The sequence below is a fragment of the Cannabis sativa genome, chromosome 9 (assembly GCF_029168945.1).
Source record: "Cannabis sativa cultivar Pink pepper isolate KNU-18-1 chromosome 9, ASM2916894v1, whole genome shotgun sequence".
In the NCBI taxonomy this organism is placed as follows: domain Eukaryota; kingdom Viridiplantae; phylum Streptophyta; class Magnoliopsida; order Rosales; family Cannabaceae; genus Cannabis; species Cannabis sativa.
This window is the reverse complement of record NC_083609.1, coordinates 2,149,133-2,293,311: the sequence shown is the minus strand read 5'-3', so window position 1 is coordinate 2,293,311 and position 144,179 is coordinate 2,149,133. Positions and strand designations below refer to the sequence as shown.

General features: G+C 30.1%; 11 protein-coding genes and 1 long non-coding RNA gene across 17 annotated transcripts; 5 read left to right on the top strand and 7 right to left on the bottom strand.

Annotated features, from left to right (window-relative positions):
- Positions 1 to 29,450: 29,450 nt before the first annotated feature.
- On the top strand, positions 29,451 to 34,538 carry LOC115722315 (transcription factor GTE8). 3 transcript variants are annotated; one of them, XM_030651500.2, is made up of 11 exons: positions 29,451 to 29,619; positions 30,157 to 31,484; positions 31,585 to 31,633; positions 31,887 to 32,018; positions 32,270 to 32,343; positions 32,508 to 32,580; positions 32,868 to 32,948; positions 33,031 to 33,146; positions 33,248 to 33,314; positions 33,486 to 33,616; positions 33,692 to 34,538. In XM_030651500.2, the coding sequence occupies exons 2-11, from the start codon at positions 30,237 to 30,239 to the stop codon at positions 33,965 to 33,967; spliced, it is 2,247 nt and encodes a 748-aa protein (XP_030507360.2). In that variant the 5' UTR covers positions 29,451 to 29,619; positions 30,157 to 30,236; the 3' UTR covers positions 33,968 to 34,538. The 3 variants fall into 3 exon arrangements, with proteins under 3 accessions (XP_030507360.2, XP_030507359.2, XP_060960484.1); XM_030651499.2 differs by having other exon boundaries at positions 30,041 to 31,484; XM_061104501.1 differs by having other exon boundaries at positions 29,459 to 29,619; positions 30,119 to 31,484.
- Positions 34,539 to 37,699: 3,161 nt separating this feature from the next.
- Positions 37,700 to 42,427, top strand: LOC115722677 (transcription factor GTE8-like). Its single transcript, XM_030651944.2, has 11 exons — positions 37,700 to 37,929; positions 38,437 to 39,767; positions 39,859 to 39,907; positions 40,048 to 40,167; positions 40,368 to 40,441; positions 40,553 to 40,625; positions 40,802 to 40,882; positions 40,975 to 41,090; positions 41,194 to 41,257; positions 41,389 to 41,519; positions 41,605 to 42,427. Exons 2-11 carry the CDS (start codon positions 38,529 to 38,531, stop codon positions 41,875 to 41,877), a joined length of 2,220 nt encoding a protein of 739 aa, XP_030507804.2. The 5' UTR covers positions 37,700 to 37,929; positions 38,437 to 38,528; the 3' UTR covers positions 41,878 to 42,427.
- Positions 42,428 to 47,039: 4,612 nt separating this feature from the next.
- Positions 47,040 to 48,799, bottom strand: LOC115703873 (uncharacterized). Its single transcript, XM_061104207.1, has 2 exons — positions 47,636 to 48,799; positions 47,040 to 47,516 (listed from the first exon to the last, which is right to left on the bottom strand). Exons 1-2 carry the CDS (start codon positions 48,797 to 48,799, stop codon positions 47,040 to 47,042), a joined length of 1,641 nt encoding a protein of 546 aa, XP_060960190.1.
- Positions 48,800 to 55,030: 6,231 nt separating this feature from the next.
- LOC115723317 (uncharacterized) lies at positions 55,031 to 57,022 on the bottom strand. The gene is made up of 3 exons (XR_004012943.2): positions 56,764 to 57,022; positions 56,053 to 56,116; positions 55,031 to 55,654 (listed from the first exon to the last, which is right to left on the bottom strand). It is a non-coding gene; the product is annotated as an uncharacterized LOC115723317 (long non-coding RNA).
- Positions 57,023 to 79,950: 22,928 nt separating this feature from the next.
- On the bottom strand, positions 79,951 to 80,817 carry LOC115722642 (S-protein homolog 5). Its single transcript, XM_061103664.1, has one exon. It carries the CDS (start codon positions 80,706 to 80,708, stop codon positions 80,268 to 80,270), a length of 441 nt encoding a protein of 146 aa, XP_060959647.1. The 5' UTR covers positions 80,709 to 80,817; the 3' UTR covers positions 79,951 to 80,267.
- Positions 80,818 to 92,267: 11,450 nt separating this feature from the next.
- Positions 92,268 to 99,991, bottom strand: LOC115721774 (uncharacterized). 2 transcript variants are annotated; one of them, XM_061103761.1, is made up of 8 exons: positions 99,570 to 99,991; positions 99,261 to 99,353; positions 98,704 to 98,838; positions 98,518 to 98,607; positions 98,122 to 98,271; positions 96,275 to 97,869; positions 95,175 to 96,142; positions 92,268 to 92,935 (listed from the first exon to the last, which is right to left on the bottom strand). In XM_061103761.1, exons 1-7 carry the CDS (start codon positions 99,630 to 99,632, stop codon positions 95,200 to 95,202), a joined length of 3,069 nt encoding a protein of 1,022 aa, XP_060959744.1. In that variant the 5' UTR covers positions 99,633 to 99,991; the 3' UTR covers positions 92,268 to 92,935; positions 95,175 to 95,199. The 2 variants fall into 2 exon arrangements, with proteins under 2 accessions (XP_060959744.1, XP_030506708.2); XM_030650848.2 differs by lacking the exon at positions 92,268 to 92,935 and having other exon boundaries at positions 94,914 to 96,142.
- Positions 99,992 to 101,580: 1,589 nt separating this feature from the next.
- Positions 101,581 to 103,860, bottom strand: LOC115722644 (putative glycine-rich cell wall structural protein 1). The gene is made up of 2 exons (XM_030651903.2): positions 103,736 to 103,860; positions 101,581 to 102,025 (listed from the first exon to the last, which is right to left on the bottom strand). The coding sequence occupies exons 1-2, from the start codon at positions 103,858 to 103,860 to the stop codon at positions 101,581 to 101,583; spliced, it is 570 nt and encodes a 189-aa protein (XP_030507763.2).
- Positions 103,861 to 106,072: 2,212 nt separating this feature from the next.
- Positions 106,073 to 106,552, top strand: LOC115722637 (putative glycine-rich cell wall structural protein 1). Its single transcript, XM_030651897.2, has one exon. It carries the CDS (start codon positions 106,073 to 106,075, stop codon positions 106,550 to 106,552), a length of 480 nt encoding a protein of 159 aa, XP_030507757.2.
- A 1,246-nt stretch (positions 106,553 to 107,798) lies between these two features.
- Positions 107,799 to 108,227, bottom strand: LOC115722647 (glycine-rich protein 23). The gene has a single exon (XM_030651907.2). The coding sequence runs from the start codon at positions 108,225 to 108,227 to the stop codon at positions 107,799 to 107,801; it is 429 nt and encodes a 142-aa protein (XP_030507767.2).
- Positions 108,228 to 110,608: 2,381 nt separating this feature from the next.
- On the top strand, positions 110,609 to 113,868 carry LOC115722178 (uncharacterized). Of its 2 annotated transcripts, XM_061103881.1 has the most exons (3): positions 110,609 to 110,940; positions 112,142 to 112,278; positions 113,260 to 113,868. In XM_061103881.1, the coding sequence occupies exons 1-3, from the start codon at positions 110,826 to 110,828 to the stop codon at positions 113,383 to 113,385; spliced, it is 378 nt and encodes a 125-aa protein (XP_060959864.1). In that variant the 5' UTR covers positions 110,609 to 110,825; the 3' UTR covers positions 113,386 to 113,868. The 2 variants fall into 2 exon arrangements, with proteins under 2 accessions (XP_060959864.1, XP_030507173.2); XM_030651313.2 differs by lacking the exon at positions 110,609 to 110,940 and having other exon boundaries at positions 111,747 to 112,278.
- Positions 113,869 to 119,335: 5,467 nt separating this feature from the next.
- LOC115724123 (LRR receptor-like serine/threonine-protein kinase RGI1) lies at positions 119,336 to 123,417 on the bottom strand. Its single transcript, XM_030653590.2, has 2 exons — positions 120,138 to 123,417; positions 119,336 to 120,015 (listed from the first exon to the last, which is right to left on the bottom strand). The coding sequence occupies exons 1-2, from the start codon at positions 123,028 to 123,030 to the stop codon at positions 119,498 to 119,500; spliced, it is 3,411 nt and encodes a 1,136-aa protein (XP_030509450.2). The 5' UTR covers positions 123,031 to 123,417; the 3' UTR covers positions 119,336 to 119,497.
- Positions 123,418 to 135,500: 12,083 nt separating this feature from the next.
- Positions 135,501 to 139,796, top strand: LOC115724129 (inosine triphosphate pyrophosphatase). Of its 2 annotated transcripts, XR_009684427.1 has the most exons (9): positions 135,501 to 136,224; positions 136,301 to 136,365; positions 136,454 to 136,517; positions 136,613 to 136,622; positions 137,393 to 137,424; positions 137,528 to 137,640; positions 138,591 to 138,667; positions 138,763 to 138,946; positions 139,533 to 139,796. XR_009684427.1 is itself a non-coding variant. In XM_030653597.2 (8 exons), exons 1-8 carry the CDS (start codon positions 136,083 to 136,085, stop codon positions 138,884 to 138,886), a joined length of 627 nt encoding a protein of 208 aa, XP_030509457.2. In that variant the 5' UTR covers positions 135,501 to 136,082; the 3' UTR covers positions 138,887 to 139,060. The 2 variants fall into 2 exon arrangements, 1 of the variants encoding a protein (XP_030509457.2); XM_030653597.2 differs by lacking the exon at positions 139,533 to 139,796 and having other exon boundaries at positions 138,763 to 139,060.
- The last annotated feature ends 4,383 nt before the right edge of the window (positions 139,797 to 144,179 follow it).

The window sequence follows — 144,179 nt, the reverse complement described above, 5'->3', positions numbered from 1 at the left end:
CAATGATATAAAGATCATTAAAAATGGCTTAAAACTGAGGGAGTTATGATTGTTTTACTGAAACTATTTCTGAGAAAGAATATGGAGTAACGAATTACACAACTTAGCAAAAATATAAACTTTTGACATTGAATGGTTCAGAACTATAAGATAACATCTTCATCAAAGTTTTAGGAAATTAAATTCCCTTTCCAATGATATCAAAATCTTTGAAATTGGAATTATATTCAAGGAGATATTACAATTTTACCAAAACAGTTTTGCAAGAACAAGATTCAAGAAACGAATCACATGATATTGAATAAAACTAACTTTTTGACATAGTATGACTTCTAATTAACAAAAAGTTTCTTCATAAAACTTATGGGAAATCGAATAAGCTTTCCAACGATATAAAAATCTCTAAAAACGGATCAATATCAAGAGAGATATCATCACTTTACTGAAACTTGTTTTTCTGAAAACGAAAAAATATAATAGATCCGAACCCTAGATAACATTTAGCATTATTGAGCAAGAAAATATTTCATACCTCTTCACATATTTCTATTCGATGTCTCAAGCCCGCAAGCCTTGATTATAAATCCAAAACTTTAAGAATGAAGGTAGAAAATAAGAAGAATTGTGGAAGGTTTGAGAGGAGCAAACATGAAGAAGAATGAGGCTTTGACTAATTGTTTTGGAGAGGAAAAATAAAACTATGATAGTTTAGGGTTTGATAAAAAGATTATGAGATATCGTATTCTGATAGGTTTAGGTTAACTAAAAATAATAATATATAATAAAATGCTAAAATATTATTAAATCAACAAATATCTAAATTTTTAAATTTTAAAAGTAAGCCATTTATTTCGTAACTTTAGGCTCAGTTTTCACCTAGAAAAATTCCGAATTATGATATAACTATTTCTACAAAATTTATATATCTTTGAATTATCTTTCCAACGCCACTGGAATCACCTCAATCGGAGCTCTAAAACTCTAGATATGATCATTTTAGTAAAACAGTTTTTAATCGTGCGAATTTATCAAAACCTACGAATTTTTGTGACATTAATTCCATTATAATGTTATTTAATGCACTTCATACAATAAATTAAACCCACTAAATAATCTATAAAACTCTAATAGACTTTCATATTGGGCTTTAATTGAGTAATTAACCTAATTCGTAAAAACAACATAATTTTACCTTGACACTTACTATAATTTCAACTATGTTTAGAAATCTATCAATACTATTCTAAGCAATAGTCTCTATTCACTATTAGTAGAAATAAATGAATATTTATTCTCACACAAATTGTATAACAAATAAAATTTAAAATATATGTATATTTTTACCGGGTATTACAGGGACGAAGTCTAGCGTCTCGAGGTTATATTGAAAACATTTAACTTTTGTAAGACCAACAATGGAGATCGAATATCTTAATAATAATCAAGCTCATTATTTAAAGTGAGTTGTATTTTCTTTGATTCTCTTTATTTAATTAATTTATTTTAAATATATATTTATTTAAAATTTCCAATTTAGAATGAAAAATTCTAAATATAAATTTTAATTTAATATTTATAAATTTTACTTAGATGAATTATTTCCATCTTAGTAATAATTTCCAATAAATATTTAGAAAAATATTCAATTTAAGCTGTTACAAAATTAATATAAATTAATTTACAACTCAAATTTAATTTTCTTTAAATATATATTGCATTTCGAAAAATTAAAGTATTTAAGAATACAATTTTCGAAAATGCATGTTAAAATAAAAAATTAATCCTGGAAAAATTATTCTAATTTAATGTTGGCCCAAAATTAATTAATAAAATTAATTTACAACAAAAAATATAATTTTCCTATTTAATTAAATATATAAGAAAAATTTCAAATATTTAAGTATGATGATGAAAATCAACTTAAATATTAATTTTCTATGTAATTAAATACACTAGAAAAATACTTCAAGCAAAAATATCATCTATCTAGATTTTCCTTTGACTAATTAATTCAATTTCTAATAATATACTTTAATTCAATTTATTTTAAATTAATCAATAAATGAAAAAATCATTGATTTAAGTTGATCCAAGAATTAATTAAAATAATTAATTTACAACTTAATCTATTTTTCAAGATAAAATTCGAAATTCTAGCATTTAAGAAATGCAATTTCGAAAAATTGATTAATAAAATAAAGAAAAAATATATTTTGAAAATTATTTAAATTTAGTTGAAAAATTAAATTTCAACTAAAAATAATTTTCTATTTAATTAAATGTCATGAAAAAGAAATATTTAAGTATGATGATAAAAATCAACTTAGATATTTAATTTTCAAATTAATTAAATGTATTAAATTCAAGAAATAAATAATTAAGTGTAGAGAAGGCTTAATTATTAATTTCTAGTTTAATACCAGGAAAAATATACTTAAAATAAATTGTACCAAAATTAATTATTTAAATAATTAATTTCACAATGTATAATATTTTCCTATTTAATATTAGAAATAATAAGTAGTCTAGAAATAACTATCTAGAAAATATCTTATTTGACTAAGTATCTTTTCCACAAAATTTGAAAAAATATCTAATTTAAGTTGTACTAGAAAAAATCTAGAACTTAAATATTTTCAAATTTAAATTTAATTAAATATCAAAAATTAAGTTGTAACCACTTAATTCAAAAATATTCCATTTTAAGTTAATATTTGAAAAGATATTAACTTAAAAAATATCTAAAGAATCTTAATAACCAATGCCTAAAATTCCTCAACTTAATTTTGAAATTTTGAATTCAAAAGATATTCAGATTTAAGTTGGTTAGTTGAAGATAACTAAATATCAACTTAAATAGGAATATTTAATGAAAAATTTAAATTAAGTTCCAGAAAGAATCTAGATGGTTATAATTCTATATTTAATTAAATACAAGAAAATACATATAGTTTAGCTTAGAATAAAAAAAAATTCTTTAAACTATAATTTTCTTAAATTAATTTCAAAACAAATGAAATTAATTATGTTGCTAATCAATTTTATTAGGTTAAACTAGTTTAATTAACCTAGTACAGTCATTCAAATCAGGCAAATGGGCCTTCACAATTGGGGTGGTTTGTGTGAGGGGTTTGGGTTCGGTATGTCGTACCCACTTCTATGGCTCCCAACTCTCACACAAGCCCCAAAAGAGAGAATTTAACCTTAATAAGAACAACTGTTATTAATTGAATAAGCCCAAAACTAAATGGGCCTAAATAAAATCTATCAATGACTATGACATTTTATTTAGCAACATTAACCTATATGCATCTATAATAAAATTAAACACATAGGCTCACACAGGCACACTTTTGATGGGTCCTATCATGTTGCTAGGTCATACACAGATGAAAGAAGATTGTAAATATACCTGTTACAAATTATTATCTTGACCAAGGGAGCCATCAGATCATTAGATCTGGCAAAAAGTAACCATGGCTATTTGCAATCAAGTAATAATAGGTTTTAAAAACTTACACATAAGCTAAAACACATACTCCTGCAACAAGGTTAGCTGGATAGTTGGATGTAGGATTTATTTAATTTTAAATAAATATTTAATTTCGAAATTAATTAATTAAATAAAAAAAATTAAAAAATTTCGAAAATATTTAAAAATTAAAAAAAAATTCGAAATTTAAAAAAAATTAAAATTAAACCTACAATTTTTGAAAAATTAGGTTTCAACCAACCTAAATATCATTTCAAAAATTTGCTAACTACTTTTAAATTTTAAATGTTATTTTATAAATAAAAATTAAATAAAAAATTAGAAAAGATAAATAAATATCTTTTTCAAATTTTTAAATATAATTTAAATAAATAAAATAACAAAATTTAAAAAATTAGCAAAATATCTTATATCTATTTAAAATTACATGATTATAAATATCTTATTTTAAATTTAAATATGGTCAAAATATCTAAAAAGATTTAATTAAAAAATCTTAAAAGATAAGATATTTTTAAAATATCTTAAAAGATATTATAAATATCTTTAAAAGATAAGATATTTTTAAATATCTTAAAAGATATTATAAATATCTTAAAAGATATTATAAATATCTTAAAATATCTGACCTTAAATTTAAAAAATATAATCAAATTTAAAAATAAGATAGATTTTTAAGCAAAAAGATAAATACTAATTCTATTCAAATTCAAATTACACTAATATCTTGAATTAAATTAAAAAAAAAATTAAATTAATTCAAAATGATAATTAGAATTGAATTAGGAATAGTAATAGTATATATACAAAACCATACAAAAAATTGGAAGCTAATTCCATGAAAAAGTATGAAAAATTGAAGAAAAAAGGAAAAATTCGAAACTGTACGGACAGTTCTGCAATCGCAGGAAACTATCAGCACAGCCCCGATTTTGTCAAATCTTCAAAAAATCATAACTAATTCAAATAAAATCCAAATTGAGTTCTGTAAAAGGCTAACTTGCTTAATTTTTTCCATACTATCCAATAAAAATAATTTCAGAAACGAAATCACAATTATTTTTCACGAAAATTTCACAAACATCAATCAATCATCAAATAACACTCAATACAACATGATACCATCCAAAGAACATACAAACAATCGTTTTAAAGTCCAAATTTCTTGCAAGTAAATCAATTAACCTGGCTCTGAGGCCAGTTGTTGGAAATTATTTTACCAGGATCTTAGATCTACTCACAAGTATGTTTATTAACATCCTAAATATGAGCTTTCTAAAACGATAAAATAAACACATATAAAGTTTAAGAAACCTTACATTGGGTGCAGCGGAATAATATGACTCCTTCCGTTCAGATATCTAGCCCTTGATTCCTTTCTGTAGCAGAGCATTATCAATATCTGAACCTGGATCTCTTTCTCTGAATCTTTGATGCTGAATCTCCTTTGCTGATGATCTTTCTTCACGATCTTCCTCACTATGATTGAGGTATCACTTGATGTGTGTGGGCACTACTCATACACTAAGGATTTCGAAATTCTCAAGAGGGAAGAGAAGAAGTGACAGCTAAAGATAGGGAGAGAGAAGGCTCAGGTTTTTCTCTGAAGGAAAAATAGAAAATTTAAGTGTAAATTTCCTGAAGCCTTCACTATCTATTTATAGCATTCCACTAGGGTTAGATTTGAATTATATGGCATTAAAATAATGAAAAAATCAGTTTAAATTTCCTACAAAAGTGGCTGGCCCTACACTTAGTGGATTGGGCCTTGCTTTTTGCAATTTTGCAATTTTAACACCTTTTGTATCTGATTTTCTCAAAAATACCAATTTCCTAATTCAACCATTTAAATGCCAATTCTAACTATTTAATAACTATAAATAATTATTAAATAATATTGTCATTTATCATATTTATTAATTGAACCATACAAAGTATCATAATTAACAAATATGCCCCTATAAACTCTTTCTTTACAATTTCGCCCTTACTTAGTGAAAAATTCACAAATAGACATAGTCTAATTTGAGAATTATAATTGATTAATCAAAACCAATTACATGAGTCTTACAAGCAATATTATCTCAACTAGTGGGGGGACCATGGGTCTATATAACCGAGCTTCCAATAAGTAGATCAAGAATTTAGCACTAAAATTCACTAACTTATTAATTCTTCGTTGAATCCACGCATAGAACTTAGAATTGCACTCCCAGTATATAGAATGCTCTATATGTTCCACCATATAGACACATCATTAGTTATCCATTGTTATAATCCTAATGTGATCAATGACCCTCTATATGAATGATCTACACTGTAAAGGGATTAAATTACCGTTACACCCTACAATGTATTTATTCCTTAAAACACTTGACCCCGTATAAATGATATTTCAGCTAATGTGAAATGAGTACTCCACCATTTATGTTCTTTTGGTCAAGCTCGAAGGAGATCATCCTTTGCTTACTACTCGCCAGATAGAAGCTATAGATTCCATGTTTATGATAGCGCTCCCACTCAATTGCACTACCGTGTTCCCAAAATGTACGTATCACCCTGACCTAAAAGTAGGCTTAACTAACAAATCAAAGAACACGAATAGCCTTTCAAGATTGAGCCTAATCATATCAGGATTAAGATCATTTGATCTAGGATCAACTAGGCGATATTGACTTGAATAGATATTACGGTAAGTTTAATAAATCTAAGTCAAAGTTCAATATCGGTCCCTTCCGATGCATACTCCATGCATCCAACCTGAGCTTTACTTTAACCAATGTTCTGGAAAGAACATAGTATTTCTCCAAATACAAGTAAACTCTTGTTGTAGATTATCATATCAGTAAAACCCTGTGTCTGATAAATCTAGGAAACTTTATTCACATAGTCATGTTTACTTTCCAATGTGTTGACGGCACAATAAACAGGATCAAGTATGTGAAAAGGGTTTCAGATGAATTTATACATTATGTACATATAATCATGAAATAAATCATGTGAACCATGCAACATTAAATGTTATTTCTGATCTATATTAATAAACAAATCTGATTATATTGAAATGAGTTTTATTTAGGGCATAAAACCCAACAGCTGGAAACACTCGTGTTGGTCTGTATGGTCAGTCATCAGTCCATTAAGCAGCCAGAGTGACGTACCCATGTATAAGAGCCATTAGTCCGTGTAACGTCCCCGCTTCAAGCCTCCATTGGACCCTTACACCCACGGACTAATGGCTCTTATACACGAGTACGGCACTCTGGCTGCTTCATGGATCGATGATCGACCTACAGACAACACGAGTGTTTCCGGCCGTGCTTTGTCCTCACTTGCACGCTTCCTGGGAAAACTTCCTAGGAGGTCACCCATCCTTGAAATTGCTCCAGGCCAAGCACGCTTAACTGTGGAGTTCTTTCGAGATGGGCTACCGAAAAACAAGATGCACCTTGTTGACATAGGTAGTACCAATCAATCCATTTAAGCTCTCTTCAACTGTGTAGTCCCATACCTACACAGTCTCAGAATCATCCCACTTGACCTTCCCAGGCGGTGTGGGATTGCACGGCCTACCCGGTGTTTCTTACGGATCACGGGACTATCGACCGTCACAATCACCCCCCACGGGGTTCGACGTCCTCGTCGACCACACTTCCGGCCGGGTCAAGGCTCGATACCATTTGTAACGTCCCCGCTTCAAGCCTCCATTGGATCCTTACACCCACGGACTAATGGCTCTTATACACGAGTACGGGACTGCCGCTTCATGGATCGATGATCGACCCTACGGACCAACACGAGTGTTTCCGGCGTGCTTTGTCCTCACTTGCACGCTTCTGGAAAACTTCCGAGGAGGTCACCCATCCTTGAAATTGCTCCAGGCCAAGCACGCTTAACTGTGGAGTTCTTTCGAGATGGGCTACCGAAAAATAAGATGCACCTTGTTGACATAGGTAGTACCAATCAATCCATTTAAGCTCTCTTCAACTGTGTAGTCCCATACCTACACAGTCTCAGAATCATCCCACTTGACCTTCCCAGGCGGTGTGGGATTGTACAGCTTACCCGGTGTTTCCCCTTACGGAGCACGGGACTACTGACTGTCACAGTCCGTGGGTGTAAGGGCCCAATGGAGGCTTGAAGCGGGGACGTTACAAATGGTACCAGAGCCTTGACCCAGTCGGAAGTGTGGTCGACGAGGACGTCGGACCCCGTAAGGGGGGGTGATTGTGACATTCAGTAGTCCTGTGATCCGTAAGGGGAAATACCGGGTAAGCTGTGCAATCCCACATCGCCTGGGGAAGGTCAAGTGTGATGATTTTGAGGGTGTGTAGGTATGGGACTGCACAGTTTAAGAGAGCTTAAATGGATTGACTGGTACTACCTATATCAACAAGGTGCATCTTGTTTTTCGGTAGCCCATCACGAAAGAACTCCACAGTTAAGCGAGCTTGACCTCGGAGTAATTTCAGGATGGATGACCTCCTGGAAAGTTTTCCCAGGAAGCGTGCGAGTGAGGACAAAGCATGCTGGAAACACTCGTGTTGGTCTGTAGGGTCAGTCATCAGTCCATGAAGCAGCCAGAGTGACGTACCCGTGTATAAGAGCCATTAGTCCGTGGGTGTAAGGGCCCAATGGAGGCTTGAAGCGGGGACGTTACAAATGGTATCAGAGCCTTGACCCAGCCGGAAGTGTGGTCGACGAGGACGTCGGACCCCGTAAGGGGGGGTGATTGTGACATTCAGTAGTCCCGTGATCCATAAGGGGAAATACTGGGTAAGCTGTGCAATCCCACATCGCCTGGGGAAGGTCAAGTGTGATGATTTTGAGGGTGTGTAGGTATGGGACTGCACAGTTTAAGAGAGCTTAAATGGATTGACTGGTACTACCTATATCAACAAGGTGCATCTTGTTTTTCGGTAGCCCATCACGAAAGAACTCCACAGTTAAGCGAGCTTGACCTCGGAGTAATTTCAGGATGGGTGACCTCCTGGGAAGTTTTCCCAGGAAGCGTGCGATTGAGTAATAAGGACAAAGCATGTTGGAAACACTCGTGTTGGTCTGTAGGGTCAGTCATCAGTCCATGAAGCAGCCAAAGTGACGTACCCGTGTATAAGAGCCATTAGTCCGTGGGTGTAAGGGCCCAATGAAAGCTTGAAGCGGGAACGTTACAAAAAAACTAGAAAACATTAGCCAAATTAAGAAAGTGATAACAAAAATTGATAATGCAAGTATATATATACTTACGTATCATTTGAAGTAATAAAGTGTATAAGCACAAGTATTTTCCCAGGAAATCTATTACTAAGTACCAATTAATTATTTTTCAATCAAAAATCAAATGAATTAATATTGATTAATTAAACTATCAAAGCAATTTTAACAATTTACTTACAAAGTTATAAAAGAAAAGCGACAATTATGAATATCATCAATAAATAAAACTCAAATAATAAAGTTTGCAAAACACAAAATAATAAATTTACTTTTATTACAAAACCAAACGCGCAAAAGGTAGGTATATATATACACATAATTATAAACAAATTAAAGGGAGTACAACAAGAATAATAATAATAATAATAATATATCTTAATTGGGGCTATTAATATTATTATTATTATTTAAAGAGATCATAATTATCATGATCAAAACACAATACAATATTAGTACGTATCATGCATGCATGCATATGCATGTCTATTGTTTTTTCCAATCATAACAAATAGTAAATTCTTTGGTGTCATTATCTTTCATGCAAGGACGAAGAGATCCTATATTCCAATCATAGTGCTTACATTTGTTACATTTCCTGTTATCCCTAATACTGTCATATATGTCGAAGAAATGGTTGGAGTTATTTTTAGGCCATCTAAAGTTACAGTAAAAGAGAGTTGTATCTAATAAATTTGGATGAAATACTATCTCATACGACTTATTGAAAGGGATTACGTGGGTACCCAGATCATTGTCCTTCGACTTGCAATGAACGGTCAGATCGCTTTTATTAGGAAGACTGTTCGTCATTGATACATGCGTCTTTGGTTGAAAATACCATCCTCTAACTTTTGTGGTTTCGAATGTTAAAAACAAAAGGCAAGCAATAACAAGCATCAAGGGAGTAGTAGAGCTACTCATTTTTAATCCTAGTTGATAATTATTGAGAATTGAAATTTAGGGTTATGTTAATTTGAATGTGTTTATATATAGATGTAATGAGTTATGTTAAAATAATTTGAGAAAAGAAGGTAATATCCATAAATACAAATGATTGTTCCAGAGTGAATTGTGGAATTAGAAATAATGATTGTGGCTAGAGTGAATAATGGAGGAGATACAAAATGAATGGTTCTAAATAATTTTTAAATAATGTACACAAATTATTTGACTTAACTTGATCAAATTGTATTCAATTTATCCTAATCCTCCTAACAAAAGAATAAGATATATCCTTATCCAATAATATATTTACTTTGAATAGATATTTAAATATGGAAATTGATTATATATTTTAAATTGATTGGTGTTTGTAAATAGTTTTTACAATTTTGAAGCTAATTTACGAAAAAAAAAGTGTCTTCTTTTTTGGAAAAAAAAAAATGAACTTTAAAATATATTTTTTTATTAATTTTCTTAGAGAAAACTGTTTTCTTCCCCAACAAAAATAAAAAATAAATAAATTATTCTCCCTCTAATTTGATTGGATTTTATATATATGTATGTTGACAATACTACGCATCTCTTCTGCCAAAGGCATTCATAAGAACATATACTATAGAACAATACTTTTTAGTGGCAAAACGGATTTCGACACGGCACACGAACACGAACACGACACAAATTTTACGGGTTTAGAGTCGGAAAAATTAGATGCGGGTCGACACGACTTGACACGAAATAAAAAGGGTCAAACACGACACGACCCGCTTAACACGAATGTGACAAGTTTGACACGATCTTTTTTACATATAATAAAATAAAAAAATAATAATAATAATATAATTATATAAAATATATATTTAGTGATTCAATGTTAAATTAAAAAATTTTAAATTTAATTTTTTTTAACATGAAATTAAAAAAAATTAATTTTTATTATATATAACAAACTATATATACATAAATGTATATAAGTTTTTTAATGGAGCTTAAATTTATTAATTTTCTCTACAATTTTAGCTTTAATAATAGCAAAACGGGTCATAGTGAGTCGACACGAACACGACATGATTTTTTACAGGTCGGGTTAGGGTTGAGATAATTAGACACGAGTCAAAAAGCGGATCGACACGATTGACACGAAATATAAAATGGGTCACATAAAATATGACACGAACACAACACGATGACACGTTTTGCCACCCCTAATACTTTCACACCACACAAGTGTAGAACTCAAACACACATAAGCATTTTGATGTTTCACACTCGAGAAATCTTAAAGCTCTTAAGTATTTTATTCATCATGTCAATGTATACATTAAGGGTAAGTCAAAATGAGATTGGTCAAGTCTATAACTTGACTCCTTACAAACGACAAAGTCAAAACTGATTCTATTAACTAATCCCTCACTATAAAAATTTTCACTTTTAGTCATAACAAAATTTTTTGATTTGAAGTAAAAAAATTGTGACTAATTATAAATTATTATTCCTATGTTGTGACTAAAAGGTTTGTGGCTAAATGTATTAGTCACAAAAATTACAATTTGTCGTGACTAAATATATATTTTTAGTCACAATACTTGTTGTGATTAAAACTAAAATAGTGACAACTTGTAATTAAATACTATGTTTTAGTCACAAGTAACATTTTGTTGTGACTAAAAGTCACATTTAGTCACAAAAAAATTATGTTGTGACTAAAAAGTTGTCACTAAAAATAGCAGTTTTTTGTAGGCCTGCACATGGGTTGGGTTGGGCGGTTTTTGGGCGGTTTGCTGGCGGTTTTTTTATTTGGCGGTTTTTTAAAATCACAACCCATACCTGCCCAATAAAAGTTTGGGTTGGGCGGTTTTTTAGAGGGCGGTTTTATGCGGTTTTTTGGGCGGTTTGGGTTGCTTAAAAATCAAAACTTCCAAAGTATATTGCCACAAGTATAGACTCCACTTTTTGCTTAAACAACATATGTAAATTTTACTCAGCAAAAAAATATCTCCCTCCCTTCCCCCATACCAATACAACCTGTGGTATACTATATTATCACCAAAATTGAAGCTTTGGTTTGGTTTACAGTCACAAGTTAAAGCCACCATCTAAATAACTATAAGGCAGTTATTTACTTTCACACATAGTGCGACAATTAGTTTTAGGTTTTTTTTTTTTGTTGTTTTTGTTTTAGGCAGCCTTAGGAATAATTTTTTTTAAAATATATATATAATAATAATAAATAACGGGTACGGGTTGGACCCGCTCCTTTTAGGCGAACCCATACCCGCCCGCCAATCAACGGGTTAAAACTCAACCCAACCCAATTTTTGCGGTTTTTTAATGGGCGGTTTCCATGCGGGCGGATTCTAATGGGTTAGGCGGTTCCCACGGTTTAGCGGTTTTTATGTTCCGGCCTAGTTTTTTGTAGTGCCTAATTGATTGTACACACTAACTAACATAACTGAATTACCTATCACAAAACTAATACAATTCTCCGCAGTTAAGCGTGCTTGACCTGGGACAATTTCAGGATGGGTGACCTCCTGGGAAGTTTTCCCAAAAAGTGTGCGAGTGAGGACAAAGCACGCTGGAAACACTCGTGTTGGTTTTGTAGAGTCAGTCATCAGTCCATGAAGCAACCAGAATGATGTACTCATGTATAAGAGTCATTCATTCTGTGGGTGTAAGGACCCAATAAAAGCTTGAAGTGGGGACGTTACACAAATTTACATGGAAATCGCTAATAAGTTTAGGCAGTGACTAAACAAGTAATTCCTCTCTATTGTTCAATTGAACTCTTATATCTTCAACCTCAGATCAAGACTTTCATTAAAAGCTTAAGATTCACATTCGAACAACTCAACTCTAATACCAATTGTTGACAATGCTAATTATTTCTTTTGCCAAAGGCATTCACAAGAACACACTCTAAAACTATACTCTCATTGCGCACTACACTCACAGAACTCAAACATTCACTTGCAAGCACTTTAATGGTGTTTCACACTCGAGAAATCTTGAAGCTCTTAGAGCATTTTATTCATTATGTCAATGTACACATTAAGGGTAAGTCAAAATGAGATTGGTCGAGTTTATAATAGACTTGACCCCTTAGAAAGGGCAAAACCAAAACGGGCTCTAATAACTAACCCCTAACTGATTGTACACACTAACATAACTAAATTACATGTCAACAAAACTAACAATGTAAACTACAAATTATAGAAAGAATGAATATAATAAAAAAATTGCACGAGTTTCTACGTAATATAAACTATTAAAGAAGCCCTAATCAATTGTACCAAGATAATAACTTTATAAAACCAGAAGTTATTCAATAGTAATTTTGACTATGTATGTAACCTTATTTATAGACAACAAAAAGGTTCATAGGCACAATTGAGTGACCCTATTCTTTGTTATTACAATAATAGAGATGTTATAGTGATTAACTCTAATTAGAAAGTAATCATCGAGGCCATGAACCTTACTTGCTAGACAAGGAAGTTGTAGTTTGCACTTTTATCTTATTTGGCAGACAAGTAAGTTTTAGTTTGCACTTATTATATACCACTACATGTGAGTGCTATGACATGTAATGGCTACAACTATACAATAAGTTGGCACACATAAACGTGTTAAAGTAGTGAGTATACAGATTCTATTGTACGAGAAATCTTTTGTTGATCTTGAGTCGCCATCTAAGAACGAATATCCTCGCTTAAGAGAATATTTTTTTGTGTAGAAAGTCTCAAATTCAAGATCTTTTCGCAGCACAAATTTTCTAAAAAATGAAGTCATACGCATGTAGATTAATTCAAAGCCAGACCGACTACTCCAAGAGCACTCCTCCATAAACGAGTTTCTATTACAAATAACACAAAAAATGGAGGAAATTAGACTATATACCCTTTTTATATTGTCCTCTTTTATTTTTACCCTTTTTTTTTTAAAGTATTACTTTTACCTCTTTTTTAAATATTGTACTAATTTTGCCCATGTCACTTCAAGATACTCTCCATGTGACTTTCTTATGTCAGGATATTTTGGGTACAGTACATATAAAAAGAGATATGTTTCAATTAAAAAAAATTAAAGGTAAATTTGATTAATTGATTAATAAAAGAAGCATTTTTCAACTTACCCCAAAAAAATGTAATAACCAAAGTTCCCTCTAAATAGAGTAAGAGGGGGTAAGGCTTCCGCAAGGGCCTCCCCCCCTTCCAATCAATATAGATGGGAAGGAGCCCAATTAAGTAAAGTCAATAACTAATTTTTTTTTTTAGGGAAATTTACATGGTATACTAACTTTTGTTATTTTTTTACAAAAATACTGTCAGGCGGTATTTTTTACTTTTTTACTGTGTTTTTTTATAAGTTTCATACTGCAGTATACTGTGTTAAGTTTTCACTGGTGTTCTACTAGTGTTTTACTAGTGTTCTACTGTTGTTTTGAGTTATACTGCTTTGTGTTTTACTGGTGTTTTATAAAAACACAGTATTTTTGTAAAAGTTAACCCAAATTCTAATATTTTTGTAAGTTTTCATTTTTTTTATTTATGTACACACGTTTGTTTTAGGCTCTCCAAGACCTTAGGAGAAGGCTCTATGTTGTAATTTTTCTTCCTACTCTCAAATATCAAAACTCTATCTCAAATTTTATGCTAGTTGTATCGAGATCAAAAGGTTTGCAAATTAAGTTGATAGGGGTGTTAGAAAAGATAATCAACTTGTCCAACATAATTAAACTATTAATTCTAGCTAAACTTAAAAAATTAACTAAAACATAAACTCGATCACTATAATTATTACATTGGGCCATCGAGTTAGAAATTGATCTCATGCATCCTGTCAAATTAAGGTGTTTTTTCATTGTTTTTATTTTTAATATATAATTTATATTTTAAAATTAGTTGAAGAGGACACACTAAAAAAGGAGGGTCCTAGATTCTAGATTGATACTATTATTATTATTATAAGGCTTCAAATTTTGATGTTTAACATTTTAATTCAATTAATATTTATAAAATTTCTCAAACAAAATGAGATTAGTATTATGTGTTAGGCTATAAAGAAATCCCTAAATAAGGTGGTGTGGAAAGACAAATCTTTTTTTTTTTGATTTAAGCGTTTATATATTACATCAGCATAATTTGAGACTCAAACCCAGGACCTTCAATACACACGCACCCCCTATGGCCACTTGAGCTAGCCTCGAGTGGTTAGAACAAAAAAAAAAACAAATCTTCTATTACTACTCATGTTTCTGCTATTAAAGTACATTCCACCGCAATTAAAGTACATCAAACAAAGTTAAAAGTACATCATAGAATGATTTTGTTTTTAATCATCAAAGTATAACAGGTGATGAGTCTGGTTGATCCCATTTAAAAAAAATATCATCTTGATCATCTTTTTGATTTACATCATGATATGCATGTACTCCATCATTTCTCACTCTCCAAATGCATGTTGGAGGGCATCTATTTTCATCTCTTTTTGCATCAAAAATATTAAAAGTTTTTGATCCACCTTTCCATGTAAAACGACAATAAAACAAAGTAGTTCCATAGATATTAATTCTAAATTTCCACCTAAAACTTTGATTCTCACTTAAATCATGAGACCCTAAATCATCGTCTTTAGATTTGCAATGAACCGTAAGTAAAGTACCATTGTCTAATTTGTTGTAGATTTCAACAGTTGTTTTCTCTAAAGAAACTTCTCCCAAAATTTGTGTTGACATTTTGGTATCTTCACTCTTTGCCATGGTGATAAATATTAATAATATTAATGATGAAATCATCATCAACCACAAACACAAAGTTTGTTTTTGATGAATCATAATTTTTTGTTTTTTTTGGTTTTTTCTTTTTTTTTTGGGGAGGGAGATATAATCTAGCTAGGTAGAGAGGGAAAATTGTGTTGTCTTTTTGTTATAGTATTTTTAATATGCTTATAATGTATTTATATGTTCTTCTAATGCAAATTAAGTAAATAATGTAAGGTTGTTATTAACTTGAATTTATAATTAGAAGTTCTAATTGGTTGTTAGGCTAAATATAGCATAATATATATAATTTAATAAAAGTAAAATTAAGGAGATCCTAACAATCATGAATGGTTCAAAATATGATTAATTGTTTGATTTATTACTAATTTATAATGATATTACAACCTAGAAAAATAATCTCGTACGTAAAACCTCGATGTGGTTTAAATTATAAAGGGCTATATATATTAATATAAATATAAATTTCAAGTTTTTGTATGGTGGGAATTGAAGCAGAGATAAGAAATTTATATTAATATTGAGATAGAAATTTCATTAAATATTTTATTTATTCTCACGATAATTAATTTAATGAATTATGTTGTACAATGAATATTAAATTTTTGATGAACAATGAATATTAAAATTGAAAAGGAAAAAAAATAATAATAATAAAAAGAGATTTTTTATGCTACTATATATAATTGCAGAGAGTGACTTGAATCACGCTATGATAATCGTCGACGCAGAAAAATTTCTAGTTAACAAACTAATTGTCTAGTCAAATATATAGAAAGTCAGAATATGAATCACTACTAGCAAAGTAACTTATATAAGACTAAGTTATCTTAAAAATTTAAACAACTAATTGGACCAAAACTACCTACAAAATATATATAGATATCGAAAAGTGGTCGGATTAGCACACTATACAATGATAATGTTGTGAATTTTTAAATTAAAGATAAAACACAATTATTATGGCGTATTCTATATTTAGTTAAAAAATTTAAAAGAATAAGAGCATGTTTGGTATTGCTTTCTGTTTTTTGTTTTCAAAAAATTATTTTTAGAAATGAGAACAAAAAATAGTTTTTGAAGTTTTTAAAAATAAATCATGTTTGGTTAGTGTTTTTTAAAAACAATATTAACTAAAAGTAATTGGTTTTTAAAACAGAAAACAACATTTTGTTGTTTTCAAAATTCTTATTTTTTGTAACTTTGTTTTCTGAAAACTGTTTTAAAAAAAAAGGCTAAACAAGCCAAATTGTTTTCAAAAAACAATTTTCTGTTTTTAAAAATAAAAAACTATTTTTTAGTTATGATGCCAAACGTGCACTAAGAACTTTTGTATTGTGAGAATTAAAGTAGAGATAAGATATTTAAGGTAAATCTATAATATTTCGAAGAGTTTTTTAGTTAAAATTTTTTGCAATGATCGCATGTTAAAATTATTGTTAAAGTATACTTATCAATAATTATAATTGTTAGACAGAGTACAGTTGGTTAAAAACCATTACTCTTATATTGTAGACCATGATTCGAATCCATTAAATCCTTAATTTTTTTCTATGTATATATATATACACAGACATTATTAAAAATAAAATAAAATTTGGCCAGAATTTATTTGATCATAAATTGTTTTGGATTATATTTAGCTTATATATAACATTATATTTGGTCACCACTACATGCACTAGCTTACACTTATTTTAGAGAGGTCCCCATAGAAATATATACACTTGCTATAGTCAGTTACATTGGAATTATATATAGTAGAAACCATTTGTAGAAATCTTCATGAGAGGAAGTTACATGCATGCATATATAATAAATATTAATTAAGAGAATTATATAAAATTACAACACATCATCATATAATTAATAACGTACGTCAACATATATTAAGGAAAGAAAAAATAACAATTAATAAAAGAGAAATTAATAAAATTATATATATATATATATAAAAATAAGGCTAATTAGCAATTTTTCCACTCGAACTTTGACATATACCAAATTATGCTCCCTGAACTTTTTTTGCCGTTAAAAATTCCCCCTGAACTATTGAGATTGTTAAATTCAAGGACTTTTGTCTAATTTCATTCAATTTTACTGTTTCAGGTACTAAATCATGTTCCTCAAACTTTGATATCTACCAAATCATACCCCTCAATCTTTTATATGTTTTAAATCATGCCCCCTGAACTTTCATCCATGTTAGAATTTTTTTACTAAAATAAGATAAAAGTCCTTAAATTTAACAATCTTAATAGTTCAGGGGGAATTTTTAACGGCAAAAAAAATTCAGGGGGCATGATTTAGTACATGTCAAAATTCGAGGGGGAAAATTGCTAATTAACCTAAAAATAAATAAGACTTATCCCTCTAAGACTATGAGAATTTTCGTAGAGTTTTTCTTTCTAAACTCTTTCTCTGTTGCAAAAATTTCTTATGAGTTATAGAAATTATTGTAAGAATTTGGTCATTTAATTAAATAATTTATTAATATAACACTAACATAATGTCTAATCTAGTTTAAGAGTCCAAGACAAAAAATAATTATATAAATAGTTGTATAATAATAAATTATGAGAGAATGTATGTGCATTTTTAGAGTTTGTTTGTATAGGAAAATTTGATTTTCTATACCTAGAAAATCTTAAAATTTTTTCCATAAATACATACTTAATAATATTAGTAATATATGACCACATTCCTAATATCCCACAAATACCCCTCCCATTTGAAAAAAATCAAAAAATGAAATCAGCCATGGATGCCTCATCCCGAACCTCTCTCTCCCATGGCTGCCTCATCCCGACCACCACGCCCGGCCACCGACGACTACCCACCACCCCGACTACGCACGACCACCGTCCGAACCACGCACGACCCAACCCCTTCTCTCGAACCCAGCCCCTCTCTCTCTTCCTCTCCCTCAAACTGGGAAAAAAAAAACCAGAGGTCCGATGGTCTGACCACATGGTCCGATGGGGTCCGACCCATCGGACCATGTGGTCCAACCATCGGTGAAGGCGTGAGCAAGAGCAGGGATGATGTAGACGGTGAAGCTAACGAGAAGTGATCCAACGGTGGAATTGATGGGGCCGAAGAAAGGGAAGATTATGGCCAAGAACCAGATGGGGATCACCACAGGCAATCTCGCCACTGCACGCTTACACAGGCTCTTGCACTCGTGCATTCCTATTGCTTTCTCCCACACAAAGTACAGTGGTGTGCATGCAAATCCAAATGTAATAAACTGCATTCATACCCAAGCCAATAATTTATCCATATTATTTTTTTTGATAAGTCAGAAATTCATTGCACCACAAACAATTTTTTACAACCTACAAGCACCTTAAAATAAAGGCCTTGAATAAACCTTTCTATTCCAGCTGCTGTACAAACATTTAATATCAACTATACAACTTTATAAACTCTCAAACCATTCTCTATCTTGTTGTGTAATTTTTTTTGGCCATATAGACAAAATTCTGCTTTTAACAAACCATTTAACTTGCTTGAAAACCTCTTCCACACCAGTTTTTTTTCCCCCCCATTGATACTCATTTCGGGTCTGCCATATTAAGTAGACGAGGGCTGCTAAACCAGCAGCCTTCACTTTCTTCTTGAACCTGCTACACTTTGCCTTTCTCAACCTCTTCATGAGACTTTGGAGGGATATTTCTTTTGTATTCCAGCCGAGCCAATGCAACACCTGTGACAGAGAAGCAGTAGCAAAAAAACAGCCAAAGAAAATATGTTCAATTGTTTGTGTGGCTGAATTGCATAATATGCAATTATCAGATTCAATCACTCCATGTTTGTGTAATCTATCTTTGGTCTTGAGTCTATTCATCATAGCTAACCAAAGAACAAAGCTATGCTTTGGTGTATTTAGTCTAGACCACACTTCATTACACCATGATACCTTTTCTAACTCTTGAGCAAACCATGTTTGACCCTTCCCAATTTGATATTCATGTGCTGAAAAATCACTCTGTTGCACATAAAATCTGATTTTGTCTTTAAGCTCCACCATTTTCCTCCAATACCAACTTGCATTCAAAGGAGCTTTGTAATCCCACCACGACTCTTGTTTGATATACACACTATGAATCCATTTCACCCACAAGTTATCCTTCTTTTTCTCTATTGCCCACACATGCTTCACCATAGCTGCTGCATTCCAATGAGGAATGTACATCAGCCCCAAACCCCCTGTTTTCTTTGGACAGCACACTAGGGGTGAAAATCGGTCGGTTATGGTCGGTTTTTAAAATTTTATAACCGACCGGTCGGTTACGGTTTTTATTTTACGAAAACCGTAACCGACCGTTTAGAAATTATAACCGTATAAAACCGACCGTACGGTTTTTGGCGGTTTTCGGTTTGGCGGTTTTAGGCGGTTTTGGGCGGTTTTGGGCGGTTTTGGGCGGTTTTTGGCGGTTTTAGGCGGTTTTTGGCGGTTTTGGGCGGTTTTTGGCGGTTTTGACGGTTTTTTGGTTAAACTATTTTTTTATTTCAAGAACCGAAACCGACCGCCGTGTCAAAAAAACCGAAACCGAAACCGACCGCCAAATTCGGTGATGACGTGGAACCGAAAATTCGGTTACGGTCTGGTCGGTTTGATGGTCGGTTTCGGTTTTTCGGTTTTTATGAACACCCCTACAGCACACCTTTTCCCAAGCTACAGCCCCAGCTCCGCTCATCGCACTTTTTCCTGTCCATAAGAAGCTCCTACAAATTGCTTCCAACTCCTTAATGATTTGCTTAGGGAGAAACATAATTTGACACCAATAAATGTGAATGGAAAGCAAAACCGATTTAATAAGCACCAACCTCCCTGCAAAGGACAAATGTCTCGAACTCCAAATCCTTATCCTTGCTACCATTTTCTGAACCAGGCTACTACAATTAGAAGCCGAAATCTTCCTAGCACAGATTGGAACACCAAGATACTTGAAAGGCTCATTTTGCTTTGTAAAACCTGACATTTCAAGAACCCTTCTAATTTCATTGTCATCCATACCACTACAATACACTGCAGATTTAGAATTGTTAGCAACCAAACCCGACGTGATCGAGAAGAGCTTGAGAGCTTGCATCATTAAATATACACTTTTGAAGTCCCCTCTGCAAAACATTAGAACATCATCTGCAAAGCTTAAATGATTCAACTCCATACCAGCACATCTCTCATGGAAACCAAATCCATCTTTCTTCCCAACTTTCCTCATCAATCTACTGAAATACTCCATACCCACTACAAACAACAATGGAGACATAGGATCACCCTGTCTAAGTCCTCTCTTTGTTGCAAAGAACCCATGCATGGATCCATTGAACAAAAGAGAGAACATAGGGGTTCGAACACAATTCATTACTAAATCAGTAAACTTTTTAGGAAACTTTAAGGCAATCAACATTTCCTCGAGGAAATCCCAATCCAAAGTGTCATAAGCCTTTTGCAAGTCAAGTTTAATCAAACAATTAGGCTTAGCTCCTTTTCTTCCATAATTCCTAATTAGGTCTTGACAAATCATGATGTTATGAGCTATATATCTACCCTTAATAAACCCTCCTTGATTAAGAGAGACTAAATCCGGAAGGATGTTCTTAAGCCTAGAACATATTAGTTTGGTAGCAATTTTATACAACACATTACAACATGAGATAGGTCTAAAGTCACTCACCAAATTAGGGCTCTTGATCTTTGGGATAAGCGTGATCACTGTAGAATTTATCTCCTTCAGAAGCTTCCCTGAATGCAGAAAAGATCTAATGGCTTCACACACCTCCAACCCAATCAATTCCCAATTATCCTGGAAGAAGAAGCTCCCAAACCCATCTGGACCCGGACTCTTGTTCCCAGGAATGCTGAAAACTGCTTGCTTTATGTCTTCATTTGAATACTCAGCTAATAAGGCTTCAGCTTGGGCAGCCGAAACAGTAGGACCCTCAGCTATGACAGACATTTTCACTTTCCTCCTGTTTTGCATTTTGGTTCCGAGAAGCTGTTTATAGTATTGCAGAAACGCATCAGTGACATCTTGCCCATTATCCACTCTAATCCCACTTGCATTCACAATAGATGTGATCCTATTTTGAATTCTCCTTTCTCTTAGGCTAGAGTGATAAAATTTTGTGTTCTCATCCCCATCCTTAATCCAATTCACTTTGGATTTTTGTTGAAGGAAGGAAATAAAAGCCTTATGAACTTTCTGGTACTCTTCTCTAGCTTCCAATTCCTTTTGCTGAGCATCCCGATCTCTAGGATTCCTCTGAATTTCTACTTGACACTCTTCCAATCGGGTCTTAGCCTGTAATTCCTTATTATGAATATCCGAGAAGCCTTGATTGTTCAACTGTTTCAACATACCTTTCAAAGCCTTCATTTTGGACACCACCCTAAACATGCTTGACCCCTGAACAGCAATCTTCCATGTATCCCCCATCTGTTGTTGAAAAGAAGGATGACTTGACCACATCCGAAAATATTTGAAAGGTTTCCTACCATTTAGAATAGTAGGAAATAACGTTAATATCGCCGGAGTATGATCAAATAACCCTTCATTGAGAAACAAAGCTTCAGCATTCTCGTAAGTCTCCAACCACCTCTGATTAGCCATGATTCGATCTATCTTGGAATATACCCGCTCTTCTCCTTGTTGTTTGTTATTCCAAGTAAAGAAACTACCACTTTGCTTAACATCCTCCAATTGACATTCCCCAACACAATCTTTAAACTTGGAATGACTATAATGCTCTCTCTTTCCAATCCTCTCTCCTTTTCCTAGGATGTCATTAAAGTCCCCTAACACAATCCATGGATCTTGCCTTTTTAATTCTATTAAATCTTTCCATAAAACATTTCGCCCCTCCTCATGATTAAAACCATAAACAAAAGAAACATAGAAGCAATTCCTCTTGTCTATTGTAGTAACCCGAAGATGAACCAGTTGGCTAGAGCAAAAAATAATGTCTACATGGTAACTCCCAGGATTCCACGCTACAATCATCCTTCCTCCTTTAGCCCAAGCAATATTCGAGGTAAAACACCAATTCCTAAACATTCTCATGTACAAGGCTCCAAGCTTTGGAGCCTTCACTCTCGTCTCGAGGAGACCAACCAGCCCTATTCTATGTTTCTCAATAAAGTTCTTCACTTCTTGTTGTTTCTGTAGACTGTTGATTCCCCGCACGTTCCAACTTAGGATTCTATCCATGAGTAAGAGGAGGTTCTCCCCCTCCTCTTGTATCACCTACTTTCGGCCATTCCTCATCATTCAAAATCCCTTCATCTTGTAAGTGCCCCTCTATTTCATCTAACACATTGAAAGCATTAGATGTTTGAGGATCACCTACTATAGTCTGCCCAATTGTCCTCCATCCATTAGCAACCTGCCTAAAGCCATCATTATCCACCATTTTGCCTTTATCCTCTACAACTTTCTCCTTTTTTTTCTCTTTTACAACCCACTCTTGTTTTTTACCTCCTTGCCTCCTACATACATCTGAATTATGCCCCATACCATTGCAATTTTTACAAACAATCGGTTTCCACTCAAAAATAACCTTCATCGAAACCTCATAGCCCATTTCATTCTCAAAATAAATCCTCTCGGGAAATTCTTGATCCATTGTCACTTCAATTAAAACTCTCGGATATGCAAGCTTATCTCTATTTTTAGTAACATTATCCACCATGATAGGCTTTCCTACTTGCCCTATGATCTTAAAGAGAGACCTCTCCCCCCAATATTTAAGCTCTAAATCCTCAAGTTGAACCCATACAGGAACAGATCGCACATCCTCTTTCCTAAGATTAACATCAGGATCCCAAGCTTTCATTATAACTGGCCTCTTATTAAAGAAAATATAACCCCCTGATAAAACTTCATCTCTAAATTCACAACTATCAAATCTGATAATGAAGATACCATAAGAGATCATACCTATTTTATCCACATTTCCTTTCCAAATCCTTCTAGCAAAGCCATCTAGAACCGAAAGAGGGGGATTTGCACCAAGTACATAGCAAACAATAGCAGATTGCCAATACGAAATTTCTTCAGCAATGTCCTCATCTGAAATTCGCACCTTCGGCTCTGTTAATGTGTTAATTTATGTAATAATGTATGTACCTGGTGGATGAGCATTAATGTGACAGCCATGTCTCTGAAAGGGGTTTTTGGGAGAAGGGCGAAAGCGTTGGAGTGATTAAGAAGCATGTCTCCAAATGCCTTCTCTTTATTTGGGCTTTTGGTCCATTATGGGAAAAGAGGAAGTCACTTTTGGTATCAGATTGGACCACGCACGATTGTTTTTTTTTTTTTTTTTCGGTTTGAGAAAAACAAAGAGACAACGGTCCGATGGTCGGACCACATGGTCCGATGGGTCGGACCCCATCGGACCATGTGGTCCGACCATCGACCTTTGGTTTTTTTTTTTTTTTTTTCCAGTTTGAGAGAGAGGAAGAGAGAGAGGGGCTGGGTCCGAGAGAAGGGGCTGGGTCGTGCGTGGTTCGGACGGTGGTCGTGCGTAGTCGAGGTGGTGGGTAGTCGTCGGTGGCCGGGCGTAGTGGTCGGGATGAGGCAGCCATGGGAGAGAGAGGTTCGGGATGAGGCATCCATGTATGAATGATTTCAGTTTTTGATTTTTTTCAAATGGGAGGGGTATTTGTGGGATATTAGGAATGTAGTCATATATTACCAATATTATTAAGTATGTATTTAAGGAAAAAATTTTAAGATTTTCTAAGTATAGAAAATCAAATTTCCCTTTGTATATTTAGTGCTAGCTAGTAAATAATTTTTTATGTAATAATAAGTCTAATTTCACTTGTAACTTTACTCCCATAGTCACATAAGTAAATTGTTTTGAAAAATAAACAAATTATTGTAAGTTGGAAAATAATATTTGCAACAATTTACATAATTCAGAGGAATTTTCACAATAGAAAAAAATTCAAGGATCAAACTCTAAAAAAATTGTAGTTGAAGAGACAAAAATCATATATATTCTATATATAAATCATGAACCAAATAAATATTTTAAATAATAATAATAATAAAATTTATTTTTTTATTAATTAATTAATTATAATTAAGTAGCTGTAACATTATTGAGCCAAGGGAAATTATAACGTGGGGCAAATACCCATGAATCCCATCTTTTCCAACTCTCCAATAACATTTTGTATAACATTGTTTTAGAAAATCTCTACTATATTTAAAAATATCATAAGTACCAGAACCATTTTGCCAACTTAAATTACAAAAAAAAAAATGTTGTCCCTGAAAAATTGACTCTAAATTTCCATGAGAAAACATCCCAATGGAATCACATGAATTCCCAAGTCATCATCTTTTAACTTACAATGAATTGTTAAGTCAAAATTATCATCTAAATCGTTGAATATTTTCACTGTTGTTTTGTATAATACAATATATACCACCCCAATTTTCTCCAACACCATGATTTTGAACATCTTCTTCTTGAGTAGTTGTAAGAGTTGTTGTTGTTGTTGAAGAAATAACTAATGATGATAATACTAATAATTATGAAATGTATATGTGTATATGTAAGTATTGCTTCTTCATGTTTTTGGGAATAGTTAGGGTTTTTTGTATGAAGAGGTTTTTGAGATGAGGAGATGTATATTATTGTATATGATTTAGGGTTTGTATATATATATAAAGAAGAGAGAATATATATATTACTACAGCTACCAATTGTCCAATTAATACTATATATATATTATTATTATATATGTTTGACTACCTTCTTCAGAGTTTTTTGTTCTTATCATGACTAATATATAATATCAACTATAACGTCTCCGCTTCAAGCCTTCATTGGGCCCTTACACCCACGGAATAATAGCTCTTATACACGAGTACGCCACTCTGGCTGCTTCTTGGATTGATGACTGACCCTACAAACCAACACGAGTGTTTTCAGCGTGCTTTGTCCTCACTCGCACGCTTCCTCGAAAAATTTCCCAGGAGGTCACCCATCCTAAAATTGCTCCAAGTCAAGCACGCTTAACTGTGGAGTTCTTTCGTGATGGGCTACCGAAAAACAAGATGCACCTTGTTGATATAGGTAGTACCAATCAATCCATTTAAGTCCTCTTCAACTGTGTAGTCCCATACCTACACAGTCTCAGAATCATCCCACTTGACCTTCCCCAGGCGATGTGGGATTGCACAGCTTACCCGGTATTTTCCCTTACGGATCACTGGACTACTGACTGTCACATCAACATATAGAAATAAGTATTATTATTAGTAAGAGCATTGCTATTGGATACTAGTGGTGCTTAACACTTCTAGATATGTCGCTTTGCGATTGGCTAGCAATACTCCTTAAAAATTATTACATTAAATTATATAAAATTCAATACTTAATTAAAATAATACCAATAATAACACATAGAAAGGTGGTAGTCATCACTTACTGGTTTACTGTGCCTTTTACTATTTGTAATGTAATTAATAGGCTATATGGACTTTCATGTTTTTCTATATTTTACAATATACATATTGTTAAAATTTTTACAAAATTGATTAAAAATTTGAAACAAATTACAATTAATACGAAAATATTTTTATTTTTTAGTGATACTCCTTAAAAGTTATTATATTAAATTATATGAGACTCGATACTTAATTTAATTAAAGCAATAGCAATAATGATACATAAGAGGGTGCTAGTCACTACTGATGCATTTTAACATTTCTCTATTAGTAATGTAATTAATAGGCTATATGGACTTTCATGTTTTTCTATATTCTACAATATACATATTGTTGAAATTTTTACAAAATTGATTAAAAATTTGAAACAAATTACAATTAATACAAAAATATTTTATTTGTTATCTTTTGAACATTTTTATTTATCAAAATATTTCTTCGGTAAAAATAATAAATTTTTTATTTTTGGTTGTTTTATAGTTGATTTATAATTTTGTGAAGTTGAAATGTCGTTGTTTTTCAGTTATTTTTTCTTATTTTTTCGCTAAAAAAAGTATATTTTTATAATTTTTTAAAAGATTATTTTTTGTTAATAAAAACTAAGTCATTGTATATAAAGCATGAAAAAAAATAGTATTTCTGAAAATTTTCCAATTTATAATTTAACTAATATAATTACAAAAATATCGCGAGAAAAGCGCACGTGAAGTGAAGAGAGAGGAAATATCGCGTATTAGCTGGGACCTTCGTGAAGTTTCTGCGATAACCCATAGGCGTCTTCTGTTCGGTTCAGTCGGTCGGTATCGCCGATCAACGACGGCCGGCGTCGCCGAGCAGTTATCTCCAGTTGTCTGATAGTGATTCGGTTCAGTCGTATTTGAACGTTCTACCCATATCACATGTTCTCTATGGTGGCGATTTGGTTCAATCACTCTTCCAATTATCTCAATTATTAATTTACTATTATTAGGTTAAGAAACACATACATGGATTGCAGTTTCTTAGTTTTTGAGTCCTACTCTGTTTTAGTTTTTTTATTTCATTTATTAATTTTCTATTATTAGGTTAATTCCAATTAGTGTTTTTGGGGTTAGAATTATACTTTCTTTAATTGATTTTAAGGTTGTGACCGTATTTATGTGTTGAAGTTGTTTTAGTTTTTTCCCATTAGTCTTGTCTTTTGACATGGTTTTTTAGTCTTTTCCTTTTAGTTTTTTCTGGTTCAAGTCTTGTCTTTTGATATGGGTTGTATAGCTCGGAATCATCATGGTGCTTTGGTAGAAGCATTCAAGAAGAGGAAGATTGAATGTGTTCAACCTGAAATTGCTGAGATAATATATAGGCATTAAAGAAGTCTTGAGTTGGATTGCAACTCATTCGTGGGATAGAGTCATGTTGAAAACAGATAGCATGGTGTGTATATAAGCGATTCATCATAGCGGTATTTTTATGCCTTTACAATTTGCTCTTAATGTTCAAGGTGTTTGAAATTTACTTTTGGCTTTATTTTTTATTGATTAGTATTTTGTAAAACGATCTGCAAATAAGTTGGTTCATTGCTTGGTAAGAGACTCTTATTTCTCTACAGGTCGTGTGCTTCAGTTGGATGACTGTTCCTTTGAAGTGTGTTCTATTAATTTGAGAAGAAAAATATCATAAATGTATAAATTATATACTCTCTCTTCTTTGGAAACAATTTTATTGAGTAAGAAAAAAGAAATTAAATTAATTAAATTATAATACGAACTATACATAACCCAATCGACTCCTAAACGATCAATCCAACCAATATGTACCAAAGTCACTATTTTTGAAAAATGCCATTTTTCTTCTCTTTCTAAGAGTCTTCTAACGTACAATAAACAAATACCAAATCCAATGAATCCCCTAATTAGGTTTACATTATATACCAATTTCAATTTATCTATTTTAATTTTTACCTTTATTTTCATATTCTTTAAAATATATTTATTTTTATAAATAATATCTTTATTATACTTCTTAAATTAATGTAAATTATGTAATAGACTTAAATAGAGAGTATATTGAATAACTCACTCGTAAAAGTAAGCATATTTTAATAAAATATAATATGAAAGTATTTTTTATTAATAGATATAAAAAAATTACAAAAATACGGTTGTACAGAATTTTAAATATTTTTACGATTTTTATAATTTTATTTACAAAAAATATGATTTGTTAATGTATTTTGATGTTGTACTCTTGTTAATTTATTATTATTTGTATGTTATTTTTAACTGTTATTTTCTTGTTACTTTTATGTAGTCTTTTTGTTATTTTTATAAAACACCGTAAAAATATAAAAAAAATAATATTTTATGTAATTTTTTTTTATATATATATATACAAACTATATGTAGAAAATTATTTTCTTATAATACAATGGTAAAAATGTAATAAGTAAGCTTTTTTTTATTTGTTTTGTTTTAAATATTTTTGTTGTGTTTGAATCTATTTGAACAGGGATTTTGACTTGGAGTTGGGATTTGAGATTTGGTTTGAAATATTTTATATTGTTTATGATGGTGAGTTTCAATTTTTTTTTTGTTTTTGCCCTAATTTAGTTTTTATTTTTCTTTGATTTAGAAAATAGTAACAATAGTGATCATGGTGGTTGTGTGGTGGTGATGATGATAATGGTGGTTGTCAAGATGAATAACACAGCAGAAGAAGAATAAGAAGGAAAAAAATGTTTTCTAATGGTTTTGCTATTTTTCTATTTTTTTAAATTTTAAAATAATTTTTATTATATTTAAAATTAATATTACGTGAACTATTAAAAATTTATCACATGAAGTGTACATGTGAGCAGTTCTCTGTGGCACGAGGTTTTTAGACAGGAGTGTAAAGAGTAAAACGGAATGAGAGTTCAGTAGGTTGCCGTCAAAATTTTAATTTTTGTGGTTAAGTGTTAAAAAATATAAAGTTTAGGTAGTTTTGTCACCAATATTCATTTTTTTTAACTTACTTTTGTATTTTTTTTTGTTTTAATTAATAAAATATATGTAAAGATATAATATTTAAATGATAAAGAGAAAAATATAAAAAAAGAAATTAATGTATAGTATAAAGTAAATTAGAGGAGTATTATTCTCAATCTCTTATTACACTATTATAATCTCTTACTCAACCTCTCTATCAGAAAACATATCTTGAAATATTTTAATTTCAAATTTTTTTCATGTTTGTGTTTGTTTATCACACATGGTACAAATTTCGAAAAGATTATAGTGTTCAAAACAAGTTTGAATTTTTTTTAAATACACATCGTGAACTAAAATATCAAAAACTCTATGCAGTTATTATTCAAACATTGACCAAATGTGCATAAATTGATTAAAAGATTGGAATTAACATTTTAATATGAGAGGTAAAAAAAAAAAAAAATGAAATTTTTATGAGGTAATGTAAATGATGTAGTAAAAAAGGTAATGAGTCTAATAAGATAGGGTTTTCTTCACATGCGTCGCACGTGTCAAGTAAAATTTAAAAATAATAACCCTAAATCAAAAAAATCAACCGACTTTTCGCGATCTAACAAAGCTAGGGCTCTCTCTCTTCTCTCTTCGTTTTAGCTGCAAATCTCAGCCCCTCAAAATCAAAATCAAAATCAAAGTCATAATCTTTGCTTCTGATTCTCGCGGAGCGAAGGTTCAATTTGATTCCTCTGATATCTCTTCTCACCGGTAATAATCAATATGGTTTAGGTTTTTTGATTCAGTTATTCTTTCAGTTTTCACTTTCTTTTTTTCGCTGCGTAAAGCTTTCGATTTCGTTTTTTCAACTCAGCTTCAACTCTAAATTACTTTCTTTTTTGAATTCACTTCCCTTTTTTGAAATTTCTGGCTGAAAAGTTTCAGTTTTCATGGCAACATTTTGAAATTTGAGAAATTTATGTGGTTTTAATGTTTTAGATTACTCTCGCCGTTTTTTTTTTTTTTTTCAGTGTTTGAAGAAATTAGACCCATGCAAATCATAAATCAGCATTTTTGTTGTTTTTAACATTAAAAAGTATATATATTTTTGTATATAGTTGATGAAATTAATGGTGACAACAGTGTGTATGTGTGTGTTTGGTTTTTCTTTGTCCCCAAATTTTTAACCTAGGTTTTTCATCCTCAAAAATTAGTCAAACCCTTTGTGGTTAAAAGTGTTGAATTGACGAGTATTGGTTGGGATAAGCAGATATGGTAATGTTGGCTTCATGATTGATGCATATGCAGACGTTTGAAATCTGTTGGCACCATACAAAGTCCATAGAGATTGGAAAGGGGCAAACTAGTGCTTTGCTTTGAGTTCGGATATGACTGTAACGAAGGCAAGTAGGTACCCGGGAAGCTATTACGGTAATGCCATTCAAACAGCTGGTGAGTCTGAGGGTTCTGGTAGCTCAGGAAGAATGGACATGGAAATTGCTGCCTCTGAGGCTTCAAGCGCCTTGAAGAGGAATTGCATAAGCATGAATTCGGACAAGAGTGCTGGTTTCTGTATTCCCAAGCAAGTTGTGAACTTGTCTACTTTGTCACGATCTGAGAGAAAGAATCTGTTGCATAGATTGAGAAAGAATCTTGGACAGACTAGAGTTGTTATGAAGAAAGCTGAGTTGTTTAAGCCTAATGGTCTTGCAAGGTCTTCTTCGAGCGGCATTCTTAGCTGTAGCAGCGGGCAGAATTTGCCAACCAATGGTAAATCCAAGAAACCCTCAATGCTAACTTCTGGCCAAGTTAAGAACTTGAATGCTGGAGTTAAGAAAGCTGAAATGAATAGGAGTTTTTCTGGGAAGTTTGAATCAGCTAATCGGACTTCAACTTCAGCCCCAAGTGCTACAATTGTGATGTTGTTGAAACAATGTGAGGTATTGTTAAAACGATTGATGACTCATCAGTTTGGATGGGTATTTAATTCCCCTGTTGATGTAGTGAAGTTGAATATTCCGGATTATTTTACTGTTATCAAGCATCCAATGGATTTGGGGACTGTTAAGAGCAAGTTAGCTTCAGGTTCATACTCAAATCCCATGGAGTTTTATGCTGATGTGAGACTTACCTTCACAAACGCAATGACCTACAATCCTCGTGGAAATGATGTCCATGCCATGGCCGATACCCTTAATAAATTTTTTGAAGTGAGGTGGAAGGCCATTGAAAAAAAGCTGCCAAAAGCTCATCCCAAACCATTACCGGAAAAATCAGGTTCTAGGGTGAACTTAGAACTAGCTGAGCCAGCACCTCCTTCAAAAAAGAGGAAAGTTATTCCTACACAACCTGAGCTAAGGCCAGAGCCAGCAAAAAGAGTAATGAATGACGAGGAGAAGCATAGGCTGGGCAAGCAATTAGAATCTTTGCTGGGTGGTGAAAATGAGATGCCTGTAAATATAATTAATTTCTTGAAGGATAATAGTTCAGAGAGCAAGGACTCTGGAGAGGATGAGATTGAGATTGATATAGATGATCTCAGTGATGATACATTGTTCACATTGCGTAAGCTTGTTGATGAATATTTGGAAGAGAAGCAGAAAGGGCAATCACAAGCCGAACCTTGTGAAATAGAGGTAAATACACGTTTCTTTGTACCTGCTAAACTACTAAACATTAATACCCTTTTATAAAATGTACCAAGGAAACTTATTGTTTCGATGTCATCTTCTGTAGCTTTTGCACGGCTCAGGGTTGAGCAATTCATCTATGCAACCATGCAAAGGTGATGCTTCGCTATCTAATTGTATACTTTTATTTTAAACTTCTGATACTTCGAAGGTAGTCTCTGCTTATTTTGTTTGTGCCAAATAATTTCTGATTATACTCAAAATCTTCTAATTATTAATAAGTTAATTGGATTTATTCTATCAATGGTCTCGGATCAAAGTCCCCTGAAATTAGTTTCATAGCTGGGTTGTACGGCCTTGAATCTTTCTATACTTGTTTTTCACATGTATTGTGATATATACTTTCAGAAAATGACCCAATTGATGAGGATGTGGATATTGGTGGAAATGAGCCTCCTGTCTCGAGTTATCCTCCCATGGAGATCGAAAAGGATACAGACCATATGATCAGTAAATCTATGAGTTCAAACAGCTCTAGTGGTAATTGTGCTTGTCATGTTCTGTTATTTATCTACTCTGGTGGTTTTTGTTTTCTCTTATGTATTCAGACCTCCCTATTTTGAGCAGAAAGTTTCAACCTTACTCTTAATCTTTCTTTAATTTAAGTGGTTGCTTATGTGACTTCTACCATTTGGTCTTTGATTTGGTTTTGAAAAACCATTCAAATTTGTCAATATATTCACATCAAAACTTAGTGACTGAGTTCCATGTGTATGATTGATGATTCACAGATTCAGAGTCCAGCTGTCGTTCTGAGAGTGACTGTGATGGTACTAAGGCCTCAACTTTAGTTAACGACTCTAAGGTATTTGGCAATGGATTTGTTTCATATTTCAAGTTAAAGTTATTTAGTTCTCACGATGGACAGTTGGTGAATGATTAGGCTTTTATCTTTTATTTTTATTTTTTTGGCAACTCAATGAGCTGTGTGGGGCTATAGTGAATGTTTTGTTTTGCTTTGTTCTTCAGGTTCCAGAAATGTTGGACTCTACAACTGAATTAGACGAAAAGACAACTATTAGTGATCATAATGAAAGGCATGGTAAGTTTGTTTTTTGTTCATGTTTTTAATCACATCAAGATAATTTTGATCTTGGTTTCTGTTTCTGATAAACGCTAGGATGAGATTTGATAGAATAAAAATGTTGTATTTCTACTTATTAAATATCATAGCATCAGAATGATTTGTTGCCTTCATGGTTGATTTTAAGTATAGTTTGGCTTTGTTTCATGTTGTTTTATGTAGTTTCATCTCATGTGACTAAAAGATTTTTATTTTGGAATTCAGATTGCATATTTATTAAATTTTAAAATCTTTCGGTTATGCAGAGACTGATAGTGGCTTGGACCAAGTTGAACAACCTTCTGAGCGAAAACCCGGCTCTGTTGAATCAGACAGCTGCCAAGATGGTAAGCATGGGATTTAGAAAGAAAGCTGTTCTGCTATTGGTTTTGGGGTATTATTTCACTGATCAGTCCTTACAAAATATAGTGGATGGTGTTCCAACTGGGAGACGGGTCTCCCCTGACAAGCAATACAGAGCAGCTCTACTAAAGAATCGGTTCGCTGATACCATTTTAAGAGCACGAGAGAAAACTCTGAATGATGTGGGTTTCAATTTCGGCTCTTTTATATTTATTCTAGTTTTACCTGTCCATCTCATGGCTAACTGGGCATGATCATGTATTTGGTTATTGGCTGAGATCAGGGTGATAAAGGAGATCCTGAGAAATTGCGGCGGGAGAGGGAAGAACTTGAACTGCAGCAGAGAAGAGGTTGCTACTACTTATCTAATTTCTTTGTAGTTTTGTGCTTTGTATGCATTAGAGATGAGTGGATTGATATGTTGTATTTAGCTTCATGCAAAAACTAAGTTAGATGTATGTGTTTCGTCATCAAATAAGTGGAGAATGATGTATGTATTTATTTACTTAATGTCTGACCAGAAAAAGCAAGGTTACGAGCTGAAGCTCAGGCTGCTGAAGATGCTCGAAGACGAGCTGAAGTGGAAGCTGCAGCTGAGGCTAAACGAAAGAGAGAACTTGAGAGAGAGGCAGCACGGCAAGCATTGCTACAGGTAGTTATTCAAACATTGCTGCACAGAGTAGGGTCATGTTTTCACTCCGTGTTCTAACATTTGACATTTGTGCAGATCGAAAAAACTGTTGAAAATGAAATTAATGAGAATTCTCGGTTCCTTCAAGATTTAGAAATGCTTAGGACTGCCCCTGTAGAGTTCTTACCTAGCTCAGCAGACGAAACCAGCCCAGATAATTCACAGGATGGCTTAGGTAGCTTCAAGTTCGGGAGCAGTAATGCATTGGAACAACTTGGGTTGTTCATGAAAGTGGATGACGAGGAAGAAGAAGGCGACCTAGCTTGTGTTCCTAGTACCATAGACTGTATGGAAGAGGGAGAAATTGATTAGGTATATTGACTGAACTGAAACACAAGAACATATATTTGGTACCGAGTCGGTTAAGTTGGTTGAGATTGTGAGCATCTTATGAAGACATGAGAAGCAAACCTTATTAGAAGGGAGAGTGTACATATAGTACTTGGTTTATTTATTGAATTATTCTTGTGGAAAGCTTAGAAGTTGGGGAGTACACTATCTTAGTGTGGAGTCTTTCTTCTGGGCTTATGTTTTTGACCTTTATTACCAATTTTGGATCTCAGTTTCAGTAGTAGAGGAGGTAAGCAAAGCCAGCAAATGTGTTATGGGAACTAAAAAAAAAGTACTAGAAAAAAAAAAGAGAAAGTGTTTATATTTTCCTTCTCTCTTTACATTTTGTTCTTGTCTTAATTAGTCCTTATTATGCAAAAGTACTAGGTATGGTGAAAGTGAAGAAGACAATTTTTATCAAATAGAAAAGAAAAAAAGAAAAGAATTTAGATGTGAAAGGACAGGTGTTCTTTGATTCTCTTCATTGGGTCAATTTTTTGCTTGCACATTTTTTTTAATGGAAAATATGTTTGCTCTTATGCTATTTTGTTTTTTTTTGGCCATTTCTAGGGTGATTTGTGGTCAATTTTTCTTATCATTTGCAATTATTACATTACTTTAATAAAGAAAAAAGTGATTGTTTGTGTCATGTGTTATATAATTATTTGTTTAAAATATACCTAATCAATTAAAAAAATAAATAATAAAATTATAAAATATTAAAAACTATTTTTTTCTGTCTTCTTTCTTCTCGATGCTTCAAATTCTTTTTTCTTCCTTTATCAAAGAAACACGTTCAACATTTAATATATATTTACATATATTCATAGGAAAAAAATAAATTTTTTAGCACTTAGTATTTTTTTAAAAAATGTATAAATTGAAAAAGGTAAATTTTTTTTGGATCTCTAGGTTAGGTGAACTTTAAGTTAAACTCGCTTATACACAAACTTGTACAAATGTCTTGAAGTTTGAAAATAGTTTATGACATTCCCAAAGATATAGTGGAATTATGGTGATTAAATTGCAGGGGGTCACTTTTAGAAGGTACTAGGTATCTGTCCAACAAGTATCTAATAATAATACTCTATTTATTTTATTGAGTTCGGCCAAAAATAGTGCTATAACTTTTTTTTTTATTATAATTTGTTTAGAGGAATTTAGACAATATTACGAGTATTTAAGGAAACTAAAAACACCTAAAGAAACAAAATACATGTACTTAGTGAGTACTCAATAACTAGTAAATAATATAACAAAAAATTGTAATGACACAATGGATTATAGTTGTTCAGTAAAGCTTTATTTGCCTACTCCACTATTTAAAGAATTGTGATTAGGTCCATAATTTGAATGTGTCTTTTTGAATAATTGTGTAATTATATTAAGAACCAAAGAAGTTAGATTTCGCAGTCATTACAAATTAAGCTACCCAGTATGGAGGATAGATCTACTATACCAGTCACATGACCGCTAAAAACACATTTAGCCACATTATGAGTAGCAAAGTTACATAATCTAGAAATAAACGAAAAAATTACAGCTAGTCAAAAGATTTAAGAGCATTTTACATTGAAATAAATAAATAGTAATACCCCAAACAGTAAAAGTTCCCTTCAGAGTATTGATCACTGTCTCAGAGTCGCTCTCTATGATCACAAAAAAATGATTCCCACGAATCGTTGATTTTAGGGCTAGAAGACAAGTCGCCACTTCTCCAATAAGAGAGTCAGAGAAGTTGAGAATATTGCTAGCCACCCACAAAGCAAGTATTTATTTTCACAATCTAGATCATTATTTAATCAATTACACATTAATTATAAATGTATTAAATGCTTTATTTGCAAATGAAACGCCTGCAAATTTAGCAAGTGCATGTCGAGCATTCATGTATCGATTGACATAAAATTACAAATTATGAAGGGTTATCGCACAAATGGTTAGGGGTGTGCCCATGTAATAATATGAAGACCTAGCTTTCATATGAAAGTTCACCTATTTATTATGATTATATTTATATATATATAAATATATACTTGTTGCAATTAGAAAAACTTATATTTCTCTCAACGTGTTTCTTCTTAGTTTCAAAAAGACTTCAACTTACTCGTATTACTAGATTGTATTTGCTCATAAGACGAAATTTTATCTTATTAATAAAGTTATATGTTTATCGATTACAAATAATGAAAGATTTAGCTTCAATCCATTTAATTTTATTTCCAATGCCTTCTTAGGGTGGCAAATTTCATAAGAAATAATTTAATATTGTTATTTTTACATAGATGATATATGTAAATCTTGTGTTTTTTACTTGGTTTATTGGAATAATTTTTTTGTAAATTATTTTAACAATACATCACCAATTTACATTTTTGTTAAAAATATTAGAAGAATAGAACTTGAGCTGCAGATTACTATATTACCATTTACCACTTAAGCTAGCTAGCTCACTGCATCTTGGAGTGTGTGTGATGGGGTATCTTGGGATCGAATCTCAATTTGTGTAACTCAAAAAATATTACTCTATATTACCCTTAAAGAAAAAGGAAACTTTAAAAAATAAATAAACACTACGAATTGGTACATTTTTTTTGAGTAAAATAAGGATATCATTAAAATGCTCTTTCAAGCAGAGCAAAATCTCAAATACAACTAGAGATATAAGAACATCAAGAGAGAGGGTCAATTTAGCCAATTATAAGCTATAGAATTAGAAAGCCGATTACAATGAGAGAAACTTAACACATTAACACATCCAAAAGATTTTCACAATAACATTACCAAATTTCACAATAAGAAGAGTCTGATTAGAAATAGCCTCACGTACCCGAGATCAATCAAACGCCACCTTTAAGTTCTAAACATTGAAGCACAACCATAGCTTCTGTAATCGGAGGTATCATTGCAGAAATCAAAAGAATGAATGTGGAGGCAAGACAATGACCAAAGAAATCATGAACCGCTACCCCACACTCGACCTTCAAATTCTCCACTGAAAGGCCAACATCCACATTAAGTTTCAGGCCACCAATTGGAGGTAAGACCAAGGCCGAAGCAACCCGTGGAGGAGGGAGAAGAAACATTCACTTCAATAGATCAATGGTAGAAGTTCATTGACCACCCAAGGACCCCTTCCTCATTTAACACCCTATTTTCATGCACCACCTTATTACAATGAAACCAAACCCTCCAAACCACCACCAATAAGACCTCTAATTCTTCTTTATGCAAACTCTCACCACAATCACAAAGAAAAGAATAAACATCAATGGGAGTGAAGAAAAGAAACAACTACCTCCGAGCACATGAAAGACGAAATAATAGCCTGCAATCTTAAACACCCCTAAAGAGCATGAAACATGGTTTCCATCACAAAACTGTTGAGCCCTGTTCTTCCACTTTATTGAGCTGCCACCTCATCTTAACTCCTTCATAGTTTTGTTTTTAAACACATTTCAAAAATATCTCATACTAACAAATTAAGTGAAACACTTGTATTCAAGTCAACTCTTACTTATTTTTTTAGAGGTAAGACTTGAATTAATACCCACAACAAAAACTTCATAAAACGTAGTACATTTTTCTTACTATTTCCAAAACAGGAAAGTGTACAAAAAATTCATACAAAAAACCATATTTTTTTTTTCTAAAAAAAGAAAACATTGACAATAGATTTAGATTAGATAAGGTCTACACATTCACATGTGTGGCACGTGTTAATATGATAAAAAGTAAAATTAAATAACACCCAAAACAGCGTCAACCGACTTTTTTTCGCGATCTAAGAAAAGGCTTAGGGTTCTCTCTCTCTCGTTCGATTTCATTCGTTTTGGCTTTGAATCTCACTCTCAGGCCCTAAAATCTCTTCTTCGTCGCCAATTTTCGTCACACTCGCGGATCGAAGCTTTCAATTCAATTCTTCTGATATCTCCCACTCACCGGTAATCAATAGTTTAGGGTTTTTCTTTTCTTTTTCTTTTTTTTTTTGAGTTCACGATCTTAAACATTCAATTTTGCTGTTCAACACAGCTCCAAGTCTAAACATTTCTTCAATTCAATTAGGGATTTTCCCCTTTTAGAATTTCTGGGCAGTTTTCACTGCAACAGTTTTGGAATTAAAGAAATTTATGTGCTTTCAGTGTTTCAGTTTTTTGGTATATCGAGAAATTTGACTCGAGCATTGCATAATATAAAATTTTTGCTCTTCTTCTATTTTGGGGGGTTGTTTTTCGTTTGAAATTCTACATCTTTATATACAGTTGGTGAAATTGATGACCGAGGACTGTTTTTTTTAGCTTTCCCTTCATTTTCCCCAATTTTTGTTAACCTAGATCTTTCATCCTCATAAACCAGTTGAACTCTTTGTGATTATCAGTGTTGAGTTGGGGGGTTTTTGTTTGGATAAGCTGATATGGTAATGTTTAGCTCCATGATTGATACGTATGCAGAAATTCGAAATCTTTTTGTGGGGATTTTATCGTTATAAACCATACAAAGTCCATAACAATTGGGAAGGAGCAAATTTGCTGTGATTTTTGATATGACTGTTACCAAGGCAAGTAGGTACCCGGGAAGCTATTATGGTAATGCCATTCATACAGCTGGAGAGTCTGAAGGTTCAGGTATCTCAGGACGAATAGACATGGAAATTGCTGCTTCTGAGGCCTCAAGTGCTTTGACAAGGAAGTGCACAAGTATGAATTCTGATATGAATGCCGATTTCTGTTTCCCGAAGCAAGTGATTAACATGTCGAATTTGTCACCATCTGAGAGAAAGGATCTGCTGCATAGATTGAGAAAGTATCTTGGACAAACTCGGGTAATTCTGAAGAGAGTTGAATCGCAGATGCCTAATGGTCTTGCGAGGTCTGCTTCCAGTAATATGCTCAGCTATAGTAGTGGACCGAATGTGCCAGCCATTGGAAAGTCCAAGAAATCCTCAATGATAACTTCTGGTCCTGTTAAAAATTTGAATCCTGGAGGTAAGAAAGCTGAAACGAGTAGGAATTCTTCTGGGAAGTTTGAATCAACAAATCGGACTTCAGCTCCGAACACTACAAATGTGATGTTGTTGAAACAATGCGAGGCGTTGTTAAAGCGATTGATGACTCATCAGTTTGGATGGGTGTTTAATACCCCGGTTGATGTAGTGAAGTTGAATATTCCAGATTATTTTACTGTTATCAAGCATCCGATGGATTTGGGAACTGTAAAGAGCAAGTTAGCTTCAGGATCATACTCAAATCCCATGGAATTTTATGCTGATGTGAGACTTACTTTCACAAACGCAATGACCTACAATCCCCCCGGAAATGATGTCCATGCTATGGCTGATACCCTTAATAAATTTTTTGAAGTGAGGTGGAAATCTATTGAGAAAAAGCTGCCAAAAGTTCATTCTCAACCATTACCTGAAAAATCAGGTTCTGTTGTGGACTTGGAAATAGCTGAGCCAAACCCCCCTTCGAAAAAGAGGAAAGTGATTCCTACCCAACCAGAGGTAAGGCCAGAGCCTGTGAAAAGAGTAATGAATGACGAAGAGAAACATAGGTTGGGCAAGGAATTAGAATCCTTGCTGGGTGAGAATGAGATGCCTGTACATATAATTGATTTCTTGAGGGATAATAGTTCAGAAAGCAAGGACTCTGGGGAGGATGAGATTGAGATTGATATTGATGATCTCAGTGATGAAACCTTGTTCACATTGCGTAAGCTTGTTGATGAATACTTGGAAGAGAAGCAGAAAGGTCATTCACAGGCTGAACCTTGTGAAATAGAGGTATCAACTATAGCTTTCTTACCTACTTATATACAAGACATTCTTTTCCTTTTATAAAATGGGCTAATCATTTTGATATTATCTCTTGTAGCTTTTGCACGACCCAGCTTTGAGCAATTCATCCATGCAACATTTCAAAGGTGATGCTCGGTCGTCTTGTTGTATATTCCTTGTTTTAGTCTCTTTTTGGATGTTTCACATTTCTGCGCACTGTTTTTGCTTGTTTAATGAAACTGACATATTTTTGTAACTTCTTGTCAAATGTTCTGCATATTTTTAGGAAGTGAGCCTGCTGATGAGTATGTTGACATTGGTGCAAATGACCCTCCTATATCGAGCTGCGCCCCTATGGAAATAGAAAAGGACACAGGCCATGGTATCAGTTCAGCCGGCTCCAGTGGTAAATTTAGCTTGTTTAGTGGTTTTTTATTTATTTATTTTTCTTGTATTTCTCCAATTCGATACCTGAACTTCCAATTTAATTGTAATCTCTCTTTTGTAAAGTGTAAAAAATATATGATTTAAATGTGAGAAAAAAGCCTTCAAGTTTATCAAAATATGGAGAAAACTTGGTCACTGTATCTTGTGTATGATCCACAGATTCAGAATCCAGCTGTCCTTTAGAAAGTGAGTGTGGTGGTGCAATAGCCTCAACTTTGGTCGATGCCTCAAAGGTATCTTAGATAGTTTTTACTTCTGACACAAGCAATGGTTTCATTAATTCTTTTATTTTCCTACTCAATGAGTTCTGGGGTGATAGTAAATGGTTGGTTGTGTCCTTAAAGGTGCCAGAAACATTGGACTCTGGAGCTGAATTAGACAAAATGGCAACTCTTAGTGATTTACATGAAATAAATCGTAAGTGCTTGTGTGCCTTGATCTTTATTTCTTAATTTGTGTCCATGGTTGTTGATTTTAAGAACAGTTTGACTGTTTCCAAATGCTTAAGTATTTCCGATTTTCTCAAAAATAAGTTTGTTCATGGTTTTATTTACATATTTATAAAATTTGCTAATTCCTGTGAGGTTGTACAGAGTCTGATAGTTGCTTGGACCAAGTTGAACAACCTCTTGAGCAAAAGCCAGATTCTGTTGAATCAGAGAGCCGCCAAGATGGTAAGCACAAGAGTTAGAAAAGAAAACTGTTCTACTTTTGGTTTTGGGGTATCATCTCACTGATCAGTCCTTAAAAAAATATAAAAATTTAGCGGATAGTGCTCCAAGTGGGAGGCAGGTATCCCCCGAGAAGCAGTACAGGGCTGCTCTATTGAAAAATCGTTTCGCCGATACCATTTTAAGAGCTCGTGAAAAAACTCTTAATGAGGTGCGTATCAATTTAATACTAATCCTATTTCGACCTGTCTATTATCGAGTGACTTTCCACTCAGTATGTGATTTCTGTGCAATTTTGATTTGGCTGGGATTAGGGCGATAAGGATCCTGAGAAATTGCGTCGGGAGAGGGAGGAGCTTGAACTACAACAGAGAAAAGGTTGCAATAAAATTATTATTCGTTTATGTTTACTTTTGTGTGAGGAAAGTGAAATGAATGAATGTTTTCCCAATAAATAAAATGTAGAGTGACTTATGTTTTAATTTTGAACTTTGCCATCGTGTCACTAGAAAAAGCACGGTTACAAGCTGAAGCAAAAGCTGCTGAAGATGCTCGGAGAAGAGCAGAAGCAGAAGCTGCTGCTGAAGCTAAGCGGAAGAGGGAGCTTGAGAGAGAAGCAGCCCGACAGGCATTGCTACAGGTAAAAATTACTGCTTGCACTATATATTGTTGTTCAGTCTGGAATCCTGTTTGGGTTTTTATTGGAACACATGATGTTTGCGCAGATCGAAAAGACTGTTGAAATTAATGAGAATTCACGGTTTTTAGAAGATTTGGAAATGCTTAGAACTGCCCCTGCAGAGCAGTTACCTAGCTCTGTAGACGAAACTAGCCCAGATCATTCACACGACGGCTTAGGAGGGTTCAAGTTCGGGGGCAGTAATGCCTTGGAACAACTTGGCTTGTTCATGAAAGAGGATCATGAAGAAGAGGAGGAAGTTGAGCCACCTTGTGTTCCTAAGGCTCTAAATGATGTAGAGGAGGGAGAAATCGATTAGATACTTGTGCCTATTTTGTATTCATGACTGAATTGAGAAACAAGAATATTATATTTGTTACCAAGAGGAAAAAGGTAAAAAGTAAAGAATAGGAGTACTTGGTTAATGGTTACCCGAAAAAAGGGGCTACAGTTCTTTCTTGTTTATTCTGATGGTGCTTCCGGTGAGACCTGCATAGAGCTATAGAACAAGAGTGTATATATAGGTGGTGGTGTATGGTTTATTCTCCCCTGTCAGAGCATTGAATTGAAAAGAGCTTAGATTGTTGGAAGTGCAGTCTACTATGCTGGAGTGAGTGTTGATTGTGCTCTCTCTCTCTCTCTCTCTCTCTCTCTCTCTCTCTCTCTCTCTCTTATACAAAAGTGATAGAGATGAGTCTTTGGATTGGCCCCATTGGATTAGAGCATTATTTTTTAGTTTGTTTTTGCTTATGGGGTCAGTTTGATGTAAATTTAGTTCACAACTGTAGTGATTTTGTTGTTATAAAAGCAAGTGTAAGACCACCTATACACTCTATTTATGCAAGTGTCCCTTAACAAGGGTTTCATTTTGTTTTTTGTTTTTTAATTTTGGATGCTTGTGTTTGATTAAAAATTTCGTATTCTAAATTATAAGGTGGGTTTCCAAATACACTCTAAATCATTCTGAAACTTGTAAAGTAGGATGGACAGTTTGTCAATCTAGCTAGTATAGATACTACATGGAAGGTAGTTGGAGTCGGAAACTTTTTTAAAGTCCCTTCTTTTGGGATTGTAAAAGAATGTTTCTGCATAATATACCGAAGGGGAAAGATCGGGATCTGTATAATCATACATCATCTGAGGAAGGTCAAGTGTGATGATTCTAAGACTGTGTAGGTATGAGATTACACAGTTAAAGATGACTTAAATAGATTGATTGATACTACTTATATTAATAAGGTGCGTCTTGTTTTTCGGTAGTTCATCACGAAAGAACTCTAAATGTACTTGACTTGGGATAATTTTAAGATGGGTGATTTTTTGGGAAGTTTTTTCAGGAAGTGTGTGAGTGAGGACAAAACACGCTCAAAATGTTAGTTTGTAAGGTTGTACTCGTGTATAAAATCATTCCATTTATTTCTCTAGAATTCGTTTTTTCAAGGTTTTAAATATATCTCTCTCCTATTTGTCTACAAAGTAAAAAGAAAAGTTAATAGTTTTGGTAATGTATACTCATTTAATTGAAGAATTTTCAATTTTATAGTTTTTTTTGTTTTTTTGGCAAAGTTTATGAAAGTATGGCTTTTTTTAAAATAAATTATTTTGTGGAAAAAATTAAAAAGAAAAGTAACAAAAATGGGAAAATCAATAACTAAGTTACCTTTAGGGTAATTAGAGGAGTAGCCATTACCTCTATAGAGTAACCAGTTACCCTATATTATTTTTCTTGTATTTTTTTAATTTTTTTCTGCTCAATTTATATTTTTAAGAATAGTATAAAAATTCATACTATTACTACGTGTACTGTAAACAAAAATGACATTTTCGACTTGAATTTAGTCACTAAATATTTCATAATAATTCATATTTTTTAGAAGTCAGTGCTAGTTTGACACATGAAAAAAAAAATAAAACTGACAGTAATAGGCATAATTTAATAATTTTATATATCGCTTCACAAACACGAGATTCTAAACTCGAAACCCCTTCTCCCAATATCAAAAAATAAAAAATATCACAACACTTATTAATTAGATAGTTATTTATATCACAAACACAAACAAAATCCATAGCTAATTTAGGATTTTTTGTATTTAATATCTTCATTCAGTTTCCCAAACACCCTTTTGCACCCAAGTAGAATTATCCCAACTAAGATAAAATCCATTAGGTTTAATCAACCAAAACACTGATTGGTGACCAATATCTCTGTTTGGCTCAAACACATTAACTGAAGCCATAACATTTCCCCACAAAGCTTCCAAATAATATGTACTAGTGCTTTCACTAACCACAAAATTGTAGTTACCTCCCCATTTCAATGTTGTTTCAAGCTTAGAAAGGCTTTGTTTGGAGTTACTTATTTGGATCTTGAACTCATCTGGGTTTGTGTTATTTTTGGGTAAATTATTTGTGGTGATGATGTAAACTGTATTGGGTTTTTGGGCACCAAATGTTAATGTTGACTTTAGAGAAATTGAAAGTAAAAAGAAGAAGAGAATTTTTGTTGAAAAAGACATTTTTTTCTTTTGAATGGTGATGATGTGAAAATAGAGAGGGTTAGTGGGTTTATTTATAATTTATGAAATGAAAGATGATTATAGTAAGGTGTAAATGTTGGAGATTTTTTTTTTTTTGGAAGTTCAGGAGAAGTAAATGAAGGATTTAATTCCTTAAAAAAGGGTTTACTTAACAAAAATGTAAGGATTCACATTAGATAGACTCTCCTAGAGATTAAGAAAAAAAGGATTTTTTTTACATAATAGAAGACAAAAATATAACTGGATTTTTAAATATTTTTATGGATTATATATAAATATAGTAAGATGTAAATGTTAGGAGACTTTTTTAAGATAAAAATATCAATGGTAATGCTAAAATCTGATTAATATCCACTGAAAATAAATTCTAATTCTTATCACATATAAATTGAAGATGCTAGATTTGCTACTCCTCGCAAGATCCAAATATTTCTCATGACAAGAAATATATTGGACCCCAGAACAACAGCCAAGTCGTCCTCGACGCCCGAAGCTCTTTCGTACTACCCTAAAATTTCTCTAAGACGAGTAGAACTCTCACGGGATGCCATCAGACCTATAAATATGACCAACTATCACTTAGATGGTAGATTTTTTTTTTTTGAATAAAAAGGTTTCATTAAAATCAGGCCTCAGCCTGAACAATATCACACAAGAAAGAAGGAGCATTCAGCTCATTAAACATTTGATCTGACGATAAATAAGAGGCCCTAGCAACACAATGGGCAGCCTTATTTGCAGAACGATTAACAAAAGAGACAAGGACATTATTTAAAGTAGATAAAATAGTACGACAGTCCTCAACTAACAACCCAAATTGAGATGGCATATGAACTGAGCTATTAATTGCTTGAACCACAACCAAAGCATCAGACTCAAGAACCACCGCATCCCACCCTTTGCGCTTTATCCAACTAAGCGCCTCCTTGATACCAATCACCTCAGCAATCTCCGCAGACACACAACCCCATCTACTCCCAGAGATAGCTTCAATAAGCCTACCATGACTATCACGAGCAACACAACCAAAACCGAATTTATGTTGAGTTTCAAAAGTGGCACCATCAACATTTACCTTGACCGTAAAGTCATCAGGTTTACGCCAACTATTACTGTTCGAAATACCCCCCGTAGCAAACATAGCAGTAGGAGCTTCAAACTTTGTAATTTTCCATTGGCCAAGGACATGTTTTGCCGATTTAACCACCTCCAAAGCAGTTCGGTTTTTGCTTTGCCATTGCACTTCATTTCGAGTATTCCAAATACTCCAACACAACATGGCAGCTTCACAAGTTACAGTCTCACTGCCGGCAGCAAGAATGTCAAAAAACCAGTCACAAAACTCAGCATTTGTACCATTAGCTGACTGGTTTATCGATGATAAAGCCCAGCATGACCGTGAGAAAGAACAGTCCACCAACACATGGACAATTGTCTCCACATGCATATTACACAAAGGACATAAAAGATCAACATTAACATGTTTTGAATGGAGTTGTACCTTTGTTGGGAGGCAACCAGAGCAAGCTTTCCAAAGAAAGTGATGAACCTTTGAGGGCACGGGCAGCTTCCAAAGCTTCTTCCAAAAATTATCATCTTGCATGAATAACCAATTTCCTCTCGATGCTTGGAGAAACTTGTAAGCACTTTTGACTGAGTAGAAACCCGAAGATTCCATATTCCAATACCAACCATCAGCAGCCCGAGAGTGACTAAGTTGAATACTTCTTATTAAATTGACATCCCGTTCTTCAAACATATCATTAAGAAGCTCAACATCCTAAGAACGCTCCCCCGTTATCATCAAACTAGCCACAGATTGATCCACTAGGCCCGGATTAGAGGACAAAACAAAAGGATGAGAGTCATTGGGTAACCAAGGATCATGTAAAATGCTAACCGTGTTACCATTAGCAATAGCTCGTCGAGCTCCTTGTTTTACAAGATCTTGAGCTGCCCAAATACTTCGCCAAATAAAACTTGGGTTTTGTCCTAGTTCAGCATTCAGAAAAGAACCATGAGGAAAGTACCTTGCTTTGTAAATTCTCGCCACTAGAGAGTCTTCCATAGTAAGCAAGCGCCAACCTTGTTTGCCCAAGAAAGAAAGATTATAGTCACGGAGGTCGCGAAAGCCAAGACCACCAATATCTTTATGTTGACAAAGTTTCTTCCAACTTATCCAACTCACTCCCCTACTAGAAGAATTTGATTGGGACTTCCACCAAAACTTCGCCATCATTCCTTCAAGGCTCGAACAAATTTCTTGGGTTAAAAGAAAAACACTCATTGCATAGCTTGGTAAGGCTTGCGCTACTGACTTAATCAAGACTTCTTTGCCAGCTTTTGATAAGAACTTAGTCTCCCAGCTAAAAATCTTCTTCTTCATCTTATCTTTCAAAAAACCCAGAATAGCATTCTTATTTTTCCCCATGATACAAGGAAGCCCCAGATAAAAACTATCATCAGAAGCCGCATTTAACTGCATGAGACCACATAGTCGATCCCTCACAGCCGATGCAACATTTTTGCTAAAGAAAACAGATGATTTAGCAAAATTTACCTGCTGCCCCGAAGCTGACTCATATTGTTGAAGAAGGCGAAGAACATTTTGAGCTTCATTGTCATTGGCCTTACAGAACACATAACTATCATCAGCAAAAAGCATATGAGACACCACAGGAGCACCCCTAGCCACACGACAACCAGTCAACCAGTGTTGCCGCTCAAAATGTTTCAATAACAAAGAGAGACCCTCCGCACAAATCAAGAACAAGTAAGGCGACAGTGGATCTCCTTGTCTCAACCCTCTGGTAGGAAGCATAGGCCCCATAGAATGGCCTCCATGAGTAATATTATATGAAACTGAAGTAACACAGGACATGATTAAGTGAACCCAATGGCGATGAAAGCCCATTCGAAGCAACATATTCTCAATAAAGTTTCACTCAACTCTGTCATATGCTTTACTCATATCAAGCTTGAGAGCCATAAAACCATCCTTCCCAACTCGCTTCCTTTTCAAATAGTGCATAATCTCAAAAGCAACCATTATATTATCCGATATCAATCGACCCGGGAGAAAAGCACTTTGATGATTAGAAATTACCACAGGCAAAACATCTTTAAATCGATTCACTAAGACCTTCGAAATGATTTTATAAAGCACATTACATAGGGATATAGGCCTCAAATCAGACATAGACTCCGGATGTTTTTTCTTAGGAATAAGCACAATATTAGTATGATTTAACTCTCTTGGAAAAGAACCAATAACAAAGAAATTCTTAACAAGAGTGATAGGATCATTACTTACAGTGCTCCAACATTTTTGATAGAACCCCGGGGTCATTCCATCAGGACCCGGAGACTTGTCGGGATGCATTTGGAAGAGAGCACGACGGACCTCCTCATCCGTAACCTAAGCCCAAAGAACCGATTATTGTGTTCACTAGTGACAGCCGAAGGAACACACTGAAGAACACCATCATCATGCACGACATTGGCAGTGAATAGCGAAGAAAAATAGTCCACCATAACCGAAGGAAGACTTCCATTCCAATCCACCCAAACGCCATTTGCATCTTTCAACCTTTGTATCGAATTTCTGCGTCTTCTAGATGAAGCCGAAGCATGAAAATATTTAGAGTTACTATCCCCTTCACGCAACCAAAGTTGCTTGCTTCGTTGTTTCCAGAATATCTCTCGTTGCAAAAGCACCTTATTCAGCTTAGCCGAAGCATTGTTAAAGTTCTCAAGAGACAAAGCATCACGCCCCCGTTTCCAACGTTGCACTTCCAACTTACATTCTTTAATTCTCTTAGGAAAATTCCCTGAATAATCCTTTCCCCACCGCCCAAGAACCTCACCACAATTCTTAACCTTTGCCATAATTCCACTCGATGCATCATTACCCCAACAACTTTTTACAATCTCAAAAAACAATGGCTCTTTCAACCAAGCATTTTCAAAACGAAACACATGATTTCTAGCAACCACCACTTCATTAACCAACACCAAATTTAAAGGAGTGTGATCCGAAGTAGATACTTCAAGATTAAAAAGTTTGGCTAAAGGAAAGAAATCTAACCAAGATTGGTTCACCAAAGCACGATCAATACGAACTTCCACCCATTCCGGCTTGCCACGGCTCCGTTCCCAAGTGTATGGGTATCCATACAACTCAAGGTCATGTAGTCCACAGTCCACCAAAGTGTCATTAAAACCCTCTACTAACCATCGGGGATAAGGGTTGCCACCCTTTTTGTCCTCTTGGGAAGTAACATTATTAAGATCACCAATTATACACCAAGGCAAAGTAGACTTACTTTTCAGCTCCCAAATTAAATCCCAAGTTCGTTTCCGCAAGTTTCGATTCGGTTCACCATACATTCCCGTCATCCGCCAATGACCTCGATCATAACCACATATTACCACATAAATGTAAGACACCCCATACTCTAGAACTTGAACATCCTCCTCATCCCGCCACAAAAGAGCAACCCCACCACTCTTCCCTTGACAATCTACCGCCAAAGCACCCTCAAACCCAATCGCCACCCGAACCTTCTCCACCACCTCCTTCTTAGCAAGTGTTTCACATAAAAATAAAAAATTGGGCTTCTTTTGGACCACAAGATCCTTCAAGAATTGTTGAGCCCATGGGTTCCCAAGCCCATGGCAATTCCAAGAGATAACACTCATGATGATGGGTGGGCCTGCACACCAAGGCCCACCTGTGAATCGTTTTTTGTCCCAACAAGCCCATCATCTCCACTTACACTCTTAGCCGAAGCTACCCCTTCACCATGCAGTGCCACGTCACCATGCACTACACCCATCCTTGTACGTCGCCTCTTGCTCTCCAACAAAACAACCAAATCTTCATCATCATTACTCTCCTCATCAGAAGCCAAACTTTCCATACATATTACTTTCTTCTTTTGCCCACTTTCCATACATATTTCTTTCTTCTTTTGTCTCCCTTAGATAGTAGATTTTGGTTTCTAATTAAGCGAAAACGCTATCAAATTCTTTCTACAAATTAAAATTTCTAATTTTAATACAACCGATTTGTTGACTAGGGTTTCATTAACAACTTAAACCACATAAACTTGTTCTATTTTCAACTTTTATGATCTTTTTTATATTTTCTTTTATTTTTTTAAAATTGACGGAAAATCCATTCAACAAAATCATTGTTATTAATTAATAATGATAATGTAATTGTGATGATTAATTTAATTTTATATAATTTTTTATTTATGATTTTTTTTGTCTTTCATTATATAGAAAATTTATAGATTGTTCTATATACACAAATTAAATATTGAAAGTAGAAGAAAAAACCCAACCTAATCAAAGAGAATGTTAAAAAGTATTATTGATGCCTAACACTCTTCGTAGTGATCAAACCACTATTGATATAATTAAGTATCAGGTTCTATATATATAATTTAAGAAAATAACTTTTAAAAAATATCCCTAACCAATCGTGAGGCATACATATAAAAGTGTTGGACACCAATTGTGTCCAATAAATTGTTCAATGTAACACATCCTTAATTTCTTTCAAAAAAAAAAAAAACATCTTTAATTTGGCCTGGTTTATCCAATTCATCAACCTAATTGCATATAATTATGATCAATTATCGATTCTAAATTTTGGTTTTAAGCAAAAACTCTATCAAAATGTCTGTAGAAATTCATCAATATTGTAAAAGTTCCAATCCTAATACACTAACTCATGACTCGTTAACTAATAATTAAGGTTTCATTAACAATTTAAATCACGTAAACCTTTGTATTTTTCTTATTATCATTTTCATTCTCTATGAACTTTTCTTCTATTTTGTAGTTGAGAAATAATCCAGCAAACAAAATCATCATTATTAATAATGATAATATAATTGTGTTGATTAATTTAATATAATAAATTATATTATTTATGATTTTCTTCCTTGTACACAAAATAATAAATATTGAAAAAGAACAAAGAGGGCAATGAGTGAGTAGCCCATGTTCTTATATATGGCTCAATTCTCTACCATTTATTCCATGTGGGACATTGTTGACAATAAACACATACTATCATTTTATTGGATCGAGTAAGTAACAACATAAGAACACATAATATATATTATATTAATTAAAGAGCTATAAGTACATAAAATATATAATTACCCAATAATAATAATAATAATAAGTTAATTAACTAATTAACTAGTTAACCAAACAGCCTTTTGTTGCCAACTAGAATTATCCCAACTGAGGTACAACCCATCTGGTTTGACCAACCAATAAACAGAAGTATGACCAATATCTCTAGCTGGGTCAAACACGTTGACTGCAGCATACAAAGATGCCCAATTGGCTTGTAAGTTAACAATATTATTATTTTCATTAACATCAAAATGATAAGTTGGTCCACCCCATGAAAGTGTGGCTTGGATTGGTGTAAAGCTTCCATCTTTATTGCTTACCTGAATTGTGTAAACACTTTGGTTTGTGTTGTCTTTAGGCAAAGCATTCGAACTTATGTAAACAACGACACCCGAATTCTGACTACTCTTCTCATTATCAATTGAATTTATTCGACCACCTAATATTGTTGATGCTGAAATTAACATTAATACTAAAATAAACAACATCATAATATTTCTAGGCATCAAAGACATTATTATTTTCATCTTTTGATGATGATGATGATGATATATGATTCTAATAATTCTGATTATTGTGCTGTAAATATCATGAGTATATGAGTGTGTATATATATACAACTTATAAGATTTGTTTAATATGATGATCGAAAGGAAATCTATAGAATTGAATGTCTTAATTATTTAAGATTATGCATGCGATTTTATTTCGTGATAATTAATTTGATACACATGATAGGTATAATTTTTGAGGATTTCTTTACTAAATAATTCAAAGTATATGAATGTGAAATCTGTAATTTAGTTAGTTAAAAAAAACTATATATATATATATATATATATATAATCTTATATTATTTTTGTGAGAATGAATTTTATAAATATATTTAGACAAGTATGTGGTAACTATTGTGTTAAGGAAAAAACAAAGTTAAAGAATTAATGTGAAAAAAAATGTGAATACAATATGGAATATGAAGATATATTACTCTTAATATTTTTAAAATGGCACTAAGGCAAAATAATCATCAAAAATAAGAAGATATGTTTAAGATCTTGAAGTAAATTCATTTAATAGCGTTTTACATTATATATATATTTATATATTTCTATTTTTGATATATGGACCAAGTTTAATAAGTAATGTTTTAGAAAATGTACATAATGTCACAATTAATTTTTTTTATTATTCAACTTTTTCTTATTATTATTATTTTTTAGTTTGAATAATGTTTTTTTTAAAGTGCTGTGTGGTAACTTTTTAAGGAAAACAAAAACAAAGTGAAAGAATCCCAAAACAATATTGTCAGAATATTTGTTGGAAGATTTTATTTAATGATTAATGTTATTTCACGTTTGTCGAATCTGAACAAGTAATGGTTTAGGGTTCTTTAGAATGAAAAAAAAAAAGGCAATGGTTTTGGATGTTAGAAATTAGATTTAAAATAGAAATATTTGCACCAATAACTATTATTATTAAATTATTTAAGAATTTGCCCTTAGTTATTTTAATACTTAAAATTCAGGTAATTCTTTTTGAGAGGTATACCAATACATATTTATTGGTTCTCTCTCCTAAGTTCGGCCTATACGCTAGCTTCTTCTTCTTCTTCTTTTTTTTTCTTTTTCTTTTTCTAGACACATCATTGTAGCTTTTTTTTTTTTTTTTTTTTTTTTTTTTAACAATCTTATTTTTTGAAAATAAATAGGTTGATCAATTTTTTTTTACATTCTATTCTTTTTTTTTACATTCTTTTTTTTTATCTAATTAATAGTTTTAGAAAGAAATAATTGCATTTATCAACGTGAATTGTAAATTATTTATGAAATTATCTTAGACCATTTTATTCTTTTAAATATCTATACGCCTACTAAAATTAAAAATAAACCATATGTTTTTCTTTTACATTAATTTATTTACTCTCCTAGTTGATATACAATAATTTTTTTTTTTAAAAAAAAAAACAAATTGTAATCATTCTCACTTTCTTTATTTCTTAGTTCTTATTTTTTTTTTTTTTCAAAAGTTTTTTCAGCCTCACAATTTATCATTTGGGCACAAAAATTACACTATTATAATCTTTTTTTTTTTTTTAAGGTGATCATTTTGACATGTTAGAAACATACATTTTTCTGCTACAAAAAATGACTAAAATTAAAAGTTAGACTAAGGTTTCTTAAACAACAAAATAACACACTATAACTTAAAATCTAAAAAAAAATTATAAGTCTCCTCCAATATCTATCTTTTTTTTTTTCTTTTTGTTTACCATTTCTTTTTCTGACATTATTATCTTCTTCATTTATTATTAGTTTTTTTTATTTTTTTCTCTTAATTTATTATTTCTCTTAATTTTTTTTTCCTCTAACATTTAGATATCTCTCTTACTTTTTACTGACTCCGAAAATAGACGATTTGTATTAAAAGAATTTTTTTTTATTCCTTTTTTATATTTTGTAACAAATAGTAATAAAATATTAAATTTAATAAACTTTAACATATCAAGTAACATCATAACTTAATAAAGTCTTCTGTTACTTTGTATTTAAAAGTTACGATATAGTATACTAATAATAAATTTATTTAATAAAAAAAATTTAATATGTTAATACAAAAACTTATAAAGTTACCAAATAGTATCTTAAACATAATAAAATTAGTTACAATATAAAAATTATTATATATATTCATTTTAAGTTGCCTGAACAAAATAAGCAACCAAATGTGTATGAGAAAAAAATATCTTGAATTAATTTTTTTTAATAAAAAGGTAACTAATTGATATATTATTTATAGCGAAAGCAACCAAAAGGTTGCTTTTTTAAAAATTTGCAAAACACTGAAACTTCAGGAAGCGAGATTTTTCATTTTTTTTTCTATTTTCGGTAATTATTTTATATTTCGGTATTTATGCTGATGTGGCATATCGGTATTTGTGCAAATAATTTTCCTAAAGGTATTTTTATAAATAAAATCAATTTTAAGTATAATATTGAAAAAACCCCTTTAAAATACATGAATCTTATACTCATGTCATAAGATTCAGGTCGGATTAAATGAATACTATTCTATATGAATCAATAAAAGGGAGAACATACATGATTCCATAAAAGATATTGTGAGTATATGGTAATTATACTATATAATATTTCTTCTATGGGTTCTTACTCAATTGATCATAAAAATAGAGGAGAAAAGTGATTAAAGATTGTTAGAATTTGAGATAAAATGAATGGAGTTCTATTTTAAAATTAATTGGCAATGAGATGAGTAGCTCATTCATCTTATATATTCTATTTTCTTTCTACACATTAGCAATGTGGGACTCTAACATCCCCCTTAAGATGGTGGCTATTTTATATGCTCACCAATCTTACACGAGTACAGAGTTGGTACTCTAGTGCATGTGGTACAGTGGTCGGCCCTACCAACACAAGTACGGAGTTGGTACTCTAGTGCATGTGGTACAGTGGTCGGCCCTACCAACACAAGTACGGAGTTGGTACTCTAGTGCATGTGGTACAGTAGTCGGCCCTACCAACACAAGTACGGAGTTGGTACTCTAGTGCATGTGGTATAGTGGTCGTAATTCCGTTAAGAACGTTCTTAACTATTTAGTGAGCCTGGTAATTGGGCTCAGCGGTTTAAGCATAAAGCCAATGTTGTATTGTTTATATATATTTTATGCGTATTTTACTGAGTCGGTTGACTCATCACTTTGCTACCTTGTGTAGGTAAAGGTAAAACAAAGCTGGAGGAGCAATGAGTTAGGCCTAAGTAATGATTGTACATATCGTGACAGTACAACCTGGAGGGTTTAAGTCATACTAACATTTTGATTTATATTTTGTTGTTGTGGTTGTAAAAAAAATATTATTGTACTTTATATATATAACACATGTATTTTCAACAGTGTTTCTAAAACTCAGAATCTCGATTTACGGAGTTATATAAATATAATATAATAAAATTTTCTCGAATTAGTAAATTTTTAAATACGGGCATTACAGTGGCTATCACTTCAATTTTTATAAAATTATAAAAATGTAATTATGTAGTAATGAAAGGAAGAAATAGAAAAAGAATATAAGAAGTAGAACTAATGATGCTTTCATTCTCCTCCTCCTTTACTCGTGTGGTTTTCTTCTTATGTGTACTTAGGTTTTCTGTCATCCTTCTATCTGTAATTTTTTATTTTCCTTTAATGGCAATTGAGTTAATGTGTAGGTGGCTAGCTAGTACTTTTCTTTCTTATCTCTAGGGTTAAATCCCATCTTCTTAGCAATTCAAAGACATTTTCTTTCTTCTTGGCAATCCTTAAATCATTTTCTAAGCAAAAAAATAGAATAGACACTACTACAAAATTGGGTTTTAGAGGCGGTTTTTAAGGGCTTTCAGCGTCGGTATTGGCAAAATTCGCTACCGACGCTGTTCCGGGTGACGCTAAAGGGTTAAAAGCAACCGACGCCATATGACCCTTATGGCGTCGGTTATTTTATAATAACCGACGCCATAGGGGTCCTATGGCGTCGGTTGTTTCATATAACCGACGCCACAGGACCCCTATGGCGTCGGTTATTATGAAATAACCGACACCATAGGGTCTTCCTATGGTTTTTTTTTTCAGCTTCCAATTTTGTATTTTAGCATAATTTATATATATTATTTTATTATTAATATAATTAAATTAAGTATAAATTATATATAATAACCATAAATACAAATTAAATTAAAAAGTTGAATAAATACACATCTACATTACTCTAAGTGTTTGTATATTAGCTATCTTTTTATTAATATTTTATATTATGGGTTTGTATTTTTGTATTATATTAGTATATTTTTATAATTTTTTTTAATATATTAGTATCATTTTTGTAGTGTATTGTATTTTTATAGATAAAGGGTTAAAATTTGCATAAAATTTTTTGAAAACTTTGAACATTATTAATAACTTTTGATCGAGTTGTTCGCTTGAGGCGATTTTTTTTTTTTTTTTGAACTTGGGTATTTTTTGTGTTTTATTTTGCTATTTTACTTAACATAAACTAATAGAATTCTTATTTTAAGTATTAGAATCAATGTTTATAATGTATTTGTTAATTCTATTGTGTTTTGGTATATTGGTAAAAACTTATCAATCTATCCTTTTGGTCACAAGTTCAAATCCCAATATAGACCTTTTTTGTATTTTTTTATAGCTTACTATATCTATTCTTAGCACTCAACAATATATATCCTATGTATTACATCAATATTATTCTAAAATTACTCTAAGCATTTAAAGATTATCTAAATATATATGAAAAATATTCTTATAAAAGTAGGTTAAAGAAAGCATACCTTATACCAAAAATTATGTACTTGTCTTCCGATAAAGTCACTTCCGATAAAATCCTAACAACCAAGTTTAAGAGAAATTAAAATCAAATATTATCCTAATTTTACTGAAATTTCGGCAGCATAACGACTATAATTGAACGTTTCCAAAAAATTCAAACCTATTAATAACAACAAAACACAATTCAAAACAATATGAAATAATCACAACAACATTTAGCAATATAAAAATTTACCACTCATTCGACTGCAGTACATGTATTCACAGAACCTACTTCACTAAGGATGAATATTGAAGATATTCAAACTCATCTAACATGCATATTATTTCACCCATCGATCTGGCGCATTACAATATATTACAGAACCTACTTCACTACAGATGAATATTTAAGATATTCAAACTCTACTAAGCATTCATAATTAATTTATAATAAAATTTAGTGAGTGTATACCTCGAGCTAACTAGAAACCGATCAATACCAAATAAGTCAGATCCTTGCAAATTGACCTCACAACCTACAACATAAAGAAATACTACAAAATTACAAATTTTTTTATTTAGCTACTTACTAGTTATATAATTTATGAGTATTTAGTTACTAACTAGTTAATTTATTACTAACTAGTTAAAAATACATGAATAGAATAAAAATTAGTAACTTGCTAAGTAGTTGTAATTAACTATCTACTAGCTACTAAAAAAAATAAAAACACATTAATAAAATTGAAAATAGAAAAAAATTGATACAAAATAGTGTTAATTTTTAAACTTTTGTTTCTAAACTAATTTTTTAGAAAACAATTTCTAAAATTTTATTTTAATACTCTCTTATCTCATTCTCATTCACAATATTTAACAAAACTATTAGTTTAAAATACTCAATATATACATATACAATATATAAAATACTCTCCTATTTATCTCATTTCTCATTCACAATATATACACACACAATACATATTCAATACAACACAAAATACATACATATATACTCTCCTATATCACATTTTTCATTCACAATATATATACACACAATACATTTCTCATTCACAATATATACACACAATACATATTTAATAATATAGAAAAACCCTAAAAAAATTTATAAAATAAAAAATAAAGCAATGTACAGCAATAAAATTAGTAGAAATTAGATTTATACCTTAATAGACGTTGAAATACAATGTTTTCTCCACTAAAAACGGTGGCCGGAGGTATAACCACCACCACCACTACCTCTACCTTCGGTTTACCCTAAAAAATGAGGAAAAATGTGATCTTTTCAGGTATATAGTTTTAGGTATGAAAAATAGAAGATTTAGAAACAAAAATGAGCTAAAATGGTGAAAAAATGGTGAAATGGGGGTGGTTTTTCGTGGTGGTTGGCGGAGAGGGTTTGGGGTTTTCTGGTTTGGGGGTTTCTGGGTTGGATGGTCGAATGAGGAAGATGATGGGCTGGGCTAGGGTTATAAACCCTTTAGGCGTCGGTTTTTTTAGAAATAATCGACGCCATAGGGGGGACACCCTATGGCGTCGGTTATTTCCAAAAAACCGACGCCATAGGTGGTATCAAAATCCCTTCCAAAAAATTCCAACCCTATGACGTCGGTTCTTTAATAATTGCTGAAAAAAAGTGCCTCTAAAAGCTTGATTTGTAGTAGTGAGAATTAGTTAATAATTAGATGGGAAATTCCCCTCCTATGATTATAAAAAAAAAAAAGCATAGAACAAAGTATTTATTTTGAAGCAAACTAGTATGTAATTATGTTATCGTATTGACTAATGCGTACATGGAAATATAACTTTTATGCGAATTAGAGTACTGTGGGATATAAATCGTCCTTTATTAAGGGGAATGTTATTTGAGGGAGAGGACCAACTATCTAATATGTGGATCTCTTTTAAGTATGAAAGGCTAAATACTTTTTGCAAGTTTTGTGGTCTATTGGATCATGTTCATACCGAGTGTGTAGCACTTTTGGAGGAGATTGAGGCAGGAACTCGACCAATCTTACAGTACGATGATAAAATCAAAACAACTGGTTTAGATCATATGTTTTCTCCGGTTCGCTCCTCAACTACTGGAGGACCTATACATAAATCAGTGACTCAAATGGCTAAGGATGTTGCCCTAAAGAAGGCTAGTAATGCAGTGCTGGGATTAACCACTAAGAGGCAGAAAATCTTCATATCTGGTAAATACCATTTTAATCTCATTTAAATTGAAAAATAATTTCATAATATTATAGGTTTCTTTTTTAATTTTACTTTAAATGGAATATTAGATCAAGAGCAAGGGGCAACTTACACTCAGAGAGCTATAAGTAAGGAAGAAGTTTCTTTGCTGAATCAGAAACCGATTGATTCAAATAAGAGTGATAATACTAATATTGCCTTCATAGAGAGTGGTAATGCAGCTGAGAAAACAAGAAATTCAGAGATATCAAAGGGGAAAACAATTGAAGTGGGGGCTAACTCTGGATCAAAAGGGAAAACTAAAAATTCAAAGGCATAAAGACTCATTGACAAATGAGATAGGATTGCTATTACTAAGTATTACAATAAATGTGTGGGCTGTTTTCTAGCTAAAGTAGACTATTATGGGTGTTTTATAATGTTATGTTGTGTGTTTTTTTTCAAGAACATAAGTCATGGATGTTTTCTGGTTTTAAGTATATGTTTCTCTTGTCATATTTTAAAGCGTAAATTTCCTATTTTATTCCTCAAATATTAAAAATGTTCTCTATGTACTTAGAGTGATGGATATAACTTTTAGTTTTAAAGGAAAATGATAGAAGACTGCTACACTTACTATAATTTACAGAAAGTGATGGATATCAACCATCTTATAATCTCACATATAAATTTTACATCAAATGAATGTTTAAAACTCAAAGATCAACTTAATTATCTACAGCCGATGGGATTGTCATTATCAATAATCTATCTCCAAAAATTGGCATTTTCTTAATAACCAACTAAGTCTTATATTATCCCACCTTTATAGGCAATAATAAGAGAGAAAACCATAGAGGAGAATATTCTAATAATTAAATACATGTAATTAAGTTATTCTCATAAATTAATTCATTTTATTCTCAAATCATACAGAGAATTGATATGTTTTTGTATAAAATTAAACCCTGAAATAGTGTAAAAAATTAAATATAGAGATATTGAAAGACTTTTAAAAATCATAAAAATAAAGTGAGATTAGGAAAAGTATTTGGAAAGTATCAAGAACATTCCTATTTTCAAATCAAAAATTAATAGCAGAAATTAATTTGAATGGTAGATTAGTAGGGATGCAGCGATATCAACCCCTCAAAATGTGATTGGTTTTGAAGCAGTCATTTTCTCATCAGACAAACAAATGAAGGCAGCCTTATCTAAACCACTACAAGGTAAATCAGTCCAAATTTACTAAGTTACTAAGTATTATGTCCCTTATAGCAAGAACAGGGATAACACATACAATTCTAAAATAATATTAATAATTATCATTTGGGTCTATTTTTTAGTTTTCAGTCTATGTTTTCAAATTTACTTATGAAGGTATAAAACGATGTAATAATAACAAATATGAATACAACTTAAATATTTTACTAAAAAGTTATAAATGGTTTTTTACCTGGATTAACTTTAAAGAATTTTAATAGTTATAGTTTTCAAAATAGATATATGATTCCTTTTAGCATAGGGGTATTTAAATTTATACTATTATATTATCATGTTATAAGTTAGGGAAAGAGTCAAACCAAAGGGGTTTCCCTTTGGTTTTGACTCTATAACAATTATACTCTAAAATTTGAGTTTTAAATTTAAATGAACTTATTGGTTTAATTATCTCATTTGCAGGTTCCTTTTCAGTTTTTCCAGACAGAAGCAGGTGCTTTACTAGTAGGATTGCGTTGGGCTCAAGATGTGGGACTTCCCGTGGAGAAAGTTTTTTCTGATTCACTTTCTTTGGTCTCAGCTTTGAAGGGCCAGACTGTGTATTTAAATGATCTGGGGGTTATCTTTTCTGATATTAAAGTCCTATTGTCTAGTTTTCCTGGGGCATCTCTTTCTCATGTTAGCCGCAACTTTAATGTTGAGGCTCATAGATTGGCTAAGCATGCCCTTAGGATAGACAATGAACTTTCTTGGATGGAAGAAATCCCCCTCCTTCTGTGTAACTTTTGTTACCGTTGTTATCTTAACCTTTATCGGTTACCCCAACAAAAAAAAAAAAAAAAAAAAAAAAAAAATTAATTTTGTAATTATATTTGAAGTATTGATTAATTAATTATGACATTTTATATTGTAATTGAGTACTTTCGTGGCAACTTTAGTCAATATGTTCTGTATACAATAATAATAATAGAAAAAATACTACACGAGAGATTACGTATCATTATTGATGTATTTTAGTATTGATCAATACCACATAAATTAACTTAATAAATAATATAAAAAATTATTAATTAATGATATATTATATTAATATGATATTCGACACCTTAAGTATTAAATAATAATAATAATAATAATATGATAAGATGAAGATGATGGAGCAGACAGTTTGTCCTATAAGTTGGATACTTACTAAGATACTGTTTTTAAGGGATTTATTTGATATTTAGTCCACAATATTAAACCAATCTGCATATATATTCTTCTTATCATTACCAATTTATAATAATAATAATTAATAGAAGAAATTACACTTAGTATGGAATTTTAAAAGTTCTTATGATAAATATGGCACATTTAAGTTTGGCCAATTTATATGGTATTTTTTTATTTTTAGGTTTTTTTATGGTATTTGATATGCCATATATATGTAATTAGGTTTCTAAATCCCATATTTAATGTTTTTATTTATTTAGGAAGTTTTATTTGTCATTGATGCCGGAAAAGTCACCGGAGTTTGCTACCGGTGCCGGAAAAGTCGCCGGAGTAGCAGTCGGTGCTGGAAAAGTCGTCGGAGTTGCTGCCGGCGCTGGAAAATTCGTCGGAATTGGCATTGTCGCCGGAAAAATCACTGAAAAATCACCAAGAAACCGGTTTCTTGAAGTCTAAGAAACCGGTTTCTTGGTGATTTTTCCGTTGACAATGCCAATTCTGACGCTAGCAGCTACTCCGGCGACTTTTCCTAAGACCGACAAGAAACTTTAAAAGTCATCAGAATTGGCATAGTCGCCGGAAAAATTATCAAGAAACTGGTTTCTGGTTTCTTGATGAAGAAACCAGTTTTTTGGTAATTTTTCCGGTAATTTTTCTGACGACAATGGCAATTCTGACGAATTTTCTTGCGTTGGTAGCAACTCTGACGACTAATACACCGACAGCTACTCCGGTGACTTTTTCAGTACCGACAGTAAACTCTGGGAAATTCTTCAGAATCGGCATTATCACCGGAAAAATTATCGAAAAAATCACCAAGAAACTGGTTTTTTTTTCGATTTCTTGATGAAGAAACCAGTTTCTTGGTAATTTTTTTTGTATTTTTTTTTCTCTATTTGGTTGATTGATGAAACTGGTTTCAATTATTTTCAGTGTATATCATTTTTGTTTTGTTTTCATAATCTTTATTATTGTTGTGTAAAAAAATTAGTTCCTTGATGAAGAAACCACATTCTTGGTGAAGAAACCAGTTTCTTGATGAAAAAACCACTTTCTTAGTGATTTTTCTAATGATTTTGCTGGCGACAATGCCAACTTTGACGACTTTTTTTACGCCGGCAATAACTCCGACGATTTTTCCAACACCAGGAACTGCTCCAGCAACTTTTTTGGCACCGACATCAAACTCTAGAATAGTCGTCGGACTTGGCATTGTCACCGGTAAAATTACCGGAAAAATCACCAAGAAACCGGTTTCTAAGAAATCGGTTTCTTCATCAAGAAACCAGTTTCTTGGTGATTTTTTCAGCGACAATGCTAATTCTGACGACTTTTTCGGTCCGGTGACTTTTCCGGCACCGGCGGCTACTCCGACGACTTTTCCGGTGCAGGCAGTAAATTCCGGTGACTTTTCCAGCACGAGTGACAACTTCGGCAATCACTATAGTTTTATTTGTTTTATTTTTTAAAAAAATAAATATGAAGGGAATTTTAATATTTTTTTATGGTAATTTAATTAAGTTTTTATTTTTTATGAATTTTAAATTCAGATTTCTTTTTAATGCTTTATATGGTTTTTTTTAGAAAAAAAACCATATTTTTAGTTTGATTGGTTAGATAATGCCATATTTAGTGGCATTTACTTTTTATGCCATATTTATCATAACCTTAATAGTTTTTCCCATATTTTTGAAAATAACCCTAATTAATAATACAATATTAGCATTATTTATTTCTTAGTCCTATAACTTCACCATATATTTTATATTACAAATATAGAAGTTGTATTGTAATTAGGATTTTTATCTTCTGATCGACTTTAATATTTATTAAATTATATTCTCTGAATTTTTTAATTCGTTAAAATTTTTTCTTTAAAGTATTGAAATTGTTAGATTTAAGTACTTCTGTCTAATTTCATTCAATTTTACTAATGCGACGATTGCCCATGTACTAAGTCATGTCTTCCAAATTTTAATATCTACTAAATCATACTCCCGAACTTTAACATGTACCAAATTTTAAATTTTCATCCAAGTTAAACTTTTTTTAATAAAATTAGATAAAAAATTTTAAATTCAACAATCTCAATAATTCGGACAATTTTTAACGATCTAAAAAATTCAAAAAGCATAATTTAATACATGTACACAAAAATCCAAATTAGCCTCAAAATAAACTAAAAAATTAGTACACTAAATATTATTTTTCAAAATACTAATTGTAATTATAATATATATTGTTATATAAATTTTTTAATTATAATTTTTCCTCATACTATTTTTTTTTCTTTAAAAATCCCTACTTATAACAAGAAAAGTGGTATAATTATTAAATACTATTTACATATTTTTTTTAAGCAATATATACATAAATTTAAATGATAAGATAAATCCTAATCAATTTTAGCTGTTAAATTTGTATTCAATATACATCCTACTTTCATTTTGTTTTCTTGCCCATTTTGTTTTCCATTTGAAAAGGACTATACAAAATAATATAACATTACTTTAAATATAATAATACAATATCAAAATATCTCTCAATTGATTCTTTATTTTTGTAAAATATCCCTGTCAAAAGGCAAAAGCAAAACGCCAAAATACTAATTCTTTGGCCTTTTATTTTATTTTATTTTTATTATTTATTCTTAAATCAAAGTTAGAATACAAACATACATAATAAAAAAAAAATAATTAAAAGTTGTTAAACTTAGTGCTCTATCATGATCTTAAGGAAAAAAATTATATAGTAATCCATCAAGACATACTTAATTACTAATTAAACTATGTAACTTCTAATAAATTAATTAATATTCTTACCCACTCATCATTGAATATACCCCCATACAATAACTATATATGTAAAACATTTTCTATTTTTAAGACATAAAAAAGTTGTATTCTAAATTTTTATTGGAAAATTTTTATTTTTACATTTTAAAATAATTTTTTTATTAATATTTTTACATAAATTCACACCAATGGAGCAGCTTAAATCGTAAACAAAATGTACATAATAATTTACATAGAAACTACTGAACCAACGCAGCCCATACCGCAAATTTAAAAAGAATAATTAAAAAATAATATATAAGGTAATTCTCCTTTTTTATATTTTGTTGCATATTATAAATATCACATAAATATATAAATGACTTCCGTTCTTCAAACATTCTAAATAATTTATAAATTAAAAAACGAGTAGGTGTGCACTGTTTAAATTTTATTATCGACACCAAAAACTATTTAATTTTTTTTAAGAAAAAAGAACCAATATAATACTATTAAAATAATTGAATTAATTATAGTTTCTTCAAACCTAAAAAATACAAAAAATAATACCTTATAATAAGGACAAAAATCATACCCCAAAGCAAGCTAAACCATTTTCCAAAAAAGCTATATATATATAAACACACAACACAAGATTTCATTTCATTTCATTTCAACATCATCATCTAAATATTAATAAAATGTCTTTCATTAAGAGCTTGTTCTTCATCTTCCTTCTTAATATTGTGTTTATTTCATCAACATATCAAAAAACGACAACAAATGCTTCTCCACAACGTCGTCGTTTCAACACCACCACCACAGTCCACATCATCACATCAAATCCAAGTAGCCTTGGAGATGATGATAATAATAATAATAATAATAATAATCAAGGTAATAAATTGATTAGGATTAGAGTAAGTAATACAAAACAAAGTTTTTATAGCCTTGAAACCACACTCAAATGGGGAGAGAGTTACAAATTTGTTGCTGAAGAAAGATGTTTGTATTATTGTGAAGCCATTTGGGGAAGATTTATGGGTTCATGGCATGGATTTCAGCCCAAGAGAGATCTTAATAACTCTGTTTTTTGGTTGATCAAACCTAATGGTTTCTTTCTTAGTTGGGATAATTCTACTTGGGTCAAGAAAGCTCTTTGGGAAACTGAGTAATAATAATAATAATAGTATTATTATTATTTTCATTATGTGTTGTTGTTCTTGATCATTTCATAATTGTTTGTTATGTATTATTTGTTGTTGAGTCAATGGGGTTAAAAATAAGAGTTGATAGCGAGTTGAGATTGAATCTGATAGTTTTTGCTCGTTGTTCAAGCAATTCGAAGTAATAGTAGTAATACTATGTTATTAAACGGTCAGCAAATTGAACCGTTTATGTTATTGTAAGGCTTATTTTTCCGTACAATTGTAATTGTAGCATTTATGAATGTAATGTTCTAATAATTATGCTAGATATTTTGTATTTTGAATATTAAATTTAATGAATTAGTAGATTCATTAAAAAAAATAATAATAAGAATAAGAAGATGAACTATACATGTATGAAGGTGCATTTGTTTTGTCAATATTTTTTTTTTAATATTTTGAAGGAGTTTATCAATCAATATTGATCTTTCTAGCTTGTAAAGTAAACTATTCACAATTATCATGGGACTGAAATTATAAAATATCAGATACCTACATCTATAAATATCTATTTCATTATTCATTTTAGGTCCCACCAAATAAATAAATAAATATATATATTATATTTATATATAAAGTAGGCAAAGGAGATTACTTTTCTCTATACAAGTAACCATTTTTATGTTTTAGATATTTCAATAAATTATATATTTTCTAATATAACAGTTTATTTTATAGTTGATAGTAAATATTTTATCTGTTTTTATTTTTTTTTTAAATAACTTACTATGTTTATACTATAAAAAAATCTAAATTTTAGTTGCAATAAATTTGTGATTAAATGTGTTATTTACAAAATTTATAATTTGTTGTGACTAAATTCATAATCTAACAATCTCAATAGTTGATATAAAATTTTTAATAGTTAAAAAAATTTAAAAAATATGATTTAATATATGTTAAAATTTAAAATGTAAAGATTAATAATAATTGAGTGTTGAGAGGATCCCACTTAATTATAACACATTATATTTCTACTTTATTCTCTTTTCCATCTTTTTATATTGTAACCTCCATCAAGATGTACATACGTTATTTTTGTTTAAAAGAAAAAAAAAAAAAGAAAAAGGAAAGATGTTATCTTAAACTTAAAGAAAAAGAAAAAGAAAAAGAAAAAAGAAAAAAGAAGTAGAAACAAATCATTGAAACAGCTCAGCTCACATTTATTTTGCTTTATTTATAGTGTTACAAAACATAGTGCTTTGATAAAATAATATAAAAATTAAATACAATATAATTATTGTATTAAATACACAAAATGATTTGCCAAATTCATAAAACGAATTGTTCACAATTTATTTTTACTCAAATACATAATTATAACTTTGTCATTCATTTGTTTATTTATCTATTTTTTTTTTTGAATAAAATGTGAATATAAATTAAAACAAGACCTTATGATCATTACACAAAATCTCAATTGATATGGAAGAAGGACCCATTATATTCGAAACATTCATAGCAAAAGCTCACCTAGCCACGTTATGGGCTGTAAAGTTACATAATATAGAGATAGATAAAAAATTACAACTTAAAAAATTATTAGAGGAATTTTTACATTGGGTAACATAGTTACCAATACTCCAACTAGAACAAACTCCTGTCAACTTAAGAAAAAAAGAATAATTACATAAGGTATTATTTTTTTGTAATATAATTACATTTTTAAGTTCAAAGAATATTATTTTATATATTTACGGTTTTTCAAAAAATAACACAAAAACAACATAAAATTAACAAGAAAACTACATAAAAGTAACATGAAAATAACAACAAAAAATAACATACAGATAACAAAAAATCAACAACAAATTAACAAGATTATAGCATAAAAGACCATATTTTATGTAAATAAAATCAAAAAATCGTAAAAATGTTTAAAATTTCGTGAAACTGTATTTTTATAATTTTTTTTTTTTTTTTGTTTTTATGTTTTTGTGAAATAATCCCCCAACAAAAATTCTTAAGATATGAAAGTTTAATGGACTTATTTTTCACTGAGCCTTCTGGGCCATTGCTTTGGGCCTGTATTATTTTGGGCCACTACAATAGCACATTAAAATCGTATATATTAAGAATTATAATCATCATAATGAACATAGGTGTTAAATACATTTATAAATATATTAAGGGAAATTTGATTTTCTATACTTAGAAAATCAAAAAATTTGATTTCTAAACCAATAATTTAAACCCTAAAAAAACTATACCTTTTTTTTTCAAAACCCCAAAAATACCCCCAAACTAAAACTATCTCTCTTTCTCTCTCTATCTAGCCGGTCCCAAGAATCCCACACCCCAGGTCCGATGGTCGGACCATGGGGTCCGACCAATCGGACCCATCGGACCCCAAGGTCCGACCATCGGACCTCTCTCTTCTCCTCTCTCTCAAATCGCAGGAAAAAAAAAAATTAAAAGCCGGTCGGACCTTCGGGTCCGATGGGTCCGACCATCGGACCCATCGGACCCGAAGGTCCGACCATCGGACCTCTTTCTTCCTCTCTCTCCAAAATCGCAGAAAAAAAAAAAAATTTAAAAGACGGTCGGACCTTGGGGTCCGATGGGTCCGATGGTCGGACCCATCGGACCCCCAAGGTCCGACCATCGGACCTCTGTCTTCTTCCCTCTCTCAAATCGCAGGAAAAAAAAAAGTTTCAGAGACTGGGGTTGCTCTTTCGGGTTGGGGTTGGGGTCGGAGGGGTTGGGGTCGTGGTCGACGGGGGTGAGGGTGGTGATCGGCGTTGGGGTTGACGTGGGTGGGTGAGGGTGGTTCGGGTGAGGGTGGGCGGTTGGGGTGAGATAGAGGGAGAGAGAGATGATGCAGAGAGAGAGAATATTGTGAGGGGGGTATTTTTGGGGTTTTGAAAAAAAAGGAATAGTTTTTTTAGGTTTTAAATTTTTAGTTTAGGGAAATTTTTTTTTGATTTTCTAAGTATAGAAAATCAAATTTCCCTATATTAATGACTTTATTACAAAAAGGACAACTTTGATTTTATATTCTTAATCACAAAATGAACCTAGACAAGACCAAGCCCCACATTCAAAATCTTTTTAAATTAAATTTCCGTTCTTGTTTTTCTAATTGGTAACACTTTCTTATAGCTAGGTTCATTATTTTCCTAATTAATAAAATAATTGTTTTTCTTAAAAAATTAATGAAATGAGTGTAGATTTTGGTATCTAATCAATGATGGTTGAAATAAATAAATAAAAATATTAGAACATAAATGAGTACAATATCACTAAATACAATCTTTTTTTTTAATTATCATTTAATATCAAATCAAGACATTAATTAACAACCAAAGTCTTAAATTATATAAATACTCATAACATTTAGCACCCAAAAAACTACACAAGCAATAATAACAATAAGAAGAAGAAAAAAAATGTCTTTGTCTAAAAATATTATCTTCTTCTTCTTCTTCTTATTTTTATTTTCAATTTCTTTGAAAACAACATTTGGTGATTCATTAGCTACCGTTCATATAATTTCAAATCCATTGCCTAAAAATAACACAAACCCAAAAGAGTTTAGAATTGAAGCAGAGAATAGTGAAGGAAGATTCCAAGACACTTTGAAATGGGGTGGAAAACCCTATATTTTTGATGTTAAACAAAGTAATAGTACAAATTACTTACAAGCTTTTTGGGGAAGATTCATTGCTTCAATTCATGTTTATGAACCACAAAGAGATATTGGTCACAACTCAATTTATTGGTTGGTAAAAACAGATGGATTCTACCTTAGTTGGGATAATTCTTCTTGGGTTCAAAATGGTTATTGGGACACTGAAATTTGAATTAATATTGTAATTACCTATATTTATATTTATGTTCTTTTTTAAATTATATTTTGGTTGTATTTGTTCTTAATGTTACTTAAATAAAATGATTCTATTTAGTCTTAATGTTTTGTGATTTTCTCGTCGATTATTAGAGTCTCAACAATTCTCCTAGTGCTTCTTACTCGGTTGGGAGAGCTTGTTGGATCTACACATAGTTCTCTTAGTATCGAAGCTTCTAATGATAGATGTAGTTTAAGTATGATAATTCGTGACTCCATATGTGAGATTTTGGTTTACGGCTTTCAACACATTTTGAGTACTTGGTGTCCCAAGCTAATTTTCTCTAATATATTTATAAGAATAAGAAAATTGTTGTTATTGAGAACTTAAAATGTTATTTTATACCATGAAAAAAAAATATTATTTTATTATATAATAATATAACATTTTAATATATACAATACTCTTAATGATTTGGTAAATTTTCAACTTAAAAAATTTAAGATATTTATGTTTATATACTAGGTTGATGTTACGTGCAATGCACGTATAATTAGTTTTCTGTTTAATTAAGTTTAATTAGGTGATATTAAGTGCAATACATGTTTAATTTTTTTTAATTAAATAATATTTTTTTAAAAAAATTTTGAAATGAGATTTGAGATTTTGATTTTTGAGAATTTATTTTTAACTATAACAGTAATATTAGTGTAGTTCATATAATTATAATATATCAAGTTTGACTTACCTTACAAATATAGGTTGACTTAAAATATTTTTGATTAATTTTGATGCTAAAAAATAATTTATATATTTGAAGATTATGTGCCTTTAAAAAATTGTGTGAAATGTATAGATCTATAAAATCATAAAAAATCATTAGGTTTCACTCACTTATATATTGATCGAAAAGAAAGTAAAAAAGAAAATAAATAATATAAACACACTAAATATGACAAAAAGATTAATACAAAATATTGACAATTAAAATTTTCTTATATAAAATATCTATAATATTTTAAGTATTTTAAATTTAAATTAATTTTTTTATATAAAATATCTATAAAATTTTTATCTACATAATTCTTATTTTTAAATATAAATAATAATATAATAAAAATTAATAAAGACTATTTTGTTAAGTAATAGAACATCTGATTAAAGTTAACTTAGGAAACTAAAAAGATCGTTAAACTAAAAATTCTATTACATAGTCATATTTTATATAGAATATAGAATGAAAACCCCACTTGAAAATATTTTCTACTAATAGTTTACAATAATTATGCTAATATTTATCAATTAAATAATATTTATGTTTAAATGAATTTACTTCAAGATCTTAAACATATCTTCTTATTTTAACTTCATATTATTCCAATATTGTATTTCCATTTTTTTTTTTTCTAACAATTCTTTAACTTTGTTTTTCCCTTAATAAAAGTTACCACAAACTTCCTTTCTAAAAAAAAATTTATTTATTCACAAAATAAAATAAAACAATATGAACTTCACCAAAATAGAAATAATGAAAAATTGAATTGCCCTAGAATTTGAAATTTTAGACCCCTATCATTTTTCAAAAAAAAAATAAAATAAAATTTAAGTATATATTTTTTTTAATAATATTTAAAATCTTCCAACAAATCATATATACTTTGAATATATTTAGTAAATAAAATCTTTAAAAATCCTACATATATATATATTATTAATTATCACGAAATTAAGACATTTAATTCTATAGATTTCCTTTCGATCATCATACTAAACAAATCTTATAAGTTGTGTATATATACACACTCATATACTCATGATATTTACAACACAATAATCAAAATTATTAGAATCATATAGTCATCAAAAGATCAAAAAAAAAATGTCTTTGATGCCTAGAAATATTATGATGTTGTTTATTTTAGTATTAATGTTAATTTCAGCAACAACAACATTAGGTGGTCGAATAAATTCAATTGATAATGAGAAGAGTAGTCAGAATTCGGGTGTCGTTGTTTACATAAGTTCGAATGCTTTGCCTAAAGACAACACAAACCAAAGTGTTTACACAATTCAGGTAAGCAATAAAGATGGAAGCTTTACACCAATCCAAGCCACACTTTCATGGGGTGGACCAACCTATCATTTTGATGTTAATGAAAATAATAATGTTGTTAACTTACAAGCCAATTGGGCATCTTTGTATGCTGCAGTCAACGTGTTTGACCCAGCTAGAGATATTGGTCATACTTCTGTTTATTGGTTGGTCAAACCAGATGGTTTGTACCTCAGTTGGGATAATTCTAGTTGGCAACAAAAGGCTGTTTGGTTAACTAGTTAATTAGTTAATTAACTTATTATTATTATTGTAATTATATGTTGTTACTCGATCGAATAAAATGATATTATGTGTTCATGTGTTTTTTCTTTGTTCTTATTCTTTCAATATTTATTATTTTGTGTACAAAGAAGAAAATCATAATTAAATTGATCATCACAATTATATCATTAATGATTTTGTTGGCTGGATTTCTGTCAACTAAAAAAAAAAGAAGAAAATAAGTTGAGAGAGAATGAAGGACAATAAGAAAAATTTAGACTGTTAATGAAACCCTAGCCAACAAGTGATGAGTTAAGTATTAGCTAAGATTTGGAGCTTTTACATTGATAAATTTCTACAGACATTTCGATGTTAATTTTTGTTTAAGATCCAAAATTTAGAATCCATTTACAAGTACTAATTGGTCATAATTAAATCCAACTGTTAGCTTTTTTATATTTATATACATATATATTAGTGATGAGGAACATAGTTGATAGACTTGAAACAACTTTTATTACAACCCAAGCTTACACTAAAAAATAGGGCCGCTAATTTGTTTTTTTTTTTTTTAGTGTAGCGTAATGGTGTTTTTACAATCAATTAATAGCTTGTAGCTTAAAGGTCTTGGGTTCGAATCTATGATCTCTCCCTTTTCCCATCCTTCCCTCACCACTAAGTTAGCCTTAGTGGCTTAAATAGGGCCACTAATTAAACATGTAAACATGCACTACATCCCACTATCTTCTAGAGAATACCAAACCATTACCTATATATAGTCATCTATTTATTTGCTGGATGTATGAAAAGGATTAGGGTCAGTCTTGAAATATAGAGGGTAATATAAAAAAAATTATAAAAATATTAGATTTTAAGCAAAAGTTTACAATTTTACTATCGTACGGAAATTTTTACAAAAATATTATTCTTTTTATAAAATAACCGTAAAACAATAAAATAGAACAATTAAAAACAACAGTAAAACAACTAAAAAACAATAGTAGAACAATAATAAAAACAGTATTTTTTTTTAAAAAAAAACACAATATTTTTGAAAAAACTTCCGCCTCACAGTAAATAAAAGGGGCAAATTTCAATATGTGGTGTAAAATTTTTTTTAAAAAAAAGTTGAGCTCTTATTTAAAGAAATATGGTATTTTTCAAAATTACTGACAAAAAATGTATAATTTTAAAGAGATTTTTACACCAAATACTGAAATTTCTAATTTTTTTTTCTTTTTTTATTGTGGCGCGGATTTTTTTCAAAAACACTTTGTTTTTTTACAAAAATATTGTGTAAGTTTTATACTGTATATTGTCTTAAGTTTTCATGGTTGTTCCACGGTTGTTTTTTAGTTGTTTCACTGTTATTTAAATTCTTCTATTTTATTGTTTGGGTAAATACTATTTTGGTCCTTGTGTTTTGCAAAAGTTATCAATTGGACCATCTGTTTTGTTAAATGACAAAATGGACCTTGTATTTTCTAAAATGGTACAAATAGGACCCTGAATTGATTTTTTGTCAAAATAAAATTTAATTATAATGCAATTTAAAAGTGCTATGACAAAACTGCTTACATTTTCTGTATCTGTCCGTATTAGGAATTATCTTCAAGTTTGTTATATTAAGAAAAAACTTGTCAAAAATTAAGCCCAAGAACTTATTTTTACCATTTTGAAAAATACAGAGTCTATTTTGTCATTTAACAAAACACAAGATCTAATTGGTAACTTTTTCAAAACACAGTATCCAAAATGGTATTTACCCTTATTATTTTACAGTGGTTTAATAAAAAAGACAGTATTTTTGTAAAAAATTATGTATGACAGTAAAATTATAAACTTTTATCTGAAATCCAGTAATTTTGTAAAAATCTTAATTTTAAAAGGGAAAATTTTGTTTTGGGCCTAGGCTAAAAAAAACAGTATTTTTATAAAATATTGTGTTTAATAGTAAAATTGTAAACTTTTATTAGAAATCTAATATTTTTTGTAAAAACCCTAATTTTAAAAGGGAAAATTTTGTTTTGGGCCTAGGCTAGGTCAATGCATGTGGAAGGACGCTTACACCACTAATGATTTTGGATATGGGCCTTTAGCAAAAGTCCAATATGGGGAATATACATATATTCATGGGATAAGTTAAAAAATACCTCTTTTATTCATCAATTAATCAAATTTACCTCTAATTTTATATTTATTTGAAACATAACACTCTTTTTATATGTATTGTACCCAAAATACCCTTACATAAGAGAATCACATGGGGAGTATCTTGAAGTGACAGGGGCAAAATTAGTACAATATTTAAAAAAAGAGGTAAAAATAATAGATTTTAATAAAGAAGGTAAAAATAAAAGAGGACAATATAAAAAGGGTATAGAGTGTAATTTCCTCTATATTCATTCTATAATTCACTCCATGGCATGTGTCTTGTTCGAATTCATATGGAGAATAAATTTATACTCTAAAATTGAAGTTATATATGTAAAATTATTCAGAATTCTACAATATACTCCCCACAAGTAATGTACTAATATATTATTATTTGTTTCGAAATCTGAAAGACTTTTTCAGTCTATTTTTTTTTTTATAATCGTATACGTTATTATTTAAGACATTTTGTAAAATTTTAAAAATTTTAACATGCTAAAAATAATGTTCAAATTATCTGTTATATACGTGACTCTTTTATTTTATATACTTGTGAAATATACTGTTTGAATATTACTTTTTATATTGTAAATTATTGTAAATTTCTGATCAAAATTATACAAGATATCTTAAACAACTAAAACATATATTATTATGAAAAAAAAAATGGGTTTTTTTACGGTTAAACCCTCCCAACTATTGTTCTACTTGCACTTAACCCTCCAAGTTTAAATTTTAGCAGTAAAATCCTCCAAACTACTAAATTGTTATCAAATTTAAAATGTTATCTATTTTTCATAGTTAATTGTCAACATAGATTGGTTATGTGTTTACTCTTATACACGTAACACTTTTATATTAGTACACTTAATATGATTATTTAAAAATTATAAAAAATTTATTTTTTTAATTTTTAATATTTTTTTATAATTTTATTAATTTTTAAATGATTATGAAATAATAATATTATGTGTACTAATATAAAAATGTCATATATAAGAGTGTACATATAAGTAGTCAATGGTATAGCAATTAATTGAATGACACCTTAAATTTATTAAGAGTTCAATAGTTTGAAAGATTTTACCACTAAAATTTTAACTTAGAAGATTCAGTGCAAGTAAAACAATAATTAAAACAGTTTAACCGTTAAAAATTTCGAATAAAAAAATTGATACAAGTACCTGGATAAATAAAAGAGTGTATTGTAACACCCTAAAACTAATTATGACTTTTGTTAGGATATTATTTTAGAGTTAATTTCACCCGTCATAGATGTCGTCATGTATATACTACATTGCACAACATGATTTTACTCTAATTGAATTAAATAAAGAACTATATACATATATAGTTATATGAGAAATGCTAAAGGGCATATCACTATTAATCTCGGGTGCCATATAATTTAATATAATAGCTTTTAGAGAGTATCGCTAGCCAATCGCAACGCGACATATCGAGAAGGTGCTACTTGTTAAGCACCACGAGTACCTAATAATAATGCTCATAGTTACATATACATATAGATATATAATATATAGTAGGAGAGTAGTAATGGAATGAGGCCCCATATAGAATGGAGATATCAACTATGAGAAGAAATAATGACAATGTTGAAATTAAATTGTGACACTTATGGGGGATCGAGAATACACTATTTGGGGAACAGTTTTAGAGATATAAAGATTTTGGAGACAAAACCATATCTTAGGTTTTCTTTTCATTTTTTTTTTTATATATATATATAGGTACATGATTTTGTCCCGTGATGTACTTTCACGGAATGTCTTCCGTGGTACATTAGATGGGTCTCGGGGTACATTAAATGAGTGTCAGGGTACGTTTCTACTTTTTAACCATAATTACCCCTAGATCAATCTCAGCCGTCAGATTAAATAAGTCCCTCATTTGACGGCTGCCGTACATCACAGAATGCATTCCGTGAAAGTACAATCACGGGACAAAATCATATCCCTATATATATATAAATGGCCTATACAATATTGTGAGGGTTAGATACATCTCTATCTCACCTATTATCTTTTCATTTGTTGTTTTGTGAAACTAAAATGAAGACAATTATAAATAATTATAACACTTCACTATATATATACTTGTTCTATATATTAATTATTAGTGCATATGACTTGATTTGTCTCTATCTACTTTCTTTGAAATATTTTTTGTCATGAACTCATCATATTGGCATATAAATATATATGTTTTTTTTTCACTATAAATATATAGTGACTTAATTTTCCACTCTATGCTACTTTGATCGAGTTCTTCATCACATGTTGACACATGAATTTGAGACATTTGGTCTTTTTAATGGAGAAAGATATATATGATTATATATAGAGAAATGGAAATGATTATACTTATGGTGAGATTTGGAGGTAATGAAATTGAATAGAATGAAAAAGAAATAATTTTTATTCTATTCACTTTTTTTTGTTACATTTTAAAGTATTGGAATGATATTCTAATGAAATGTTCTTTCTACTATTTTGTTGGAATATTGACTATTTTATTTTTTTTAAAAAAAAAATAGACTATTTTAATGTAACAAGAAAAAAAAAATTAATAATCTTGTTTATCAATTTTTTTTTATGTATTTTAAATTTTATTCCATATATTAATAGTATGATACTTCATATATTGGACAGCCACAGTGCCTTAAGAGAAACACTGAAGGGCACCCGTGGTGCCTAGTAACCTCTTATGTGTCAATATTGCTATTAGTTTAATTAAGTATCGGGTACCATATTTTCTCAAAAAAAAAAAAAAAAAGTATCGGGTACCATATAATTTAATATAATAACTTTTAGGGAGTATCGCTAGTTAATTACAACGCAACATGTAAAGAAGGTACTAAACACCACACCACTAGTACATAATAGCAATGCTCGTGCCTTAATTACCATTGATATTTTTTTTTTAATGATTTGATGGATGATATGCGAATGTAGATTCTAGATAATATATTGGGAGGTAATTTATAGATGGAATATTATTATTATTATTATTATTATTATTATTATTATTATTATTATTATTTCACAAAAGAATATATTGATAATTACTATTGTAAATTTTATGTGCTAAATTTATATGCACAATAATTTTTATGATCTTGTATGATTTTTTTGGTGTATTTCTTTGATGGAAATATAGTTAACCTTAAAAAAACAAAAATTAATAATTATGTGATCGAAAGAAATTTTCTGCAGCTAGTGATGTATTGGACAATAATTAATATATTAATATTAATTAATGATCAAATCTCATCCCAATCTCACCTCCTCCACTACTCACAACGTTCAACTTATCTCTATAGATCTATACATAAATATTATTATCGACTTATCTCAAAAAAAAAAAAAAAGGTTATATATTATTATCGACTCACTAAAAAAAAAGTCACTTTTAGTAATAACTAGTTCTTATTTAAGTTTACAGTACTAAAAGTATTTTGTTTTAAACAATGAGATCTCATGCTTGGATATTTTTCAATAAAGCAGTATTTGATTGTCTTTATCTTATTAAATTGTTTTATACGGACTATCCTATGTGACATCTCGGGAAATCGGGGTGTTACAATGTATATACTGACAACTCAGGTTCACATTTCAAGTTCTGTAAGACTATACTCTCTTCCCTGTTCTATTAACAAAAGTTTAACGTACACATAACACATGAATATGACTTTCTGCCCGAAACCAAGAGATGATTAGAAAGTAAAAGCATCGCTAGAACTTCCTTTTGTTTGAAGTAATAATATAATAACTAATATCTTTTTTTTTTTTTACTTATTAATAATTAATTCAAGATGAACTTTCCAAAGTATTTTTGAAACATCGTGGGATATATAAATGCAATATTTTTGTATAATAGCATGTAGCATGTTGTCTTCATTAGTATTTTTTAAATTTTAAAATGAAAATTAAAATTATAAAATATAGCTTAAGAAATTATAACTAAGGTTTTAAATTGGTAACGGCTGTGTTGGAGGCTAGGGTTTTTGCTCTAGAGAGAGAAATTTGTTAGATTAAATTTTGGTAGGATTATTTAGCTAAAATTAATCAATTATAATTAACGTTTTCTAATCAGAATATTCTGTCAAATATTAAAATATTCTGTTAACATTTTGATAGAAAAATAAATAATAACATTAAACCAAGAATTCTGTTACATAGCCACATTTTATATAAAAAAAAAATATTTTAAAAAAAAGTCACCCAATAATTTCTCATAAACCAAGAATTCGCCATATTTTATATATTCAGATGTGGAGGCAAACAATTATAACCTGATCGAGCCAAAAAAATAAATAGAAAAATTCTTTAGCAATATATAAATATAATATATAAATAGTGGTAAATTCTTATTTAGAATAAAATCCAACTAAATAACATAAGTATATTTAGAAAAGCCAATCGTAGATGTACAAGAATTCTGTTACAGAAAATAGACACTAATTAAAGGAAAAATTAAAAAACAACTATTGGACTAACTATTTCCGTTAAATAGACACATTTAATAAAAAATTAAAAAAGAATCATTTAACTGATAATTTTTATTAAATAACCATAAGAGATATATAAATTTGAAAAGATTCAAATTTATAAGAATTGATTTGGATTATTCAAATTCACATTTTGAATTATAAAAAATCAAATCAAAATAATTGTTTAATTTGATCGTAAATACTAATGATAAACCAAAAGCAAAATACGATCACCCTTTACAAATTTGAGTCATGTACTGCAATTGTTTTATTGTTCAAAGAGTTACACTAATTATATAATAGAATTACGATTGTAAAAACTCAATTGTATTTTTTTGATTTAATGAGATTTATTTTATTTATTTTATTATATATATAAATAAAAAGTGACTCATGAATTTCTCATAAACTATTTTATTTTTATTAATAAACCATTTTATTTTTAATCTAAATAAAAAGTCACCCATGAATTTCTCATAAACTATTTTATTTTTATTAATAAACCATTTTATTTTTAATATAAATAAAAAGTCACCCATGAATTTCTCATAAACCAAGCATAAACTATTTTATTTTTATTAATAAACCATTTTATTTTTAATATAAATAAAAAGTCACCCATGAATTTCTCATAAACCAAGAATTCTGTTATATAGGCACACTTTATATAAAATAGATATATATTTTATTTACAATATAATTTTTTTTAACTAAATATATAACTTTTAGTTATAATGAAAATTTACTTGTAATTAAAATATAATATTTAAATATAAATTGTCATCATTAATTTACTTTTAGTCACAATAAGTATTGTGACTACAAATACATTTAATTATAATAAATTGTAATTTTTGTAACTAATATTTTTAACCACATATATTTTAATTATAACATAAAAATAAAAATTTATAATAAATTATGATTTTTTTAATTTTAGTCATTAATTAATTTTTTATCACTAAAAATAAATTTTTTTACAGTAAATAAAAATTACTGTTCAAATAATATATAAAAGAATGCATACTATAAAAGGTGGTTATATATATTCTTGTCCTGTTAATATATTGTTGTATGTAATGTTAAATTGAGACAAGTTAAGGCTTTGGATTAGAAGAATAACTCAATTTTATAATTTAGTGGAATATAATTAATGAGTAGTCCTGTTTTTGTCTTTTAGGTCTTATTACTACCATATCAAAATGTCCTCTTTTATAATATTTGTGTCTATCTTTTTCAAATAATTAATATAAATTGACCATACATATATATATATACATTAGAAATAGAATATAATTATTATTTCTATAACCAGTCCCACCTCATATCATACATATCCATGTGAATTTTGCACTCAACTAAAATTGACTACACATATTTGTGATATGTTTGGTTTTTTTATTAATCACTTAAATGTAATTTAGAAATTTTAAAATAAACCGAAATTTGAAATGAAATTATAAAAATATGTTAATAAGGAAATTATATATATTTTTACAGTTTGAATATTTATATTTATAAAAATACAAACTTGAGTAAATTATTTAATATTTTTTTAGTTGTTTATAATTTAGGGGAATTACCCTATATACTATTTCTTTAATTTTTTTTTTCAAATTTACGGTTTGAGTTTTTAAAGTGGTTGCAGCGCTAGTTACAATAGGGGTTTCTATACGATTTTTTTTTTACAATTTAGGTTGCAGTGCTAGTTGCAATAGGGGTTTCTATATAGAATTCCGTAAAATACAAAAAAAAAAAAAAAAAAAAAAAAAAAAAAAAACTGTTTTAAAGTGTAAAAATGAAAAAGCCTCTATAATTTAGGAGTAAGTTGAAAAATACCACTTTTATTAATCAATTAATCAAATTTACCTCTAATTTTATATTTATTTGAAACATACCTCTTTTTATATGTATTGTACCCAAAATACCCTGACATAAGAGAGTCACATGGAGAGTATCTTGAAGTGATAAATGTAAAATTGATACAATGTTTAAAAAAGAGGTAAAAATGATAGACTTTAAAAAAATAGTAAAAATAAAAGAGGACAATATAAAAAGGGTATAGGATGTAATTTCCTCCTATAATTTATTTATAATATTGTCGTGAGTTAATTTCTTTTTTTTTTTCTTTTTCTTTTTCTTTCTTTTCTTCTTCGTCTTCTTCTTCTTACGGCCAAAAACACCACCAACCCCAACCCTTTCTCTTCTTTTTTTCTCTTCTTTTTCTTCCCCCCCCCCCCTTTCTCCTTTCGCCTTTGTTCTTTTTCGTCGATGGCCACCAACACCAATAAACGGTGGCAAGCTCCAAATGCACTCGACGAGACATTAGAATCCCAAAACTCCGACCGACGAGACGCTAGATTCCTGAAACACCGAACGACGAGACACTAGAATCTCAAATCTCTGAAACCACATCTCAACCGTCAGAGATACTCGTTGATCGCAACCCAAATGCCCAAGATGAACCACCGTCGATTGGGAAGGCAATAATTTTGAAACCAGACAATCGTGGTGGTGGTGCTAGTTTGGGATTATTTCTAGCAGTGAGAAGAAGAAGAAGACGAAGAAGAAAAGAAAGAAAAAGAAAAAAGAAATTATTTTAAAATAATTTATTTATTAAAATGAAAATAATAATTTAGATCAATAATATTTCAACACATAGTAATTTTAAAAACGTAAACGGTTCAGTTAAAATTAGGACTAACGGACAAATAAAAAACATGACCTTAAGGACTATTACCGCTATTTTTGGAGAAAAAGAAAAAAGTTTTATTAGTTTTAACACTTTAGTTAGTGGGAAAGTACTTATTAGTGGAAAAAGACAAATACTTATTCTTTTAAAATTAATAGTTTGGGTTGCTCCAATAATTTTTATGTGGGCTGCTATGTAAATTTTTGTTGCGATCAATTTAAATTTTTTCATTAATTGTTATGTGAGTTTCTATAAGAGAAAAGAACATACTAATATAAATAAATAATAAAAAAAATCAACAAACATAATATTGTTTTTCTCTTTATTTAGAGATTTCAGTTGCCTAATATATATTTTTATATATATATTGCCCAAACCATGAAAGGTTCTAAAAAAAAACAAATTACATGAATGTATGATCAAAAAAACTAGAGTCTCAATCTCAACAAGTACTACAACATAATATTACTACATAAGTATATTTTGGGTACAAAACTTATTATTATTATTATTATTATTATTATTATTATTATTATTATTATTATTATTATTATTAATATTATTATATATTGAAAAACACAAAATATTATTATTATTATATATATATATATATTATGGCCATGAAAAATCTTTTTTCCAATTAATTTCATCATCACTAAAAAAGAAGCCATTTTCAGTAACCAACCAAGAACACTTCCTTAACAGACTACATCGACGAACATCTCTAGAAACCTTAAAAGCATCGAACTTCTTCCTCTTCCGATCCCATTTCATCGTACAAACAAAGTGAGGATTACCCCACATGTCAGTTCTCACTCTCCAGCTGAAATCATCTCTCTCCTGCAACGCGCGTCCACCGAGATCGCTCTGTTCCGAGGCACACCAGATCACTAGAGGCAAAGATGAGTTGTCGCTAAAACCGTTTATGATTCTTATGTCGTATTCTAACAAACCCACCGGACCAGAAAACGACACGAAAATTATCAAAACGGCAACTGAGACTATTACGCTTATTATTAAGCTTCTCAGTTGGTTTTGCTTTAGGATCTTCATTATCAAACGACACCGTTTTCTTCTCAATATAATATATATTATTATGACTATAGTAGTACTACTAGTTTGAACATCTATGGTTTTGTGTATATATAAAGAGAAATATAGTGGACACACTTAATTTTTTGCACACCTTTTTTGTACACATAAGGATTTTATATTTAGTTTATTTTTTTATATATATATACCAAATATAATATTTATTTAATTACTAAAATGTTAATATTTATTATTGAATTACATCAATAATAATATGAAAATAATTGAGACACACTTAAATTATACACCATTTTTACACATAATGATGTGTAATTAATCTATTTACACAAAAAAAATAGTGTACAATATTTAATTAAGTGATTTTTTAGGTGTATAATTTCATTATTCATTTACTCATGATATATATAAATAGTTTAACATCTTTATATAATATTGACCACTATTTTCAGTTTTAATTTTATATTTATTTATTTATTTCTATATAGAGAGAGATAGTATGATGAGTAGTAGGTGCGTTTATTTAATTAGTAGAGTGAGGTGAAGAAAGTAATAATATAACTTTCTTTTTTATGTATAAAAAAATAAAGAAAGTAATATAATTAGATTGTGGGAATCATATATATATATATTTATAGGAAGTACTCCACACTATTTATGTATAGATATAAAAAATTAAAAAACAAAAAATCATATCTTTTGTTTTTTTTTTCTTTGCTATTTGCTAAGCATCATAGTTTAATTTCTATCTTAAAAAATAAACTTAAATATTTGATGACCACACAATGTGTTAAATATATGGTGGATATTTTTTTACAATAACTACTAGATTTTTTTCCCTTTTCTTTTAGGGAATTAAGCTTTTATGATGAAATCTATGCTTGTATTATTATTATTATTATTATTATTATTATTATTATTATTTGCATATATGAAGTTTTTGGGGGCTTTAATATAATTAATGGTTTATTATAAAATTAATATTATTTAGTTAAGGAGAACAAGATCTTGTATTTATATAGAATTCCCCATTAATTTGCTGGCTACTTGTTTAAAAAGTGTTTGACAAAAAAAAAAAAAAAAATCCAACTTGTTATATCATTTTTCTCATAAATTTAGATCTAATTTAAATATATAGTATAATGGACACAACAATATTTGGTATGTGTTTTTGTGTTCTCCAACATTCACAATAACATTTTTTTTTTCAAAGATAGATACCATATTAATTAATGCTTGTGATTTCATATCAAACAAAATCACAACAATAACATTTTAAGATTATAACAATATAATTCATATACAAATATTATTAAATGTAACACTATACTATATATGTAAATATAATATCTACTCTTATAAAGATGCAAAATATATCAATTGGTTCCCCCAAAAAATAGAAAGAAAAGATTATGGCCAACATGGTGTATATATATATATACACATGACATGATCATATATATATGATGAGATTTTAGGTCTTGTCCAACTAGCTTATATATACATATATTTTTAGGCCACTAGAAAATTTGAATTTGGGAAAAAAACAAGCATAAACATATATTGGTTTGCGATCAATAAATTAACCCCATAATCAATATTTTATTGGAAATTAAAGACTACAATTTGATATAAATAAATATATAAACAACTACATATTGTATTATTAATTAATTAATTATAATTAAAAATAGTACAGCTGGCATTATGGCCAAGTTGAATCAACTTGGATTTACCATATACGCATGGAGAAGAGATATGTAGGCCATTAAATATATATGCACGTGGCTAAAGTGAAACAAATGAGGCCACTATATAGATTATAATAAAGAGTAATTTGCGGTATAATATCTAAGTTTAACTCTTAATTATAAATAAATACTAAGTTTAATTTTTAACAATAATAATACTTAAGTTATAATTTAAAATTTTTATAGGTACTGACTGTTAAGTGTTAAGTAAATTACCACGTGACAATTCTGTCCAAGTCATTAAATTTTTAAATAATTATTTTAAATATACCAATAAAAAAATAACATGTGAATAATGACTTAATATTTAATAATCAGGTACTACAGAGTTTCAAAAATATAACTTAAGTATTATTACCGCCAAAAATTACTTAGGTATTCATTTGCAACTGGAAGTTAAACTTAGGTATTTATACCGTAAATTACTCTATAATAAATAAAAATTTTGCTACAAAAAATTGTGCTAAATTCTTTCAATTATTATTCTATTTGCACTTAACTCTCTAAGCTTAAATTTTAGTAGTAAAACTCTCTAAATATTACTGAATTGTTAGCAATCTCACACTGTCTGTCTGGGGAAGGTCAAGTGTGATATGATTCTGAGTATGGGACTACACATTTGAAGAAGGCTTAAATGAATTGATTGGTACTACCTATATCAACAAGGTGCATCTTGTTTTTCGGTAGCCCATCACGAAAGAACTCCACAGTTAAGCGTGCTTGACTTGGGGTAATTTTAGGATAGGTGGAAACACTCGTGTTGGTTTGTAGGTTCAGTCATCAGTCCATGAAGCAGGCAGAGTGACGTACTCGTGTATAAGAGCCCAATAAAGACTTGAAGCAGGGATATTACAATATAAATAAATTTATAAGCTATATATATTTTATTAAGATATGATTATTTTTATATATGAAAGTATTATAATTTTTTTAATACGTGACTTAAAAAATATATAATTAATTACAATATGGAAGATATTTTTATTTATAATTAGCCTAAATGAAGACTTAATTTATATATAAATAACAAATTAGAGATTATTCATTAATAAAATATTTTTATATAAAAATTCTAAAAATAATATATTCAAGAATAACATCTAATCTTACTAAACGAATTAATATTTTTTTAGGTTTATTTTATATGGGGTAAATACTATTTTGGACCCTCTGTTTTGTAAAAGTTACTAATTGGACCCTCTGTTTTGTTAAATGATAAAATGGACCCTATATTTTCCAAAATTATACAAATAAGACTCTGAACTGATTTTTTGTCAAAATAAAACTTAATAATAATCTGATCAATGTTATCACAAAACTGGTTACATTTTCTGTATCTGTTCGTATTAAAAATTATCTTAAAGTTAATTATATTAAAAAATAAAATAGTTGAAAATTGTGTTCAGGGTCCTATTTTTACTATTTTGAAAAATATAAGGTCCATTTTATCATTTAACAAAACAAATGGTCCAATTGATAACTTTTGCTAAATACGGAGTCCAAAATAGTATTTACCTTTTATATGATATGCATTTCAATTATTAATAATAAAACCTTCTAAAAATATTAATATTAAACGCATACGTACTCTTATATGCAAACATTGTATGATTAAATATATATTTTTTTTCTCGCTAAAATATTTGCGGTATCATTAAATTTGTAAATCTACTAAGAAAATAGCATGAAAATATCAGTCCGGACAAAACTTTCACTAAACTGACAACCTAAAAAAGAACCGCCAGCACGAACTGAAAAATTGACCACCTTATTTGTAAATCGTTTAACAAAAAATATAGTAACATTGTTTAACAAGAAAGTACACGTTTACAATTAGAAATACGCAAACCAAATAGAGAATATGACCAATTGTCGAACAACTACTTGACAATCATTTTCAATAACAATATGAGAAAGATTCTGATATTTGACTGTGAACCTATTTAACTCTCAGAGCTTCCACCATAAACAGTTAACTTTGAATCATTTTTAATTAATTACAGTTCCTTCATGATTATGCGCTACTCAACCAATTTCAAAGCTAATGCTCTCATTAACAATAGAAGCATATCTATATTGATCTTAATCATGTTTCTAACAGGTAACATTAATAATCATTACTATTACTAATAACAGAAAAAGAAGTAGACTTCTTGATTAAATACTTAATAAATTCGATTAATAATTTGTTTGTATGACTATAAAAAATCATATTTTTAGTCACAATAAAATTTGTGACTAATAGTGAAAAAGTTGTGACTAATTATAAATTAGTATTCTTAATTATATTGTGACTAAAAGGTCTGTAATTAAAGTATTAGTCAAAAAAATTATAATTTATTGTATTTAAATATATTTTTAGTCACAATACGTCATAATACTTATTGTGACTAGTTAAAACTACATTAGTAATAACATGTATTTAAATATTATGTTTTAGTCACAAGTAATATTTTGTTGTAACTAAAAGTTATATTTAATTAAAAATAATATATTGTGATTAAAAAATTATTACTAAAACTAACTGTTTTTTTAGTATATAAATATAATCATATATGTTCACTAGTATATATACTACTTAATTTGTGGCCACTATAATATTATTCCATGATCAACTATATGATGAGATCAAAAGGCAATAATATAATTAAAAGAAAAAAAGAAGAAGAAGATATTAACGATTGCTGGATGTCACAAAGGAGAGTTACAATTTGAAGGCTAAAAAAGTGTTTGTGAATGTGTGAAGAATAGACAATCAATTACATATATATTTATATAAAATGGCAACAACTTGTGATAGAGCCAATCACAATCTGAGAGATATAATAAAATATAAGAAATATTATAATACAAAATATAGGGGACGATTTTGTCCTATCATGTATTTATACGGAATGTATTCTGTGGTACATTAAATAGGTCTCAGGGTACATTAGATGGGTCTCAGGGTACGTTAACATTTTTAACCCTAATTACCCTTAGATCAATCTCAGCCCTCAGATCAAATAACTCTCCCATCTAACGGCTGCCGTACATCACGGAATACATTCTGTGAAAGTATATCACGGAACAAAATCGTGTCACTATATATATGATGCTGATTGCAGCACGATTTTGTCCCATATTGGAAAGTGAGTGTGAGTGTCAACAGTACTACTATTCTCTCCAACACAGTTATGAATATTTAGCTGTAATTCAGTATTTATACAGCTAAATATATACATAAATAAAAGTAAAGATATTATAATAAAAAAATTTTGCAATAAATATATTATATATATATTACAAGTTAAAATAAAATTATTAATTGTACATAAATAAACCACAACAAAAGCAACAAACGACATGAGCTTTATATTGAAATGAGTCATAAGTCTCATTTTATTTCCATTAATAAATTAGAAATTAACTAAACAACAATAAAATTGATTTAATATAATCATCAAGAGTGAGTAGTGTTTGGCCATATATATTGTAACTCATAATCATTATCTTGCCAAATATAAAGATATAATCCACTCTTTAAAACTTCCCAATAACACTTATTATCAAGACACCTAAAAGCATCTCTTTTGGTCACAAACACATCAAAATGACCTCTCATCATCACCATTTTTTCCTTATCATAAACCCAACTCATGTCACAAAAGAAAAGAGTTGTTCTCATGAAATTTATTCTAAAACTCCATTTAAAACTTTCCCCGAAAAACAACTCATGCATACCAAGATCGTCGTCTTTTGATTGGCAATGGAGAGTTAGCGTCGTGTTTAAATCGATAAAATTTACTAGAGAGACTTGGTGCTTGGCTTTCACTATAGATGATAATGCAAGGAGTAGTAGTACTAGAGGAAACATAGAGCTTAGAAAAGATTTCATGGTTTTTATTTTTAATTTGATTTGAGTTTTCTTTTTTTTATTTCTAATAATAATGTGAAGATGTGTTGTTATGTTACCTTTTTTATATTGGTAAATAAGAAACGTATATGTGTAATTTTATACATGTGGCAAAAAGGAGAGAAGGAAAATTTGAGACTTTTGTTTGGATGTGATTAATTACTTGTTATGGTTTTATGAGAGGTTTCAAACTATTTCAACGAATCATGTTAAAAAGTAAAAAAATAAATAAATAAATAAAGAACACCTATTTAGATGCCACGTGTATGGTGCATGGGGAAGACAATTAGAAAAAGAGTTTTGGTATAGAGCATTGTTATTGGGCACCAGTGGTGTCTAGCACCCTTAAGACGTATCGTCTTGCGATTGGCTAGTGATACTCCTTAAAAGCTATTATATTAAACTATATAAGACCCGATACTTAATTAGACCAATAGCGATATTGACACGTAGGAAAGTACTTACTTGGCATCATTAATGCTTTTTAGCATTTCTCTTTGGGATATGATGATAGAATAGTATAATATAATAATGTTTATATCGATAAAATGTAAACCATATATGACAAATAGAAACAAAGTTACAAATTATTAACTTCTAATACTACAAAAAAAATTAACTTTTCGTCACAACAAAACTTGTGACTAAAAGTAAAAAGGTTGTGACTAATTATAAATTATTATTCTTATATTATGACTAAAAGATCTTAAAATCAGTGGCTGCAAGAAGTTAAGTTGCTAAGTTAGTCAGGACTTAACAAACTCTATTTATGAGCGAGATCTCCACGTCAGCTTAAGTATAGGTGTTTCTGGGAGCAAGTATGAGAACTTCTGGAATCACAGACTAAAGCACTCCCAGGAAGAGCTTCTTGGATAGGAAAGAGCTAGTTGGAGTCAACTATTCGAAACTCCTTTTTTAGGAGGAGCAGCTAGCCATCCGGAACTCCTTTCTGGGGAAAGTTAGCTTTCTTGAGTACCCTTCCTGGAAGATCGACAAGAAAGCCTTCCAGGACCTACTTCCATGAGTCAACAACTTTCCAAGAATAACTTTTACAACCGTTTTTATTTGAAGGAATTATACCACAAGTCCAATTTTATCTGGGTTTTCAATCTCAATCTCACTTATGGTCTATAGTTTCTAAGAAATAACTCTAGATTAAGAAAAGGACACAAAGAAAAAATATATTTTTCTTTTAATCTAATAATTATACTACATGTTTAAAATTATAGGATTCCATCTTAAAATTAATTGGTGATAAATGAAGTAGCTTATGTTCTTGTATATGTCTCAACACTCTACCATATATTCCATGTAAAACAATATTCACAATAATACAAAACATTAAAATAGCCTCCACAAAATTATTCAAAATAAATTTAAATATTTTTTTTATGACAATTAAACACCACTACAATAAAAATCTTGAGTTAGCTAGTTACTCATAATATTAGTATAAAATTTAAAATTAATAATTAGTCATAATGAGGTGTATATATTGGAATATGCTTGAAATGAGGTGTGCACTATATAGTACAATTTGCAGCAAGACATTAGTAATAATAATAAGGCACTCTTTATTATTTGATTGATCCAACAAAAATTTCAAGAGATTGAGAAACATATAAATTTGAACCATATGCATATGATCATGAGTGTTGATCAAAATTTGGGATCACTAGTACTAGCTATTACTAGTGACTTTGGCCATGAATATTGTAACTCATACTCATTATGAAGATAATTAAAGAGATACAATCCACTCTGTGAAACTTTCCAATAACATTTGCTATCATGACAATCATTTTTTTGGGCATCAAAAACAACAAAATGACCTTTAAGACCTCCTTGACTAGTACTCATATCACAATAGAATAGAGTAGTTCTAAAGAAATTTATATTGAAACTCCAATTGAAATTATCACCATATGACACAATATGAGTCCCAAGATCATCATCTGCTGATTTGCAATGAACACTCAATGTTGTGTTTACATCTAAGAAATTGATTATGTAGACAGTGTACTTGGCATTGACACATGAGTAATTGTTCATGCACAATAATATTCCAAGAATTACACCAAAAATATTAATGCTCTTATTATTCATGGTGATATATGTATATAAAAAAATTTATATAAAATATAATTTTGTGATGTGATTTGATGTTTAAGAAGAAGATATGTGATTATATCTTGTACTTTGTATTTATATTGCAAAAATTACAAAAAAAAAATCTAAGATTAATTTCATATATATTGTTGTTGAGATTACGATACTATCTTATTAGGAATGATATAATAAAATTAATAAAAGAATATCTTTGCATTTTTTTTTTGAAACACATATATATATTTGGTATTACATCAATTCATCATAAATTATTTTTAATTGTATATATGATTTCACTATAAAAAGAAAGAAATTAAGTACGTTTATTATAATCCATGGTGTTTGAAACTTGAAAGAGATTTTCTTTCTCTTAATAATAATAATAAAAAAAAAAAGAGAGATTTTATTTTAATCAATGAGTGACATAAGTACAATTATGTATTTATAAAAAGGAAATTACTAAAATATTTTGATTTTTGAAGTGTGGCATTTGTTTGGAATCTGGACACAGATGCCAAATTAGATAAATTATGTACGTTGTTGGGTTAAAATGAAATCCTTCATGTAGAATAATGTGTAGAATTGGCCAAATGGCTGGGGCAGTTTGTTCCAGCAAATTTTCTTAAAAGGTTACCTCTGTGTTAGAATTGGTTTTCCAATAGACAAACTAGTTACTATTTACACGAAAACTAACTTTGATGCATGTGGATATCAATATTTGACACGTGACAAGAAAAAAAAATATATTTATGGAGTTGTGAAATCTTGAGTCATAGTAGTCGACTTGAGAGAGGTCTCTAGCCTTATGCCCGAATTGATTCCGAGAACTCTAAAATGGGTGTTTAGATCCCAACAAGTTGTTTCTAATGCACCATCATTCAGTATTCTGAACCAAAAAGACAAGAATATTCCAAATCTGCGACCTGAAAATTGAAAAGAGACGAAACAACATCCCAAAAGTCAACCCGAGTGCCTAGGATTTTCATCTAACGTCTAGGATTTTCACCCAGCGCCCAGGTTGACATTCCTAACTATAGTTTCAGTTTTCGAGTCCATCTTAGTGCAAATAGCTCAAATTTTGTACTTAGACATGAATAAGACTTATCACGAATCGATCAGAATCAGAACACTTACCATTTGGAGCATCCAGGCACACAGTGCACAGGCCACCTAGTGATGCATCCAGCGCCTAGATTGATATTTTGTCAACCTAACTTATTTCCAATCAGTTTTCTCAAAAAGTGCTTTAGGCATCTTTTCTATTTTTAAAAATAACGAAGATACAAACGATCTCGAAGAGCAATGAGATTGTCTAAGGGTTGAAACAGGGACCCAACAACGCCCAAGTTGACATGGGCACTGGGAGTGGGCCATGCGCCCAGCAGGTTCACGTGCAATCTAGTTCGCATGTTTTTGCCCTTCAAACACAAATTTTGCTATTGAAATTCTTCTTATTATGGTTAAAAATGGGGTAGGAGACCTCATCACAATCTCTAATGCCATAGAAGTATCAAAACAAGTCCCATGAAGTTTCCAGAGAAGCACCCAGCGCCCAGGTGACATGTGGCTCGGTGCGTTGGGTTCTGCTTATCTGATTTTGATTTCGTCTCGAGCATCTGACTATTTTTTCGTAGTAAATGAGAATTACAACTTGTGACAAGTCAAATTCATACTTTGATATTCACCTTTTCAATAAGGTGAAATATTGACAAAATCGAAGAGTTTCGAGTCTACTCGATTCACAAAAAAGCGACATCTTCGAGAACTGGTAAACAACTTTACCAAAACTAAGAAATTGATCAAGTGATTTCAAAATATCACTTAGGCATCAAAAAAATACAAGTCTGGGATATTTTTTTCACTTACCCAACATCCAGGTTGACATCAGTATGACAACTTGGGCGTAGGGTGTCAACCTGAATGTTGGGTCCTGAACAACCTTCAGTAAAACGATCATAAATCCCTCAATATTGATCCAATCGACGCGATTCAACTTGCATTTTAAAGCTCTTTCAAGTCATGTCCCACACCCATATAACAATATTAAAGATTTCAAGTCCAAAATTTGTTCCCAAAATAAGTGCAATTTTTTTCGCAGATCACCCGAAAACGATCCAACGGACGAGATTCAAGCTCCAAAAATTGACGAATTTCATCAAGAGTCAATTTTAGCCATTAGATTCTCAATAATGGCCAAGATCAACCCAAAGTGATTTTTTCATATTTTTTTGTTTAATAGGTATTCATTCCCTATAAAAGGAGAGCTTCACTAGTTCATTTTTTACATTCAACTAAGTCCCCACAAGGTCAGAGCATCTCTCTACTTTCTCTCTCTAGAAATTTAAGCTATTTTCTTAGTCAAATCTCTTTGTAATTCTCATGAGAAATAAGGACTCGAAGTAGACATAGCTCTATCACTATCGCGACATTGAGAGTGAATTATTTTAAATTCTGTACGTCTCCCAGGGGGCTCTGGGACCCAACTGGGTCATGTTCATCTAGAGAATTAGGGTTGGGAGAAGAAAGTTTTAACGATGGAGATAAGAAAGAGAGGAAATGTGTTGAACAAGAGGTGAAATCACAAACGAATAATGTCAATTGGATAACTACTGTGTACACCTGTGTAGATAAGTGAAATTAAAACTTCGAAGTCAATACAGTAATAATACAGTCGGTATTTAACGGTGATATCCAGCTGGTACCTCAAATTTGTAAAGAAAAATAAACATAAGGGAGTTTTGCTACCAAAAAAAAAAATAAAGGGATTAAGTGTAAAAAATAAGCCATTGGAGATGGTCTAAATACCTAAAGTCTTGAATTTGTAAGCAGCATAAACCTAATAATTTTTTTTAACGGCATAAGAACCAAATGTTTGTAAAATTATAATTTTCCTCCAGTTTTGTCAGTACAATCTCCGTTTTAAATTTATTAAAAGAAGATTTAGATATAATTGATACTACATGTTTCTATTCAAACCCAATAAGCTAGAATATGTCATGTTTAAGACAATATTAGATCTCAGTATTAACGAAACCAAAGAGAAATTATAATTTTATGAACATTAAATATTTGTACCATTAAAAAAATTATTAGATTTATGTTGTTTAAAAACTCAAAATTTAGTTACTTACGCGGCTATTAACCTTAATATTTATATGAAACTTGAAATCTGTGTAGTTTTTCAGTGTTGTGGGAGGTGGAGGATGGGCCCAAAACTCCAAAATTTTGCCAAAAGAGGAATTATTTCACAAATATACAAAAACAATAAAAAAATTATAAAAATACGGTTTCACGAAATTTTTAAACATTTTTATGATTTTTTTTATTTTATCTACAAAAAATACGATCTTTTTATGTTGTACTCTTGTTAATTAATTTATTGTTAATTTTTTGTTATCTGTATGTTTTTTTTTATGTTATTTAGATGTTATTTTCATGTTACTTTTATGTAGTTTTTTTATAGTTTTCGTGTTGTACTTTTTATAGAAAACCGTAAAAATATAAAAAAAAAAAAAAAAAAACAATCTTTAGATGTAAAAAAGTAATTTTTTTTTTTATAAAAAATGGTGTGTTATATAATTATTCCCAAAAAAACAAAATTTTGATGTTATGTGTGTTATTTAAAAAAACACACAAAAATTTAGAAATTCCAATTTTTATTAATTTGCTCAAAGCCGAATGAAAATCTTCTGTTAAAAATTGGTATCTTATATTAAATATGTTAACGGTTTTTGTTAATTCAGTTAAAAGTTTAACTTTTTAATAAATAAAATATTAGTTGATGTGTCAAATTTAAATTAATTTAACATAAAATATGTAGGACACTAATTTTTAATTGAGGATCTTCATTCCTTACATTCTTGGGCGCCCGGCCCTACTTGAAATAAGTAGTAACAAAGTGTATATTGACAATTGGATCCATCAAAAGGTGACTAATGTAAAATGCAACAAGACATTAGTAATAATAAGAAGAAGAAAGAAAACATAAAGAACAAAGAAAGAGTAATATAATTATAATAATAAGGAACTTTTTATTATTTCATTGATCTAACAAAAAAAAACAAGAGAAATATGCAAGAGAGATGCATATATGATCAAGAGTAGTGTTGATCAAAATTTGGGATCAATAGTAGTACTAGCTACTATTGACTTTGGCCATGAATATTGTAACTCATACTTATTAAGACGATAATTAAATAGATACAATCCACTGTTTGAAACATCCCAATAACATTTGTTATCATGGCAATCATATTTTTGGGCATCAAAAACAACAAAATGACCTTTGAGATCTCCTTTACTTGTACTCATATCACAATAGAATAGAGTAGTTCTAAAGAAATTTATGTTGAAACTCCAATTGAAATTATCACCATATGACACAATATGAGTCCCAAGATCATCATCTGCTGATTTGCAATGAACACTCACTGTTGTGTTTACATCTAAGAAATTGGTTATGTAAACAGTGTACTCTGCATTCACACATGAATAGTTGTTCATGCACAATAATAACCCAAGAATTACACCAAAAATACTAATGCTATTATTATTCATCCTCATATATATTATTATTCTATTTTGTAATGTGGTGTTTTTTGATGTTTAAGAAGAAGATGTACTTTGTATTTATACTGTAAAAAAAATAAAATTTTATGTAATTATATTGAGATTCCGATGCAATATCTTTATTAGGAATGATATATTAAATGTAATAAAAGCATATATTTTACATATTTCTAATTATATCAATTCACCATAAATTATTTATTTATTTGATATATATATGGTATGATTCCGCTATAAAAACGATAGAAATATAATACATTTATTATCATATGTGTAAATTACCAACTATAGATAAAAAATCAAACCAAATATAGTATTTATCTAATTTTTATAGTATATTCTTAATTTTTATTTCATTATTATTTTTATTTATATTATTTATAAAAGAAAATAAATTTAAAATATTTTATAACTATTTAGCAACGTATGCAATTGCAAACTATTAAAAAAGTTCCTAATAATATCATTTATTTTCTTTTCATATATCATAGCCATAAAATGAAATAAAAACAATAACAATAATAATAATAATAATAATAATAATAATAATAATAATAAAAAGTGATATTTTTAGATTCCTTAAGTAATATTAAAGGAGAAAGCATTCCCTTTTTATATGGGAAATTTACATGGTATACTAACTTTTGTCATTTTTTTACAAAAATATTGTCAGGCGGTATTTTTTACTTTTTTACTGTATTTTTTTATAAGTTTCATACTGTAGTATACTGTGTTAAGTTTTCACTGGTGTTGTACTGGTGTTTTACTAGTGTTCTACTGTTGTTTTGAGTTATTCTGCTTTGTGTTTTACTGGTGTTTTATAAAAACACAGTATTTTTGAAAAAAAAATTCGTGTGGCAGTATTTTTGTAAAAGTTAACCCAAATTTCAATATTTTTGTAAATTTTTCTTTTATATTCCCTTAATCCTAGCCACCTCCTAATATTTGTAAATAGTGGGAAAAAAAAAATTATACGATAAAATTACAAATTTTTATAATTTTTTGTTCAAAAATATAGTTTTTTTTTCAAAAAAGTTATTTTATTGGAAAAATTGAAGAAAAAGTAAAAAAAAAAAAAGGAAAACTAGGTAAGGGTAACTAAGTACTAGAGTAACCATAGAGGTAGCCAGTTACTTTATACTTTTTCACTCATATTTTGTAACCTTTTTTAAAAATTTCCCATAACCATTTACAATAAAAATAAAATAATGCTTATCATGAAATGAGGTGGAAATAGAAAAGCAAACAGAGCCGGCCCAAGGGCACCCTAACACAAAAATCTTTGGAAAAAAAAAAGGAATTATTTTACAAAAATATAAAAACAACAAAAAAAATTACAAAAATACGGTTTTACGAAATTTTAAACATTTTAACGATTTTTTTAATTTTATTTATAGAAAATACGGTCTTTTTTTATTGTAATCTTGTTAATTTGTTGTTGATTTTTTGTTATCTGTATGTTATTTTTTGTTGTTATTTTGATATTATTTTCATGTTAGTTTTCCTGTTAATTTTATGTTGTTTTCGTGTTATTTTTTGGAAAACTGTAAAAATATAAAAAAACATTCTTTGAACGTAAAAATATAAATATTTTATAAAAAATAGTACCTTATGTAATTATTCCAAAAAAAATGCCCCAATATATTTTCAAAAATACCAGTTTAAATTTTAATCACCATTTATCTAAGAAAATATAATTATTTTTTAGAAAAAGGCCTAATTTATTCTTCAAAATATTATATTTTATATTTTATTTACAAAAAGATTCAATTATTTTCCAAAATATTAATTTTTATTTTTTTACCACTATATCCATATTTTTTAAGATATACCCAACTTTATATACAAAATGCCATGTTTTTTTAGTATTGGAATGGGACAGAATTGTTAAAGGAATTTTTATTCCACAATTAACAACTACTACTCTATGTAAGTAAACTTCTCATAGTCATATATATATTACATGTGAACCAACTCATGTATAATAATGCAATGACATGTGAAATTTGAACCTCTAAATCCACACAACAATGAATCTAAATAATGAAAATAAATGTAAAAAATAACATTCCTCTCATATCATACAACATAAGCTATTTACTACTACTATTACTACATATAGTATTATATTTTTATGGAACATACCAGCAAGTGAGCTAAAATCCCAGCTTTAGTTTCCACCAGCAAAGCCTGCTAATCGAGAAATTTCATCTTCTAGACGAGAACAGTGAGTCTTCAACTGATCATGAAGTTCATTATTACTTGACTCAGGCTGAGTTTGGTGCCACTCAGACAGACCATTAACAATAACTTTCAAACCACTCTGTAATAGTTCCATTCCCTTGCTAATTCCATCAGGAAGTTTCCTTTTTCTGCTGTGTTGCTTCTCTACATCAACCTCCATGGATTGCTTTTCATCATCAATTTCCATTGTTTCAGATACAGCAACAGTTTCTGTTTTGATAGTTGGGATCTTTTGAAACATTTCCTTCAAAATCAGACCCTCCTTTGAAAGCTGTCCTAGTTGCTCACCCCCGGATGATGAAGTAGTTATGTCGATATCAGTTCCTTTGTCGAGAAATACTTTGAATTCAGACATGAATCTCTCCTCGTTTGCCTCTTTTCCATATTCTAAATCGTATGAAAGGGCTGCATTTTCAGGCACGAATCGCCAGAGCTCATCACACGAAGTGCGGGCTGAAAAAAACCCGAATGCTGTGATTGCCAAATGAATAAGAGCCCAGTGCCTTTCCTTTAACATCATTTGATACAATTGGCTAGCGGCAGAGATTTTGGTACTGTCCTTATCAGCTTCTGCCATTGGCATGTGTGCGAGACCTGCCATGAAAAGAGCAAGGTTTGGTTTGCATTCATACAAGTCTCTGTCAGAGGCTGCTGGACCTGAGATGAACAAATTTTCAAGCTCAAGAAGAAGCTTGATCATTCCCTCATATGAGTATAGGTGCTTCATGTTTGAGATGATCGCTAATGTTTCACTCAAAAGCTTGCGGTATAGCTCCTTCCTTAGTTTGTCCACACAAACACCGTAGTTATGGATTAAAGAAACTAGGAACTGCAGGATCTTCACTCCAATATCAGATAAGTTGATCTGGCTACATAACATTGAAAAACAAAATCAGTTGAAACATTGTTGAATCATTTTTTGGTTGGGATTCCCAAAAAGGTTATTCAACGACAACAAAAGAAGCTTAATATCTTGAAGAGAAGGAAATCTTTTAACTTACAGAGACTGCATTGAAGCAGACAGCGCAAATACGGGGACTCCCGAAACACCATCATTAGTAGCTGTTATTGATTTTTCTTCAAAACTTTCTATGAAGTCAAGAAAATCAGCAAGTATTCTTTCAGCTGCAATACTTTTCATCTTATCAGATAGTAAGTTCAGTGGAAAGCCCTCCATGAACAATGCTGAACACATAATTGACGACAGTTGAGATCTGCTGTCACCAATTATGGATTTGAAAACCTGGTCTACCAAAGATTGCGCCCCGAAACTGATTAGCATGCTGATTGATCTTGCCAACTTTCTCATTCCCGAACTAGGATCAAGAACTGATTGAGAAGACGCCAGTGACTTCATCAATGAACAAATCTTATTAATAAATCCACTTACCATTCCTGACTCAGCATAACGTAGAATAAAGCACCAAAGCTCCATTACAATTTCCCAGCAAAGGAAATGAGGATGGCAAAGGTTCTCAAGAAGAAATGCTTCCACTTCCATCCATGCATCGCTTGAAGATACCACAACCAAAAATGACTTTAGTGCATCCAAAAGACATGAAAACATTGGTTGCCAAACTAGCGTCTCTTTTTTCCCAGAGCAACACAATACAGGGAGTTGCAAAACGAGAACTGAAGAATACACCTCTTCATCAATTAAAGAGTCTAAAAACCATCCAAGCTTTCTGGCAAGCCCAAGTTTTATATCTTCTTTTAGATCAGGTGAACATCTCAAGAAACTAAGAAACAATGCAACCCGACCAACCAACAATGAGCTTACCCCAGTAAATACTTGAGAAGAAAGAGTGACATCCATGTGAAGCATCTTATTATGATCATTCATATCTCCAGGAATAGAATTCGCAAAGCTTTCGTCACTGAACAGGCTATCAACAACCTCTAATTTTAACTTTTGCTCCACTTGATCTGAACTTAGAAACGAATTAAGTAGATCAAAGGATGTTTTACCCAAAAGTTCTGAAAAAGCTTCACTAGCAGCTTTAAGCAGTTTGTCCTTGCTCCAAGAGACTTTAAGAGTCAAAATCATGAGGATACAGAGTGTTATCTCCCTGTGCACCGTACATGCTTGACATGGATATAAAGCTGAAATTTTGAGAGCATTAATTAAGTAAAACCTTAGTGGAATAAATTTCCTTCTTGCTTCAACTGCAGAAATAGGCTCCTTTAGCGAAGAAGACCAAGCCTCAGCAACACTTTTCAGATATTCATTAGCCAATGAGATTAGACTTGAAATGATATCTGCTACATTCATCTTAATAGCTAAGATCCCCTCACCAAGCTGAAGCAGACTTACCACACCTTTCCATGACACATTAAGTATACTTACTAAGCTTCCCCCACTATTAGCAGCAATTATGCCTATCTCATGCAGTTTTCCAATTGAACACTTTGTTATATCAATAACATGATTCATATTATTGATCACTTCACATTCCATACTACTGTTCTCTGTATCAAGCTTTTCATCAGTAACATTCCAAGTTACAGCTTCAGAATACACTCCACACAGTCTTATTACAGCATCTATAACCATATGTGCTATCTTCAACACTTCTGATCCGTGTGAATTTATTTTCTGCATTTGGATAAAGATTACTTCTGGTGATAAATGCTTAAAAGACTCTTTTGAGACAAACTTAAAAAAGAAGTAAATATAACTTTTTAGATAAATGATAAGAATTTCAAGAAGGAAACTGAATTGTCTTTATACGATGAAACTATGAAAACTCAAATCAAACCACATGCCTAACCATTTGAACTACTCTTAGGTAATTTTCATGTTTTGTGCTTGGCATTCAATGAATAAACACAAGTTACATTACAGTACCTTGATCTCTGATAACAACTCTTTGGTTAAGTTTAATTGCTCCAAAATGAACTTTTCAGTAGCATCCATCAACGTTCTGTTAGCTGATATAGGAATTCTTGCCAAAGCTGAATAACTAGCAGTGGAAAAGCTCAGAAAATCCACTAGTAGCTGAAAAGGAAATTCAGAAAATAAAAGTTTACGCAATGAGAAACTTAACCAAATAATTCACCAGAGAGATATACAAAGTTAATCATCTAGAGAAAGTTCAAAGGAAAAATACAGATGATTTACAAGTACAAACTTCTGGTCATTACCGAAAGAGTCGGTACTAGAACTAGAGCATGGGCACCCACACACAAAAGATAGAGAAAAAGAGTACAACAATAAGCTCAGATAATGTCAAATATCATCTACCTGAAAAAACAGTTCGGTATGCTCCTCTTCTTGAGACTCCCCGGAGGACATGAGAGTCATCTTCAGGTGCTTTCCGCACCATATGCTTGACTGACATGTTACATTCAAGATTTTACACTAATAGCCTAATGGAAAATAAGATATCTATAAATTTTCTTCAAGTCAAGATTAGAGTATCATCTATACCTTCGTTGCAAGGGTAAGAAACTGGCATTGACAACAGGATATACCCGATTCCAGGTGCTTTAAAGCCACATGTATTATGGCCTTGTTTAACATGCACTGAGTTACATCCAGACAAGTGTAGTCTTCCCAAAATGTCAAGCTTGTTGTCAAGGCAAAAAAACAGCATACACTTTATAACACTCATTATAATCTTGGCAGATAAAATTTGATGAAACATATAGATTACAATAACACTAGACTGCGACTTCATGAGAAAGAAACATCCTTTGGTGTGAAATCTGACTCACACATTACCTATGAGATGCCTACAAACCCATATACAAATGCAGCTGACAAATACGAATCAATCAAATGGCATGTAGAACAAAGAAAAATTGTAGTTGGAAGCTAAAATTAAGCATTGCATATTCGAAATTTCGAAGTAGAAGAAAAAAGTTGGTAAACCCAAATAAGTGATTTTTAGAAACCATGATTCGAAAGTTGAAATTACAGAAAATGATGCAAATTTCAAATTTCAGCAATGAAAGCTTAAAAATTGTAGAGAGGTCAATGGATACTGTGAGGCATTCAATAAGGGAAACCAAGTCAGATTTCTCTGATAACTTTAGTTCTCCGAGTTCATAAAGCAGCTGGGTACGGCTCTCTACAACCTGTGTACATTTGTTGGTAATCTCATAAAATCTAATCAAGTCCCAAATACTGTTTAACATAAATTTACTCTGAACCAGAAGATCAACAAGTTCACAAACTCTCTACAATCCCTTTTCTGTTAATATTATTACTTCAAATTCGAATAGCCAAATTAAACCAACAGTAGCACGAAACATAATCTATGAAAATTGATTGGTAGAATGTGAAATACTTACATCTGAAGATTTAATGGCGTCTAATATGGTCTTCAAATCGTTGGTCGACTTCTTTGGGTCCATTCTCGTTTTTCTCTCTTCTCTCCCTGTAACGATTTGCAGTTCCCGCCTTTTTAAGATTTGGTGAAATGAAAGTGATGACCCAAATTTATTTAAATTCGGATTAGGATATCAAGATATCAAATTTACATTTTGGCCCCATTTTCTTTGGGAAATTTGAAAAACTATACTTTAAAAACCCTAATATTTTATTCTTAAACCAATACATTTCAAACTAAAAAATATATGACACTTTTATCAAAAACCCAAAAATAACCCTCATATAACTCAACCCCATTTTTCCTAACCCGCACATGCATCGGACCCCCCATCGGACCCGTCAGACCCGTCGGACTCGTCGAACCCCTAGCTTGCAAGCATCGGACCCGTCGGACCCCCATCGGACCCCATGGTCCAACCATCAGACCCGTGGTTTTTTTTTTTTTAGTTTTCAGTTGAGGCTCACGAGTTGAGAGAGAGGAAGAGAGAGGGGGGCTGGGTTCGAGAGAGGGGGGCTGGGTCTTTCGTCGGAGGTGGTGGGTGGTCCTCGGAGGTGGTGGATGGTCCTTGGTGGTCCTCGGTCTCCTCCGTGCAGCATTGATGACGGTGGGTTGAGCGTGGGTCGAGAGGGTCGGACTGGGGTTGGGGTCGGACTGGATTGCTCCGATGGGGTTTCGGGTGGTGGTGGGATGTGGGTGTGGTGATTTCGTGGGGTGGTCGGCAAAGAGAGAGAGATAAGTTTTAAGTTTTTGATTTTTTCAAATGGGAGGGGTATTTGTGAGATATTAGAAATGTGGTCATATATGACCAATATTATTAAGTATGCATTTAGGGAAAAAAAATTTAAGGTGTTGTAAGGATGGAATTTCAAATTTCCCTTTTCTTTTCAAAAGTATAGAATTATTGGTCCACATAAGGTGGGTTTTATTGGGTTTCGAGTTCGAGTGAATAGAATTAGGGAAATTTAAATGGTATACTAACTTTTGCTATTTTTTTACAAAAATACTACGAGGCGGTGTTTTTTACATTTTTACTGTATTTTTTTATAAGTTTCATACTGCAGTATACTGTGTTAAGTTTTCACTAGGGTTCTACTGGTGTTTTTAGTTGTTTTGAATTGTTCTGCTTTGTGTGACAGTATTTTTGAAAAGATTTCCGTGTGACAGTATTTTTGTAAAAGTTAACCTAAATTTCAGTATTTTTGTAAGTTTCCCTAGAATTATTATCCAAACCCGCCCATTTGTGTTATCGGGTTTTCAAATTTCGGGTGTGGGTGGGCCGGGTTCAAGCTGAACCAAGTTCGAATGGATTTTGATCGGATTTGAGTTAAACATACTTGAAATTATGCTGCACATTTTCAAATTTTTATTAATGAGCTAAAGTATTATTATAATAAATACATACAATTATATGAAAAAAAAAATAATAATTTATATGATTGAAATTTAAATATTTGTAATTATATTAATTTATAAATAAATAAATATTTATTATTATTATTAATTACTAAGTTTTTTAACATGTACTTATCTATATCGAATTTTGTAAGTTTATATTATATTTGAGTTTACATTTTTTTATGTATAGTCAGATCTCAATTTGGTCCTTATAAGATTGTGCCATGTTTAAATTTATATTTTTTCGTATTAAGTTGTGTTTATGTCTCTTAACGTTTAGAATAATTATATATTATTAATACATATTTTTTTCAATATATTTTTTTTGAAACAATACATGATTCCTCACCTTCACCACACAAAATTAACTCTAATCAACATTATACACTACAATTTTATTTAAAAGCTTGTAACATATTTTAGAACAACACAATTATACAACGTAATTAATTAGAACCATACATATATTCATTCATGCATGTATATATATATATAATTTATTGATTAATACAATAATCAATATTGTTGCATTCTAATGCTCTCTATAATATATTATATATAAACTTAATTATTAATTAATGATGAACTGACAAACTCTTTCTATTTTCCCAAACACCACCACTTTTTCGGCCACTACTTCCACCTTCACCGATACCATAACCGTCTCCATATCCAAAGCCACTACTTCCACGTCCAACACTACCTCCACCGCCTCCACCACCACCTGCACCAAAACCAGGGCTTCCTTCGCCAGTTCCATAGCCACCGCCAAACCCAAAGCCAGATCCAGAACTGCTACCTCCGCCACTCCTACTACTACTTTCACCACCACCTCCGCCGCCACCACTACCTCCGCCACTTCCATACCCTTCTCCAGAACCATAACCATAGCCACTGCTGTCTCCAGCAGTGCTATTTCCGCCACCACCGCCACCACCACCTCCACCAACTGGAGGTGCGTTACGAGCAGGCGATGGCGTTGGCGAAGGAACTACTTGAGAGCGAACACAAAAGGTTAAGCTAATTATTAGAAGTAAGAAAGTTGGAGAAAGTAGATGAAACATAATTACTATTGAGATATCAATGTAGTTTGATTAAATTGCTTGTAGTGTATTATTCTTTATGCCTTGCCATACATGTATATTTATACATATATATTACATGTACGTTAATAATCACCGAACCACAAAAACATGCATAAATTATGAGTGTTTGTATTAGTATCGGAACTTGCATAGTCTCACAATTTATTATTATTATTAATATTTTATTTTATTTTTTTGGTAAATATAAGTCATCTATATTGTTCTTGAACAAACTTTTACCATCAACTATTACAAACAATCTTCCAACTACACAAATTTTTCTCAACTAATTCTTGTTGTGACTTAATGTCTAGACTTTACAATTTATTTACAATCAAGTTCTTTATACTATTGAGAGAATTTCTAACGGTACCAAAGACACCTATTCCTAGCCTTCCAAATAAAATATATACACACAGCATTGAAGGTTAGAATATACACTTTTTTTTATAATTAAGATTACTACTTTTACATCTTCTTATCTAGTTAAGCATACATTTGAACTTGAATTGAAAGGACTCAATGTCCATCCAAGCCAGAATCTCATGAAGGCATATACACATGCATTGGAAGAATTAATAATCATGTGTCTCACTTTCTACATGTTAGAATTTTGAGGATAAAATGAATGAGGTTCCATCCCAAAACCAATTGACAATGAGAGGAGTAGCTCATTCCTCTTATATATTCTATTATCTTTCCACACATTAGCAATGTGGGACTCTCTAACATCCCCCCTCAAGATGGTAGCTATTTTACTTGCTCACCATCTTGGACAACTCGATCATAAGCGGCTCTTTTTTAGCTCACTATCCCTGATCACAAGTTGCTCTTTTTGCTCTACTTTTCGGATTGGTATTTTTGGATTTTTGGTGGCTCTTTTTTATTTTTAGCTCACTATATCCCCGAATCACAAGTGGCTTTTTTTGACATTGGCTCTTGGATCAATTTTTTTTTGGATTTTTTTGTGGCTCTTTTTTTTTCGGCTCTACTTCGATCGGTTTATTTTTTGGGGTTGGATAGTCGCTAGAGATTTTTTTTTGTTTGTTTTGCTCTGATATCATGTTAGAATTTGTGAATAAGGTGAATGAGGTTCCATCCCAAAACCAATTGGCAATGGGAGGAGTAGCTCATACATCTTATATATCACAATTTATTTCCACACATTAGCAATGTGGGACTAACTCTAATACACTCTCCTCACGTTTGGGCCTGGAAAGTGTGGGTATAACGAACGACCTTTAAGAAACCACAGGGCCAAACGTGACATTTGAAAGAATCCCACAAGGCCAAATATCGAGAAATTTGTGGGTGTACACGTCGGGAAATTTGTAGATTTTGAAACGGGTCAAAGACCCCAACACTGGAAATTGACATACATTGGCCGAAAGGTCCCAAATGGAGGTTAAATGGGAGACAGCGGAAGTATCTGTTTGGACCGGTGGCACTTTGGCTCACAATACGGATTACAGACGGCTTTTTGGACCAGTGGCAATTTGGGCTCACAGCGGATCACTATAGCTCTGATACCATGTTTAACACTACACCATAAATTCAGCATCAGTTCTCTATTGGAACACCTTTGTCGGGATCAATCTATCCTTAGTCTTCAAACGATTCCAAAGCCCCTAGCCAAGTAATGTACCTGTGTTTTAGGACACCATATTTGATCTCCATTATGAGAGAACAAGTACTTCCCACTAACTGGACTAATAATATAGAGTACTTGCTCCAAGATTCTAGCTGCTCTTTAGAAAAACACCCAGCCATTTGATCATTTACTTGAATAATTTTTTGCCAACACTAGCTACAATCTTGGAGACTTTATGATCCCACCAATCTTTTCATTTCATACAAACTTCATGCACTCATTTTACCCATAGAACCCTATGATTCTCATCATGGTATCAGAGCAAATCAAACCAAAAAAAATCTCTTCCGACTCCAAAAAAAAAATCCGATCGAAGTAGAGCAAAAAAAAAAAAAAAGAGCCACCAAAAATCTAAAAAAAAAATGAGATGCAAGAGCCAAAAAGTCAAAAGAATGTCACTTGTGATTCGGGGATAGGAGCGAAAAAAAAAAAAAGAGCCACCAAAAATCCAAAAATACCGATCCAAAAAGTAGAGCAAAAGAGCCATTTGTGATTAGGGATAGTGAGCCAAAAAAAAAGAGCCACTTATGATCGAGTTGTCCAAGATGGTGAGCATATAAAATAGTCACCATCTTGAGGGGGGATGTTAGAGAGTCTCACATTGCCAATGTGTGAAAAGATAATAGAATATATAAGAGGAATGGGCTACTCCTCCCATTGCCAATTGGTTTTGAGTTGGAACCCTATAATTCTCATCAATATCTATTAATAAAAAAATATTTTCATTTTATATTTTATTCAAATGTACGTACCCACTTTTGTGAGTAGGTTACCCAATATACCATCACTCTTCACTTAAGTCTATTACATAATTTTTATTAACTTAAAGGGGTATAATTGAGACATCATTTATAAAAGTGTGTATATCTTAAAAAATATGAAAATAAAGATAAAAATTAAAACATATGTAAAATAAAGTGGATATACAATCTAATTTCCTCTAAATTATTTTTTTTAGCAAGAGCCCAAACATGCTTTCTCACGGCTGCCACATTCCACTTGACCAACCTCTTAAAGCCTAGCCCACCATATATATATTTCTCTTTGCAAACATCAGACCAAGCAATTAAATCTAGGAGGCGTTTGGTTGGGAGAAATGAAAATATAGGAATGGGAATAGGAATTGGAATAGGAATAGGAATTGAATAGAATAAAATTTAAAATACATAAAAAAAATTGATAAAAAAATTATTAATTTTTTTTTCTTGTTACATTGGGAATGATCATTCTTTTCTTTTTAAAATGGAATAGACATTCCACCAAAATAATGGAAAGAGTGTTATTCCAATACTTTAAAATGCAACTAAACGAAGGAATGGAATAAAAATTGTTTCTTTTCCATTTCATTACCTCCAACCAAATGACACCCTAGTGTTTTTTTTTCTTTGAATGTAGCGTAATGGTATTTTACAATCAGTTAATAGCTTAATAGTTTCAAGGTGCTAAGTTCAAACTCATGATCTCTTCCTTTTTCCCACCCCTCTCTCACCACTAAACTAGCTTTAGTGGCTTAAACGTAATGTTTTCAAATCAGCAATACAACTTCAAAGGAAATTTTTGTAAATTTGTACAGTTATGTTTAAGATTTTTTTTGGGAAGAATCATTAGCCTAATATTTTATATTTAATATTTAATATTTTATATTTTGTAACAAAAACACAGCTAGCTACAGACATTTTTCTAGCATTCCTAGAATTTGCCAGCTAATATTTTCTCCCATTTAATTTTAATAATAAAAGTAAATAATATGTCGGCATTAATATTATTGTCATTACAATTGAAAATCTTATATAACTAAATAGAATATTTAAGGATACTTGGGTCGAATATACATTTTCTATTTATTTTAGTATTAACACATTCTGTACAAAATAAGAGATTTAAAAGAATTTAACATATTAAAAATAGAATTTAAATAGCCTGTTGTATACAATATTTTTTTTATTTTATACACATATAAAATAAATTATTTAAAATTTATTTTTGAACAGTGTTAAATTTTTTAATTTTTTTTAAAATTATACAAAACAACCTAAATATATTAAAACAGAAATAAAAAATGTATCAATGATTTTTCAATATTTAATTATATGGTCAGATACTGTAATTTCTGGTCACGGACTAGTGATATTGTAATAATCAATGGTAGCTAGCTCACGAGAATTGTTGCAGCAAATTAACGTCGTCCACGTGGATCCATGCATGCATGCAATGTGTAACGTATATAGTACTACATATACAACCACTCTACTGATCATGTATATATAAACTTAACGTATAATTAATATTACGATCATTTTATATTATTATTATTATAATATCGAATATATCATGATGAAGGGATTCTCTATTGCTAATTTCAGCTTTATCATATTTGTGTTAGTATTAATGTTAGCCACGTTATTGTCATTAGACAAAAATGGCTCCTGTCTTTGCATGAAATTATTATCAGATGGTCGTAATAATAGTAATAATAAATATTACTATTTCAATATTCGTAGAAAGTTGATTAGTAATGCTGATTGTGATGATGATGATAATAATCCAGATAATGGTTATGATCATGATCAAGGAGATGAAAATAATAATAATAACAATAATGTAGAAGATGGAGATGGCGGCAGCAGTAGCGGTAGCGGTAGTGGTGGTGGAGGTGGCGGAGGAGGAGGAGGAGGAGGAGGTGGTAATGGAGGTGGATATGGCGAAGGTTTCGGGTATGGTGGCGGTGGTAATAACGGAGGAGGAGGAAGAGGCGGTAGCAAAAGTGCTAAAGGTGGCGGCGGTGGAGGTGGCGGCGGCGGCGGCCGGTAGTCGGTAGGGTTTATTATAACGCACGTGACATTATTAATAATTAAGTACGTATAGTAGTATATGTATGTGTGTAATTTGCCAACCAAAATGTCATTGAAAAATTTGGTGTATTTTTTTCTTTCAATAATATGTACTCATCCTAATATAATATCTTAATTAAGGTTGTAACTTTTGAAGATCAAGCTTATATATGATCAATTATTGAAGAAGTTAATTGCCTTTTACTATTTTTCGTTATTTTTTTTATGAGTATTTTTTATTGAGTATCAATGATGTCTAATTCAAAACATGTTATTATCTTGTGATTGATATTTTTTAAAAATTATTATATTAAGATCTAATACTTAATTACAACAATAACAATATTGTTATAAAGAAGGTTATAGTACCTTTAATATATTCTCTATATTATTCTTTTAGTTAGTATATTATGAAGTGATGATATATAACATAGGAGAATCCTAAACTACATGAGTGCCTTTTAAAACTATTTATCAATATATATATATGTTCTAAATATTAGTAAATTGCTCCTAAAATATACAATAAGCTTGGAATTTTTTAATTTCCATCTCTATATATAAAATTGTTGTCCATATCCATAATAATATATATTTAATAAGATGTTGAATCTGACATAAAATAAAGCTAAGAAAAGAGAGATAAACCATATAACATTAAGCCATTAATGACAATGATTAATTAATTAATTAAAAGAAAAGGAAACACATATATATATATATACACTACAAAAAATGTCACTTTTGTCAGCACAAAAAAGTTAGTATTGCTGGTAAAATAGAATTTACTTGTGCTGTGTTGGCAAAAGGGGTTAGTAAATCAATGTTGGTATTAGAACTTTTGTCAGCATAAAATGAAAAGTGCTGGCAAAGATGACTTTTCCTAGCACGTAAATGCACTAGTAAAAGTTATATTTTAGCCAGTGCAAATGTACGCTGGTAAAATTTTGACTTCTTTGCTAGCGTAGTTTGCGAAATGCGCTGGTAAAAGTAGTAGCGAACTTTGCTGATAAAAGTGACATTTCTTGTAGTGATATAATATTGCTGATAATATCAAATAATAAGTACCACAATAATATTAGTTACTTCAAATTCAAAGAGATACAAAACACTTAAAAAAAACTTACAAACATGCCCTAACGTAGAAAAACAATTAAACTCACACACAAAACCCTAATCATAATAGCCATTATATTTTGATGATATTAATCATTATTAATTAGTACTTAAGGATGCAAAATGCCACCGCCGGGAGGAGCATCGGCAACGCCACCCATGGTCGGAAAACCTCCACCAAGCCCGCCAGGCAGACCACCCGTAGTGCCAGGCAGACCACCTATTCCGGCAACACCACCTATTCCGCCAGCGCCACCAATCCCTCCAAATTTATTAAATGAGCCGGAACCACCAAGCGTTGGCAGCACGCCGTTCACACCAGCGTAACCACCCATCCCGGCAAAGCCACCAACTCCACCGTAAATGAAATTCTTCTTATCACCGAGTCCATTACTATCACTCGGTGACTCAGCTTTTACCGGCGCATTTGCATGCAGAACTGTTTGGTCAAGTGGGGTATTTGGAATGTCACGTGAGGTTGCACGTGGAGAAACAAAGAGTAATACTATGACAACAATGGGGAGCCACTTCATCATCATTTTTATAATAATAATAATAATAATAATATTTGAGAGAAGTTTGAGCTTGAGATGAGAAAGATTAATTTGGATGCATGAGAAGAAGGTATATATAGAGAGTGTTGTGTGGTTTGGTGGGGGACAGTTGAATGAGTAATAAATTTGAAGTGGTTGTGTTATTATTAATTATAGAGAGAGATTATTATTAATTCCAATTAATAGAAACTTGAAGAAATTTCTTGGCTTTTTATTAATTTGTGTGTTGTGATGATCTCGAATAGAGAAATTCTTTGAATTTTGTAGCAAAAGAGTTAGGTGGAATTGTATCAAAAGAAGTGGCAATTTAATTAAGTATTAATTGATGATCATCCATTAATATACATGTCGTTTTCATGAAGTGCCACCAAAAATCGATTGAGTTTGTGACTCGATGGCATATCATATTATCCAAGATCTTATATTACTTTTGGTGTAAATTAATATTAAATTTTATAATTATAAAAAAAGATATAATTTATACTTTTTAATAACACAGCTTTCATATAGTTTTGTATTAACTATAATACTACATCTTTTGATAATATTTCATTTATAACTATATTACAAATTATTATAATTTTTAATGAAGATGCAAATAAGTGATTATGTAAAATGTAATTAACTAATTACCTAACAAAAAAAAAAGTGTTATAATGGTAAAAATCTGCTTAATGTTTAAAAAAGCTTGACATGACAGTTCCAAATTAATTAGCTACAGTTGACAGATTTACTAGGCCTTAGAAAATAAAAACAGGTAAAACTATGGCTATACAATAGTTTATCCTGAGCTAACCACTTGAGGCTAGCTCAAGTGGCCATAGGTGGGTGTGTGTGTTTTGGAGGTTCTGGGTTCGAGTCCCAAATAAAACATGGCTGTAATATATAAACGCTTAAATCAAAAAAAAAAAAAAAATAGTTTATCCTGAGCTAGGTTCAAATCCAAACAATCATTTGAACGAGTAAAACTAATAATATAGACTTGAAACTAGTTAAAACAATAGTTAACATATACCCGTAATATTAGGGCAACCATTTTGAACGAGCCAAAAGGTGACGTGAAGAGAGGGCAATACCATTTATATTTCATTTATTTACACTTATTGTTATTATACCATATCATACTAACACTACAAGAAATATCACTTTTACCAGCATAGTTCGCTACTGCGTTGATAAAAGTTACTTTTACCAGTACATTTCATAAACTGCGTTGGCAAAGAGGTTAAAGTTTTATCAGCGTACATTTGCAATGACTAAAATCTAACTTTTACCAACGCATTTACGCAGCTTTTTATTTTATGCTGGCAAAAATTCTAATACCAACATTGATTTACCAACTCCTTTTTGCGAACACATCACAAGTAAATTCTATTTTACCAGCGCAATACCAACTTTTGCCATTTTTGTGCTGGCAAAAGTGACATTTCTTGTAGTGTAATAACTTGAGCCTCAGAGTCCTTTTTGCTAACATACCAATGCTCCCATTTAAACTCTTGTCACTTCTTTTGTTCTCCACAAGTTGTTGGTATCCTATTTAGTAATTGTAGAAAGTAGCCCCTATAATTGCTTTAATGTAAAGAAAACTAATGCAAATTTAGCATAAAGAAAACTAATGCAAATTTAGCATAGTATATAATAAATAATGTGCTAAATTCAGCACAACATTTGTTATAATACAAAATTTTCATTATCATAAATGTACACTTTTCTTTTATGCTATTTTAATTATTATATTTAGTTATAGTATTAAATTATAAGCTTTTTATATTTATTTTTTATTATTGTTTATATAGCAAAATTAACGAAAAGTTAAAATTATTATTTTTTATCAATATTAAATTTTGCATTACTTAAATTTTACAATTGTTTATTAGAACTTAATATCAAAAAAATATGAAAATATATCTTAATTTTTTTTATATACCAAATAATATAACATAATTTTTACATCTCCAATAAGAGATGAGTTACTATAAAATTTTAATTAGATATTAATATTTAATATTCATATTTTAACAAGAATTTAATATTCATTTAATTTATACACATTCCTTATTCATAAATTTGGTATAGTATATAACTGTATATATCTTCAAATTAATCCTAGCCATTTTCAACTAATTAAAAATAACAAAATGAAAAAGTTTCAATTATTCCATCTCCAATTTCACATTAATATTTCTGTCTCCTACATAAAACAGAATATAACCATTTAAATTGTTAATTACTTATTTTCAAAAAAAAAAAAAAAATTGTTAATTACTTTTATCTCAAAAAAAAAAATTAATGTTAATTACTAAATGTCAAAATAACAATTACAAATCTAAGCCAATTTTTAAGGAAAATTAGCAGCAAGACCAGGTGATATTGTGGCTGTAATTTTGACACAGTTTTGAGCCTTTTAAAGAGAGAAATGTTCTCCAATTTTGACACAATTATATTATTTATATATATATATTACACAATTATATTATTAATTAATATAAATAAAATTTATTATTTCCTTGATTTTCTATCTATAGTACTCCCTAGCTTAAATTAAAAATTAGAAAGAATTAAAAGGATTAAATTAAGGAAGATATGTCTTCAAGTTTAAAAGTGGGTGCAAAGCTTTTTAAATTTTTATTATGCAGTAATAATACTATCTCCAGATCAAGAGTTTTTGTCACAGTTGCCACAAGGCCTCTACAAGTAAGTATAATCACATTGAATATAAAAATATTTATATATATATGTTTTTTTTTTTTATGTTGAAAGATGCACATTAATTATCTCTGAATGGGGCGAGAATTTCTCGTCTAAATAAGGAACAGAGGGCGAGGACGGGGATATCATCTTTTGTCTCCAAATGTTAAATGGGTCGAGAACGGGAATAACACTTCCCGTTCCGTTGGGAACCCGTTTAATATTTTTATTATACTTTTAATAATATTTTATATTCTATAATTTATATGTTTGTATATTTTTTTAGTATATTATTATTTTTTTTATAAATTTGTAAGTTGTTTTTTTTTTTGCTTCGTCCCCACCCTATCTTTGATGGGAATTATAGGGGAATGGAGATTAAAATTCTTAACGAGGATGGGAATGAAGAAAATACTCCCTACTAATTTCATGCTTTGTGTGTATCATATAATTTGAAAGCAAAGAGAAAATTAAGTGTAAAGGGACTGTAAATATAACTTTTTAACATTATGTATAAATAATTATTTATACATATTTTAATTTTAATAGTATTTAATTGAATATTAATGTGATTTTACTTTTAATAATTATTTTAAATAATTAAAAAATAATTGTTTAAATTCTAAATTATTTATGTTTATATATTGTCTCTATTTTAATTAAAAAACTTATGATTTATTCTTAAAAATATATATATTTTTTAATGAGAATTCTAAATATATGTTAATTTTCTAATAAATGGATTATATACGCGTTAAAAAAATTATAATATTATTTATTAAGAGGAGTATCCTCATTTATTAATGAGTAATTTTGAACTAAAAATATTTGAAATGTATTTGAAAGAAATTTGAAGAATTAATATGAATATGTTTAGTAATGGGAAATTATAAATGTACATAGAAGCACTCTATAATTTTAAATTAAAATATCTAGATATTATATATAAAATAATTTCATATTTGAGCTTCACTTTTGGTCCTACTACTGATAAATGATTTATGTAACACTAGTAAACAACTTCAAGATCAATTGAATATTTATGTTGTTGATTAATATGAAGTGATGAAATGAAGATTTTAAAAAATAATTAATAATATAATGATCAATATCGGGTGATGATGATGGTATAAGCTTATTATTGTTGAATTTTGTCCAATTTATTTATTAATAGATATTTTTATTTTCTCTAAAAAAAAAAATGAAGACAGAATCAAAGAAGGAGCAAGACGAAGTAGAAGCATGTGAAAAGGCGAAAGAAGCGGCTGAAGCTATTAAAAGTGGAGCAAAAGAAGTGAGGGAAACTTGTGAATTCATTAGAGACACTGTTGAAACCACTACTCAATCGGTAAAATAATAATATGTTGATGAGTGTTATCGCTAATCTCTTATTTTAACTTTTAAGTCAATCTTTAAACCTGAAAAACACAAATCAATTTTTTTTTTTATTTATCCTTTTGATATTCATTATAGTTACAATATTAATAATCATGTAAACTTTTAAAAAGATTAGAATAGTTTACAGTAGCGACAACAAAGTTACTGATATTTTGGTTTACCATGTTTATTCAAAAATATTCAAATATGTTTTCAGTACTGTAAATTATTCAAAAAATATTTAAAAATTTACAGAGTTAATATTGTAACTATAACGAACTCTGTTACCAAAAAAATATTCTTATGTGTTTTCAAATATGGATGTTAACATAGAGATTGTAATAAAATAAAAGGTTCTAATTGCTAATTACTCCCCAATTATGTTAGATGAATTGTTATGATTTTTTCACAAAATATTATTGTTATGAAAGGTGTTTGAAATGTTATTTTACCAAACACTCTTTAAGCATATTCATTTTAAAGTTTGGAGTGGAAATATGAAAAGGATAGAGTATTTCTACAGTGCACCCCCTAAAAGAGATTTACTAATGCACTTCTTATCTGTTTTAGCATCTAACATAATTTTTTAGTTATTTAAGATATCCTGTAAAATTTTGAGAGACTAGAAAAAATTTTACACGTCGAAAATAGGATTCAAACAGTCTGTTACACGCAAGACTCTTTTATTTTATACGTGTGTGAAATAGACTCTTTGAACCATATTTTTGGCGTGTTAAATTTTTTTAAATTTCTTATAATAATTTTGCATGATGTCCTATATTACTACAACTTAAACGACTATGAAAAAATTAGACTAAAAAATTCTTTCAAATATCGAAATACATAAGAGGTGCATGAGTGAACTTTTTTTAGATGTACATTATAGAATTTTTGAAAAGGATATTATTTAGTTAACTTATTATTAATTATTGATTAATTGTAAACTACACAGGTTAGCAAAGTAATTGAAAAAGTAGAAACCATGAAAGACAAAGCCCAAGGCTCACTCTCTGGAGTTGTCAATGTGGCCCAGAAAGCTACCGATGTTGTCAAGGAATTTACCGGAGATGATGATTAAATCACAAAAGTGAAACTAAAATTTTTATTTTTGAAAAATAAAAATGTTATACAACTACTTATTTTTTTTAATTTTAAAAACAAAAAATAAAAGTGTGTTATGTAAATTTAATTTTAATTTGTTGATTGTATTTAAGTCGTGTCCAATAGTCCAGGTTTAGGTCTGAGGTTGGGGTTCGAGTTCGAGATCGGGGTTCGAGGTTTGGGCCTGGGTTCAAGTCTGAGGTCCAGGGTCGGAGTCGTGGTCTGAATCTAGGTCCGTGTTAGGGTTTGGGACTAAGATCCAGGTCCAAGTTAAGGTCTGGGGTCTAGCTAGGTCTCGGGTTCGGGTTTCGAGTTCGGGTCCGGGTCCAGGGCCGAGACCTAGGTTCAGGTCTAGGGTCCAAATCTTGGTCTTGAGGTCAAGGTTGAGGTCAGAGTCCAAATAACATACCCAAAATTTTTAAAAATGTGACTCTCAATTAAAAAATTGAAAAAATAAAAATAATTTATAGAACATGTTTTTTTGATAATATTTTCACTTTCTTTTTTTTTTTGAAAGAAATATTTTCACTTTTTTAATTACAAAAGTAAAAATAATTAATTAAAAAAGTGTTACCAAGCACACCCAAAAATTTTAAAATTTTGATTCTCAATTAAAAAATTAAACAGTGAAAATAATTTTATAAATGTTTTTGAAAAATATTTATTTATTACTTTGAAGAGATAAAGTTCTAGCTAGTCTAGTTAATTAGCAATTGGAGAGTATTATTTGAACTCTAAAACTTATAAAAGGACTTATTTTAATAATTTTTATTGAATATAAAATACATATCTTTATTTTATACTAATTTTTTTCTTCCCATATTCTTTCTTTTTTCCAAATAATTTCTTCAAAAATACTTATAATACATTTCAAATATTAAGACAAAAAAAAAAAAAGAAAAACTACATGAAATTTTATTGGAAAAAAAAATATATAGATTATTTTTAAAAAAAAAATTATAAAATAATTATTTAAGTCAACACAAAATAATATGAAAATAAAAATATATTAGTACTTTTATTGAAAGGTAAATTAGAAAATTTTACAAGCTTACATCCACTACAATAAAAAATATCATGAGGTTACAAATTTCCTAAAATTCTTTTAAAAGCTAAATTTTTAAACGAGACTCCGAAATATGGCCCAAACAATAGCGTCACAAATAAAAACTAAAAGAAGGAGACAAACCAAAAGAAGATAAATCAACAATAGGAACTGCAAATAGTGATAACATCAGTTCATCCAAAATATATAATCTTTCCTGGCCTGCGGTCAGTCTCAATCAGCTTTTAAGACTATAGATCCTGCACATGACAATAAGTAGAAAAAAAAAATACTGAATAACCAGAATCACACAATTTACCAATAGATATGGTGTGATGCATATGACAAGCACAAATGATGTAGGACTCAAAAAAACAAAGGATGTAGAATGCGAAGAGATATGGTGTGATGCACTAGAGTTCAAAACTCATGTAGAAGGTGACATACTTGAACTGTTAGCATCTTAGCCTCTTAAGTCTTTTTTTTTTTTTTTGAAAAAAGGCGTAGTTATATATATTAAAAGATATTAGACCTCTCGGTCATTACATAAAATGTTCTCCGATAAAGAGTCAATCGGAATAGATCCGTATATTAGCCTCTTAAGTCTTAAGCTCTAGAGCATATGCAAACATCAAGTTGATTAAGCTGGGCCAAACTGGTTTTGATCATTTCTGTGAGAAATGACATTACTATTACTTATTTTTTATATTTATATGCTTTGTATTTATAAACAATTTATTGTTTTCATATTTTTAGTTTGTTTTCTAACTATACATATTAGAACATTTATTTTAGAGATTTTTACACCATATACTAAAATTTTCAACTTTTTTACTTTTTTATTGTGAGACGGATTTTATTCAAAAATACTGTGTGAGTTTTATACTGTGTACTGTGTTAAGTTTTTACGATTGTTCCACGGTTATTTTAATTATTCTATTTTGTTGTTTTGCGGTTGTTTTATAAAAAATAGTATTTTTATAAAAAATTCCGTGTAATAGTAAAATTATACTTTTACCTAAAATTTAGTATTTTTGTAAAACTTCTTTGTTTTAACACTTAACAGTGCCCTAAATCTGCATTGGGCCGGCCCAATACTGAAGCCCAACTCAAGCAAACACGTTTCCCTTTGATCAATACAGAACAACAAGAGGAAATTACACTCTATACCTTTTTTATATTGTCCTCTTTTATTTTTACCTTCTTTTTTAAAATCTATCATTTTTACCTCTTTTTTTAAACATTGTACCAATTTTGCCCCTGTCACTTTAAGATACTCTCCATGTGATTCTCTTATGTAAGGGTATTTTGGGTACAATACATATAAAAAGAGGTATGTTTCAAATAAATATAAAATTAGAGGTAAATTTGATTAATTGATGAATAAAAGAGGCATTTTTCAACTTACCCCGAACAACAACAACAAACTCAACTCAACCACTGAGAATGGGCCAGGCTCAGATATCGACCTGAAACTGCCCAGTCTCACTGAGTCAGCTCTATTGGGTTTAACCCACTTCAATCTCTGATTCAATTAGGACCAAATCACTACATTTGTAGAAGGAGAATGCTAAAAAGCACTGCAATACTACTATCAATAACTATATTGTTAAGTATCTCACCTCACATATTTTGATTTAAAAATTATTATTGGATATCGCTAATCATTTATAAAACATCTCTTTTTCATAATAATATTACTAGTGCCTAATAATAATACTTTTGTGTTATTCCTCCAAAATAGAATAGACGATCACTATGGTAAGGACTACCTACCGAAGGAAATTTCTATCAAACTTGTAAATATCCAACCCCAAGTCACTTTGGTGGTGGTTGTAGAAATAGTTGTTGTAAAAAATAAAAGGAATAAATTTACCGAATTAAAATTTGGATTGAGTCACAGACTAGGTCGTTCTCTTTAAGACGTTCGCAACACTGTCTAGAATTGTGCAAACAGACTATCAACTTCGTCGTACACAGAATAAAATAGTCTAGTCGAATTTGGAACTCTATTGCACGATAGAGAACTATCGAAATACCACACCCAACAAAACACTATTGCTTTAAGAATACATATGGTAATATAATCATATATAATTGTATATAATTTTTTTTGTGAGAAAAATATGTATTTCTCCTATTGGTTCTGATGCATTATATAGGAAATGCACAGAAAGTAGTAACAGGATGAAAGACGTTTCTGATCATGGAAACGTTAGAACGTGGGATCATAAAATTGATGCTAAAAATTAGGACGAGAAAACGTCTCAGTTTTCTAATTAATTAAACACGTTTAAAAACTATTTTAATTAATTAAATAAAAATAATAATTTAAAAAATAAATACTCTCCAAAAAATAATGTCATATGTGAACTATGCAATAATGCCAAACATAGCAGTGATGTTAAACTTTAAACTGTTTTAATTAATTAATATGTGACATCTTGTAGTATTTGACATTGATGGCAGCAGTGATGTTAAACATAACATAACAGCAGACCAAGTCAAGCCCGACCCTTTGCATAGGTGGACCTAGGGCCGGCCCTGAAACAAAGTGGGCCATAGGAAAAAAAAAAAATTTGGGCCCTTATGTTTGAAAAAATATGGTATTTTTCAAAATCGGTAAAAAAATGTATAATTTTAAAAGAGAAAAAAAAAATTGGGCCCCTAGGCTGGGTGGGCCCTAGGCACAGGCCTAGCCCGCCTATGCCCAAAGTCGGGCCTCCCTAGGACCCACCTAGCCAAGAGGTCCCAAAAGAATTCTTCCTTTTAAATTACATATTTTTTTTTTACTGATTTTATAAAATACCACATTTTACTTTAAATAAAGGTTCAAAAATATATTTTTTTTTTAATCTACTAAATTTAAAAGTCCCCTAATCCAAATTTATAGGTTGGTATTCATACATCTCCAATAAAAACTTGCCAAATAAGCAATTCACTTCATAAAAATACTCTCTAAAATCTAACTATTGGAGATGTTGTTAGATACCATTTAACATATCTCAAAAGGAAAATAGCCAAAAACCAAAATAGTGAATAGTAAGTCTACTGAATATGAATGGTTTTTGAAGACTACTTAGTGAGGCTGTTGGATAAGGATTGGCAGTGTTGAAAGGCAAGAATCACAGCACAGCATGGCATAGCACAAGAGTCTAAAAATCTTTGGAAAGGTACAAAAAAATTTAAGAATCTGAATTATGTGAAATAGTGTTTACCAATCACAAAATCTAGAAGATTGGGAAAACAAATAACCCACTTAAGTCTCACCCCCCAATAAAGATCCACAAACCGTTATAATTAATGCCACAAACATCCACTTCCCAACATTTTAATGTCAAATCATCTTTGCTTTTTTCAGTATTTAATTTTTTTATTTTTTTCATATGACCTTTTTCACTAGATTCTCTTCATCATCATCTTCTTCTTTTTCTTCACAACTTTATTGTATATTTGTATGTGTATCTATCTATATGACAATCCAAATCCAATCTAATTATTATATGTCAATCTAAATGGAAAATTTGATTTTATATACTTAAAAAATTAAAAAATTTTATAATTAAACCAAAAATTTAAACTCTAAAAAAACTATACTTTTTTTTTCAGTATTTTTTTTTTTCACTAGATTCTCTTCATCATCATCTTTGCTTTTTTCAGTATTTTTTTTTTCTGCGATTTCAGAGAGAGAGGAAGAGAGAGTGGGTTTCGGGGTGCGACTTTTGGGCGGTCCGAGAGAGTGGGGCTGGGTCGGGGTATTGGTGCGGGTGGTCGGAGGTGGCGGTGAGGGTCGGAGGTCAGAGGTGGTGGTGAGGGTGTGAGGGTGGGCGGTTGGGATGTGAGAGAGAGAGAGATGATGCAGAGAGAGAGAATTGTGAGGGAGTATTTTTGGGGTTTTAAAAAAAAAGTATAATTTTTTTATAGTTTAAGTTTTTGGTATAATAATAAAATTTTTTAATTTTTTAAGTATATAAAATCAAAATTCCCATCTAAATTAATTCAATCTAATTTTATTGATGGCTTCAACATGTCTATTAAATTCTCTTTCTTTTTAAAGGAATTTTACCATATCTACACAAACATAATTGCTATTTGCTATTAGATGCTTCATCATAATTGCTATTTGTCATTGTTAATGGATTTATTATTGGAGTGAGAAAATATATATTATGACATCTTTTATATCTTATTTTTTTTTATTTATTTTAATTATTATTTTATTATAAAATAATAATTTAATTATTTAATATATATTATATAATAATATAGTATTATTTTCATAATTTTTTAATATTAGAATATTTTAAAACAAGAAGTGCCAAAAATTATGTAAAAGAGAAATAAAAAAAAAATATTATATTTAAAATGATGTAAAAAAATTTAACATTCTTAAAGAATACTACCATTAGTGATACTCTTAGGCACTACGATACACACATTATTATAAGATAACACTTTAAAAATAATTAATAGTTTTTTATGATCATTATTTATATTTAGGGACCATTATTATTAAGTATCAGTAGTGTCTAATATTATTTAGAGGTGATGTTTACGATTATTTAATGATATTATATTCTTTTAGCATTTTTCTTATTTAAGTAAGATAAAATAAATTAGATCAGTTAAAAAAACACGTACTAGACACAATTATTAACCTTCACATTTCTCTAAATATAATGCACTTTTAGGTTTGTTTGACATTTTAAGTTCTTAGAGAACAAAAATTAGTATTTTCCAATATTGAAATTTGAAAAAGGGATTGAATTATGAAATGGTAAGAAACTCATATTGCATTTATGCTTTAAAAAAAACCCTTTTTTTCTTTAATAGTGATAATAAAGAGACAAGGCAAAAAAAAAAAAAAAAAAAAACCTTACACTTCTATTAGCTCTATTTTTTTTTTCCTTGCATTGCATCCAATTTATTACACATATAAACTTCTTTTTTTTTAATCTTTACATCAATAAAACAAAAACTAGAACAAAGAAAAAGAACAAAAACTAAATGAGGAAACTTGATCATGACTTATACAATAACATAATTACTTCAATCCCATTTTGGCATTAGATGAAGATGATGATGATGAGTAAAGAAATGAAGAAGCAGAGAAGCTTGTGTTATTGCTTTTTGGGAACATTTTTTGCATTGCCATTGATGAAGATGAAGTTCCCAAAGCTCCATTATCATTAGCATTATGAGAAGGAGGAGAGGCTTTGAGAAGCATATCAACTTTAGCATACTCTTCTCTTTCATGTTTAATCTCTTTGAGCATTGCTGACACATCTTTCATTGTTGGCCTTTCATCTGGTGTTGAGTTAACACATAACAATGCTATGCCTAATGCTTGCATCATTTCCTCTATCTCTGATTCTGATCTTGAAAGTAAGCTTTCATCCAACACTTCAATCCCTCCTCTCTTTTGTCTAACCCAATCCACTACATGTAGTCCATCTGGTATCGTTGGATCGATCGGTTGTTTGCCTGTTAACACTTCTAACACCACCACTCCATAGCTATAAACATCGCTCTTTTCGGTTATCTTCATCATGTAGCCATATTCTGAAAGAAAGAAAAAAAACAAGAGCTACTATTAGCTATTATCGATGTTAAATATTCTTCCTGAACTATATATTTCATAGCTACTATTTGAGTAAAGTTATTGAAGGGAAAAGAAAACTTGCCTGGTGCAATGTATCCATATGAACCAGCAACAGTGTTGGAGGATCGAGCAAAATCGCCATCATCAACAAGCTTAGCTAATCCGAAATCAGCAATGTAAGGCTCAAACTCAAGACCAATAAGAATGTTATTAGCTTTGATGTCTCTATGAACAATTGGAGGAACACAATCATGGTGAAGATAAGCAAGTCCTTGAGCTGCACCAAGCAAAATTTGGTACCTTAGCTCCCACTCCAACCCATTACTTCCTGTTCTCTCATGTAGAATGCTTCCTAAGCTCCCATTAGGCATGTAATCATACATGAGAAGCCTTGTGTTTCGATTCCAACAACAACCAAGAAACCGAACAATGTTCTTATGTCGAATTGAGCCAAGAGTTTTCACCTCAGCTGAGAATGAATCCCGAACACCAGACTTTTCATCAACAAAACCTCTTGTTGTGGCTGCAGCTGCTGGCCATAGCTTCTTCACTGCTATGACATCGCCGTTTTGCATATCGGCCTTGTAAACAACACCAGAACAACCTTTGCCTATTACATTGGTGTCAACTAAACACTTTAGTATTTCATCAACTGAGAAATGGAGTTTTTGGAATGGAGTGAATTGCCAAGGCCATGAGTCTCCCAATTCAGAATCATCATCGCCATCTCTGAGTGTTTTTCGAGCTCTTATCATCGCAATTACTCCCATTACTACCATTGCTATGGTAAGAGTGATCAGCAGAGCTAGTGCAAGCTTAAGTCTCCTTGACCTCTGTACTTCATTTTCGGTTTTAGCCATTCCAGCCTTGCCTACATCAGTTAGAAAACAAGATTCCCTTATCGAAATCGAAGAGCAAAGCCCTTTGTTTCCTTCTAAATCAGTTGGAGATAACTGCCTGAAGAGCTTGTTGTCAGGAAGATAGCCTGTGAAGTTGTTATGAGAAACATTAAGAGAGACAAGATTATCAAGCCCTCCTAATGGATTCAAATCACCTTCAAGCTTGTTATGTGAGAGATCAAGTATAGAAAGCTTGGTGAGAGCAGATATCTGAGATGGGATTGGTCCTGAAAGTCCATTCCAGCTCAAATTAAGAGCTATTTCAAGAGCTTCAATTCGACCCAATTCGATCGGTATGGAGCCAGTGAGCTCATTACTGCTAAGATCAAGCAATTGTAGACTCAAACAAAGGCCAAGAGACAAAGGTATTGTACCAGAGAATGAATTCTTACTTAAAATGAGTTTGTTCAATGAAACCAAACGACCAAAGCTAGCAGGAATCTGACCCGAAAATCGATTGGATGAACAATCCAACACCTGAAGACCTGATAAAGAAGACAGTGTATGAGGCAAGGGACCTTCCAATGTATTGCTACTAAGATCAATCATCTGTAACTCTGTGCAGCTTCCAATCTCATCAGGTACCAAACCCGAAAGGCGATTAGCTGAGAGATCAAGAAAGTTTAAGCTTTTTAAACCACCAATTGTTGCAGGTATGCCACCCGAAATACGGTTGTTACCAAGCCTGAGTCTAACAAGAGAGCTGCAGTTACCGATATCAGGCGGTATAGAACCCGAAATGTCATTGTCAATCAAGAGAAACTTGGTAAGATTCCGAAGCTGAAACAAGCCAGGAGGTATGGTACCAGTGAGGAAATTATGAGACAAGTCCAAAGCTTGAAGACTTGTACAACTAGCCAAAGATGAAGGAATACTTCCCTCTAACTGATTTTGCCAAGCAAAGAACACATTAAGCTTAGACAATTTTCCAATCTCAGGTGGAATCAAACCCGAAATTTGATTAGTATCAAGCTGCAACTGTTCTAATTTAGTAGCATTGAAAAGATTTAAAGGTATTGAACCAGAAATATTGTTGTTACTAATCATAAACTCAACAAGCTCAGAAAGTTTTCCTAATGATAATGGAATAGTACCAGAGATTGAATTCAAAGAAAGATCAATATTTGTCAAGCTAATACAATTTCCAATCTCTTCTGGTATTGCCCCAACAAGATTGTTCTGCCATAGAAACAATTGCTCAAGCTTCTTAAGGTTACCAATCTCGGAAGGTATCGAACCAGACAAACTATTTTCATACAAAAACAAACTCACTAACTCAGAACAGTTACCTATCTCAGGTGGGATTTCGCCGGAGATCATGGTGGTGTAAATAGATAAAGTTTGAAGCTTTTTTAACCGGCCTAGTGAAACCGGTAAAGTCCCCGAAATCTTGGTATCTGCAAGCCCCAAAACCGTCAAGTTACCACAGTTTCCAAGCTCATCTGGGATTTTTCCGATAATGTCTTCATTCCCTCCGACACGAATAACTTCCAGTCCGGTAAGTTTTCCGAGTTGTGTCGGAATCGTCCCACTTAACCGATTATCAAATAAAAGAAGATTCTTTAACCCAAAACAGTCACCAATCTCAACTGGGATTTTCCCAGTGAGTTGATTAGAGTCAAGAATTAAATCTTCAAGGTACCTAAGTTTCCCCAAACTCCTTGGAATCGAACCCACGAGACTGTTGGAGCTAAAGTCGATGACTTTAAGTTCCGTACAGTCACCAATATCCTCCGGTAACATTCCGGTGATGTTGGCATCTGAAATGACGAGTCTTTGTAAAGATTTAAAAGAAGAAAGATTCGATAACAATGGAAGGTGAAGAGGTACAGAGTTTATATTAATCTCAGTGACTAAACCTTGTGAAGAACATGTTATGGCTGTCCAATTACATGGGGTTTGATCATGAATATTCCAATTAAAGAAAGAAGAAAAAGAAGAAGAAGATTGAAGCCATGAGAATAAGAGAGAAGCTTCATTGTTTGTTACAGCAATGGAAGTAGTAAAAGGAGAGTGAAGAAGAAGAGTGAGAAAGAAGAAGAAGAAGGTTTGCCTCGAGTTCGGCATGGAAGACATTTGCCTCAAATTCCAAACCCTTTTCGTATCATCGGACTTTGCAGCCTCTCTCTTGCTCTGTTTTTTTTTTTTTTTTTGGTGGGTTTCTTGGTTTGAACTCAAAGACTGAAACTTGAACCAAAGTTTTGATTTTTATTTAAATGGAAAGTATTGATAGAGAAAGAAAATGCCTTGAGATTAGGAAAAACTGGTGAAGGACCATGTTAAGCTTAGTTTAGGTTGACCACAGCAGATCACACACTGCCACACCATCAACACCCCATATCTATCTCTCTCTGTGAATGTGAATAGAATATTGGGAGAGGGTTTTAAATTTAATTACTTGATGAGTTCACGCGCAACAAGGGGAGACAGTATCTGTGCATGAATGTATAGTATATATATATATATATATTTATATATGTGTGTGATCAGTTATGTATTACGTATATTATAATATGAAAGAGATAGATGTATGTATGTGATTGTGATTTGCTTGCTTTGATTTAGTTTATTTTATATTTTGACTCCATCAAAGAGAGAGAGAGAGAGAGAGCAGTTAGCGCAAATTTTAGTGTTTTTCATTTATTTATCAAAAATGGTAAGAGGTAATTAAGGTGTTTTGTTGGGCGGTAAAATAGGTTAGACACGAATACATAATTTGAAATTTACATAAGTGGGTTGAGGTTTTTCTTAAATGGATTTGCTTGTGTTTGGATTAATTTATTTATAATCCGTTTAATAAATATGTCGTGTTGATTAATACGATTAACACGAAACTCACGTGTTAATTATCTATTTTAACATGTTATAAATAGATTATAAAAATGTTATTGGTTGATATGTTTAAATAAAATACGTTTATAAACAATCTGCTAATGGTGTTGCTCATGCTGTTGCTAGAGCTTCATCTTATGTCGCTGATCGTGTTTTTAGGAGTAATGATTTCACTCCTGATATTCGTGATGTAATCATGAAAGAAGTTTATTAATAAAGCTTCCTTTATTTTAAAAAAAAAAATATGTTTATAAACGGGTTACACGGGCCGGTAGTGTCGTGTTAACACATTTTATAAGCGGGTCGTGTTCGGATTTTATTTTTTGACAGGATTATTAAACGGGTCGTGTTCAGATCGAGTATATACCTGTTATATATGAGTCGACACGAATTCAATCCGCAAACACTAATTGCCACACTTAGTGTTTTGTACCATATGAGGTGACAAATTATTATTGGTATCATTTAAAATTAAATCTCACACATTTTAATTTAATAAATAATATAAAAAATTATAACAACGTCTCATAGTGTAATGTTAGGTACTTTGAAATACTCTTTGTTTATTTATTTATGTATATAAAACAATGAATAATTATATATAATAAATTATATAGGGTGATTCTACAATGTACCCCCTTAAAAGAGATGTACTGATACACCTTTGATTTGTTTTGGCATCCAGTCTAATTTTTTTTCCATATCATGTACGTTATAACTATTTAAGATAACCTACAAAATTTTAAGAAATTCTGAATAATTTATAATATAGAAAACAATGTTCAAATAGTCTATTTTACACACGTGTAAAATAAAATAGTCACGCGTGCAATATACTGTTTGAACGTAGTTTTCGGCGTGTTAAACTTTTTCAAATTTCTTAAAATTTTGCAGGATGTCTTAAATAATTATAACGTACATGACCATGAGAAAAAAAAAATTAACTAAAAAATTATTTTGGATGCTAAAACAGATAAGGATACATCAATATATCCATTTTAAAAAAGTGCATTGTAGAATTTTCTAATTATAATCGGCGGCAATACCTCCTCGAACCTGCAGGAAAGCTCATTGTCTAACCGAATGACATGTTTTATCAAACTATGACCCCCAGAAATTTTATCGTGAGCCACATTACACAAAACTGCTTCCGAAAATTTTGACAATAAATTTTTATATTTAGTATGGAAAGAAAATAAAAAAAAAAAACTTTATTCAACAAATATATATTTTTTTTTTATTCTTCACATTTTTTTCCCTACATTTTCTCTCTTTTTTTTCTCCACCAAAATTTAATTTCTAATATATAGCTAAGAGAATTAATCCTAAGATTATCAACCATGAGATTTTTTTGCTTGTAAAAAAGCAAAATATTAGTCATATGACAATCCAAATCCAATATGTTTACTACATGGATTGAATATGTGTATTGTGTACATAAAAGAAAAAAAAAAAGATTAGAGGGGTGTTCGTATAGATTTTTAAACTTTGAGTACTTTGATTGTGATTAGCTTGAGATGACCTATATTATAGGGGAGACTTTCAATCAAACTCTAAATTAGAATATTTGACAATCAATGCAAAAAGAGTTTTGGGTAACTAAATTAAATCAAATTGTTACCTAAAATAATATTTACCATACTTACAATATTTAACCAAATAAACAAAATATTATCTTACCTTTAAATAACATCTATTAGGACAAATTTAATGCTAATTAAAAGTTAAATTTAGTATTAAATCAACACTAAAAAAATATAATTTTAGCATTAGATAATTTTTTTCTATTCCAACCATAACACTAAATTTTACAATAAAAATATTCTTTATTATTATATTATTTTATTAAACTATCTCACATTATATAATATATTTTAATCATAAATATATTATTTTAATATTAAAAATAATGTCTTAATTTCTTTTGTTAAGCGATCTGCAAATAGGACTGTCCATTGAGTTGCTAGACAGTCCTATTTTTTGTCAGATTGTAATTTTAATGAGCTTAATGCTCTGTCTGAGTTAATTTCTATTGTAATGGATGAACGTTTCAGTTGAATAAAATACCATTTCCATTTCAAAAAAAAAAAAAAAAAAAAACCTCCACTAATTTTTAGATTTTACGTGTTCTATTGGAGAAGCCCTTATAATTAACATAATTATTAATTTTAATATAATTATAATCTTACACTTAAAACTTTGTTTGATGTATTTTAGAATCTAATAATTAAAAATTATTTGATAGAATGTAACACAAACTTATAATAAAATTGGAGAATCACTCTATATATCGTTTTTTTTTTTTTTTTTAATTTTTACAGTTTGAGTTACCATGATAGTTGCTGTGTAAGTTGTTATCTTAAAAAAAATTCTCTATTTATGTATTTATTTCTCTTTTCAAATATGTGGTGCTAATTCTTTTAATGAGCACCACAAATTAACAAAGTTGCTAATTCTACAATTTTTTTAGTGATAGGGTAGAAATTTTGTTAATAAATTTAGAGATCAATTAATGTATTCATCAAATAATAATATTAACAATAAAAATCATAGGATTATTATATTTAAGTGAATACATATATGTGTTTATGTAAATTTATGAGATGGATGGATTTAGAAAAGTTTGGTTTGTTTTTGGATTTATGTGTTTTGGTAAGTTTGTATATTATATATATCCATTGTATGATTTGATTTTGATGAGGAGATGGGATATTTATAGAGATATTGCATGCATACCTCTTACTAGTTTTCAAATGTTTTGATTTGACTCAAATATATATAATACCAACAACAAAATGAAGCAAGGAAAAACTCATTTTACATCACAACAATATGTACATCCATTCACTTTGGTTGCTACTAGCTAAAGGTAAATACTTTCTGCTAATTATTTTTAAATTTTTTCATTAGTTTTTGTTTTATTTGATTGAATCAAGTGATTATTTTATTTATAAATTGTTCTTCTAATACAATTTGTTTTCTCTTGTATAGGTAATTTTTCAGTGTTATAAGTTGAAGTTTTAGCTTTTTTGATGTGCTATTTGACGACGTACGTTATAGTTTTATTGTCTAAATTTTCAGTAACAATTTTGTCCCTTGTAGCTTGTTAGTTTGGCAAAATATATTTTTCAGTTAAATAATTAACTATCCTAATTTAAAATGATTCTTGCGTCGATAACAGTCAGCATTATAAATTCTTTAGTAATTTTAATCAGTATGTCAAAAAAAAAATGAAGGAAAGAAAAAACTCATTTTATATGACAAACAATATGTACATGCATTAACATAAAGATCATCAAAATTCAAATTGATCTTAGCATTTAATCAAACAAATCATAATCATGACATAACCAATTACATACATTTACATTCAAATTTTAATCTTTTAACACAAACTCAATTGATCAATCTCTCTCTCAACAAAATATATAAATTAGACATAATATATCTAATATACAAATATATATATTGTGACTAACTTATCAATTTTGTTCATCGAGAGCGAGAACAAAATTTAAACAAAATAATTCACAAAAATAAGGCATAAATATGAAAATTTTACCAAAAAAAAAAAAAGAAAAGGATTATCCTCTAGTTTCAAAATATAATTCCGCCAACAAACACAAAGATCGTGGGAATTTAAAATCTCAACCTAAGTAAAAACTCAAAAGCCCTAACCATCTCGCCTATCAATATTGATGTTCGAGCTACCACGAGTTTCTACAATAAAGTTCTACATCTTAAAATCAAACAATATTTTAAAATGTAACTTTAGATTGAAAATAAAAACTAAATAAATTAACCTATAACTCTTTTCAAGAGACCAATTTTAAATTTTTTGGTACAGAGATTTTAATTTAAATACACAATTTCATAATTAATATAGTGACTAATATTTCCTATATTTAAATAGTGTTTATACAATATACACATGATTTTTTTATTTTATTTTATTTTTTCATAAAAGCCTGACACTAATATAATATTTTAATTTATAACTGCATGTTAAACTTAAACCTTAATTTTTAATTCTGCAAACGCTCTTAAACTTTTTTCCCATATTTTGAGCTGTATTTTAGGATCAATTAATTAAAGTGGTATTAGTATTTATATGAGAAACACAACATTGGAGTTCACAAATTAAATTTTATATTTATTGTTTTCTTCATCACTTTATAATTATTATTATTATTATTATAACAATTTGCAATTGTATATCATAATTATTATTTGGTAAACTATCTCAATCATTAAACAAAAAGATACAACACCAATGTTTGTTTGGTATCTAATGAACTGTCTCAATTGTCCTCTAAATTTAGGCAAATTCCAACTCATATAACCATACTTGAAGTATTGTACCAAATGATGTTTTTTTCTTCTTTTGAAATAAAAATAAAATCTTGGTTGGAATTGGTTGCATTTAATAATTGTAATTTGTCTTCAATCTATAATTATTTCAATATGGCAATTTGAAGCACATTTTTTTGTTGGGTAAATACTTTGCTAAAATAGACAATTAGTTGTGAGTACTGAGAAATTTTTCAGCAGAAGATTCTTCGATGTTTAAGTTGGAAATAAAGAGTTCTAGTGAGAAGGAAAACGAAAGAATTTCGATCATTTTTCTTACTCAATTTCACTTATTTATAATTATTTTTCTTACTCAACACTTATATTAGCATAATAAATGTGACATTATGGTTACTTATATTAAGTATACTATAACTCATTTTTTTATAAGTAATGATTTAAATTTATATATTAATTAATAATTAGACAAGTCATCCTTATAATGATTTGGTTCACTACATGTACATTTTAATTCAAGAACAATATATATGAATTTTTATTGTGTGGGTGGCAGACTAGCATTATGGCCCTCATATCATATTGTATATATATATGAACAGAAAAATAAATTAAATTAATAAATAAATATTATATATAATTCTTGGTAAGGTGAAGCAAGAAAATTATATTATAAAAAAAAAGTTTAAGCTAGTACAAATTAAGACCACCCAGCTAGATTAGATTCCTTATGCTGATTATCATAATCACAAACAATATAAGTAATTTAATTTATATATAATACTTAAATAAAATGTTAACAGAGATTGTCACAATATTGATTCTGTCCTATTATATAATATGGTGCCACTAATTAATATTATATATTCATCATTTTGTTATAGAGACATTGATTTTGTTAATATTTTTTAGTCCAATATGATGATTTTGCATGCCATATATTTATATAAAATAGCTCTGACCATTTCCAAAATTTGTATTGCTATTTTATTTATTTTCTTATAATAAACTTATTATATTTATTTAATTTTTTAATTAAAAAAATAACAAATAATCCATAACTCATTTTGTATTGTCTATGATTTTATTAACTTTGTGCATTTTCAATAAAATTATTTCTTTTCTTTGATTTTGGTTGAAAAAGAACATATCTATATATAATAGTTTTTTTCTATTATTATTATCTAATTCATTACACTAATTATAGACACAAGAGGTCATTGTGGAGATTTACTATATGAGCTATTTTGCTCATTGCACTAATTAATTTTAAGATAAAATTTTATATTCTTATCGAACAAAAAATTTGAGTAAAAAAATCACTTGTACATGATTCGAGAAACTAAGAGTCAAAAAAATATATATATATATATTTATAATCGAGTTATCTAAAATTATAATGAATAATAGTCATTATCTTCATAAAGATAATAAAAAAATATATTAAAAAATCTCACATTAATAAATGCAAATATATAAATTTAATATGGTATATAAAAGTATGAGTTACTCCAATCATTATGGATTAGTTTTATTAACATGCATGAAACCTAACTAATATTTTTGAAATAAATATATTAGTTATGAACCTTCGATAGGAAATTTTGTGACACATTCTGACCATTGTTATACAAGCAATGTATAAATATAAATATTTATATAAATATATCTATTATCTTCAATAATAATATTAATAATTATTAAGAAGAAAAAAGATAATAACCAAATTAAACCTAAGTTATTAGAATGTGAAGAAGATGATTAATTTTGGTCAATTGCCAATTTCATGCGTCTGCCACATTAAGCGTGACCTAAACTTAATTGTTTTAATTAATTATAACATAATTTTTTTTATATAATTATGTAACATGTAATTACATTATTTATTAATATATATATATAATTATAATAAAACTTTTTTATTTTCCTGACAAAATATATAAATATATATATATATAAAGGGCATCCATTATCGAAAGAAGAGAAATTGTAGGCTCAGATCATCACCATTAGATCCAATAATGGCATATTTTGTTAGTTTAATTATGCTTTAATACTTCGATGCAACAGTTTAATTTAATTGATTAATTACAGCTTGAAGAATTTTTTAAAGCTTTATATATGAAATGACACATAACAAGATTAATATATTATATTATTAATGTTAATTAGTAGAAGAAAATAAATATTCCATTTCATGTGATAGTCACCAACAAAACACTTACAATTTTAATGAAATTTATGCATACAGATGCAGAGATTATTTTATATATTTTATGTTGCAAAAAGAAATAAAAAAACATTTTATAAAAATAAATAAAAAATTTAGAGTTTTTGGTGTAAAATCCCATATACGAATTTAATTGATCATCCAAAAAAGTTGGGCTGCCCTAAAGAACATTGTGCCACATTTTGTTTGATCCTATATATTTATTTTTATATATAATTAATATATGTACAAATAGAGGACTTTGAATTGATTTTTAAAATTTAATTATAATCCGATCTAAAAGTGCTATAACAAAACTGTTTACATTTTTTGTATCTGTTTATATTAGGAATTGTCTTCGAGTTGGTTGTACTAAAAAAAAATTGTCAAAAATTAAGCTCAAGGTCCTATTTTTATCGTTTTAGAAAATACAGGGTCTATTTTATCATTTAACAAAACAGAAGTCTAATCTGTAACTTTTGCAAAACACAGGATCCAAAATGATATTTACCCTAATAATAATGATAAACTCTCTAATGCAATTTGATTTTGTTTATAATATGATGATTTTTATTGTAATTATTTAAAATATTTTACTATTTTGGAAGAAATTTCAAATTATTTAGATTATTGAAACGTTAAAAAAAATAAAAATAAAAATGAAGTATGCATGCAATTTTAATGTCAACACCATAAATAATTGATTTTTTTTTTAAATTAAAATTTTCATAATATCTTAAATAACTATAATAAACTGATATATAAAAGAAATAAAGAGTATAATTTTTTTGATCTCAAAATAAAAAGAGATCTATTAGACATTAGTACATCTTCTTTGAAAGTTACACCAAAAAATTACACATAATAATGATAATTGTGACATAAGTACTTAAAGTTTTGTTTGTAATCAGCATAAATTCAATATCTTTTTAGTTACATAAGTATCTAATGTTAGTAAAAATTGTATTTTACGTCCAATTTTATTAATACAAATTCAATTTGAATTTAATAAAAGAAAATTTAAAAATACCTCATACTACATATTTCTGTACAGACTCAATGATTTATTATTTGGGTCTTACATGCGTCTTATTAACGAAAATTATATCTTTACTAACATTAAGTAGTAATGTCGCTAAAAAAATCATTACAAACTCCAAAAGCTTGACTACTTATATATTGAATGATAAGTCACATATTTATGCTACTATTTACACTAATAAAACTCATAATAGTTCTCCTTCTCTTGCAAATCCTAATAGACTTAAAGAACTCTTAAGAGGACCCACCCACTTAGTAGAAGAAGTGAACCAAATCTCTACATTGCACAATCATCAAAAGAAGGAAAAATAAATTATAAACTTAATCAAAGAATAAACAAGCTACAAAACAAAGCATGTGTATCAACTCAAAGCTATAAAGTTATTATTTTTAATAATTTCAAGTGAGAAACCCAAATTATTATTAGGGTTAGGAATAGGAAGAGAAGTGGGGTTTGAGTGTTATAGTAGCTTTATAGCAACAACAACAACAAAAAAACAAATGGCACATCCCTGATTTTGAGGCCACAACACGTGAGCCATGGCCAAACCAAACCCATCTTTCTCTTTCACTAATTAATTAACACCAATTATCTTAATTAATATTCATTATTTTATTGCTTTATTTTTTTTTTAATTGATAAAGTTGTGTATTATATGCCCATAAAAAGGAAATGGGTATTAATAAAAATAAATAAAGAAATAAAGAAAAAGAAGTGGATAATTTAATATGTGTGTGAAAGACTTTTATGGTTATTAAACTAGTACTTTATGACCATAAACGACCAAAGATTAGATTAAAATTATAAAGCTAAGCGGCGGTACTAAATAAAAAATTAGCCCTAATTTAAGGGTCTTGGCCTTGGGAAGTTCCCCAATTGGAATCTATACACGTTTTTTTTTTCTTCTGTCATCATCTCACTACCTATTTTATTTTTATCGTAAGAGGAACACTACTGTTAATCTTCTAATACAGTTTCTTAGTCAATCTTCGTGTCTGAAAATACAAGTCAGAATATTTTTTTCACGACAGTGTTCGTTATAATTACAACATCATTCATGTAAATTTTTGAATAGTTTTTTGAATACTCGTGGTAGACTTGAATATTAAGAACTCTGTTTTCAGTATTGAAAATTATTCAGAATTTTTCAAAAATTTATAGAGATGATATCGTAACTATATCGAGTATCGCTATAAAAAAATATTTTAGCATGTGATTTCGGATACAGAAGTTAACTAAGAAGTTGTAATTAGCACTTCTTGATATGTTAACCAAAATCCATTTCTATCTCTTTTATATAATATTTTATGATATGAAAAAGGGTAACTAATTGAGTCTATATATAGCTTTATATATTTGAGAGAAAGAAAGAAAAAGAGTAACCTATTATGTAATGCAAATTTGAATAATGTAGTTGTTGTAACCCTCCTCAAGAAAAGAATGATACAATTGAAAGATGTGCTAGCTATGCCTATGAATATAAAAGTGATCACTTTCACTTGCATTGTTTGTTTCATGATCCTTTGGGCTAATTTGAGATTCAAGTAACAATACAATGTGTGTGACAATATTATAAAAGTATTTATTTTCATGGCTTTAAAGTAAGTACTAAGTACTATGTGTTATGAGCTCTAATTTAGTATGTAAAATCATCTTAATGGAACACTATAAGAATATTGTATTACTATTTTTTTTAGTACACTTTGATAAAATGATACTCTAGTGGTAATAATGTATAATGTGTGTCAAAATTGACATGTTAAAATTTATATTAAATTTGACACAAAATATAATATAGACTAAATTTGTACCACTATAAATATCACATTCTTTATTTACTATTTTCCCACTAATAATGCATTTTATAGCTTTTTTATTTAATAATTTATAAACTTTTTTTTTATGTATATCTTAATAGAAAGTAAATGTTTTTGTTATTTGTGTGAGTCTCATTTTTAAGTTTATTTTGAGGATAATCTCAATTTTTAAAAATTATTCAGTTTGAGATGTCCTTAATCTTAATCCCTCTTAACTAAAATCTATCAAGTAAAACTCTTACATGACCCTAATGATTTTAATAATTGGATTTTCTCCATGGGCTTTTTGCTCACATTATTCATTTCATCTCTTTTTCTTTTGGTTTGTAGTTTTTAAAAGTGAGTCAAGGTCCCCACTAAAGAGGTCACAATAGAATCAACAACCTTTTTTCACTTCATAATTCAAAATCCCTTTCCAAAAATGATCAAATATTAGGACCCCAAGTGTAAAGTTGTGAGTTTTCATTTATTTATTTGGTGCTTTTAATTGTTAATAATATGTTATATGCAACAAAACAAGGGTGTGTGATGTTGTAAGGTAATGAATTGGACAAAAACCATGAAATAATGGGAATATGATGGGATGTGACATGACTAACACTATGTTTGGTGGTGAAGAAAATAAAATTAGAGAGAAAGAAATTATGGAAGAAATTAAAAGAAAAAAAAATTGTAGAATTATTAGGCTAGGGTTTTTGTTTGGCATATACTGAATTGTATTCTCTAAATTTTTCAGACTGTTAGAAATTTCTCTTAAACTATTAAGATTGTTAGATTCAAAAACTTTTGTTTAACTCCTCCATTTTTTGATTGTCTATATGCTAAATCGTACTCTCAATTTTTAATATGTACCAAATCGTGCCTCCAAACTTTAAAAAGTACCAAATTATGTCCTCCAAACATCCATTCGTGACAGGCGTTCGTGAATAAAATTGAAAAAAAATTTTTGGATTCAACAATCTCAATAGTTTAGTAAAAAGTTTTAACGGCTTAAAAAGTTCGAAAACATAATTTGATATATATCAAGTTCGGAGGTCAAAAATCTTAATTTGTCAAATTATTATATTATCTTTAAATTACAAATATATATAATAAAATGATGACTTGTGTTTTGTTTTTAAAACTTTACTAACAAATTTATGTTTGGTACCAAAAAAAATAAATAAAAATAAAAAATTAAGTTTTTTTTTTTTTTTTGAGAATACAAATTAAGTATTTGTACTCGATTTTTATTTTTCAAAATTATTTTTTCTTGTTCTACAAAATATTTCGTTTTTCAAATTTGAAAATGCTTCACTTTCTACACTTTTTCTTTTCTTTTCTGCCAAACAAAACCTAATTACCTGTCCCGGTTTAGGAGAGCATATGATGGGCCACTATTGGGCCACACGTCATCTTGAGGCCCAGCCAGTGGCCAACTTACCTTCTCGTTGGAAGTGAAGTGGACCTGGTTGTGATGAGTGTTTTGGGCCCAATTCACTTGGGATTTCTACAAGTATATTACGAACTTTACAGTTTCTTAACCCAAATTTAATTGGGATAATTTTAAAAAAATACAAAAAAAAAATATATATATATATATATATAAAAATACGATTTTACCAAATTTTAAATATTTTTTACAGTTTTTAATATTTTATTTACATAAAATGTAGTCTTTTGATGAATTTTTATGTTGTACTCTTGTTATTTTGTTATTTGTATATTATTTTTTATGTTGTTTTATTGTTGTTTTGATGTTATTTTTCCTATTATTTGTATGTATTTTTTATTATCTTCTTGTGTTTTTATAGAATACCGTAAAAAAAAAAAAAAACTTTTAACGTAAAAGTATAATTTTTTTTACTAAAAATAACAGTTTGTTTATGTAATATTTCCAATTTAATTTGTGAATATGAATGATATTCTAATAATTTATTTTAAAAAGTATGGTTTTCTCATATTAATGATTTTTTCAAATATAAGTTTATAAATTCATATGTTTTGAAGAATAATAAAAATAATATGTCATTGTGATTCAATTTGAGTAGTAAATTATTTCTGTGATCGAAGCATTTCCAACACCAGTTTCTACTTCATGTGTTTGTATAGATTTTTTTGCGGATTATTTCACAAATACATAAAAATGATAAAAAAGTTTATAAAAATATGATTTTATGGAATTTTTTGAAAATTTTAAGTCATCGCGCGTGCAACAAAATATGTAAATTTTGTTTTAAACTTTGTAAATTATTCACAATTTTCTAAAAATTTACAAATAATTTTAAAGAGGTATAACATATATAATCATAAAATGTCTCTTTTATATAGTAAAACAGATAAAAAATCTACCTAAACACTAAAAGGCAGAGTGTAACTTACCCAAAACATTTTAAGAATTTCATATCAAAGTATAAATTTTTTTAAAAGTGCGATCTGGGTGCATACTTCTAAACTGGAATTTGTTGATGCTTTATGTGGAGAAGCGGCAGCTTGCTGTCTTGCTCTGGATGTCGCGAAGCATCATGATTTTAAGTTTATTATTGTCGTGAGTGATTCGAGGGTAGTGATCAATGCTCTTTATAGAGGAGGTTACCCGATGGGAGATTGAGAATTATGTCTTATTTTGTATTAGATCCACTCTTTATTTTGTTAGTTGTATTTTTCTAATATTAGTAGCAACTGTAATTTTATTGCGGATAATGTGGTTAAGTGGGCATTTACCCAGAGGTTCGGTTTTATACCAATTTTCTCTATCCCGGAAGGAACACCTATTTTGTAATAACGACGAGATCTAACTACGTTATTATAAAGTAAGCTTTTCTTAATTAAAAAAAAAAAAGATAATTTTTTTTTTGTTTATATAAAGATTTTCACCTAATTTTGTTAAGAAATTTAGTGTTTTTATCACCGTTAAAATTTGAGGACTTTTCAAGTATAAATGGCGGTGGCCGGCAGCGGATTGGGTGGTGGTTTGTTACTCTCACGGCCGGTGACCTTTGTCACCGGAAACGCCAAGAAGCTCGAAGAAGTTCGCGCCATTTTGGGCAACTCCATTCCCTTTCAGTCCTTCAAGCTCGATCGTAATGCCCTACCCATTACCATTATCATATCTCTCTCTTTCTCAATCTGATCGACTTTGTTTTTTGATTTTTGCAGTACCCGAATTGCAAGGCGAGCCTGAAGATATCTCCAAAGAAAAAGCTCGTTTGGCTGCCCTTCAGGTTCCTCTCTTTTCTCTCTCTCTGTATATATATTTATATAGTTGTGTATATAAAGGAAGTGTTTTTGGTGGATTTATTGTTTGAAAAGGTGAATGGGCCAGTGCTGGTTGAAGATACTTGTCTCTGCTTCAATGCTCTTAAGGGTCTTCCTGGTAACTATACTTACTTTCTTTTCATCTCTGTTACAAAGATTCCTTTTTTCGATTATGTGAGTTTGAATTGACTCTTGGATTGAAATCTCATGCAGGGCCTTACATGTAAGTTGCTTCACTCTCTCTATTGAGTTGGAATTTATATGGGTTCATCCTTGAGGTTTTGTTTTTCCATTCAATTTGTTCTTAATTTCAAGAGTGATTATTCAATAGGGACTGATGAGTGATGACATTCACTTGATTGGAAACTTATTTTGGTTTTCATCAGTTGAATTTGGTGTCTGTTTGGTTAAGATTGGACATTGCTGAGCTTGTTTTGAAGTCTATACTGACTATTGGAGTGGACATTTTCTCTTAGAAATTAAGTTTTATGTGCAATTTTATGTTTTACTTATTATTAGTTTGTATATATTGTGCACTGAAAATTGGTTCACAGGAGACTTAATTTTCCTTTTTTCCATATGGTATTGCTTAGTTTCAATTGTATGCACACACTAATTAAGAGAAAGCTATGATTATTTCTTCTAGTTCATCACCTTCATTTTTCTTCTGCCTTTTACCTTTCAGTGTTCAGATGTTAGTTGTAACTGTGTTTGGGCATGATTCATATGAAATAATTGTTAGTGTATGTAATGGAAAAGAAAGCAATAGTGTTAAAAGAGCTTTTTGAGGGTGTACTTGTAACCAACATATGTGGGGATATATTTTCTTGCTTGATTGTCTAATTCTTTTACAAATAATAATAATAAAAAAAAACTTGTTAATCATGTACAAGATTAAGGTAGTTCTATTCATTGAAAGAAATTTTTTGGTTTATATGACTTCTTGTCTTGGTTATGCATTGATTATTTAATGATGTGTCTCATATTGTGCAGCAAATGGTTCTTGGAGAAGATTGGTCATGCAGGTTGAAGTTGCCCGGCCTTTCTCTTCTGTTTTCTTCATTCTGCCTTTTAATCTTTTACTTGGGTCGAAAAGTGAATGACACTTTTTTTTATATTCCTTTCTAGGTCTCAACAATATGCTGATGGCATACGAGGATAAATCAGCTTATGCGTTGTGTGTTTTTTCTCTTGCTCTTGGACCAAAAGCTGAACCTATTACATTTCTGGGTAAAACTCCGGTAGGTGGCTTACAATTCTTTTTTCTAGTTAAAATAGGCATTGGTGGATTGATTTTGTTAGTTCTTCCCTTCCTTTTTCTTTCAACTTTTTCGTATTGAAACCTTCAACATAGACAATTGATTACAACGAAGTACAGTTGTAATAAGCCAGTTTATGTAATTTTGGTTTACCGATTCATCCTTTTAAAATAAAATACATCCTTTTTAAAGAAATCCTTCATGTTGGATTGTTATTTTCAATTTTTTTGTTTGGTTAGATATAGAAATTTTGAGGAACATACAAAAAAACATATTAGTTTGCAACTTCTGCTAATGTTAGCCAACTTGTTTTATGGTCTCATAACTTTCCCTACATTGAAGAGAAACTTTAGCTCACCTGGAAGGAACACATGTTATGTTATATGCAGTCTTTTGTTTTGTGTGAACTAAAACAGTAACACAATAAAGATATATTGAAAGAGTTCATTACTTTTCTCCTAGTTGAATCCATATTATTGTATTGAAGAAAATCGGGAAACTTTTCTGAAAGTGACAGAATCAAAAGAGATAGACAATGTCCCATATCCCAGCCAGTATACATGTTCATAAACACTACAAAATGTGTCCATGTTCAGTTATAAGTTATAATCAACACGATTCTACTTTTCAAAATAATTGTAGACAATCTAAAGAGTCCCTTCTCTTATACACCCAATTGTCTATGCATGATTTTGTGTCCTTGATTTCATGTACAACATTGTTAGAGAAAAGGAAAACAAAACTCTTGGTGCACAAGTCCCTTCTCTTATATAATTTTATCTATGTTATTTTGGCTCTTTTTCTGTCATTGGATTACCTTTAGTATCTGTGAATATTTCGAGCGATGAAGAATGTCTGGTTTAGAAGATAGTTTACTGCAGGATAACTGACAGTCTTATCAATAGCACTAACATCCTATCTGATCTTATCAGGGTAAGATTGTTCCACCGAGGGGACCTACTGATTTCGGATGGGATCCTATTTTCCAGCCTGACGGATATGAGCAAACGTAGGTTCATTCATCTTCTTATTGAAATATTCTGTTTGTCTCAGTGGTCCAAACTCAGTAAATCACGTTTGAATATTATTGTGTTCTGTTTGTAGTTATGCTGAAATGCCAAAGGAGGAAAAGAACAAAATATCACACCGTTTCAGGGCACTTGCACAAGTGAAGTCTCATTTTGCTGAAGCTGGATACACATTTCAGACCGACACCACTACTATCTGAATGGTTTAACCACCCTTGTCTGCCTCAAATTATAGTTAGAAAAGCTCTACCTCTTAAAAGGTAATAATGATATTTCATGAAATGCAAGAAGACAATTTAGTTAATCATTTACTTTTTATCCTTTGTTGCTATACAAAATGGGGACAGTTTAGTTAAATCATTTTTTCTTCCCAAGTTTCTGGGCAATAAATAATGCTGATTTAGGGTGATAACGAACCCCATTAAATACGACTGGAAATGGCCGCCAAGCCATCGAAAAGATTTCATCGAACTAATCTCGTTGTTTAGTCTAAACTCTAAAGGCATATACTCGGTCAACATTGTGACCCACATGAGATAGGGAGAGGAGAAATACCCCGAAAATTTAGACAACTTGAACCGGCCGGCAGTCTAAGAGCTGAGCTAGTAGTAGCCTTATAAATGTTATTTAATTTGGTCAAATTTTATGACCAGTGAGCTTGAAATGAAATAGAGAATTTGGTTTGAAAGGGCATTGTCTGAAAACATTGAACTAGACCAAGACCACCTGAGTTGTCACTGTCCCCACAAGTAGCGGTGGATGATTATGTTGACTGAAGTTAGAGCCTTCTTATTCTGGATATTAACTCTCTCACTGTTGGAACAAATGGTATGCAACTCATGGAAGGGACAAACAAACGTGTTGAAAAATGCACCTAAACTCATTTATTACTTTACAAGAAAGAAAGAAAGAAAGGAAGAAAGGAAGAAAGGAAAAAGTGATAATAATGAGCTGTGAGGCATGCATGGTGGTCTTGAACTTGGCATGAAATATATTAATAATGCTTCTTCTTTATGTATGTCTAAGTTCAGTTATCTTCAACAGGAGTGTTAATTACAATCTCTTAATCAATTTCTACATTTAAAATCACACGTTGGAAATTTTTTTCAATTTTTTCTTTTCATAGTGGTATTTCGTTATAGTTATAATATCATTTTTGTAAATTTTCGAAAAATTCTAAATAATTTTCAGTATCGAAAACAGAATTCCTGATATTTTAGTTTACTACGCGTGTTCAAAAAACTTTAAATGTATTTTCAACATTGTAAACTGTTTGAGAATTTTTGAAAATTTACAGGGATAATGTTCTAAACATATAATGAACACTGCTATAAATAAAATATTTCGACATGTGTTTTTGGATACAGAAGTTGACTAACAGGTTGTAATAGGAGATTGATTGTAGCAATATGTACCTGTCAATCAAAGAAAGAAAGAAAAAAAGATGGTTGCAGAGTAGGGAATACAAGGTGTGTACTCTGCTCTTTGTAAAGAAATTGATGATGTTGATGTAAGGAAAATTGAAAAATAAAATAAAATCAATCCCTTTACATTATTCTACCAATATTCCAAGGAATAATTACAAGAAAAAAATATATAAGAATTGCTAAATCTCAATTATTACAGATAATAATAGCATAGGGGCCCTTTTGAATTAGTGAATTAGTAGTACAAATTTTACTTGGCTAAGACAAAATTGACATATGAACAATATTATTCCTGTTTCGAACTTGTAACCAAATAAAAATAAGCTCTAAAGAAAACAATTGTTATAGAAACATTTATCTTCATTTTAAAGTTAATTTTGTTTGAGTGAGGGGTATTTTTGTCATTTGAAAAATAGAAATTTATTTTTTCACCAAGTAAAATAAATTAAAGAGGCCAATTTGGATTCAATTTATAATCTTGTTTGGTCTGTTTGGGGCATGGGAATGGGGTTTTAGATCAATCAATATATTATTTGTCATTTTTATGTTGGGTACTTAGGACTATATAAATAATTTAAGCCCTCCAAATAATACTATCACAGCTAGTATTTTGTGTAGAATTATTTATTTCAAACAAAAAAATGTGTGATATGATAATTTATCCCACACTCAAAAAAAAAAAAAAAAATTGCAGGTCTCACATACTTATTTTAATTACAAATTCCCAAATGAACCTAAAATTCTTACATCAAACAAGGGTATATTTATAAATAATTCCTCTATAATTATTTATTGGGAAATTAAGTAACTTGTAAAGAAGAAAAACTAAATTAGCCAAAAGGTACTAAAAAAGATCAAATCTTCACCTTAATCACTCTTTTTTTTTTTTTTTGCAAGTTATCAAACTAAAAACCCCATTATATGTATTCTGTAGAAAATAGAATATTGTACATTTGTGCAGTTTGAGTTTCTTCAATGATTAAATTATAGAGAATTTTACATAAATTACTACTTTTGAGATAATTGGGAAAAAGCAAACTAATTTAAACCGCTCATAGTAATAGTAGCGTAAAAGCCATATGTCGAGAGCAGCCATAAGTTATTACTTTCACATCTCTCTCTTTCGATATTTGTAGATAGAGAGAGATTTGTTGCTTGAGCAACTCTAAAGATTTTACAATTTGTTTTTGTAATTTTATGTTATTCATAAAAATAATAAAAAAAAAATATGAAAATAACAAAAAAAAAAAAAATGAAATCAAAACAACATAAAAAAATAATGTACAAATAATTAAAAATAAATAAATATACAATATAAAAATACGTTAAAAGGTTGTATTTTATGTAAATAAAATCTTAAAAATTGTAAATATATTTAAAATTTTGTATAACCATATTCTTTTATTTTTTATTTTTTTTAAAATAATCCTTAAATTATAATTAAAACTTTTTTTTAAAAAAAAAATAAAAAAGTGTCAACAAAAACCATTTTATAAATGGTACTAACTTGTTATGTTGTGTTGGTCCACACCCTAGAGTTAGGTTGCTGTTGTGAGAAAATATATTTATATATTAAAATCTCTGAACCCAAACACATGAAATGAAGTGCACTTGAGAAGTGCCTGTTTTGCAGCAATCAATTATATTATTTATTTTTATTTAAAAAAATGCTAATAATAAAATAAAAATTAAAAAACCCACCTACTAAATCAAAGACTTGAATTGTTTTTATAATCTAATATAGAAGTAATAGTTAACAAAATGAATGCATTGATTTCATCATATGAAACTTTGTTGCACATAATACAATACAAGTAATTTTCATTATTGAGACAGTTTGTAGTTTCTTAAGACAAACAATGAGTAGCCTCAAAACTTGTTGCTATTGGCTACTAATAGTAATGCCCTTTATTTAATAATACTATATGAAACAAAATTTCATTCTTGATTAATACATATTATGAATTTATTATTTATGCTTGTGATGTAAGCCACATCTACATGCATTTATTCATTATTGTCACATTTTTCTTTTTTTGGGTTGTGTATTTTAGGAGCTTAAGGGAACAACTTTAAGAGTACATTTTTTATATTGGGATGAATGGAAATAAAAATTACAATAAGAATAATACGATGGAGTGCAATAAAATTTAAGGTTAATAAGGATTTTTACTCTTAAATTTTAATGTATACTAAATCATGTCCCATGAATTTTTCTAGACGTTAAAAATTCTCCCTGAATTATTGAGATTGTTAGATTTAAGAACTTTTGTTCAATTTCATTCAATAATTGTTTATGTACTGAACCATGCTCCTCAGACTTTGATATCTACCAAATCATGCCACTCGAACTTTGACATATAATAAATCATGTTTTCTGAACTTTCATCCATGTTAAACTTTTTTTTACTAAAATTAGACAAAAGTCCTTAAATCCAACAATCTCAATAGTTCATGGGGCATTTTTAACGACCTTAAAAGTTCAGAGAGCATGATTTGGTATATGTCAAAGTTTGGAGAGTAAAAATCCTAATTAACCAAAATTTAATATATATATATGTGACGAAGCCAGAAATTTAGTTGAGTGAGGGCTTGAATAAATATTAAGTCAAAACTAATAAAAATAATGATAAATGTATCTTTCAAATTTTCATCTTCAACAAAATAAAATAATACTATTGACAAAAATAAAATAAAATATTGTCAATGGTATTATTTTATTTTTTAATAAAGTATTATTTTTTTTATTATTTGTATTGGACTACTTTTAAAATGGGCTTGATTAGAATAAGAGTAGGCTCATGAATCATGATTAAGATATTGAGTGAGAGCTTTTGTGAATTGGACTTTAATAAATTGAACAAAGTGAATTAATATATGTATTATGTATATATCTACATATAAAAAATTTGATGTATATATTTGAGTGAGGGCTTTAGCCCACACATGGGCTAAAGTCTCTCCGTCCCTGTATATACATATATAAGAAAAATTTGTAGTACATCAATATTTCAGTAAACACTTTTATCTGTTTTGGCATCTAAGAAAATTTTAAAAAAAAAATAAAGCCAATCAAATAGATAAAATGAAAAAATATTTCTTCTTTTTCATTCAATTCCATTTCATTACATTTCCAACCAAACACACTCTTAATATTAAGCTACTAATTCTAATATATTACCTTAGCCTTCTTCTCTCTCTCTCTCTCTCTCTCTCTCTCTCTCTCTCTCTCTCTCTCTCTCTCTCTCTCTCTCTCTCTCTCTCTTCTTTTTTTATTCTTTGGGTGACATTGATTGTAAATGTAATTACACAAAAGTGAGAAGAAGAAATTTTAACTCCAAGTTTGAGATAAAAATTAAGCCTAAAAGTCATTTATTAAGAAATGCCCTGAACTAACATAATATAACATGGCCATACAATTATACATATATGTATATAAACATAAAAATTAAGCCTAAAAGTCATTTATTAAGAAATGCCCTGAACTAACATAATATAACATGGCCATACAATTATACATATATGTATATAAACATATACATTGATGCAAGTTGGAGAAAGAGAGACGAAAAGAATGGTCCCCAATGAATACATGCAACTCTTCCTCACATGGCAATGGAAATCCCATAATGGGGTCCTTTCTCACGTGAATAAAAAAAGAGCAATATAAGAAACAAGTTATTATGGTTACTTTGAAAATGAGTCAAGTTAAGATTCATTCTCTTCTTAATAAATACAACAATACTAATTATGATTATGATTACCATTATTACAGTTATATGTTATGACATTATTATCACACAAGGTTGGTTGTAATTACATCAAGAATTGAATTTGTTCAATGTTGATGAATTGGATGGTGGGGTTGTCACATGTGAAAGAATAATAACAAAGACTATCCAATATTGGGTTTTCTTTTATTAAAACAAATATATATATTTGGTGGCCATTCACTTAACATAAATGCCAAAGGAGGTGTTGGGTTGGGAGGCAGAGACGTGAGCATCATTTAATACTTTGTTCATATACAGAGTTGAGTTGTTAATGTTATGGCCCTTCTCTGCTT

Coding starts and splice junctions, on each gene's coding strand:
- LOC115724123 (XM_030653590.2), bottom strand. CDS start 123,030: ATGTCTTCCATGCCGAACTCGAGGCAAACCTTCTTCTTCTTCTTTCTC. Junction 120,016..120,137: donor ATATGGATACATTGCACCAG/GCAAGTTTTCTT, acceptor TCTTTCTTTCAG/AATATGGCTACATGATGAAG.
- LOC115722637 (XM_030651897.2), top strand. CDS start 106,073: ATGATGAAGGGATTCTCTATTGCTAATTTCAGCTTTATCATATTTGTG.
- LOC115724129 (XM_030653597.2), top strand. CDS start 136,083: ATGGCGGTGGCCGGCAGCGGATTGGGTGGTGGTTTGTTACTCTCACGG. Junction 136,366..136,453: donor CTCGTTTGGCTGCCCTTCAG/GTTCCTCTCTTT, acceptor TTGTTTGAAAAG/GTGAATGGGCCAGTGCTGGT. Junction 137,425..137,527: donor GGAGAAGATTGGTCATGCAG/GTTGAAGTTGCC, acceptor ATTCCTTTCTAG/GTCTCAACAATATGCTGATG.
- LOC115722178 (XM_061103881.1), top strand. CDS start 110,826: ATGTCTTCAAGTTTAAAAGTGGGTGCAAAGCTTTTTAAATTTTTATTA. Junction 110,941..112,141: donor CACAAGGCCTCTACAAGTAA/GTATAATCACAT, acceptor AAATGAAGACAG/AATCAAAGAAGGAGCAAGAC. Junction 112,279..113,259: donor TTGAAACCACTACTCAATCG/GTAAAATAATAA, acceptor TAAACTACACAG/GTTAGCAAAGTAATTGAAAA.
- LOC115722642 (XM_061103664.1), bottom strand. CDS start 80,708: ATGAAGATCCTAAAGCAAAACCAACTGAGAAGCTTAATAATAAGCGTA.
- LOC115722644 (XM_030651903.2), bottom strand. CDS start 103,860: ATGGCTGGGTGTTTTTCTAAAGAGCAGCTAGAATCTTGGAGCAAGTAC. Junction 102,026..103,735: donor TATGGTGTCCTAAAACACAG/GTACATTACTTG, acceptor TCTAATAATTAG/CTTAACCTTTTGTGTTCGCT.
- LOC115721774 (XM_061103761.1), bottom strand. CDS start 99,632: ATGGACCCAAAGAAGTCGACCAACGATTTGAAGACCATATTAGACGCC. Junction 98,839..99,260: donor CCCTTATTGAATGCCTCACA/GTATCCATTGAC, acceptor ACAACAAGCTTG/ACATTTTGGGAAGACTACAC. Junction 98,608..98,703: donor TTCTTACCCTTGCAACGAAG/GTATAGATGATA, acceptor GTAACATGTCAG/TCAAGCATATGGTGCGGAAA.
- LOC115722315 (XM_030651500.2), top strand. CDS start 30,237: ATGACTGTAACGAAGGCAAGTAGGTACCCGGGAAGCTATTACGGTAAT. Junction 32,019..32,269: donor GAGTTCAAACAGCTCTAGTG/GTAATTGTGCTT, acceptor GATGATTCACAG/ATTCAGAGTCCAGCTGTCGT. Junction 32,344..32,507: donor CTTTAGTTAACGACTCTAAG/GTATTTGGCAAT, acceptor TTTGTTCTTCAG/GTTCCAGAAATGTTGGACTC.
- LOC115722677 (XM_030651944.2), top strand. CDS start 38,529: ATGACTGTTACCAAGGCAAGTAGGTACCCGGGAAGCTATTATGGTAAT. Junction 39,768..39,858: donor CTGAACCTTGTGAAATAGAG/GTATCAACTATA, acceptor TATCTCTTGTAG/CTTTTGCACGACCCAGCTTT. Junction 40,168..40,367: donor CAGTTCAGCCGGCTCCAGTG/GTAAATTTAGCT, acceptor TATGATCCACAG/ATTCAGAATCCAGCTGTCCT.
- LOC115703873 (XM_061104207.1), bottom strand. CDS start 48,799: ATGAGTGTTATCTCTTGGAATTGCCATGGGCTTGGGAACCCATGGGCT. Junction 47,517..47,635: donor GGAATGGAAGTCTTCCTTCG/GTTATGGTGGAC, acceptor CTTTGGGCTTAG/GTTACGGATGAGGAGGTCCG.
- LOC115722647 (XM_030651907.2), bottom strand. CDS start 108,227: ATGATGATGAAGTGGCTCCCCATTGTTGTCATAGTATTACTCTTTGTT.